Source organism: Strigops habroptila, chromosome W, assembly GCF_004027225.2.
Source record: "Strigops habroptila isolate Jane chromosome W, bStrHab1.2.pri, whole genome shotgun sequence".
Lineage (NCBI taxonomy): Eukaryota > Metazoa > Chordata > Aves > Psittaciformes > Psittacidae > Strigops > Strigops habroptila.
In genome coordinates this window covers 339,320-483,498 of record NC_044301.2, presented here as the reverse complement: position 1 = coordinate 483,498, position 144,179 = coordinate 339,320, and the positions used below count along the sequence as shown (strand labels likewise).

Genomic DNA, 144,179 nt, shown 5'->3' with positions numbered 1-144,179 from the left:
CTCTGTCCAACCTGGCCTTGAACACTGCCACGGATGGAGCATTTACTTCTTCTTTGGGCAACCTGTTCCAGTGCCTCACCACCCTCACAGTAAAGAACTTCTTCCTTATATCTAACCTGAACTTCCCCTGTATAAGTTTAAACCCATTACTCCTTGTCCTATCGCTACAGTCCCTGATGAAGAGTCCCTCTCCGGCATCCTTGTAGACCCCCTTCAGATACTGGAAGGCTGCTATGAGGTCTCCACACAGCCTTCTCTTCTCCAGGCTGAACAGCCCCAACTCTCTCAGCCTGTCTTCATACAGGATGTGCTCCAGCACCCTTATCCTCGTGGCCCTCCTCTGGACTTGCTCCAACAGCTCCATGTCCTTCTTATTGTCCTGGGTTCAGCTATAGCAGTCATTTTTCTCCTTCTTAGTAGCTGGTGCAGTGCTGTGGTTTTTAACTTTCAGCCTGGGAACAACGCTGATAACACCGATGTTTTTAGTTGTTGCTAAGTAATGTTTATTCCGACCAAGGACTTTCTCAGTCTCATGCTCTGCCAGGGAGGAGGGGAAGCTGGGAGGAAGCAGAGACAGGACACCTGACCCAAACTAGCCAAAGGGGTATTCCATACCATAGCATGTCATGCCCAGTATATAAACTGGAGGGAGTTACCCGGAAGGCCGAGATCACTGCTCGGGTCGGGCTGGGTATCAGTCGGCGGGTGGTGAGCAATTGTATCCTCTCCCCTTGTTATTTTCCTTATCATTATTATCATTGGTGGTAGCAGTAGTGGTTTTGTATTATACCTTAATTACTGGACTGTTCTTATCTCAACCCGTGGAAGTTACATTCTTCCGACTCCCCTCCCCATCCCTCCGGGAGTGGGGGGAGGAAGAAGGGGGGGAGTGAGCGAGCGGCTGCGTGGTTCTGAGTTACTGGCTGGGCTCAAACCAGGACACCAGAACTGCACACAGTACTCCAAGTGAGGTCTCATGAGAGCAGAGTAAAGGGGCAGGATCATCTCCTTCAACCTGCTGGTCACACTACTTCTGATGCAGCCCAGGATACAGGATACAGTTGGCTTTCTGGGCTGCGAGTGCACACTGCCGGCTCATGTTAAGTTTCTCATTGAACACCACCCCCAAGTCCTACTCCTCAGGGCTGCTCTCAATCCATTCTTCGTCCAGCCTGTAGTTGTGCTTGGGATTGCCCTGGCCCAGGTGCAGGACCTTGCACTTGGCCTTGTTGAACTTCATGAGGTTCACATTGGCCCACCTCTCAAGCGTGTCAAGGTCCCTCTAGATGGCATCCCTTCCCTTGGGCATGTCAATCGCACTACACAGCTTGGTGTCATCAGCAAACTTGCTGAGGGCGCACTCAATCCCACTGTCCATGTCTCCAACAAAGATGTTAAACAGCGCCGGTCCCAATTCCAACCCCTGAGGAACGCCACTTGTCACTGGTCTCCAATTGGACATTAAGTTCTTGACCACAACTCTCTGCATGCGGCCATCCAGCCAATTCTTTATCCACCAGGTGGTCCATCCATCAAGTTGATGTCTCTCCAGTTTAGACACAAGGATGTTGTGCGGGACAGTGTCAAATGCTTTGCACAAGTCCAGGTAGATGACGTCAACTGCTCTGCCCCTGTCCATCAGTTCCGTGGCTCCATCATAGAAGGCCACCAAATTGGTCAGGCAGGATTTCCCCTTAATGAAGCCATGTTGGCTGTCACCAATCATCTCATTGTTTTTCATGTGCCTTACCATACTTTCCAGGAGAATCTGCTCCAAGATTTTGCCAGGCACAGAGGTGAGACTGACTGGTCTGTAGCTTCCCAGGTCTTCCATTTTCCCCTTCTTGAAAATGGGGGTTATATTTCCCTTCTTCCAGTCATCAGGAACTTCACCTATCTGCCATGATTTTTCAAATATGATGGACAGTGGCTTAGCAACTTCATTCGCCAGCTCATTCAGGATCCGTGGATGGATTTCATCAGGTCTCATGGACTTGTGCACGTTCAGGTTCTTAAGATGGTATTGAACCTGATCCTCTCCTACAGTGGGCCTAAGGTTTTCATTCTCACAGTCCCTGCATCTGCCTTCCAAGACTTGGGAGGTGTGGTCACAGCACTCACTGGTGAAGACTGAGGCAAAGAAGTCATTGAGAACCTCAGCCTTCTCCAAATCCAGGGTAGTCAGTTCTCCTGTTTCCTTCTGGAGAGAGCCCACATTATCCCTAGTGTGGCGAGCATGAGTTCAAGCATGGCACCTCTCCTTGTCATCTCCTCTATTACTTTTAAGAGGACATTGTCTTCCACACAATTGAGGAACCTCCTGGATTGCTTGTGCCAGGCTGTACCGTCCCTCCAGCAGATATTGGAGTGGTTGAAGTCCCCCATGAAGACAAGGGCCTGCTAGTGTGAGGCTGCTGCTATCTGTCTATAAAGAGCTTCATCCACAGAGTCCTCCTGATCAGGCGGCCTTTAACAGATCCCCACAGTAATGTCCCCCATTTTAGTTCTTGTCCACCATTGCAGTTCTATTACCCACCTTCAGCCTTTCCAATGCACAGATGCCCTGTTTTCCTACACAGCATGTTCTCTCTAGCTGTCCAAAAACTGATTTCAGGTGACAATAATTCTACACCTGCTGGAAAAAGCAAACACCTTCATTCAATGACTCATGTCCTTTCTGCATCTCATCATCAGCTCCGCATTTGCTGTAGAGGAGGTTCACTCCCTTGTTGATTTTCAGTTCAGCAGAGGAAATGTGGAAGCTTTAATCAGACAAGCAGGGTTGCTGCAGGGGAAGGAGCCATCAGTTTGAGTGAGGCAATGTACAGAGCTGCAGTTTATGTGGAGCAGCTATTGAGAAAAGCCCAGAACCTTAGAAACCTGGGATGGAAAAGGTCTATTAACTTTCCCAATGGACTAACATGAAATTGTTCCCCCATTTCCTAATGCCTCTCTGTCATGGTTTAAACCCAGCCAGTAACTAAGTACCACGTAGCTGCTCACTCACTCCCCTGCCTTCCTCCCTCCCCAGGTGGGATGGGGAAGAGAATTGAAAGAACGTAAACCCACAGGTTAAGAACAGTTTAATAACTAAAGTACAATATACTATTACTACCAATAATAGTAATAATGATAAGGGAAATAACAAGGGGAGAGAATATAAAACTAAAAGGGGATAGGGAGAAAAAAAACAACACAACAATAGACAGCAGTGATGCACAACACAGTTGCTCACCACTGGCTGACCAATACCCGGCCTGTCCCCAAGCAGTGATAGGTCCCTTCCAGGTAACTCCCCCTAGTTTATATACTGGGCATGACATGCCGTGGAATGGAATACCCCTTTGGCTAGTTTGGGCCAGGTCTCTGCTTCCTCCCGGCTTCTTGTGCCCCTCCTCACTGGCAGAGCATGGGAGACTGAAAAGTCCTTGAACAGAGCAAGCATTACTTAGCAACAACTAAAAACAGTGGTGTGTTATCAGCATTGTTCTCAGACTAAAGTCGAAAACACAGCGCTGCACCAGCTACTAGGAAGGAGAAAAATAACTGTTACAGCTGAACCCAGGACAGAGTGTCATTACCCCATGGAGCAGCCCTGAAACAGACAGCCTGTTTTGGAGATTGAAGGTTGTGCAGTGCTGATGCTGTTTGGATGGGTAACACAGAGGGCCCCAGTGCTCCTGGACCCAACAATTGTTATTCTGCTTGCTGAAGCCCACACACATCCTAAGCTAGGTTTTGAGGGCCTGATGTCCTAATTTCTGGAAGCAATAGATATCATGCCCTCCCCACAGCCAAGCCCACTTGACTGTGGTGTTGTTCCATTATATACCCCTTCCTCACACATCTGCATGTCCCATGCATGTTCCTTTGAGCATTGTGGTGTCTTATCTGCTGATTATAAAGCCTTTTCCTCACCTAAAGGGGAGAAAAATAGTGAAGGATAGCATTTGCTTCACATCCAGAGAACTTCTCCTTGTGGGTTTGTAGTACAGCATGATGCCGTGCTCCTGTGAGGGAGTGTTTGAGGTGGGTGATACCTTGTTGAGTAGCACTTGTATCCCAGAAAGCAGTTGTTAGCAGTTTTGTGTCGAATTTCTTGCCCCCCAAAGCCCTTCTTTTCAACACAAGCTCATAGCAATTTGCTGATGCGCACATTGTGCCCTAGCTCATGTACCAGAAGAGTTGTCTTGGGGTTTTTGCAGGGCAGAAGGAAGAAACCATCAAAAATTTTGCCCTTGGATGAAACAAGAAAATCGGTCCATGAAGCCCAACATTTTATTCCACATGCATCAATTCCTTAAAAAAAAAAAACAAAACAGGCCCTTCATATTTTTGCAGACCTCTGGTCCCAGTCAAATATCTGGACTGAGACAATGTCCTGGTTTCAGCTGGGATAATTTTCTTCCTAGTAGCTGGTACAGTGCTGTGTTTTGGCTTTAGTCTGAGAACAATGCTGATAAAACACGGATGTTTTAGTTGTTGCCCAGTAGCACTTTTACCCTGATCAAGGACTTTTCAGTCTCTCATGCTCTGCCAGGGAGGAGGGGCACAAGAAGCTGGGAGGGAGCAGAGACCTGACCCAAAGTAGCCAAAGGGGTATTCCATGCCACAGCATGTCATGCCCAGTATATAAACTGGGGGGAGTTACCTGGAAGGCCCAGATTGCTGCTTGGGTCAGGCTGGGTATCGGTTGGCAGGTGGTGAGCAATTGTACCGTGCATCACTTGTGTTTATTGGTTTCTTTTCCTTTTCCCCTTTTAGTTTTATATTCTCTCCCCTTGTTATTTCCCTTATCATTGTTATTAGTGGTAGTAGTAGTAGTTTTGCATTATACTTTTGTGGCATATGTAAGGCACGGACTCAGAGCATCTTCATGCAGTGAATCACTTTATTGCCTATTGCTCTAGCTTTTATACCATTCTAGCAAAAGATATTTTTAGCCTATTGCTCTAGCTTTTATACCAAGCTAGTTTTAGCACTTCATGTTTAGTTCCTGGTTTACGGTGTTGTTTTTTCCAACATTCTTCATCATTTCACAAACAGTCCCAAAATAACCAGTTCCTTATCTTTCTGTTCTCTTACTCCTGTCCACCTGGGTTGCTCTGCTTAATCACACAGTGTACTTTGCTGCTTCTTTAACTCTTTCTTCTACAGCCAAGCAGTTACTTCTCTTTGGCAATAATCAAATAGTTTCCATCCTCTCCCACATCTCCCCCTTCTTTATTTATCTGCGGAAGGGCAAGGTTCGCATATAACTCTGTGACCGTAACCTGATTCATACTTCGTTTGATTGGTCATTGATCACAAGAAAAAAGACAAGGAAGACATAAGGCAATCATTAATACAGCAATTAGAGCTATTAAAATAAACCCTGCGATATTTTTGACCCATGGTCCAAAATTCCCGAGCCATGAAAACAGACCAAAAGCGTCCCACCCCTGATTTAGCTGCAAGTCTTTGTTTAAATCTTTCAATTTCTGGATACTCTTATGAATCGATTCTGAGTGGTCACTTAGATTCATGTAACACATTCGGTTAAAATCTTCGCACCCATGTTTAAATAACACAGACACAATCACGCTCTTGCTCAGTGTGTGTGCACCTGCTCATTAGTTTTATCTATATAATATATAAAAGTGAATTGATGTATTTTAACACACTTACTTATGTACCAACATTAAAAAAAAGTGGCTATTGAAAAACATTTTAAAATTCTATTTTCATAAACCATATTTAGCAGTATTTATTGTTAAAGGTTAGCTTTATATTTATCAATGCATATAGTAGAGTTTATCAATATAAATGCCGGCTTTAGTGAGACAAAAAGTGTATTTGCTCTAACAGACACACACAGACACACAGATGGACATAGAGCTCTCTACATAGCTGTAGATCCATATTGGTTTAAATTGGGTAATTACACTGTCATAGCATGCATTTAGCAGCATTTACTATGACTATATTTTTTATACACACACACTATATTTGCTATAATACACACCACACCCCATATCATTAGAATTAACTAATTGAATATGGCTTTAAAATATATTTTTTTAAAGCTTTTATTGTTTTAAAGGAGGTTTTTATGATGAATGCTGTGTATTATGCACACAATTTGTCATAATACATCCATATGCCTGCACACTCTGTGTATCTAGATGTCTATATACTGTTGCATATACAGCTATAAATAATATAAATATATATTCATACAGTGTACTTAACAGGCTTTAATAATCTAGGTTTATATTCATGTGTCTATAATTACATATTTTACTGTTATAAAGGTCTGTGTTTAATATCCATTATGCATTATGCACAATGTATGTTTGTTACACCACACAGAGGCATGTGCAAGTGCTCACACACAAGCGCACGTGTGCACAGCCCTTACCCTCACTGTGTCTATTCATATAGCAATTTAATAATTGTATTTCCATATAGCATATGGAACAATTAATTTTAATAAGTTTTTAATTATTTTAACACAAAGTTGCATATAAAGATGTGGCGTAACTTCCACGCTGTTATGGCAGAGTTGTTGGGGTGAAAGAAAGAGAGCCTACCAAATGTGCAAGGCCCCCCAACTGCTCTACCGACTGAGCTAGCCATTACGATTTAAAAAGTTCAAGATGAATGTGGCTTTCCATAGTCTATCTTGTGGGGAGTCTTGATCCCAGTTCCCCCTTTTTCTTTAGTTAACATGTCTTTGAGGGAGCCTGGTGTGGCCAATAGACAACTGGGCATGCCACCGCTACCCCCATGTCCCCTCGCTTAAGAGCTTCCTGCCTGCAGTCCTGCCATCGGTCCTCCGGACCCCACCCCTGCTTCCCTGTAAATGTCTGCAACTCAGCAGGAGGAGGAAACAAGTCCGTCTCCTTCTTCAGATCAACAAAACCAGGATCAAAGGGGTCCGTAGGGTCGTTAGGATCATCAAGGTTATCAGGGTCATCACCCAACTCAGCCACTCCTGACAGAGGTGCTTGCACTGCGAGGATTGTCGTGGTCAGCGGTGAGGACTGCGACTACAAAGGAGGCGCAGATGGGGAGACAGAAGGGGGTGCGGGGGAGGCAGCTGGTGATGAGGCTTCAGGAGATTTTACCCCCTCACAAGCGTTAGTAGCTTCCTTACATGTGACGGCATCAGCGGCAGCGCTGGTCTGTACCTGGCGAAGAGTGGCCAGGATCTGCCACCAGGTTGCCAAATGCTTCCCTGCTGTGGGGTCCCCGTTTGAAGCAGTATCATGCAGCCATTTACCAACAACTTGCCAAGCGGGGATTTGGAAAGTGCCGCCAGCTGGAAAGTCAGGCACTTTATCACAGATCCATTCTAACAAAGTCACAAGTTGCGGACCTGATACTGGCCGATGCTGTTTCAAGCAGACTGTGCATTACTTCCAGACTGCGCTGCTGATCTCAGGATAACTTCCCTCCCTTGGTTCCCGACTGCTCACCTGCTTAACGGTGATGGGTGCACAATATCAAAGTTTCCACGGCTCCTGGTTCAGTCAGGCTACGCCACCGGTTTGGGCTCCGTGAGCCTCCTATTCATGCCCCAGTTCGGGTGGCCATTTGTGGCTTATGTAAGGCACGGACTCAGAGCATCTTCATGCAGCGAATCACTTTATTGCCTATTGCTCTAGCTTTTATACCATTCTAGCAAAAGATATTTTTAGCCTATTGCTCTAACTCTTATGCCAAACTATTTTATCACATCATGTTTAGTTCCTGGTTTATGGTGTTGTTTTTTCCAACATTCTTCATTGTTTCACAAACAGTCCCAAAATAACCAGTTCCTTATCTTTCTGTTCTCCTGCTCCTGTCCACCTGGGTTGCTCTGCTTAATCACACAGTGTACTTTGCTTCTTCTTTAACTCTTTCTTCTCCAGCCAAGCAGTTACTTCTCTCTGGCAATAATGAAACAGTTTCCATCCTCTCCCACATACTTTAGTTATTGGACTGTTCTTATCTCAACCTGTGGGATTTACATTCTTTTGATTCTCCTCCCCATCCCTCCCGGAGCAGGGGGAAGAAGGGGGGATGTGAGCAAGTGGCTGCGTGGTTTTGAGTTACCGGCTGGGCTAGCTGAGCTTAAACCACGACACACTCCAAGGCTGTGCTGCACCACTGCAGCCAGACCCCTTTATAGAGGGCAGGGGTTTGCCCAAAATGCCCATGGGTGCACACACACGCACACTCCCCCAAGAAAATGGTGGCATCACAAGAGCTAGACCACACAGGTCTGCTAGACCCCTGGCAGATGTTTGCCTTAATCAGACACTGTTTTCTTAAATGTCAGATGGCTGCATGACAGTAGAAAGGCAGGCACTTTTCCACTATGCTTGTATGGGCTTGTAAACACAAAGTGGTGGCATGCTCCCTGGAAATGTCAGGCTCCATTTTCCCAAAGACCTGACATCCGTCAGCATGCTGGTTTTACCAGTGGAAAGGAGAGGAGGGCACACTCAGCTGTGCTGAGTGAGGGGGCTGCATGAGCAGGTACAGCTGCAATGATGCAATAAGCCCTCCCTCCTCTTGTACCATGCTGGGTCAGAGAGGTGCATTGTGCCCCCAAAAAACAGCACACAACCTCTTGTGCAGAAAGGGGCAGAGGGGACAGCACCAATGGCTGCAGGAAAGCTCCCTGACACCAACACCAGGTTTTACAAACCATGAGTGCTCAGCCCTGGGATTTCCCTGCTTTTGCACTTGGAGTGCCCTTTGGTGTCACAGCAATACCCTTGCAGGATAAAGTTCAAACAGAGTCTTCAAAAACTTCAGTAAGAGAGATACTGCAATATTAAAAAAACCCAAGTTCAACCCCCCTGATTTTGTTGCAGGGTTTAGCAGCAGGACAAACCTGAGTGGAAGGGAATGACCTGGCAAAAGGCCACATCCTCTCTAAACTGCACCCGCCGCAACTGACACAGCTTCCCAGACAGAGCTCCAATGGAAACATGCTGCCACCCAGGGGTCAGGCTGCAGGGTGTGTCCTGCTCTTATGCCAGTACCAGATGGCTGTAGTGAGTATACCTGTGGGAGGTGTGCCCAGGTAGAGGAACTCCTCAGCTTAGTGACAGAGCTCCAGGAGGAGGTGAATAGGTTGAGGAGTATCAGGAAGTCTGAGAGGGAGATAGATTACTGGAACTGCACCTTGCCATCCCTGGGACAGGCCTGTCAGGTAGACAGGACACATGATACAGAGGATCCCCTATCCTCTCTTCACTCGGCAGAACATGGTAACTTAAGGGACAAGTTATGTTTTTGGGGCCAGTTCTTTTTAATATCTTTATTAATGACCTGAATGAGGGGGTCAAGTGCACCCTCAGTAAATTTGCACACACCACCAAGTTGGGAGGGAGTGTTGATCTGCCTGAGGGTAGGAAGGATCTACAGAGGGATCTGGACAGGCTGGATCACTGAGCCAAGGCCAATTGTATGAGATTCAACAAGGCAAAGTGCTGGTTTCCTGCGCTTGGGTCGCAACAATCCCATGCAATGCTACAGGCTTGGGGAAGAGTGGAGGAAAAGGACCTGGGGGTGTTGGTCGACAACTAGCTGAATATAAGCCAGCAGTGTGCCCAGGTGGCCAAGAAGGCCAATGGCATTCTGGCTTGTATCAGAAATAGTGTGGCCAGCAGGACTATGGAAGCGATTGTCCTCCTGTACTCAGCACTGGTGAGGCTGCACCTCAAATACTGTGTTCAGTTTTGGGCCCCTTACTAGAAGACAGACATTCAGGTGCTGGAGCACATAGAATTATAGAATCATAGAATGGCTTGGGTTAGAAGGGACCATAAAGATCATCTGGTTCCAATCCCCCTGCCATGGGCAGGGACTCCCTCCACTAGACCAGGTTGCTCAAAGCCTTGTCCAACCTGGCCTTGAACACTTACAGGAATGAAGCATCCACAACTCCTCTGGGCAACCTGTTCCAGTGTCTCATCACCCTCATAGTGAAGAATTTTTTTCCTAATGTCTAATCTAAATCTACCCTCTTTCAGTTTAAAACCATTCCCCCTTGTCCAGTCACTAAATACCCTTGTAAAAAGTCCCTCTCCAGATTTCTTCTAGGCCCCTTTCAGGTATTGGAAGACTGTTACAAGGTCTCCCCAGAGCCTTTTCTTCTCCAGGCTGAACCACCCCACCTTTCTCAGCCTGTCTTCATACAGGATGTGCTCCAGCACCCTTATTCTCGTGGCCCTCCTCTGGACTTGCTCCAACAGCTCCATGTCCTTCTTATGGACACCAGAACTGCACACAGTACTCCAAGTGAGGTCTCATGAGAGCAAAGGGGCAGGATCATCTCCTTCAACCTGCTGGTCACACCACTTCTGATGCAGCCCAGGATACAGGATACGGTTGGCTTTCTGGGCAGCTCATGTTCAGTTTCTCACTGAACAACACCCCCAAATCCTTCTCTGCAGGGCTGCTCTGAATTACTTCTCCATCCAACCTGTAGCTGTGCCTGGGATTGCCCCGACCCAGGTGTAGGACCTTGCACTTTGCTTTGTTGAATTTCATGAGGTTTGCACTGGCCTACCTCTCAAGCGTGTCAAGGTCCCTCTGGATGATATCCTTTCCCTCCAGCATGTTTACTGCACCACACAACTTAGTGTAATCGGCAAACTTGCTGAGGGTGCACTCAATCCCACTGTCCATTTTGCCAGCAAAGATGTTGAACAGGATCGGTCCCAACACCAACCCCTGAGGGACACCATTTGTTACTTTTGTCCAATAGGACATTGAGCTGTTGACCTCAACCCTTTGCGTGCGGCCATCCAGCCAATTCTTTATACACCGAATGGTCCTTCCATCAAATTGATGTCTCTCCAGTTTAGAGACAAGGATGTTGTGCAGGACAGTGTCAAATGCTTTGCACAAGTCCAGGTAGATGACGTCAACTGCTCCGCCCCTATCCATCAGTTCTACAGCCTCATCATAGAAGGCCACCAAATTGGTCAGAAAGGATTTCCCCTTAATGAAAACATGTTGGCTGCCACTCACAACCTCGTTGTTTTTCATTTTTCTTAGCATTCTTTCTAGGAGAATCTGTTCCAAGATTTTGCCAGGCACAGAGGTGAGACTGACTGGTCTGTAGTTTCAGGGGTCTTCCATTTTCCCCTTCTTGAAAATGGGGGTTATATTTCATAGAATCGTAGAATCATAGAATAGTAAGGGTTGGAAAGGACCTTTAGATCATCTAGTTCCAACCCCCCTGCCATGGGCAGGGACACCTTGCCATAAACCATGTGGTCCAAGGCTCTGTCCAACCTGGCCTTGAACACCGCCAGGGATGGAGCATCCACAACCTCCCTGGGCAATCCCCTCCAGTGCTTCACCACCCTCACTGTAAAGAACTTCTTCCTTATATCTAATCTAAACTTCCCCTGTTTAAGTTTGAACCCATTACCCCTTGTCCTACCACCACAGTCCCTAAGGAAGAGTCCCTCCCCGGCATCCTTGTAGACCCCCTTCAGATACTGGAAGGCTGCTATGAGGTCTCCATGCAGCCTTCTCTTCTCCAGGCTGAACAGCCCCAACTCTCTCAGCCTGTCTTCATACGGGAGGTGCTCCAGCCCTCTTATAATCCTCGTGGCCCTCCTCTGGACTCGCTCCAACAGCTCCATGTCCTTTTTATGTTGAGGACACCAGAACTGTACACAGTACTCCAAGTGAGGTCTCACAAGAGCAGAGTAGAGGGGCAGGATCACCTCCTTCGACCTGCTGGTCACGCTTCTTTTGATGCAGCCCAGGATACGGTTGGCTTTCTGGGCTGCAAGCGCACACTGAAGCCGGCTCATGTTAAGCTTTTCGTCAACCAACACCCCCAAGTCCTTTTCTGCAGGGCTGCTCTGAATCTCTTCTCTGCCCAGCCTGTAGCAGTGCCTGGGGTTGCCCCGACCCAGGTGTAGGACCTTGCACTTGGCTTGGTTAAACTTCATAAGGTTGGCATCAGCCCACCTCACAAGCGTGTCAAGGTCCCTCTGGATGGCATCCCTTCCCTCCAGCGTATCAACCGAACCACACAGCTTGGTGTCATCGGCAAACTTGCTGAGGGCGCACTCAATCCCACTGTCCATGTCACCGAGAAAGATGTTGAACAGGACCAGTCCCAACACCGATCCCTGAGGGACACCACTCGTTACAGGTTTCCAACTGGACATTGAGCCATTTACCACAACTCTTTGCGTGCGGCCATTGAGCCAGTTTTTTATCCACCGAGTGGTCCATCTATCAAATTGATGTCTCTCCAATTTAGAGACAAGGATGTCATGTGGGACAGTGTCGAATGCTTTGCACAAGTCCAGGTAGATGACATCAACTGCTCTGCCGCTGTCCATCAGTTCCGTGGCTCCATCATAGAAGGCCACCAAATTGGTCAGGCAGGATTTCCCCTTAGTGAAGCCATGTTGGCTGTCACCAACCACCTCATTGTTTTTCATGTGCCTTAGCATGTTTTCCAGGAGAAACTGTTCCAAGATTTTGCCAGGCACAGAGGTGAGACTGACTGGTCTGTAGTTCCCCGGGTCTTCCACCTTCCCCTTCTTGAAAATGGGGGTTACATTACCCTTCTTCCAGTCATCGGGAACTTCACCTGACTGCCAGGATTTTTCAAATATGATGGACAGTGGCTTAGCAACTTCATTCGCCAGCTCCTTCAGGACCCGCGGATGGATTTCATCAGGTCCCATGGACTTGTGCACGTTCAGGTTCTTAAGATGGTCTCGAACCTGATCCTCTCCTACAGTGGGCCTAAGGTCTTCATTCTCACAGTCCCTGCATTTGCTTTCCAAGACTTTCGTGGTGTGGTCAGAGCATTTGCTAGTGAAGATTAGTGAAGAAGTGAATAGTGAAGACTATTTCCCTTCTTCCAGTCATCAGGAACTTCACCTGACTGATGATTTTTCAAATATGATGGGTGGATGATATGTATCACCCCACACAATGATGTAATCAATGTATGGCAGTCCTGGAGCTTCACCCCATTCCAGTGCAGTCTGGATCAGTCCACGGCAAATGGGAGGGCTGTGTTTCCACCCCTGGGGCAGTCAGTTCCAAGTGTACTGGACGCCCCTCCAAGTAAAAGCGAACTGTGGCCTGCAGTCTGCTGCCAAAGGGATTGAGAAAAATGCATTGGCAATATCAATTGTGGCATCCCACTTGGCTGCCTTTGACTCCAGTTCATATTGAAGTTCCAGCATGTCCGGTACGGCAGCACTCAATGGTGGTGTGACTTCATTCAGGCCACGATAGTCTACTGTTAGTCTCCACTCTCTATTATACTTTGGCACTGGCCATATGGGGCTATTACAGGGTGAGCAGGTCCTGCTGATCACTCCTTGGCTCTCCTGTCTAGGCATCAGCTTATGGGTGGAAATCAGGGAGTCTTGGTTGGTGCAATATTGCTGCTGGTGGCCTTTTGGGTCAGGCTGATTTCAGCCTCCAGTACAGTCAGCTCTTGGGATCCTCCTGTCACTCCAGAAATACAAATGGGTTCTACTCCTTGATAGCTTGATGGCATTAGGCTACACTATGCACAGTTCTCTACTAGAGCCTTATACTCCTGTGGGACTGATGTACCAGGCCATCCGATCCACACAGTCCAGTAAACCCAATTGTCCCTCTCCTCCACCTGACTGGAGGCAGGGCCCCTCTAATAGTGATCACAAGATTGTCCACTTACATCTTGTAGAAAGGGATTAGTATTCCTTTTCATAGGAGTCAGAGTAAAATCAGCTCTTCCACTCCATCTGGGAAACTGCTCACCAAAGACTTGAGCAGCAATTTTCCTGGGAGGATCTCCATTCACAGTTGTTTTTCCTTGCAATTCACGCACCTGTTCCTCCAGAACTGAGGTAGGTTTTCCATTCCAATTTCTCATACCTTCTTCATGATCCCACAGGTAAAACCATAGGGTGGCCTGTGGCTTTTACATTCTATATATTCCCTCTTGAGCAACAAGCCACTTACTGTTAAGAGCTGTGATTCAGGTTTGTACAAGTGGGGAGCTGGATATATCATCTCTCAATTGCTTGAACTCCAGGGACAGTTTTTCCATAGCTGTAATGATGCAGGGGTGAGATTGTCTTCAAACTCCCAGTGTTGGTGACTGTCATGGTTTGAGCCCAGCCGGTAACTCAGAACCACACAGCTGCTCGCTCACTCCCCCCCTTCTTCCTCCCCCCACTCCCGGAGGGATGGGGAGGAGAATCGGAAGAATGTAACTCCCACGGGTTGAGATGAGAGCAGTCCCGCAACTAAGGTATAATACAAAACCACTACTGCTACCACCAATGATAATAATGATTAGTGAAATAACAAGGGGAGAGGATAGAATTGCTCACCACCCGCCGACCGATACCCAGCCCGACCCGAGCAGTGATCTCGGCCTTCCGGGTAACTCCCCCCGGTTTATATACTGGGCATGACGTGCTGTGGTATGGAATACCCCTTTGGCCAGTTTGGGTCAGGTGTCCTGTCTCTGCTTCCTCCCAGCTTCCCCTCCTCCCTGGCAGAGCATGAGACTGAGAAAGTCCTTGGTTGGAATAAACATTACTTAGCAACAACTAAAAACATCAGTGTTATCAGCGTTGTTCCCAGGCTGAAAGTTAAAAAACACAGCACTGCACCAGCTACTAAGAAGGAGAAAAATGACTGCTATAGCTGAACCCAGGACAATGACTCACTTCATCCACTGTTGGTGCTGTTACCTCACTCCACGTCATTGATGCCTATATGATGATGGCACACTCCATGTAAATTTCTGCCATGTGTCATGTGCATTCGACTTCATCTGGATTTATGGGAGTATCCCCAGTGTCCGACTTATGATAGATCATCTCTAGAATGGCTAATTCCTTCGGGTACTGGAAGCCTTTCTCCATTGTGATCCACTTGCCTGGACTCTCCATTGTGATCCACTTGCCTCCACTTCCCTAATATTGTCCTTGTAGGGATGCCTTTCTTTCACAGCCGCCAAGAGCCACCTCCAGAGGCTGAGGATTAGTTTCTCTTTTGCAATTGCTTTGTCATTTCCCCCTTCCCTAGCAAGTGATCCCAGATGCTTGGCTTCCCTACCCTCTAATTCAAGACTGTTGGCCCCGTTGGCCCAGCATCGGATCATCCAGGTGATGATGTACTCACCTGGACGATGGCTGTATATTCCACAGCTCAAAGACAGGGATCAAGAAGTTACCTCTTGTTCTGCCTCTTCCTCTGTTTCTTGTAATGGTTCCTCTAGTTCTGGTGTTGTCCCCTCTAGTTCTGGTATTGACCTTTCTTCATCTTTGTTCACAACATGCATTGGTTTTCATTTCCATTTCCTCTTGCGTATAGGGGCAACTGATAATGGCATGTATTGGTCCATTGGTTCAGCTGCAGTGCCTGCTACCGGGGTTGGAGTGGCTGCAGTGTCTGCCACCAGGGTTGGAGTGGTTGCAGTGTCTGTTGTCGAAGTTGGAGTAGCTGCTGTGCTTGTTGCTGGGGTTGGGGTAGCTTCTATGCTCATTGTTAGGGATGGAATAGCTGTGGTGTCTCTTGCTTTGCCATCAGATCCAGAGACATCCTTTTCCCCTTGAGGGTACTGGATAATGTTGAGCAGGGCTCTGTAGGCATAGGCCAAGCCCCAGCACATTGCCATCATTTGCTCCTCTTTGGTATTGCCAGGATGACAACACACCGTGTCTAAGCATTCTGCTATTTTTCTGGATTTCACACTTGTTCAGGGGTGAAGTTTCAAAGCGCTGGAGGGGCCCACTGGCCTAGATACTTGCCCATACCATTCCACATACCCTGCCACTCATAACTGTCCAGCCTCAGGGAAGATCTCTTGGTAGTATTTTTAGTTGTTTAACCTTAAACAAGTCCTGAACCATATCCGACAGCATGCTGGTTCCCAGCAAAAGGAGCAGGCTGATTTCAAGGGTATTCACAGGATATTCACAATCTTTAAAATTCTCAAATGCCATTGTAAATAGCCTGGTGGGGGAGGGGAAGGTGCGGGAAGATGTCTCTCCATAGGTTGGCCCTCCAAGGGTGGGGGGAAGGTGTAATTATTAATAATTCCCATTACATGGCTCCCAAAGCATAGAGGTGATGGCAATGCTGAGAACACATACCAGATCAGTTTCATGATCAGTAATTCTATCGTATCACAAGCCACTATTATAAAGTTCAACAAAATGAGAACCTCAGCCCAGGCCCCAAAGCCAATAAACACTAAAACAGCAAATGCTGGCTGCAAGCAAGATGTGACATAATGAAACTCTGAGACCAAGCACAACAACTCTGAGAGCGAATAAATCAACATTGTGACCAGTGACTATTAATCTAATACAGTGAATACTTATAACTAATTTGTTTTGACACACTCTGGTCAGATCTGTCATTATCTCAACCCTTCGCGCCCCATGTTGGGCACCAAAAAGGACTGTTGTGGTTTAAACCCAGACAGTAACTCAGCACCACACAGCTGGTCACTCACTCCACACCCCTGTCCTGTAATAGGACTCTTTTTCCATATAGGACATAAAGTAAGTAGACCTAAGGTTACTTGTTGGCTTACAGTGTCCCGTCAAAGTCTAATGGTCCAATATCTATCTGATGTTACCCATCCTGTATAGCCAGGTGAGGGTATTTCCTTGTTGCAATCCTTAGTGAAGTTTTTACAATTTCTGGCTATGGTCAGTATTTCATTTAGGAGAGTCACATTACTTCTAATAGAGTCCAAATATCCACTTTTCACTAACATTATACACAGGTTTTATCCCCCAATTTAAACATCATTTTAGTTTTCCAAAATATTCCATCTTCCTTCTAAAGGTCTAGGCCACCCTTTGGGTGGGTTTCTCAGACGCCCACATTCTTGGGTGGTAAGATTTCCAATCTAAGTTTAATTAGTTACACATAGTGACAGTGAGCCTGCAGCTTGGCCTCCTGAAGCCTGAAATGCAAAGGTTAAAAATTCTGCCTTTGTGACCCTTTGGGACACTGTTGATGACCTCCCTTTCCAAAAACTGTACGATCATCTCCTGGTCTCCAATGAGCTGTATCTTGTAGTACGTCACTGCGTCTTTGTCTACAGCCCTGTTCTTTGTCCAAAAAGTAGGATGCATTTGCTGCTTTCAACACTTTAGTCAAATTTTGAAAAAGCTCTATGACTTTAGGATTATAGGGGACCCCTGAGAAGTTAACAACCCCCTTTTCCTTCCATATGGCCCCATGGGCATGAACAATTCCAAAAGCAAATTTTGAGTCCTTACATATGTTAATGGTTTTACCTTCTGACAATTCCAGAGCTCTCAGTAGAGCAATCAGCTCAGCTTTCTGCGCTGATGTGTTGGGGGCCAGGACTTTAGCCTCTATTACCTCATGTCGGTTTACACAGTATATCCTGCTTTCCAGTTTCCATTTTTCACAAAGCTGCTACAATCCACAAACAGTTCCCAATCCACATCCTTCAGAGGTGTATCTTGTAGGTTGGTAAGAGTGGAATACACCTGCTCAGTAGTCTGTAAACAGTTGTGAATCAGCTCTCCTGCTTCTGGATTGGTTGTCAAAAACACTGCTGGGTTCAAAAGGTTAGTTACTTTGAATTCTACATCCTCTTGTTCCAAAAGCATGGCCTGATATTTTAACAGCCTGCTTGGGGAACGACAATGACTGCTTTTCTGTTCCAGGATGGTTGCTACTATGTGAGGTACAAATACAGTCAATTTTTGTCCCAAAGTTAGCTTTCTCGCTTCCTGGATCAGGACTGTTGCTGCAACTGCTCTAAGACAAGAAAGCCACCCCTTGCTAACATTATCAGGTTGTTTCAAAAAATATTTTACTGGTGTCTTCCATAATCCCAATTGCTGAGTTTAGCACTCACAAGGCTAAATGGTGTCTTTCATGCACGAACAGTTAAAAAGGTTTCTCCAAATCTGTGAGTCCTAAAGCAGGGGCAGTCATCAGGGCATTTTTTAATTCCTGGAATGCCTTCTGGCATTCGGCCATCCAGATCAATATTTCCCCCTCTCCGTTTACTGCCTCATACAAAGGTTTGGCAATTAGTCTGTAATTAACAATCCACAAGTGACACAATCTGGCCATACCTAGAAAAGCTCTCAGTTCTCGTTTAGAAACAGGTTCTGGTGTTTGATATAGAGCCTCTTTCCTTTCCATCCCTAGACTTCTTTGCACTTGTGAAATAGTGAATCCCAAGTACAGGACCCCTATTTGAGACTTTTTCTTAGACACTTTGTATCCAGCTTGTCCCAAAAAGTTCAATAGGCTGATTGTCAATTCCATAGACCCGTGTTTAGTCAAGGACGCCACCAAAATGTCATTGACAGATTGCAACAAGGTAGTCTCCTCATGTTTTTTTTGCCAAATTTCCAATTCCTTGGCTAATTGGTTGCCAAGGATAGTTGGGCTATTCTTAGATCCTTGTGGCTACACTGTCCATGTTAACTGGGTTTTTCGCCTTGTCTTTCGGCTTTTCCATTCAAAAGCAAAAAACTTCTGGCTTCTGCTTTCTAACAGAATGAAAAAGAAGGCATCTTTTCAGTCCAATACTATGAACCATTGATCCAAGCTTTTCAAGGTAGTTAATAGGGTGCATAGGTTGGCTACTATTGGATGTACATCTTGTACTATTTGATTGATGGCTCTGAGGTCTTGTACTTGATATTCATCTGAGCGTGGTTTCTTTACCAGCAAGATGGGAGTATTAAAATTAGATTGACATTCCAAAAGTAATTTATATTTAATAAAATTTTCTAGTCCTTTTCTTGCTTCCAATTTTATAGGATATTGTTTCTGTCTTACTGGTTTGGCATTTGGTTTCAGATGAATAGTTGCTGCTTCCGCATTTCGTGATCATCCCAGTATTCTGGTAGCCCACATCAGTGGGGTGACTGTGTTCTCCACTTCCTCCAGTATATCCGGCTCAGCAGCTGGTTTCTTTAACATAAAAACTAGGATCTCCACAGCCTTTTCATCAGGGATATGTATCTGTATTCCTTCTTTAAACATAATTTGTGCATGTAACTTACTCAGTATATGCCTACCCAATAATGGCACGAGGCACTCAGGCATGTAAAGAAATTGATGGGTCAACATCCGTTTGCCAATTTTAAATTTTAAAGGTTGAAAGAAAGGCTGGTTTTCTTTCCACCCTGTGGCACTAATGACTGAAGTTGTTTGTTCACTTAATTGCCCTTTACAAGTATTTATAACAGAATAGGTAGCTCCTGGATCTACAAGGAATTTTACCTTATTATTCCCCAACCTAACTGTAACCAGGTGCTCTGTTGGGGAGGGTTCAAGTCTTCCCCTGGTCCTCCTTAGTCTTCATCTAAAGTAATAATTTTCGCTGCCTGTCCTGACATTCCAATAAATCCTCAGTATCTATTTTGACTCTGAGGGTATTCTCTCTTCCAGTGATCCCTCTGTTTACAAATTGCACACTGATCATTCTCTAAGCAAACCCGTAGAGTCTGTTCACAAACATTTCTGTGTCATCCTTCTTTCCGACCCTTCCCTCCCGGGCTGTTCCCCCCCTTGCCTGGTTTCTTGTGGGATGGCTACAGCCAACAATTTTCTTTCCCTATTCTTTTCCTTCTTTTCCCTCTCCCTTTTGACTTCTCTGTTATTGTACACTCTCCAGGCTCTTTCCAGCAGTTTATTGAGAGACCGAGAACTGGCCACTTCCAGCTTCTGCAGTTCGCTTTTAATGTCTGGATTTGACTGTCCAATAAAAATATAAGATAACTGTGCTGCATCATCTTCACTTTCAGGGTCCAAATCAGCATACTTCCTAGCTGTCGCCATAAGTCTTTCAAAAAAGGCAGATGGAGATTCCCCTTTCCCCTGTACTACTTGATAAAATTTTGACCAATTCTTTGCTTTAGGAATTGCATGTTTCATTCCAAACAAAATTAACCATTGGTACCTGGTTAATAAATCCCTCTGAGCCTGAACATTTGGATCCCACTTAGGGTCTGTGGAAGGAAAGTGGTCGTTCACTGACACCTGCTGGGCCCCCTGTGCATGGATCCTTTCTGCCTCCTCTTTTGCTTTTGCCAGCACTATATTTCTCTCATCATATGCTACCACAGTATCCAGTATTACCTGTAAATAATTCCAATCTGGATCTTGTGTTCTCCATTACCTTAGATACTTTCTCAGGCTCTTCCCTATAGGTCCCGGCTAATTCTTTCCAGGCTCATAAATCTGACACAGAAGATGGCACCTTGACAATCACCATTCCCTCCGCCCCTACTCCCTGGCAGAAGGGTGTTCTGAATGCTTAGGGGAGCACCTCTCCTTGTTCGCCTCGCGATGGAGCTAAAGCTCTCACTTTCAGCATAGCTGCTTTTCTTCCCCTCTGAATCCGAATCTGCCCCCCCTCGCCCCATTCCCTTGTTTTACTTTTTGGCCCAACCAATAATTCCACATCCACTTCTTCCTGCCTATATTTAATACACCGCTTACCAATACTACATGCAGAACAACATCTCTTGAGCGGTTTCTTATTATACTTTTCCAATGCTAATACCATAGGATCCTTAGGTGTATGCATATACCCCTTTCGCAAATCCAAATTATTCTGCAAATCAAAGAATAAATAGGCATACAGTAATTCATCCCACTTTGCCTCCCTGTGGCAAAACAGCATCAATTGCAAAATCATATTATCGACAGTTCCATTAACAGGCCATTTCTCCCAATCTTCTAACTTATACATTGGCCACCAATGATTACAATATTCAATGAGCGCTTCATGATCCCTTCCCCTCAGGATTGTGAAGATTGCCCTGCACCACCCATTGTGGTGCCCAAAATTCCAAAACCCGAACTGTACTCCACGCATCCCCATAGTAGTGTACAGCTTTATCCAATGACAGCAGCAAACCTGTACCAAACCCTACTATCACCGAGTGCAACTTACATGCAGGCAAATACCTTAAAGTAATGTCTACCTATTTCACAGAGGGAAATGTGCAGAGTACTCATCAGACCAGGGAATCAGAAGATCTGGGAGAAGAGCAGGAACCCTGGTTCCTCCACCTGAAGACAGTCTTGGCTGTGAGGGATGGCTCACAGCCCACTCCCACTCTTTCTGCACTGCTAGGTGACACTGGCAGCTCTTGCAGCCTGCTGACCTGGGAGAAGGTCCCAGGAGCCTTGCCCCCAGCCGTGCAGAGAACAGCCCTTTAGGGGATATAGGTAGCAGAGGGACTAGTACCAGGACAAACCTTGACGTGTCGTGTAGGAGTGAGTGGTTAAGGTCACTTAAAGAATCACTGTCAAAGGTATTAACAAGCTTTAATATAAATTTGCAAAAGCACAACGAAGTTTGTTTGCAAGGTTTACTCTACTACTTACTGCAGGGATAATACATGTCCTTGGCTATCATGTTATCTGTCTCCCCCCAAATCCACTTTGAGTTGGATGCAGCCATCATGACCAGACACATCCATTACCACCACCACTGATGGTCATCATTTGAGCAGATTTACAGGAAATAAAGGTCAGATTGGGGGTAGCGGCACACCACCACATTCCACCTGATGACTATAGCCAATTCATCTTACCTTCACGGAGTGATGGTATCGTCACCTCTTGCCTCTGTGTCATAAATAGTATATTAGTAGTTTGTGTGCTTACAGATCTACAATAAGTAGATAGTGAAGCACTGCTATTTGTTATGCATTAATTTCTCTGTTTTGAGTGGTTGAAGTTGGGTTGTTTGTTTTATCATGAACCAAACCTTTATATACAATGTAAATATGAACAATAGACATATTAGAGTTAATAAAATCACGACTGGTTGAAGCACGAAATTAAAAGCTCCCATTGCTGTCAGTGACCATCCAAGAAGAGTTTCCCACCAATGATGTTCTCCATCCTTCTTCACTCTTTCCAAGACATTGTTTATTTTCTGTGTCATGATGAACAGTGATTAAAGTTTAGTGTCTTTTGTTTTGGATGCGGTCTAGCAGTTGACACAGGTCATCAGGTTGTAGTAGTTTCTTCACCAATGTAATATTCATTCTAATGGGGTTAGGCAATAAATATTGACTCAATGTGTAATTAGATTGTAACAATTGATAAGATGCAACAAGATCCAAATAAAGTTGCACCCCAAAATTTTATTAGTTACAAACACAAATATTTAAGTGATTGCTTGTATTTACAGTAATGTTATCCATGAATATAAAATCACAAAGAGTCCTCATAAAAACACATCCTTTTCCAGTATATAAAAGTATAGTTTCAGGGGTTTCATCAGGATGTATTTCAAAATGACAGACATTTTGTTCAGTGTCAAGAAATGTCTTGGGCTTCGATGGTATTACTCTCACAAAGAAATCCTTGTTGTTCCTGTACAACTCATGCGTTAACATCAACAGTTTGCTATTTGTTTCCTTTTCATTGGACCTGTACTCTATGTTCTAATGGATAGAGTATAGCTTCATTGTGATTTAATTCTAAAGCATTGATTGGGTATATGGTATATATGAAAGCTTTGTGTATGGTTAAAACAAAAGCTGTGGCCTTATTGTTGATGGGGTCATAAAGTAAAATTGACTAAATACCACCAGGATTTGAATTATTTTTCAAATTTAGTTTCATTATCCCAAAATATCTTTCGAATTTCTGTGGGTAAGGTTCCATCTTCACTTTCTCTTATAATTGCTTCTACCATAGATTGCATCCACGATTGAGCTTGGATACAACTAAGAGCTAGAGAAACATTATTTTGTGCATCCACAATCAATTGGTGGTCCCTTTCATTAGTTCTTTGCCATTGAGGCAGTATACCAGATAAGAGCCATTGGTTAGTTCCCAGTGCTAACAGAGAAGACCCCAATGGGTGTTCTGATTTGTTTAAATCACTTGTTGTTGTGCTCAGTTAAAAGTAACGTGAACATAGCATTTCTCTTTGCCATCCTGTGAGGTGCTGTAAGAGAAAAATAGAGACTTGTTTCAGTGGGGAGAGTCCAAACAGGTCACCCCATTAAAAAGAAGGCAATATCCATCATGCACTATGAGACTTCCACTGAGAACCCTGTGCAAAATAAACAATGCCTCCTTTCTAAACTAGACTCTGTGTGTTTGTTTAGAAAGCCCCAAAATAGCGACACAGATGGGACACTGAATTTGGACTGGACCTTACTTGGGAAATCATCACAGCTGGAAGGATTCGCTAGATGGACTCCAGTGCGCACCGGTGTGATTATCCGGGGACCCCTCTGGCAAACCCTCAGTTGTGGTAAGTTCTTGAGCAACGTCCTATACAGAGGCATTGTTACTATTATTCTGGATGTGATTTCCCCCCCCAAGCAACTTGTATCAGAAAATATATGTATTGGAGGGGTAAAAGGTACCTTAAGGTATTCCTGTGCATGATTAAGGTGATGACGAGAGCACATGGAATTGGGGTTATTGTTATATTCCTAGGAATTGTTTTGATTTTTTCAGATTGTCTTAAGTTATTTGAAATTGGCTTGGTTATTTTGGAATTAAGTTATTTTAGTAAAAGGAATTGTTTTGGCTATTTCGGTAAAGGATATTTTGCTGCTGTGTTATTTAGTGAATTATATAAAATGGGTAGTTCTCTCTCCACTAGAAACAGAATTTGAAAGTTTCACCTTTGAGATGCATATTGGCCCATTGGGGCAAATATGGGGGAGATCCTTTTGATACCAAATTAAACAAGTATTTCATTGTAGATATAGAGACTTAGACATGGACAAGGCTACAAGGGTTCTCAGGATAAGGCAGGTATGCAACAAGAGGACCAGATGTCTTCTCTCAAACCAATGTAGGCCTTCCTCCTGTTGATAAGGCCTGAGAAATAGGTAAACAGCTGCAAAAGAAAACAACTTGAGAAGCCTCTCAGGGTCATAAATTAGCCCAAACAAGAACATGTACTTAATTGGCAAGACTAAACATGCATTCCAATGTCCTTAACTAATGTATTTCCATAAAAGGGTAAAATAAGTGGGGGTATTTATCCCCAAACAACAACCATGACCCCCAGAGACCACTCCTCAAATTCACTGCAGCCTTATCTACCCAAATTACCACATGCAATAAGTAACGAGAATTGGGTGGGCATTTTGCAGAATTATGATGAATATGTATATAATAAAGGTATATAAGCTGTAAACTGTCTCTTCTTGGTGTGCATGATAGGTGGAGTGATCCCCCATGCACCCAGTACTGTAATAAAGTAACGTTGGTTTCTAACCTGTCATTCTGGTTGGAGAGTTTATTTTCCTGGCTTTCGGTGACACTTTAACATGGAAAAAGTTAATAAAAGATGGTGTCCCCTGGATATTTTAGAAGATGGGAAAAAATTGCCCAAGAATTTTGGGATATAATACAATCTTACAGTTGCTGTTATTTTGTCAGTGGGAAGGAAAGTAGTATGAGCTTCTGTATATTGAAATGTACTTTGAACTAAGGGATGATTATAAAAGCAGATGGGATTGCAGGTTGATTACTAAGAATAAGAATGGCATTTTTGTATTAGATGAAGGAAATTGGTAAAAATTTGAAGTCTTGATGTTGTTCTGTATGCAGCATAGGAAAGCGATGCAAAAAGCATCCTTCAAATACCCCTGTCCCATGATATCCGCAGAAGCTGGTTCATTTTCATCGCCTGGTAAGGTCACCCATATAAAATCTAAAATGCACTTATTATGTTTCTATTGTTGGGGTTTATTCTTATTAATGGGGCCAGAGGCAATATGTCTGGCCATTTTAATTTGGTTTCCTGACACATTTTACTTATATGTCTGTTCATTGACTGATTCATTCTTTCTACCTTTCCACTGGACCGGGGTCTCCAGGGGGTGTGGAGATCCCATTTTATGTGTAGCATTTGAGCTAGCTTTTGGATTATTTTAGCTACAAAATGAGTTCCTCTATCTGATGACATTCCTATTGGTATTCCATATCTTGGAATAATCTCTTTTAATAATACCTTACTTCTTTAGCCTGATTGATTGATTTGACAAGGAAAAGCTTCCATCCATTCTGAAAGTGTCTACCAATAAATACTGATACCCATTTTAACAGGGTAATTCTGAGAAGTCCATTTGCCAATAGCCTCCTGGCGTATTTCCTTTCTTCACCTGTCCGGGAGGAGGTCCTGGTCGGATTTGGGGATTATTCCTCTGGCATATTTCACACTTCTTCCCAATACTCTTAGCAATTCTTCCCATTCCTATTCCTAACACTCGCAATTTTACATTGTCCACTAATGTTTCTGCACCCCAATGGGTACTTTTGTGTTCCCGATCAATCATTTCCTTTAGGAGAGAGGTTGTTATGATTACTCTGTTGTCTTCAGTGAACCACCATCCTTTCTCATTTTTCTAGTAACTCAGTGTAAGAGGCTGTGTCAGTGAAAACACCACTGCCACAGCAGGATGTCTGACTCAACATTGCTATGGCAGGAAGACCAACATTGCCGATACCACCCTCACAGCAGATGTTTGTGAAGGATATCTGTCTCCATGTCACTCACCAATTGACACCTTGGTGCAGGATGTTTGCCTTACAGAACCACGGGGGGGAGAAGACCCCCTAGTGACAGTACTGGGCATGTGCACGACCACCAGGTGGAGGATGTGGTTGCAACTCTATAAAAGCACAGCACCAACCAGCATAAAAAAAGAAGAACATCTCCCCCACCGGACTTGGAACTAATTGGACTGTCAGGATGCCACAGCTCCAGGGTGGTAGCTATCACTATGAACTCTTTTATTCTTTCCTCTTACTTTCCTTCTTTTCTCTCTCTCTCTCTGGAATTTGTTGGTGGGCATTTGTTGGTGGGCAAATAAAGTTCCTTGGCACTTGACTCCGTTTTGAGTCTTAATTCTGTTCCCAAGAATACGAGCAAAACTGTGCTCCAGCCTTTGACCGGCATGCGACACTGAGCTAATCAATCATCTTCTTTTCAATATTTTAGACTATTTTCCAGTACCGGGTATTTTCCTGTCAGTATTAGTAATAGTAGTCTTTCTGCCACTTGTTCAGCGGCCTGATCTGCTAGTCGATTTGCAATTATCTCTGGGGTGTTTCCAAATTGATATGCCTTACAATGCATTACTGTGATTTGCTTTGGCAACTGTACTGCCTATAACAGTTTCAAAAGAAGTTCCCCATTGGGTTCCATTCCTCATGAAAATACTTCCATCTACAAAACTGTCCATATTTGCTTCCAGAAGTGGTTTCATAATTTAAGTCTGCTCGGCTTAAAAGTACTTGCTCAATTGTCTGTAGACCATCATGTTCCAACTCTGATTCTCCTGGAACAGACAACATGGTTGCTGGATTCACAGTTGTAGTTACCTGTACTAATCAGTACCTATCTGAATGGGGCTTCTTCACCTGTGATATGGGAGTGTTAAACTCCAACTGACATTCTCTCAAGAGTCTGTAATTTACAAAGTATTCTATCAGTGGTTCCAAGGCCCATCTTGCTTCTAATTTAACGGCGTATTGTTTCCGTCTCACAGGTTTTGTTCCTTGTTTCATATATATTAACACAGGTTCCACCACCCATGATGTGCCAGTTGCATCAGCGGCCCAGACCAAACAATTTATTGCATAAACCACTTCCTCAGAAATAGCCTCTGTTTCTCATTCTCGCTCTTGGTACACTTGGAATCAACTGCCCCAGGGGTGGAAATACAGCCCTACCATCTGCCATGGATTGATCCAGACTGCACTGGAACAGGGGCAAGCTCCAGAACACCTGCAATACATTGATGACATTATCGCGTGGGGCTATAAAGCAGAAGTTTTTGAGAAAGGAAGGAAAATAATTCAAATCCTGCTGAAGGCTGGTTTGGCCATAAAACAGAGAAAGGTCAAGGGACCTGCACAGGAGATTCAATTTTTGGGAATAAAATGGCAAGATGGATGTCGCCAGATCCCCACAAACGTGATCAACAGGATAACAGCAATGTCTCCACCAACTAACAAGAAAGAAACACAAGCTTTCTTAGGTGTTGTGGGGTTCTGGAGAATGCACATCCCAAATTACAGTCTGATTGTAAGCCCTCTCTATCGCATGACCCGGAAGAAGAATGATTTCAAATGGGGCCCTGAGCAATAACAAGCCTTGAACAAATTAAGAGAGAGAGAGTTCATGCAGTAGCCCTTGGATCAGTCCGGGCTGGTCCAGATGTGAAAAATGTGCTCTATACAGCAGCCGGGGAGAATGGTCCTACCTGGAGCCTCTGGCAGAAGGCTCCAGGGGAGACTCGAGGTGGACCCCTCGGCTTTAGGAGTCAGGGATAGAGAGGATCCGAGGCCAGCTATACTCCCACTGAAAAAGAGATACTGGCAGCCTATGAAAGGGTTCGAGCTGCTTCAGAAGTGATTGGCACTGAAGCACAGCTCCTCCTGGCACCCCGGTTGCCTGTGCTGGGCTGGATGTTCAAAGGCAGGGTCTCCTCTACACATCATGCAACCAGTGCTACATGGAGTAAGTGGGCCGCACTAATTACACAATGAGCTCAAATAGGAAATCCCAGTCGTCCAGGAATTCTAGAAGTCATCATGGACTGGCCAGAGGGGATAGATTTTGGGATGTCACCAGAGGAGGAGGTGATGCGTGCTGAAGAGGCCCCACCATATAATAAACTGTCAGAAAGTGAAAAGAAATATGCCTTGTTTACTGATGGGTCCTGCCATATTGTGGGAAAGCATCAGAGATGGAAGGCAGCTGTGTGGAGTTCCCCTGTGACAAGTTGCAGAAACTGCTGAAGGAGAGGGTGAATCAAGTCACTGGGAAAGTTTCGCCTTTGGGCTGAATATTGGCCCATTAGGGCAAATATGGGGGAGATCCTTTAACTCAGAAAAAGTTAATAATGTATTGTAATCGATGGTGTCCCCTGTATGTTTTAGAGGATGGGAAAAATGGGCTGGAAAGGGAACTTTGGGATATAATACAATCTTATCAGTTGCTGTTGTTTCGTCAGCGGGAAGCAAAGTAGGATAAGTGTCTGCATGTTGAAATGTGCTTTGAACTATGGGATGCTTATAAAAGCAGTTGGGATTGCAGGGTGATTACTAAGAATCTCTGACCCTCCTCACTGGCAGAGCCTGAGACTAAAAGTCCTTGAGTGGAGTAAACATTACTTAGCAAAAACTAAAAATATTGGTGTGTTATCAGCGTTGTTCCCAGGCTGAAAGTCAGAAACACAGCACTGCACCAGATACTAAGAAGGAGAAAAATGACTGCTACTGCTGAACCCAGGACATTATCCACCCCTTATTCCGTACCATTCACGTCATGATCAGATCCCACATTTTTCAATATACCATCACCTTTTGCCTCATATATACATATACACAAAAATGCACACACACACACACACAAAAAGAGAGATATCATACCTTAGTCCATGGAACAATCCATACAAAGCTGCTGAATTCATCCAGTCCATAATGTCAGGCTCCATCTCTTGTAACAGTCTTTCAGGGCAGGAGAGACGGTGTGTAGCACTGGATGGTTGCCTGCTGATGATACCGCCAAACTTGTCTGGTCACTGCTGAGCTCGTCTGGTTCATTCTTTGTTGGCGTGATGACTGGAGGGAAGTCAGGGTCATTCGATGGTGACCTGAGGACAGCTTTGCTGCTGCTGCTGACTTTTCCCATGACTTTATTCTCTGTTGACGATCATGACAGCACATATCTTGTTTTCAAAGCCCAGAGTGGTGGAGATGGGCATCTAGATGATGGGCTATAGTAGTGCTAAATAGCAGGCAACAGCATACAGTTGAGTTCATTGGCTGTTTTCCCCTTGAGGCACACATCGGAATTCCCCATCTTCCCGCATTACCCACCAAGTATACCCGGGTCCCTGAGCAAAAGCAATCCCATGAGTGGATTTGCCTTTACCTGAAGCAGGAATAACCCAGACTGTCTTCCCCAACAAATTCTTGATGTGCACCACAGGAACTTTATCCCCCTCTACAGTACGTAAAAGTTCTGATTGGGCTGGGCCAGCCCTGTTGGCAGATCCCCTGGTGTTGACCAACCAGGTGGCTTTTGGTAAATGTGTATCCCAGTGTTTGAAAGTCCCACCACCCATTGCACTCAGCGTAGTTTTTAACAGCCCATTGTACCATTTGATTTTCCCAGAGGCTGGTGCATGGTAGGGGATGTGGTATACCCACTCAATGCCATGCTCTTTGGCCCAAGTGTCTATAAGGTTGTTCCGGAAATGAGTCCCATTGTCTGACTCAATTCTCTCTGGGGTGCCATGTCGCCACAAGACTTGTTTCTCAAGGCCCAGGATAGTGTTCCGGGCAGTGGCGTGGGGCACAGCGTATGTTTCCAGCCATCTGGTGGTTACTTCCGCCATGGTAAGCACATGGCACTTGCCTTGGTGGGTCAGTGGGAGTGTGATATAGTCAATCTGCCAGGCCTCCTCATATTTGTACTTCAGCCATCATCCTCCATACCAGAGAGGCTTTAACCACTTGGCTTGCTGTCCTGGGTTCAGCTGTAGCAGTCATTTTTCTCCTTCTTAGTAGCTGGTGCAGTGCTGTGTTTTTGACTTTCAGCCTGGGAACAACGTTGATAACACCGATGCTTTCAGTTGTTGCTAAGTAATGTTGACTCCGACCAAGGACTGTCTCAGTCTCATGCTCTGCCAGGGAAGATGGGAAGCCGGGAGGAAGCAGAGACAGGACACCTGACCCAAACTGCCCAAAGGGGTATTCCATACCACAGCATGTCATGCCCAGGGTATAAACTGGGGGGAGTTACCTGGAAAGCCCAGATTGCTGCTCGAGTCGGGCTGGGTATCAGTCGGCAGGTGGTGAGCAAATGTATTCTTTCCCCTTGTTATTTCCCTTATCATTATTATTATTGGTGGTAGCAGTAGTGGTTTTGTATTATACCTTAGTTGCGGGACTGCTCTTAACTCAACCCGTGGGAGTTACATTCTTACAGTTCTCCTCCCCGTCCCTCTAGGAGCAGGGGGGAGGAAGAAGGGGAGGAGTGAGTGATTGGCTGTGTGGTTCTAAGTTACTGGCTGGGCTTAAACCATGACACTTGCTTAACTGTAGCACGTTTCACAGTTGTGAATGAACTGGGCAATAGTGTCCATTGTTAAGTCCACCCCTCGATCACGAGCCCATCTATATGTTGCATCTCTGCCTTGATGGCCTGAGGTGTCATGGGCCCACCAGGCCAAAAATAATTCACCCTTATGTTGCAAATCTAAGTCCATCTGAGCCACTTCTGTCTTAGCAGCTTTATCCACCTGTTGGTCGTTCTGGTGTTCCTCAGTGGCCTGACTATTGGGTACATGAGCATCTACGTGGCATACCTTCACTACCACGTTCTGCACCTGGGACACAATATCTTGCCACAATGCAGCAGCCCAGATGGGTTTACCTCTGCGTCGCCAGTTGCTCTGCTTCCATTGCTGCAACCACCCCCACAGGGCATTTGCCACCATCCGTGAGTGAGTATACAGACAAAGTACTGGCCATTTTTCTCATTCGGAAATGTCCAAGGCCAGCTGGATGGCTTTCGCCTCTGCAAACTGACTCGATTCACCCTCTCCTTCAGCAGTTTCTGCAGCTTGTCCTAGACGACTTCATACAGCTGCCTTCCATCTCCGACGCTTTCTCACAATAAGGCAGGACCCATCTGTGAGGATCTGGCAATGTCCGGAATGGCAGCACTCGATGGTGGTGTGACTTCATTCAGGACACCATAGTCTACTGTTAGTCTCCACTCTCCATTAGACTTTCACACTGGCCATATGGGGCTATTAAAGGGTGAGCGGGTCCTGCTGATCACTCCTTGGCTCTCCAGTCTAGGCATCAGCTTATCGATGGGAATCAGGGAGCCTTGGTTGGTGCGATATTGCCGCCGGTGCACTGTTGTGGTCGCAATTGGCACTTGTAGTTCTTCGACCTTCAGCAACCCCACAACAGAAGGATCCTCCGAGAGACCGGGTAAGGTGGACAGCTGCTTAATTTCCTCTGTCTCCAAGGCAGCGATACCAAAAGCCCATCTATACCCTTTTGGGTCTTTGAAGTACCCTCTCCTGAGATAGTCTATGCCAAGGATGCATGGAGCCCCTGGACCAGTCACAATGGGGTGCTTTTGCCACTTCCTCCCAGTCAGGCTGATTTCAGCCTCCAGTACAGTCAACTCTTGGGATCCTCCTGTCACTCCAGAAATACAAATGGGTTCCACCCCTTGATAGCTTGATGGCATCAGAGTACACTGTGCACTGGTATCTACTAGAGCCTTATACTCCTGTGGGACTGATGTGCCAGGCCATCTGATCCACACAGTCCAGTAAACCTGATTGTCCCCCTCCTCCACGTGGCTGGAGGCAGGGCCCCTCTAATAGTGATCATAAGATTGTCCACTTATGTCTTGTGGAAAGGGATTAGTATTCCTTATCACAGGAGCTGGAGTAAAATCAGCTTTTTCCACTCCATCTGGGAAACTGCTCACCAGAGACTGGAGCAGCAACTTTCTTGGGAGGATCATCCCTGAATGTTGTTCTCCTCTTCAATTCGCGCACCCATTCCTCCAGAACTGAGGTAGGTTTTTCGTCCCACTTTCTCATGTCTTCTCCGTGATCCCACAGGTAAAACCATAGGGTGGCCCATGGTGTGTACCTCCTATATCTTCTCTCTTGAGCAGTAGGGCGCCTTCTGTTAATAGTTGAGACATGGGTTGGTACACGTGAGGAGCTGGATAGATCGGATAGATCTTCTCTCAGTTGTTTGAACTCCTGGGACAGGAGTTTTTCCACAGCTGAAATGATGCAAGATGTGAGATTGTCTTCATACTCTCGGAGTTGATGACTCAATTAATTGACTGTTGGTGGTGCTACCTCACTCCAGGTCATTGATGCCAGTGAGGGGGCATATGATGATGGTGCACTCCGCATAAGTTTCTGCCACATGGGTCATGTACATTCGACTTCATCTGGATCTATGGATGCATTCCTGGCATCCGGCCTATGATAGATCATCTCTAGAAAGGCTGATTCCCTCAGGGACTGGATGCCTGTCTCTATTGTGGTCCTCTTGCCTGAGCGACATATAACATCGTCCTTGTAGGGAAACCTTTCCTTCACAGCTGCCAAGAGCCACCTCCAAAGGCTGAGGCCTCGCTTCTCTTTTGCAATTGCTTTGTCAATTCCTCCTTCCCTAGCAAGTGATCCCAGCTGCTTGGCTTCCCTACCTTCTAGTTCGTGACCGTCGGCCCCATTGTCCCAGCATTGGAGCAACCAGGTGACTATGTGCTCCCCTGGAAGATGGGTGAAATCTTTTTGAATATTCTGCAGCTCAGTCGAGGTCCGGGATCAAGAAGTTGCCTCTTCCTCTTCTTCTTCCTCTGATTCCTATAGTAATCACTGTCATTCAGGTGGCGTCTCCTCTAGTGCGTGCATTGTGTCTTCATCTTTCTTCACTGCATGGGTTGTTCTTTGTGGCTGTTGTTTGCTTTTCCCCTGCTTATAGGGGCAACTGATATTGGCTTAGATTAATCCTTTGGTTTTTCTGCACTGTCTCTCACTGTGGTTGGAGTGGCTGCAGTCTCTGTTGTCAGGGTTGGTGTAGCTGTTGTGCTTGGGGGTTGAGTAGCTGTGTTGTCTGTTGCTTTCGGCGTTTGAGTAGCTGCTGTGCTTGTTCCTGGAGTTGGTGTAGCTGCTGTGCTTGGGGGTTGAGTAGCTGCATTGTCTGTTGCTGTCAGCATTTGAGTAGCTGCTGTGCTTATCAATGGAGTTGGTATAGCTGCTGTGCTTGGGGTTTGAGTAGATACCTTGTCTATTGCTTTGCTACCAGATCCAGGGGCATCTTTTTCCAGAGACGCCCTGTAGGCGTAGGCCAAGCCTCAGCAAGTTGCCATGATTTGTCCCTCTCTGGTATTGCCTGAACGACAGCAAACCTTGATTAAGTATTTTACTAGTTTTTCCGGATTTTGCGCTTTTTCAGGGGTGAAGTTCCAAAGCACTGGAGGGGCCCACTGGCTTAAGTGCTGGCCCATACCATCCCACACACCCTGCCACTCATGAATGTTCAGCCTCGGGGAGGATCTCTTGGTAGTATACTTTAGTCGTTTAACCTTAGACAAGACCCGAGCCAGACTCTGCTTAGCTTTCTAGATCAAAGAAGATTGGGCATTCTCGGGGTGGTCACACCGTAGGCAAAACATAGAAAGCATATGCAGCAACAAGCTGGTTCCCAGCAAAAGGAGCAGGGTGCTTTCAAGGGCATTGAAAGGATATTCAGGATCTTTAACTTTTCCAGAATCTACTCCTACTGTAAATGGCCTGGTGGGGGAGCGGAGGGTGTGAGGGAATATCTCCTCCATAGGTTGACCCCCTGAGGGAAGGAAGAAAAAGATGTGTAATTGTTAAAAAATCACATTACATGCCTCCCATAGTATAGGGGTGATGAATGCTCTGAGGATGCATACCAGCCCAGTTTCATGATCAATGAGTCTACTGTATTACAAGTCATTACCATGAAGTACAGCGAAACAAGAACCTTGGCCCAGGCCCCAAAGCTGATAAATGTTAAAACAGCAAAGACTGGCTGCAAGTAAGGTATGACATGCTGATACTCTGAGATCAAGCGCAACAACTCTGAGAGCAAATAAATCAACATTGTAATGAGTGACTTTTAATCCAAAACAATGAATGCTTATCACAAATATGATTAGACATACTCTGGTCAGATCTGTCATTATCTCAACCCTTCGAGCCCCACTTTGGGCACCAAATCAGAACACCGATTGCAGCTATCCTGACTGATCCTGGAAGGACTGTTTTGTGGACATCATGTAATTGGGGAACCGGAGGGCACCATCAGGGGCTTTTTAGGCTGCTCCCTGCCTTGCAGAAGAAGCAGCTCTAGTGAAACCAAGCACCTGGTTCTCATACCACCCTTACAGGCCTCAAGCAACAGAGCCTTAACTCCCCCCAGCACAAAGCTTTTTTCTTTATGCCTCACCAATATCTCCCTTGCTGGCAGAGGTAAGAATTAGAGAGAAATTTAAAAGGAAGCTATAAAGTTAAATTTATCCAAGAACTGTCTTTTTAGTTGTCTGCCTTGAGCTCCTGTTTGCTGTAGCACCTCCTCTGTGCTAAACATATATCTCAACTCACTGGCAAAAAAACACCCACCTGGACTAGTGTCGTGGTTTAAGCCCAGCCAGTAACTCAGAACCACGCAGCCGCTCGCTCACTCCCCCCCTTCTTCCTCCCCCCGCTCCTAGAGGAATGGGGAGGAGAATCGAAAGAATGTAAATCCCACAGGTTGAGATAAGAACAATCCAGTAACTAAGGTATAATACAAAACTACTACTGCTACCACCAATAAAAATAATGATAAGGGGAATAACAAATAAATGAGTCTCCACCTGTGGGAGTGTTCCAAGAGAGCCTGATCCTATAAAAAGGCAGCCATCTTTCATCCATGTGGTGTGCACCCCTCCACCCTGCACCCCAGTGGACTCACTGACTACAAGGACCACAAGGACTCCAAGGACTACAGCTGAAAGAATTTCCACTTGCTGACCGAGAAGACATTGATGGATCCACGGAGTGGTGATCCTATTTCTCGGTTTTCTTTCCTTCCTTTTTTTCTTTCTCCTTTTCTCCTACTTCATATCTTTTATAAGAATAAGAACCTGCCAAGACTTTTGTTCCTCCTGTCAAAGTTTTAGGGAAGTTTACAATAAAATTAATTGTTGTTTCATTTTTCAACCTCTGGAGAGCCTGTGGTTTCTCCTGTGAAGCACGGAGTATTGTAAAAGATCACCTCCTGCATCTGGGCAGTACTGCCTGCTCTGTCTGCCCTTTTTAATTTAAAAGCTGGTGACCCTGTGTGGCTCATTTGCTCTCCTTCCCTGAGTGCTGCAATGGGCTCTGCAGTTGGAGTGAGTGATCCTCATCTATCTCAGTGTAGACGGGGAGCTGAGCAGAAACCCTGCTCTGGCTTGGCTTGTCACACAACTCTGCTCCTGGCTCCAGCCCTGTGAGGGCTCTCGGAGGCCCAACCCCCTCTGCTGCCATGTTTTTGGGGATGACCAGTTAAGACTTGTCTATCTTGGGGGTTGGAACTAGATGATCTTAAGGTCCTTTCCAATCCTAACCATTCTATGATTCTATCTTGGCGGGGTGGATGCCAACACATCCCCCTGAAGGGCTGCCAAGTCCCGTTCTTTTTGTTGCGGGGGACAGCGGGGCTGGGCAGCCTGGGGCACCCAAATGCATCCAGGCAAATGTGATTAATGTGCTGTTGAAATGAAGAAAACAAGTTGCTGTTGATTTTCACACTCCGCTGGTCTCCGTTGAGCTAGGTTCAGGCTCTCCATCAGCCCTATCCCCTCCTGAGAGCCAGTGGGAGGCTGGGAGGGAAGGATGGACAGGGGGATGTCAGCCATGCCTCCCCACTTCTGTGGCCTCAAAGCACCCTGGGGCATAGATCTGGGGAGCACTATTCTGCAGAGAAGTGGAGTCCAAACCTCTTGGTTGGGGGGGATGACTCACCCTGCACTGGGTCAGCTGCCAGCGTGAGCCAGTCACCCCCTGTGGCTGTCCCCTGTACCCAGCAGTCCCTGGGGTTTCCGGCTGCTGATGCTGGACTCTAAAATCAGTGCTTGGCTCTTGCACCAACAGCTTTAAGGGGCAGAAATGGCTGCGAGGATGGAGAAAAGGTTATTTCACCCATTGATGTTGTATAGATGCAGCACTTCTGCTTTTGTTGCTGTCAGGAGGAGAGGCACAGCCCAGATTCAGGGGCTGGATCCTGCCCAATGCAACTTCCTGCTGCCTTGAGGAGAAGCCTTCCCAAATGCTGGCTGGGGGCTGGCTGGCCCCGGCAAGTTTAACTGTGCTATATGGCACAGAGCCACACCAGCTGCTTCTGCTGGGCCCAGGCAGCTGGCATTGGCCATGGTGTGAAGGCTGGCACCCCCTGATTTCAGTATCTGCAAATGCTGAGGGCTCAGAGGCGATGGTGTGTTTCATACCTTCTCATCACAGTTCACTCCAATGACAGTCTGGCAGGCTGGTTTTCATATGTATGCTTTTTAATATTAATTCTGTTACACTACACACAACCAGTAACAATGATAAATACTGCAATGGAAATATAAAAAAAAAAATTATACATATTTCATGTTTTTCAAAAAACCCCACATTTTAAAATAAATTAATGTATAAAACTGATGGTAGAAAACAAGACAACCCAAATCATGCCAAAACACAACTGATCTGTTTAAGGCAATACTCTATGGATGGGAATAGAAGTACAACAGTATGCTACATGTTCTGAACAGGAAAAAAGAAAGACGCCACCCCCCCACCCCCACCCCCAAGATGCAGGTTGATGCTTCAGGAGTGAAAAATCTCCCAAACCCAGATAATAAAACCAATGGCCAACTTAAGTGCAGCATTAATACACTCTGTATGTCAAATGATTAGCAGGTTCCTAACATGGACTAAGGTCAAGCTACAACAAATTTATCTTTCTAATTAAAATGTTATTCAGGTCAAACCCTACATTTAACTTTGCATTTGGCTTTTTCAACTATGTTTCACTATATGGAAAGACAGATGGAAATTCATCTCCTGCTCTGAGATTAACACAAAGGTCAGGAGGTGTCTCCTGAAAGATATTTCCATTAAATACATCCAAAAAGGATCTCACTTTTGGTGACCTCCAAATGCCTCTTGCCATCCCCTCCCCTGGGGCACCAGGCACCACACGGGGAAAGGAGATCTGAGAAGCATTTTCTTGGGTTGAGTTTTTTCCAAGTTGAGGACACAAAATGGAAGTGCAGATCTAATCTGGACTCTCAGGAGTGCTATTTCTCTGTCTGCCAGAAATGGCTATCTGGAGCCTGCTAAAAGCACTTTGCCAGCATGAGAGAAACCCAGCTTGTATCCAGGCTCTGGGTACAGCCAAGGTGTTTGCTATTAAGTTTGGTGTGAAGCTCCATACCTGCCTGGACAGCCAATTAACCCCATTTATTAATGCAGCCCAGAAGTTGGCCACTGGAAGGTGGACAATATCATAATGCAAAAAAAAAAACCCCTCTCCCTCAAAAAAGAAAAGGGACAGCAGCCACTTCCTGCCAGCTTCTCCCAGCGGATCCCCATCAGCTGCCACCTATGCAAGATTGGCAGTGCCAGATCTCACCAACGTTGACCCAGTACATTCCCAGTAGGGTGCATGTCTGCAAGGTGCTGCCAGGGGACAAAGAAGTTTCTCAGGAGATGGTTGGAGCCTTCTGTACTGCTCTGCTAGAGTGCATGAGGAGGAAGCTATGGTACACAAGAAAACCAAACTAAAAATTAAAAGACTTGTGATGGCAAACAACTGCCCAGACTGCCTTGGGTGGGAGAGTGGGATGTAGAATTGGGCTGAGAGTCACTTTGGTGCAACTGCCTCTGATGCTCATCACTAGTGCATGGGGGGGGGAAAGAGATGATAGATGCTTTGAGAAAAGAGGAGTGAAAGGAGGACGTGTGCAATATAACAAGGCTTGTGATTCTAGAACTAGCCACTGGACATGGATACCAAAGTTTACCCATGACAACTAGCTATCCTTCTACTGTTACTGCTGCTTTCTTCCCTTCCTGGTCTGATTCTTCTTCAGTTTGGGAAGCTGTGGCTGTTTGACATGACTGTCAGCGCTGACTCTCCCATCCCAGTCCCTACAGCACACATGGTGACTCACCTAAAGGATGTACAATGAGGTCTGGAAGTTGCATGTTAGGCACAGACTAGCTCTGCATGCAAATGATGCCTGCTTTCAGAACCCTTCAGAAAGCTATTTAATGGTGACTCATTTCCTCCTTTATTAAACAGAAGGTTCAATAACCATCATGGAAAGAGTAAAAGTGATTAAAAATGTGCAAAAAGGGGGAGAAAAAAAAGCTTTCTGAATTTTTTCCCCTGAAGACTTCATCTTCTGCAACAGTCTTTCTCCTGCACAACTATAGCCCTACCAGTGCATCTCTCAGAGCCCCGCCCCAGCACAGCAAGGGCACAGCCAACAGGCTGAAGCCTGTGCCTCTGTGCCACCTGTGCCTCTGCTGCTGGTCTCCAGTCTATTTGCACATGGGCTGGCAGGCCTGGGACCTGGTGCTTGGGTCCCAGACCCCCCACAGAGCTGAGCCTGGGAGGGTGAAGGTGGCTGGCTTGGCTTGCTGGTTCACACCAAGGTTTTACACTAGCCTGGCTAACCCTCAGCCCCACTGCCTTCAGGCAGGTGAAGAGAAATCCCAGCCTGCTCTCTGTCTCACCCACCATCACAGTTGTTGGATCTCCCACTAGTCTGATTTTTGCCTTAGGTTTGTCTCAGGACAGAGGCAGCTACAAGCTGAACACAGCTGCTATCCCAGCTTTTCCATGCAAAAAACTGAGCAGAGAAATCAGTGAGCTGGGGATGGAGATGAAGGTGATAAAAACCAGGACTGTTGCGAAGAGAGCTTGTCCAAGTTTTCCATCTCTCTCTGTGGGTCTGTATTTACATCTCCCAGCAAACTTCTCATATCCTAAATCATGCAGGCTTGGGGAAGGTGGGTCGCAACTCTTTTGGGACCAGTGCAGAAGGGAGAAGGCAGTCCAGGTGGAAAGCGGTTCTTCCATGTGAGCTCATCTGGGGCAGCTGGATGGGCAACTACGGGAGAAATGCTGCTCCAGGAGGGCAAACATCTCAGCAGATAATGGGACTTATCTCAGCATGGCCTTTTGGTAGCCTTTTCTTTTCCTGGTGCCTACTGTGCTGGTTTCCAGTAACACGTCTGAGACAGTCACATTTTAATGAGGCTTCTTTTGTACCTTCCACTCCCTGATGCAATCCTACCACCTGTATCACCAATTGTTACCATGGGATGGCTCCACAGACTAGGCACAACCAGCAAGATGGGCTCCTTCCTGGAGCAAATTCATCTTTTGCTGGAGCAGCTTTTTACAGAAAGAGAAAGGCTTGGAGCCACCACCAGTTTCTGGGTCTGGGAAACAACAGGAAGAGCTACTCTCTGCAGGCACCAGGGAAAGCTGCAACCTGTCATGCTGCTGTCCATGCCACTCTGCAATCTGGCTTGCTGCACGGTTGTGTGGGCCATGGTGCTCTGCTCCATGTAATCTCAACTAGTCCTCGGCCTTTGCCTTCTCAGCAAGCTGTCAGAGGAGTGCTCAGCCAGGCAGCATTTAACTGCTGTGATCCTAGGATTGCCACCAGTGGTAAGGGGGTCAAAGGAGGCATGTAGCTGTAATTTTTTGGAAGCAGTGCAGCAGCTCGGCTGCAAAATACAGGGACTTAAAATACAGATGCCAACCCCTGTGAGAAACCTGCACCTGGTTAGTCTGGCATTAATCTTCTGTAGGTAATCCCAGGTCACAAAACCTATTCCTCTATACTAAGTTGCTGGCCCTTCTGCTTCAGGGTTTGTGTGGCTCTGTAATAGAGGTGGGTTTTTCTGATGAGATGTGGTTTGGAGTAATCCCTCACACAGGAAAGCCTTGAAAGAAAGTGACAAGGATGCCATGTTCTCCTACAAGGTGAAAAGCACCTTAAAATGAACATTTTTCCATGCCTTCCCCTTAGGCTCAACCTAGCCTAGCTTGTCCTGTGGCACTGCACATCTATGCAGATGTTTCTTTTGAGACATGAGAAGTAGAAATAGGAGGGTGATGTGAAGAGTCAGTTCTGAAGGGTGATAGAGGTCAAAGCCAGGGTATATTTACAGTGGCATATGCAGCCTGTGCTTGCTGAGCCAAGCAGAAGCCAGGTGACAAAGCCTGATTCATTCTAGGTAAGAGTGGCCATACTTTGTGTGAGCTTTAAGGGAGAATGTTAAAGGAAGAGCCTAGGCAAAAGTGCCAGTTTATACCCTCAGATCATTACATGGATGCTAAAAGTAAGAGCATGAAACTGCCATGGGAATATCCCAAAGGAGCCTTTCAATGCCCTCTTCCCTCCCATTAGCACTCACTATCCCAGTTGCACTCTTAGGCTCCTTAACTCCACTAGCAGGGGATGGTGCTGTTGGGCCACCAAACCTTCTTACACATTCTCTGTGGCAGCATGCAGATTGAGAAGCTAGTTGTGCAAGAGCCAGCTGCCAAATAACTGGGAAACACAACCTCGCCAAACATCTGCCCCCAAAGCTGTTTAATCTCTCTACTAACCTCCACCCTGCAGCCTTCTGGCACATGCAAACAACATCAGATGGTAAACAGAGGGAAAGAAGAATTGTGATGCTGTTCTTTGTAGTACTTTGAAAATACACATAAAACTTCTATAGCATGCTTCTTGCATCTTGCTTGCAGAGCTATCCTATCAATGGTGTCCACCACACACTTGGCAACATCCATGCAGGGTGGTGGTAGCATCTTGGGAAGGCAGCTTTCTCCCCTGTGCTGCAGAAGGGAATGGACATCAAGAGGGGATGTGACTTGCTTGAGGTTAGAGCAAACATGTAGTATGTGCCAACGGCAGCAAGGGACTCCAGATCTCATTTCTGTGCTCTAACAGTCCAGCAGACTCTCTGCAGTAGTATTTGGCTGCAGTGCCAGCTCAGGGACACAGTGTTTCTGGTGTGTGCATCTGAAAGTGAGCTTTGCTCCTTGCTGGTATCAGCACTGTACTGAGATAGATTAACTTGGACAACTGGGATCTGCCCTAGGCTAAGACAGCACTTGGTAACCATTCTAGTTACTGCTTGTTTTCCTTTTTCTGTCATTCCATGTGGTGCCCAGCTGGGTGCTTCCTTTTTCTTCAAAAGCATCTTTATGTTTCTGTTGAGTCACATACAGGGTGCTGTACTTTTCAAGCCTCCTGCATGCCATTGTGCAGCTTGCAGGCCAGCCAGAGGACAGACTCTGGATGGAGAGGAAAGGATTCTGCTCAGGATTGCAGACCAATGTGGCAGCCAGCACACAGCTGAGCAGAGCAGGTTCCTCCTTTTGAGAAAGGAGCCAGAGAGCGAAACCAGAAGTTGCTGAGTCCATCCTGTCCATTGGGGAACACAGTGTCCTTGAAGTCCTTTTCAAAGTCTGTGCAGCAGGCTTGGCCGCCTGCTTTTGCAGTTGCAAGGTATCTGCAGGCAAGACAGCCAGAACAGGATAGCAGACACAATGGCCAAGTGTACATGTTGGGGATAAACATGCAGCAATGTCAGATATGATCCAGTGGCTCTTCCAAGGGTTGGTTTCAAGATATGTCTGATAAGACATCAAATGAGCCTCTGGGATGGTTGCCTTCATCAGCCTTCTTTCAGCCAAACATTATTATACAACCACCAGAAAAGCAGACTAGATCATCCTATCTAGAGACCTTTCTCAACAATAGGAGGATATTCCCCCTCACACAGACATGTGGAAATAGTGAGTTTGCAGACTGACTGCAGAGATAGTTGAGTGCTGAGACCCTGGAGTCCAAAGTCAGCTCACATTAAAGGGCAAAATTAACAACTGATAAAAAGAAACGATTTGCTTAAACTCAGGTAATTTAGTGGTGAAAATTACATAAAATCCTAACAAAAAGCCAGTCTGGCTTTAGGAGGCATCAAATGCAAATTCCTTTGTGGAGGCATCAATATGAGGAAACTATACTATTTGCATGGTGATTTAGATGGACAGCAGTGCAGCCTTTCATACTCTGTGGCACTCCTCCCCCTGTATGACTTTGGACTGAAAACAGGGCTTGAGAAGATCATCTGTTTGGTGCAAAGACTGTAACAAGGAACAATTTGCTTTATTGCAATCGATCTGCAGTTAGGAGAGTGCTCAGAAGCTCTGCAGATTTCAGGGCTTTATAATGCTGTGACAGAGAGTCAGGGTCTGTGCTCTTTGCTTTTGCCTTCTCTGGGCCATGGCAGCAGAGACTGGTTTAAGGAGAGCAGTGCCAGAACAGCCACGTATTTATACACCTTCCTGGGAAGTCACCACAGCATAATCTCCAACATGAGGAAAACCTTCTGGCTGAAGCAAAGGTCTGAACACAAGACCAGATAGGGAGACCCAGCCCAATCTGCAGTTGATACATACTGCCAGGCCATCCATCATATTCCATAACGAGCCAACAAACATGCCCCATGGTTATAACCTGCTTAAGGGACTATAGTTCAGAAGGGTTAGTGTTCAATTTTCTGATAGCCACATGTGCATTGTCTTAATCCATTCAGACTTCCTGATAATGACCCTACACAGGTAACTACTTTTCTCCACCATTTCCACTTTATTCCCCGAATAAAATATATGAACACAAAGCATAGAGAGGAGAAGCCAAAAAATTGCCATTTTATGGTCCTGTACTGTTATGCCAAACCAGCTACTTGTGCAACCAGCTCCTTCTGTGTGCAGTGAAAAAACATTTGTCTTGTGCTTGTTTGTATTTGGAGGAAGCACTGGGTGTAGTTAACATTTAAATTAATCTCCCTCCCAGGGACCCTAAAGGATTGTGCTGGAAGCAGGTACACATCACAAAATGCAAGAGGCTGAGTGTGGTTGCAGGGTTGCAGGGATGGAGAATGCCTCAGGGCACGTGGCAGGCAAAAACCAACAATAGGGGCAATAAAAGGACTTGGTCATGGCGCCATGGGGCAGTGGTTATCAGGGAAGGTCTGTCCTTCAGAAGGGAGGTGTTAGCCCTGGGAGATACAGTCTCAGCAATCTTCATTCTGTCTTTGAACATGATAGCAGCATGATGGAGACCTGTGGGACCTGCAGTCTCCCAAGGCTGACCCATGTAAACAGATGCCTCATTGCTCTAGCAGGCACAGTGAAATGCTCTGAGCTCCTGAGCAAGGGCTGTGGGAAAGGCTGAGTGTATGCAGCCCAGCTGGAAGGCACAGAGACTGACCCAAAAGGATAAATGCAATGAAGATGTTGCATGGTACCAGTGATGAACTGCAAAGTCCTGCTTTAGAAGAGTAAACATTTAAAGAGACTCAGCCATGTCCTCTAGGATTTGGTTCGACCGTGGGGTTTCTGTTAGGTTTTGGCTACATCCTCCATTTTTAAAAAAAGACTCCTTAAGGAATGCTTTTTCCCTTTTAGCATTTCTCCCTACACAGCATTGTTAGAGCTCTTCACCCCCCTCCAGACAAGTTGCTAACCTCACACCTGAGCTAGCACTGGAGAGGAAAGAAGGTACACGAAGGAAGAAGTGAAGACTTGGTGTCCTAATGCTTTGTGCTTCTTTAGAAACATTTTGGAAATATTCCCTCTCAGCATTACCAGGAATGAGAAGGAGAGAATTCAATTGAAAAACACTCTTCCTAAAGGAGTTGGCAAGTTAACCAAGGTGGCAGTGCCCTGTTTTAGGGAGGGGGGCCAAACACAGCTTTAACAGTTGCCCACAGCCAGCTAGTGAATACTAAAGCCCAGGAGTCCTGTGTGCCTGTTCATTTTCACATGCCGTGGATGACACCATGCCTTGCATTGCACAGTGAAAACCCATTTTAAATAAGTGTCCTCCTAATCACGAAGAGGACTTCTTAAAGACTCAGTTCACTACATGAAGATTTCAGACAGGTGATCTGTCCTTCAGAGTGGAGCTCAGGCTCTATCTTGTGACTCAGTGCAATTCTGATGGGAATCTCAGAATTGCCCCCTCTTTCTCCTTTCCCCAGGCTCTAAAGCAAGCGCTGATGCAAGGCAGGTGGTCCTTCCTCCTGGCAGAGCAGGAAAACAGTCATGACTGTGGCAAAAGTTTTAATCTCCGAGAAAAATGCTAGCCCATCTATCACCCAAGTCCTGCATATACTGAAGCCAGCAGTGTAAGAACGACCAAGGAGAGGACATGTTTCCTAATTCCAGAAATAATTTTGCATTCTAAACAATCTGCTGGTGAACTGGCAATTCAGTTCAAGCACCTAATGTAATTCCAAGTTTCCCAGCTATTCCAGCACCAAATAAACACAATTGCTCCTCACATGGGACATCTCTAACACAGATCAAGCCTGGTTCACAAGTGGGCAGAGATGGGATAGACAGTAGTTTCCTCTCATGTTTTTTTCAGCTGAAGTTGTTCATAATCCTGCTGCAGCTGAGTCGTGTGTGTGTCCCCCCCTTAAGTCTGAAGTCTGACACCACCACAGAAATACCTTCAGTGTTAACAAATCTCTCCCACAGGCACCAAGAGACACAGTGTCAAGAGAATATCAACAGCCAAGCTCTGTAAAAATGTGCTTTCTTCAACTAGCTTTTCTGGCATTGACCTTCAGACTGCACAGCTCTAGTCCTGTCTTGTGCAGGACTCATTTTTTCTTAGCTGAACAAACTTTAAGATTTTTGGAAGCAGACGATTCTCACAGGAATGAAGTATAGGCTGAAGTCAATATATGTGACTGTACAGAACTCAGAAGTATGGTATTCACATGCAAGGACTGAATCCCTGAAGAGCATGGATGGATTGCAGATCGAATCTGATGTGTTTGGTGATAATTTATTGTGGAACTAAGGATAGATTGCATTGGATATGTGACACAACAGCTCTAACTAGTACTAACAGTGAAATGCCACCTATTTGTCCTCTTTGCAAGTGAATGAATTGTGTCATGCTAGTCCTGGCTAGCCTTGCCATAAGAAAAAATGCCCTGCTCCTTTCCCATTCCTGTGCCCCAGTTATGATATGATTTCGTTACACAAATTAATCAGGTTTAGTGAATGAATTAAGAACTGACCCCCTCCCACAGGTAAAACCCCCTGACACCTCAGACTTACCCCTGAACTTGTAGATGGATTGGTTTTGGTGGGCATGAATAATTGCAGCCCCATCTGACCCTTTCCATTCTGGAACAGAAACCTAACAAAACTTCTCCAGTGCCTACACAAACCAAGGAGGTATCTCTGGACCCTCCTGTATTTGCTCTCCAGACCAGTAAGTTCTGCCAGGCACTGCCTGACACTGAACAATTTCTCTTTTGTTTAACCATAGTTTAAAATAACTTATTAACCAGTCATAAAATGAATTTTTTGGTTTCTCCTGGCTCCATGAACACAAAGAGGTGCACGTCCTACCATAGGAGGAAGCAATTGCTGTTAAGTTTTACAGTTATAGTGGAAAACACTGATCACAGCCTGCTGACCTCACTACTGGATGTGACAAGTGGTGGAGGGAGTGGTTTTGCAACACATGCAGGTAGGGTTGACTGATTTAGGGGGGATTAAGTCGAGGTCCTCGTCATCTGGGATCTCATCTAACCGGTACCCATCCTTTAGCAGCTGGATGTTCAAGTCTTGGTTGATCTGCTACAGACAAAGAGACAAACAAACACTTGAGACTTCTTCCTTCTGATGGTCAGAAGAGGAAGGAGGTCCCTTATTCTGGAATGTATTTCCCTATCATTAGCAGCTGTCCTATTAATGAAAGAGCCCCAGTTTTTGACCACAGGTGAGGGCTGCCTTCTGTTGTTCCAACTTCTTCCAGAATAGGAATATCTAGAGTGAGATATTCCAGAGTAGCAAGTCGATACACTATTTTATTATGGAATAATCTTTCCATGAAGATGAATCTTCATTTAAAGCAATGTAATAATGATAACTAAATGGCAGCTGGGCAGTGCCTCCTCTCAGTCTGGGGCACTATAGCAGTTGAAAGGTGGTAAAGCCTCTTGGCTCTTTGCAATTTCAGATTCAAGTGCTGTCAAGCCAGATCTGGGTGAACAACACTTCATCAGGGCCCAGAGATGGCCCAGATAATTTTATCTGGTCCCTGCTCTTGGCCATTTCTCTGTGTTTCAGAGATATTTTGCCCAAGGAAGGGATACAAGTGGGAAGAGTTCTCAGTGGCTTGTGTGCAGAATATCTGTTCAGCACCCTGGATGTAAAATCAGATCCCGCAGAAGCAGTAGCCAGAGTCTGAACAACTAATTCCCAAGAGATCTTGGGAATATATTCAGAAACAATGCAGAGGGATTAACAAGACTGAGCTTCCCTGCCTTTTCTTTTTGAAATCCCCCCAAGAACTGGAAATCACAGCACATCCTTTATTTGTGTCCTTGGCAAGTAGACATTTGCTGGGCTGCTGTGACAGACAAGTTGATGCTTTTGCACCACATGGGCCAACACCGTAGGACTGAGCAGAACTGGAAAAAGCTTGAGTAAAGCCAAAGGTATCTGTGAAAACAGCTGACGGGCATATCTGTGTCTGTGCCATGGAAGTGTGGGAATGGAGCCAACTGGATGACTGGGGAAGAAAGAAACATGACACAGTTTCTGCCATGGCCCCTTCCAGGTTCACAGAGTCTACACCACTGGTAAATTCCTTGTGGAGCTGTTTCTGGCAGCACAAAGCTACTCTAAGTCATTTCTGGCTGCTCTACTATTAGCATTCATGGCAAGGATGGCAGGAAAGAGTATAACTCACCTCAGCTGATGAGTATCCTGAGGAAGAATATCTGGACATGTCAAAGTCATCATCACTGCAAAATATACAGCAAAGAAGGAAACAACAGATAAAGAGACCTGTATTCCCTGGTTAGCCCTATCTTTCTCGTGCCATGAAGCTGTACTTTAGGTACAGAGAAGTTACATCAAGGGAGTCTGGAAAACAACTTTCATCTGTGACACTCAGACCTTTCCATCAAAGTGCTCTTTAATCACATCTCTTCCTATGTGTTTGCACACACAGACTGGTTACAGCATATGCCAAAGGGCACAGCAAGGAAGACTGCAAGTGGCCTGCAAGAGCAGTTTCAGCAGGAATTAGCTTCAGTGCTGCTCTCTGGCTTGAAAACTTTCTTGCACCATAATATATATAATTTTATTAACACTTCACATACCTGTCTGTATCCAAGGCTACCAGTGGCTTTTCATCTGGACTCTGATCTAATGACGAATAGCCCTTATTGGGAACGATGAGCCTGAAATAATTAAATGCTGTCTGTTAACCACACAGTAAAGCTCAGTACCACATATAGTCTAGAGCAAAGCCATATGATAGTTAGGCTTTCCCTGTTTCACTTCCTTGCAAGTCCTCCCTTATTGGTGAAGACATTTAAATGGGTGCAATTCAGAGGAAGCGGGCTGTGTCTCTGGGTAGTTCAGAGCAGATTCACAGGGATGAACACTGGACATGCCTTGAGAACACACTCCTCCCTGGAAGAAAAAACAGTTGGGACACTCCACACTTCATTCTGGTGAACCTGTTCACCTAGCACTGCTTGTTGTATCAGATTGCTCATTTTTGTGTTGCCTTCTTTTCCTTAGCAGAGTACATGACACACTAGCAATAAGCAGATGGGAGAAGGAGGCTAGAGGAGGACAGAGGCTTGGTGCTTCTACTATTCTGCTATTGGAAATCAGGGATTTGGTCTCTCTGCATGAGTCCCTACCCAGCCCCCACAACACAGCACTTTTGAGGTCTCACTCCTAAATATGGTAATATGAGAAACATGAGCTGGTAGGTGCAGCTAAGAGGCCAGTCAGACTAGCACCTTTTAAATACCATTATTTTATAATGACTTTCACTTCATCAGAAGTATTACAAAGGCTGACAATGATTTTGTACCTTTAATTGCCGGAGAGAGTTTGTGTAATGGAATACAGGCTTCAGAGCTTCTAGGATAAGGAAAATACATTAATTCAATGTTATCTAGTTCACAAAAGAGTTCTTTCATCCACAAAACTGCATGAAGAAAGACTTTGTTTCATATTTAAAATAGGATCAACCAAACCAAGCAAATGGAAGATTATATATTCAGCAGGTGGGAACAGTAAGAGGGACATTACGGTGGGGATCTGTTACAGGCCGCCTGATCAAGAGGACTCTGTGGATGAAGCGCTCTACAGACTGATAGGAGCAGCCTCACGCTCGCAGGCCCTGGTCCTCATGGGGGACTTCAACCATCCTGACATCTGTTGGAGGGACGGTACGGCCCGGCACAAGCAATCCAGGAGGTTCCTTAATTGTGTGGAAGACAACTTCCTCTTTCAAGCAGTAGAGGAGCCGACGAGGAGAGGTGCCATGCTGGACCTTGTGCTCACCAACAGGGAGGGACTGGTTGGAAATGTAACGCTCCAGGGCAGCCTTGGCTCTAGTGATCACGAGATGGTTGAGTTTGAGATCCTCAGGACGGTGAGAAGAGCATGCAGCAAGCTCACTGCCCTGGACTTCAAGAAAGCAGACTTTGACCTCTTCAGGAACCTCCTTAGTAAGGTTTCATGGGATACAGTCCTAGAGGGCAGGGGGGCCCAAGACTGCTGGCTGATATTCAAGGATCACCTGCTACGTGCTCAAGAGTGTTGCATCCCGACTAGAAGAAAGTGCAGCAGGAGGGCCAGGAGACCTCCATGGATGGACAAGGAGCTGCTGAGGAAACTTAGAGGGAAAAAAGAAGCTTATAGAAGGTGGAAGCAAGGACAGGCGGCCTGGGAAGAATACAGGAGCATTGCCCGAGAAGCTAGGGACCAGGTTAGGAAAGCTAAGGCCCAGCTAGAATTAAGTTTGGCAAGGGATGTAAAAGATAACAGGAAAGGATTCTATAGATACGTAGCAAATAAAAGACAGGCTAGGGACAATGTAGGCCCTCTCCAGAAGCTATCAGGAGAACTGGCTACCATGGATTTGGAGAAGGCTGAGGTTCTTAATGACTTCTTTGCCTCAGTCTTCACCAGCAAATGCTCTGACCACACAACCCAAGTCTTGGAAAGCAAACGCAGGGACTGTGAGAACGAAGACCTTAGGCCCACTGTAGGAGAGGATCAGGTTCGAGACCATCTTAAGAACCTGAACGTGCACAAGTCCATGGGACCTGATGAAATCCATCCACGGGTCCTGAAGGAGCTGGCGAATGAAGTTGCTAAGCCACTGTCCATCATATTCGAAAAATCCTGGCAGTCAGGTGAAGTTCCCAATGACTGGAAGAAGGGTAATGTAACCCCCATTTTCAAGAAGGGGAAGGTGGAAGACCCGGGGAACTACAGACCAGTCAGTCTCACCTCTGTGCCTGGCAAAATCTTGGAACAGTTTCTCCTGGAAAACATGCTAAGGCACATGAAAAACAATGAGGTGGTTGGTGACAGCCAACATGGCTTCACTAAGGGGAAATCCTGCCTGACCAATTTGGTGGCCTTCTATGATGGAGCCACGGAACTGATGGACAGCGGCAGAGCAGTTGATGTCATCTACCTGGACTTGTGCAAAGCATTCGACACTGTCCCACATGACATCCTTGTCTCTAAATTGGAGAGACATCAATTTGATAGATGGACCACTCGGTGGATAAAAAACTGGCTCAATGGCCGCACGCAAAGAGTTGTGGTAAATGGCTCAATGTCCAGTTGGAAACCTGTAACGAGTGGTGTCCCTCAGGGATCGGTGTTGGGACCGGTCCTGTTCAACATCTTTCTCGGTGACATGGACAGTGGGATTGAGTGCGCCCTCAGCAAGTTTGCCGATGACACCAAGCTGTGTGGTTCGGTTGATACGCTGGAGGGAAGGGATGCCATCCAGAGGGACCTTGACACGCTTGTGAGGTGGGCTGATGCCAACCTTATGAAGTTTAACCAAGCCAAGTGCAAGGTCCTACACCTGGGTCGGGGCAACCCCAGGCACTGCTACAGGCTGGGCAGAGAAGAGATTCAGAGCAGCCCTGCAGAAAAGGACTTAGGGGTGTTGGTTGACGAAAAGCTTAACATGAGCCGGCAGTGTGCACTTGCAGCCCAGAAAGCCAACCGTATCCTGGGCTGCATCAAAAGAAGCGTGACCAGCAGGTCGAAGGAGGTGATCCTGCCCCTCTACTCTGCTCTTGGGAGACCCCACTTGGAGTACTGCGTACAGTTCTGGTGTCCTCAACATAAAAAGGACATGGAGCTGTTGGAGCGAGTCCAGAGGAGGGCCACGAGGATGATAAGAGGGCTGGAGCACCTCCCATATGAAGACAGGCTGAGAAAGTTGGGGCTGTTCAGCCTGGAGAAGAGAAGGCTGCGTGGTGACCTCATAGCAGCCTTCCAGTATCTGAAGGGGGTCTACAAGGATGCTGGGGAGGGACTCTTCCTTAGGGACTGTAGTGGTAGGACAAGGGGTAATGGGTTCAAACTTAAACAGAGGAAGTTTAGATTAGATATAAGGAAGAAGTTCTTTACCGTGAGGGTGGTGAAGCACTGGAATGGGTTGCCCAGGGAGGTTGTGGATGCTCCATCCCTGGTGGTGTTCAAGGCCAGGTTGGACAGAGCCTTGAGCCACATGGTTTAGGGCAAGGTGTCCCTGCCCATGGCAGGGGGGTTGGAACTAGATGATCTTAAGGTCCTTTCCAACCCTTACGATTCTATGATTCTATGATTCTATATGATGATGGCACACTCCGTGTATGTTTCCGCCACATGGGTCGTGTACATTCGACTTCATCTGGATCTACAGATGTGTTCCTGGCATCCGGCCTACGATAGATCATCTCTATAATGGCTGATTCCCTCAGGGACTGGATGCCTTTCTCTATCGTGGTCCAGTTGGCTGAGCGATTCGTAATATCGTCTTTGTAGGGAAACCTTTCCTTCACAGCTGCCAGGAGCCGCCTCCAAAGACTGAGGGCTCGCTTCTCTCTTGCAATCGCTTTGTCAATTCCTCCTTCCTTAGCAAGTGATCCCAGCTGCTTGGCTTCCCTACCTTCTTGTTCGTGACCGTCGGCCCCATTGTCCCAGCATCGGAGCAACCAGGTGACAATGTGCTCCCTTGGAAGACGGGTGAAATCTTTTCGCATATTCCGCAGTTCGGTTGAGGTCCGGGGTCGAGAAGTGACCTCTTCTTCTTCTTCCTCTTCCTCTGATCCACGTAGTAGTAACTCTTGTTCAGGTGCTGTTGCATATAGTAATGGCATTGGGTCTTCATCTTTCTTCACTTCGCGGGTTGCTCTTTGTCGGCTTTTGCTTACAGGGGCAACAGACATTGTCACAAACTGGCCATTTGGTTTAGCTGCAGTGTTTGTCACTGTGGTTGGAGTGGCTGCAGTGTCTGCCACTAGGATTGGAGTGGTTGCAATGTCTATTGCTGGGGTTGGTGCAGCTGTTGTGCTTGGGAGTTGAGTAACACCAACAGCTGCATTGTCTGTTGCTGTCAGGATTTGAGTAGCTACTGTGCTTGTCACTGGGGTTGGTGTAGCTGCTGTATTTGAAGTTGGAGTAGTTGCGTTGTCTGTTGTGGTCAGGGTTTGAGTAGCTGTTGTGCTTGTCACTGGGGTTGATGTAGCTGCTGTACTTGGAGTAGCTGTGTTGACTGTTGTGGTCAGGGTCTGAGTAGCTGCTGTGCTTGTAGTTGGCATAGCTGCATTGTCTGTTGCTTTGCCATCAGATCCAGAGACTTTTTTTTTTTCCCTTTGAAGGTGCTGGATAGTGTTGAGCAGGGCTCTGTAGGCGTAGGCCAAGCCCCAGCACGTTGCCATGATTTGTCCCTCTCTGGTATAAACAGAACAACAGCACGCCTCGTTTAATTGTTTTACTAGTTTTTCCGGATGTTGCACTTGTTCAGGGGTGAAGTTCCAAAGCACTGGAGGGGCCCACTGGCCTAGATACTTGCCCATACTATCCCACACACCCTGCCACTCATGACTGTCCAGCCTCAGGGAAAATCTCTTGGTGGTCCTCCTATACCGTCGTCTAACCCTAGACCAGATTTGAACCCGATACTGCTTAACTTTCGAGATTAAACGAAATAGGATGTTCCTAGGACGGGATGGCCATGGGTAAAACACACTCCGTATGTTTGCCAACATGCTGATCCCCAGCACAATCAGCAGGCAGGTCTCAAGGGTATTCAAAGGCCATCCAAAACCTTCAGAACTCTCAAATGCTATTGCAAAAAGGCTGGTGGGGGAACAAGGGGTGTAAGGGAATGCCTCCTTTGTAATTTGACCCCCCGAGGAGAAAAAAAAAGATATGCAATTGCTAAAATATTTCATTATATACCTCCCAATGTATAGAGGTGATGGCCACGCTGGAAGCACAAACCAGACCAGTTTCATGATCAATGAGTCTATTGTATTACAAGTCATTACCATGAAGTACAGTGAAACAAGAACCTTAGCCCAGGCCCCCCAGCCGAGAAACACTAAAACAGCAAATAGTGGCTGTAAGGAAGGTACAACATGCTGAAACTCTGAGATCAAGCGCAACAAGTCTGAGAGCCAAATAATCACCATTGTGACGAGTAGTAACAATGAATGCCTATCACAAATATGATTAGACACACTCTGGTCAGATCAGTCGTTATCTCAACCCTTCGAGCCCCACGTTGGGCGCCACAAAGAACTGTCGTGGTTTGAGCCCAGCCGGTAACTCAGAACCACGCAGCCGCTCGCTCACTGCCCCCCTTCTTCCTCCCCCCACTCCCGGAGGGATGGGGAGGAGAATTGGAAGAATGTAACTCCCATGGGTTTAGATAAGAGCAGTCCCGCAACTAAGGTATAATACAAAACCACTACTGCTACCACCAGTGATAATAATGATTAGTGAAATAACAAGGGGAGAGGATACAATTGTTCACCACCCGCCGACCGATACCCAGCCCGACCCGAGCAGTGATCTGGGCCTTCCGGGTAACTCCCCCCAGTTTATATACTGGGCATGACATGCTATGGTATGGAATACCCCTTTGGCTAGTTTGGGTCAGGTGTCCTGTCTCTGTTTCCTCCCAGCTTCCCCTCCTCCCTGGCAAAGCATGAGCCTGAGAAAGTCCTTGGTCGGAGTAAACATTACTTAGCAACAACTAAAAACATCGGTGTTATCAGCGTTGTTCCCAGGCTGAAAGTTAAGAAACACAGCACTGCACCAGCTACTAAGAAGGAGAAAAATGACTGCTATAGCTGAACACGGGACAAGCATCCACAGCTCCTCTGGGCAACCTGTTCCAGTGTGTCATCATCCTCATAGTGAAGAATTTTTTTCCTAATATCTAATCTAAATCTACCCTCTTTCAGTTTAAAACCATTCCCCCTTGTCCAGTCACTACATGCCCTTGTAAAAAGTCCCTCTCCAGATTTCTTCTAGGCCCCTTTGAGGTACTGGAAGACTGTTGTAAGGTCTCCCTGGAGCTTTTTCTTCTCCAGGCTGAACAACCCCAACTCTCTCAGCCTGTCTCCATAGGAGAGGTGCTCCAGACCTTGGAGCATCTTCATGGCCCTCCTCTGGACTCACTCAGGTCCAAATCCTTCTTGTGTTGGGGGCCACAGAGCTGGACACAGGACTGTGGGGGGGTGTCACCAGAGCAGAGTAGAGGGGAATTCCCTCCCTTGACCTGCTGGCCATGCTCGTTTTGATGCAACCCAAGACACGTTTGGCTTTCTGGGCTGCAAGTGCACACTGCCGGCTCATGTTAAGCTTTTCGTCAACTAACACCCCAAATTCCTTCTCCTCAGTGCTGCTCTCAATCCATTCTCAGCCCAGCCTGTATTTGTGTTTGGGATTGCCATGACCCAGGTGCAGGACCTTGCACTTGGCTTTGTTGAACTTCATGAGGTTGGCATTGGCCTGCCTCTCAAGCCTGTTAAGGTCCCTCTGGATGGCATCCCTTCCATGTCGCCAACAAAGATGTTGAACAAGACAGGTCCCAACACCAACCCCTGAGGGACACCACTCGTTACTCTTTTCCAACTGGACATCATTGAGCCATTGACCACAACTCTTTGCGTGCAGCCATCAAGCCAGTTCTTTATCCACTGAGTGGTCCATCTATCAAATTGATGTCTCTCCAATTTAGAGACAAGGATGTCATGCTGGACAGTGTCGAACGCTTTGCACAAGTCCAGGTAGATGACGTCAACTGCTCTGCCCCTGTCCATCAGTTCCATGGCCCCATCATAGAAGGCCACCAAATTGGTCAGGCAGGATTTCCCCTTAGTGAAGCCATGTTGGCTGTCACCAACCACCTCGTTGTCTTTCATGTGCCTTAGCATGCTTTCCAGGAGAATCTGCTCCAAGATTTTGCCAGGCACAGAGGTGAGACTGACTGGTCTGTAGCTTCCATGGGTCTTCCACCTTCCCCTTCTTGAAAATGGGGGTTATATTACCCTTCTTCCAGTCATCGGGAACTTCACCTGACTGCCAGGATTTTTCAAATATGATGGACAGTGGCTTAGCAACTTCATTCGCCATCTCCTTCAGGACCCGTGGATGGATTTCATCAGGTCCCATGGACTTGTGCACGTTCAGGTTCTTAAGATGGTCTCGAACCTGATCCTCTCCTACAGTGGGCCTAAGGTTTGCATTCTCACAGTCCCTGCATCTGCCTTCCAAGACTTGGGTTGTGTGGTCAGAGCATTTGCCAGCGAAGTCTGAGGCAAAGAAGTCATTGAGAACCTCAGCCTTCTCCAAATCCAGGGTAGCCAGTTCTCCCGTTTCCTTCTGGAGAGAGCCCACATAAACCCTAGTCTGTCTTTTGTTTCCTACATACCTATAGAAGCTCTTCCTGTTATCTTTCACATCCCTTGCCAGACTCAATTCTAACTGAGCCTTAGCTTTCCTGACCTGGTCCCTACCTTCCCGAACACTGTCCCTGTATTCTTTCCAGGCTGCCTGTCCTCATTTCCACCTTGTATAAGCTTCTTTTTTCCCTCTAATTTTTCTCAGCAGCTCCTTATCCATCCACGGAGGCCTCCTGGCCCTCCTGCTGCACTTCCTTCTAGCCGGGATGCAACAATCCTGAGCTTGGAGCAGGTGATCCTTGAATATCAACCAGCAGTCTTGGGCCCCCCTGCCCTCTAGGGCTTTATCCCATGGGACCTTACTGAGCAGGATCCTGAAGAGGCCAATGTCTGCTCTCTTGATGTCCAGGCCAGTGAGCTTGCTGCGTGCCCTTCTCTCGAACTTGACCATCTCATGATCACTACAGTCAAGGCTGCCTTGGAGCAACACATTTCCAACCAGTCCCTCCCTGTTGGTGAGCACGAGGTCAAGCATGGCACCTCTCCTTGTTGTCTCCTCTATTACTTACAAGAGGAAGTTGTCTTCCACACAATTGAGGAACCTCGTTCGATTGCTTGTGCTGGGCTGTGCCCTTCCCTGGGTCTTCTTTTTATAAAACTGTGGGTTATATTTCCCCTTTTCCAGTCAGCAAGAACCTCACCAGACTGCCATGACTTCTTAAATATGATGGATAATGGCTTGGCACAGAACTTCAGTTTTTCTGCAACAGACAAAAACTGTGACAGTGTCTTTGACCCTGATCTAAAACTTTCCCTTGCATCCTGATTGTCCTTATTTTTGCTTCCCACTTGTCCTGGTTTTGGTCGGGATAGAGGTAATTTTCTTCCTAGTAGCTGGTACAGTGCTGTATTTTGGCTTTAGTCTGAGAACAATTCTGATAACACACTGATGTTTTAGTTGTTGCTCAGTAGTGCTTACCCTGATCAAGGACTTTTCAGTCTCTCATACTCTGCCGGTGAGGAGGGGCACAAGAAGCCGGGAGGGAGCAGAGACAGGACATGTGACCCAAAGTAGCCAAAGGGGTATTCCATGCCACAGCATGTCATGCCCAGTATATAAACTGGGGGGAGTTACTTGGTAGGGCAGATCGCTGCTTGGGTCGGGCTGGGTATCTGTCAATGGTGGTGAGCAATTGGACTGTGCATCACTTGTGTTTTCCGAATTTTCATTTCTCCCTTTTTTGCTGTTCCCTATTATTATTATCAGTATTGTTATTGTTGGTATTCGTTCTATTATCACTTTATTGTACTTTATTTTAGTTATTAAACTGTTCTTATCTCAACCCATGGGATTTACATTCTTTTGATTCTCCTCCCCATCCCGCCGGGAGCAGGGGGGAAGAAGGGGAGGAGTGAGCGAGTGGCTGCATGGTGCTGAGTTTAAACCACGACAGTCCTTTTTGGCACTCAATGTGGGGCACAAAGGGTTGAGATAAGGACAAATTTGACCAGAATGTGTCAAAACATTCATTGTTTTGGTCTAATAGTCACAGTTCACAATGTTGATTCATTTTCTCTCGGAGTTGTTGCAGTTGGTTTCAGTGTGGCATTATGTAATATCTTGCTTGCAGCCAGCATTCCCTGTTTTGGTGTTTATTGCCTTTGGGGCCTGGGTTGGTGTTCTTGTTTTGTTGTACTTTATATTAGTGGCTTGTGATACAAAAGAATCACTGGTCGTGAAACTGATCTGGTATGTGTTCTCAGCATTGCCATTACCCCTATACTTTGGGAGCCATCTAATGGGAACTATTAATAATCAATCATACCTTTTGCCTTTACTCCTCGGAGAGCCAACCAATGGAGAGCCATTCCCTGTCATGGTTTAAGCCCAGACGGCAACTTAGAACCATGCAGCCGCTCGCTCACTCCCCCTCTTGTTCCCTCCCCCCCGCTCCTGGAGGGATGGGAAGGAGAATAGAAAGAATGTAAATCCCATGGGTTGAGATAAGAACAGTACAATAACTAAGGTACCATACAAAACTACTACTGCTACCACTAATAATAAAAATAATAAGGGAAATAACAAGGGGAGAGAATATGAAACTAAAAGGGGAAAAGGAAAAGAAAAAAATAAACACAAGTGATGCACAATACAATTGCTCATCACCCACTGACAGATACCCAGCCCTACCCAAGCATTGATCTGGGCCTTCCAGGTAACTCCCCCCAGTTTATATACTGGGCATGACCTGCTGTGGTATGGAATACCCCTTTGGCTAGTTTGGGTCAGGTGTCCTGTCTCTGCTTCCTCCTGGCTTCCCCTCCTCCCTGGCAGAGCATGAGACTGAGAAAGTCCTTGGTTGGAGTAAACATTACTTAGCAACAACTAAAAACATTGGTGTTATCAGCGTTGTTCCCAGGATGAAAGTTAAAAAACCCAGCACTGCACCAGCTACTAAGAAGGAGAAAAATGACTGCTATAGCTGAACCCAGGACAGGAAGATAAAGAAAGGCCATCAGCAGAACCAGAGGAATCATCACAAGAAATAGAGGAAGAGGCAGAACAAGAGGTAATTCTCAATCCCTGTCCTTGACTGAACTGCAGAATATATGAAAAGATTTCAGCAGTCGTCCAAATAAAGACATCATCACCTGGGTGCTCTGATGCTGTGACAATGGGACAGGCAGTCACGAACTAGAAGGTAGGGAAGCCAAGCAGCTGGGATCACTTGCTAGGGAAGGGAGAATTGACAAAGCAATTGCAAAAGAGAAACAAATCCTCAGCCTCTGGAGGCGGCTCTTGGCAGCTGTGAAGGAAAGGTATCCCTACAAGAAAGATGTTATATGTCACCCAGGAAAGTGGACCATGATAGAGAAAGGCCCCCAATACCTGAGGGAATTAGCTGCTCTAGAGATGATCTACAGTAAGTTGGATGCTGGGAATACACCCATACATCCACATGAAGTTGAATACCATGACCCATATGGCAGAAATTTCTACACAGTGCACCATCATCATAAGCCAACTCATTGGCAGCAATGAGCTGGACAGATGCAGTGGCACCAACAGTGGATTGAGCCATCAACTCCGGGAGTTTGAACACAATCTCTCCCCTCCATCATTTCAGCTGTGGAAAAACTGTCCCAGGACTTCAAACAATTGAGAGATAATAAATCCTGCTCCCCATTCGTACAGACCCACATGTCAGCTATGAACAGGAAGCGCCCTGCTGCTCAAGAGGGAAGATATAGGAGGTACACATCATGAGGTACCCTATGGTTTTACCTGTGGGATCACGGAGAAGACATGAGAAAGTGGGATGGAAAACCTACCTCAGTTCTGGAGGAATGGGTGCGCGAATTGAAGAGGAGAACAAGTCAGGGATGATCCTCCCAAGAAAGTTGCTGCTCCAGTCTCTGGTGAGCAGTTTCCCAGATGGAGTGGAAGAGCTGATTTTACTCCAGCTCCTGTGATAAGGAATACTAATCCCTTTCCACAAGACATAAGTGGACAATCTTATGATCGCTATTAGAGGGGCCCTACCTCCAGCCAGGTGGAGGAGAGGGACAATCGGGTTTACTGGACTGTGTGGATCAGATGGCCTGGCACATCAGTCCCACAGGAGTATAAGGCTCTAGTAGACACTGGTGCACAGTGTACCCTGATGCCATCAAACCATGAAGGGGCGTGTCGTGGTTTGAGCCCAGCCGTTAACTTGGAACAATGCAGCCGCTCGCTCACTCCTCCCCTTCTTCCTCCCCCTGCTCCGGGAGGGATGGGGAGGAGATTCAGAAGAATGTAACTCCCACGGGTTGAGATAAGAACAGTCCCGCAATTAAGGTATAATACAAAAAAACTACTACTATGACCAATGATAATAACGATAAGGGAAATAACAAGGGGAGAGGACACAATTGCTCACCACCCGCCGACCGATACCCAGCCTGACCCGAGCAGTGATCTGGGCCTTCCGGATAACTCCCCCCGGTTTATATACTGGGTATGACGTGCTGTGGTATGGAATACCCCTTTGGCTAGTTTGAGTCACGTGTCCTGTCTCTGTTTCCTCCCGGCTTCCCCTCCTCTCTGGCAAAGCATGAGACTGAGAAAGTCCTTGGTCGGAGTAAACATTACTTAGCAACAACTAAAAACATCAGTGTTATCAGCGTTGTTCCCAGGCTGAAAGTTAAGAAAGACAGCACTGCACCAGCTATAGCAGTCATTTTTCTCCTTCTTAGTAGCTGGTGCAGTGCTGTGGAGAATTTTGTGATCACTATTAGAGGGGCCCTGCCTCCAGCCAGGTGGAGGAGAGGGATAATCGGGTTTACTGGACTGTGTGGATCAGATGGCCTGGCACATCAGTCCCACAGAAGTATAAGGCTCTAGTAGATACCAGTGCACAGTGTACTCTGATGCCATCAAGGTATCAAGGGGTGAAACCCATTTATATTTCTGGAGTGACAGGAGGATCCCAAGCGTTAACTATGCTGGAAGCTGAAATCAGCCTGACTGGGAGGAAGTGGCAAAAGCACCCTATTGTAACTGGTCCAGGGGCTCCATGCATCCTTGGCATAGACTATCTCAGGAGAGGGTACTTCAAAGACCCAAAAGGGTATAGATGGGCTTTTGGTATAGCTGCCTTGGAGACAGAGGAAATTAAGCAGCTGTCCACCTTACCCGGTCTCTCGGAGGATCCTTCTGTTGTGGGGTTGCTGAAGGTCGAAGAACAACAAGTGCCAATTGTGACCGCAACAGTGCACCGGCGGCAATATCGCACCAACCGAGACTCCTTGATTCCCATCCATAAGCTGATGCCTAGACTGGAGAGCCAAGGAGAGATCAGCAGGACCCGCTCACCCTTTAATAGCCCCATATGGCCAGTGCAAAAGTCTAGTGGAGAGTGGAGATTAACAGTAGACTATCACGGCCTGAACTAAGTCACAACACCATTGAGTGCTGCCGTACCAGACATGCTAGAACTTCAATATGAACTGGAGTCAAAGGCAGCCAAGTGGGATGCCACAATTGATACTGCCAATGCATTTTTCTCACTTCCTTTGGCAGCAGGGTGCAGGCCACAGTTTGCTTTCACTTGGAGGGGCGTCCAGTACACTTGGAACCGACTGCCCCAGGGGTGGAAACACAGCCCTACCATCTGCCATGGATTGATCCAGACTGCACTGGAACAGGGGCAAGCTCCAGAACACCTGCAATACATTGATGACATTGTGCTGTGGGGCGATACAGAGGAAGAAGTTTTTGAGAAAGGGAGGAAGATAATCCAAGTCCTTCTGAAGGATGGTTTTGCCATAAAATGGAGTAAGGTCAAGGGACCTGCACAGGAGATTCAATTTTTGGGAATAAAATGGCAAGATGGACGTCGCCAGATCCCCACAGACGCGATCAACAAGATAACAGCAATGTCTCCACCAACTAACAAGAAAGAAACACAAGCTTTCTTAGGTGTTGTGGGGTTCTGGAGAATGCACATCCCAAATTACATTCTGATTGTAAGCCCTCTCTACCACGTGACCCGGAAGAAGAATGATTTCAAATGGGGTCCTGAGCAACAACAAGCCTTTGAACAAATTAAAGGAGAAATAGTTCATGCAGTAGCCCTTGGACCAGTCCGGGCCGGGCCAGATGTGAAAAATGTGCCCTATACCGCAGCTGGGGAGAATGGCCCTACCTGGAGCCTCTGGCAGAAAGCTCCAGGGGAGACTCGAGGTCGACCCCTTGGCTTTTGGAGTCGGGGATATAAAGGACCCGAGGCCAGCTATACTCCCACTGAAAAAGAGATACTGGCAGCCTATGAAGGGGTTCGAGCTGCCTCAGAAGTGATTGGAACTGAAGCGCAGCTCCTCCTGGCACCCCGGTTGCCTGTGCTGGGCTGGATGTTCAAAGGCAGGGTCTCCTCTACACATCATGCAACTGATGCTACATGGAGTAAGTGGGCCGCACTAATTACACAACGAGCTCGAATAGGAAATCCCAGTCGTCCAGGAATTCTAGAAGTCATCATGGACTGGCCAGAGGGGAAAGATTTTGGGATGTCACCAGAAGAGGAGGTGACGCGTGCTGAAGAGGCCCCACCATATAATGAACTGTCAGAGAGTGAAAAGCAATATGCCTTGTTTACTGATGGGTCCTGACATACTGTGGGAAAGCATCAGAGATGGAAGGCAGCTGTGTGGAGTCCCCTGGGACAAGTTGCAGAAACTGCTGAGGGAGAGGGTGAATGGAGTCAGTTTGCAGAGGTGAAAGCCATCCAGCTGGCCTTGGACATTGCTGAACGAGAAAAATGGCCAGTACTTTCTCTCTCTACTGACTCATGGATGGTGGCAAATGCCCTGTGGGGGTGGTTGCTGCAATGGAAGCAGAGCAACTGGCAACGCAGAAGTAAACCCATCTGGGCTGCTGCATTGTGGCAAGATATCGCTGCCCGGGTGCAGAACCTGGTGGTGAAGGTACGCCACGTAGATGCTCATGTACTCAAGAGTCGGGCCACTGAGGAACACCAGAATAACCAGCAAGTGGATAAAGCTGCTAAGATTAAAGTGGCTCAGATGGACTTGGATTGGCAACATAAGGGTGAATTATTTTTAGCCCGGTGGGCCCATGACACCTCAGGCCATCAAGGCAGAGATGCAACATATAGATGGGCTCGTGATCGAGGGGTGGACTTAACGATGGACACTATTGTCCAGGTTATTCACGAATGTGAAACATGTGCTGCAATTAAGCAAGCCAAGCGGTTAAAGCCTCTCTGGTATGGAGGACGATGGCTGAAGTACAAGTATGGGGAGGCCTGGCAGATTGACTATATCACACTCCCACCAACCCGCCAAGGCAAGCGCTATGTGCTTACCATGGTGGAAGCAACCACCGGCTGGCTGGAAACATACGCTGTGTCCCATGCCACTGCCCGGAACACTATCCTGGGCCTTGAGAAGCAAGTCTTGTGGCGACACGGCACCCCAGAGAGAATTGAGTCAGACAATGGGACTCATTTCCGGAACAACCTCATAGACACTTGGGCCAAAGAGCATGGCATTGAGTGGGTATATCACATCCCCTACCATGCACCAGCCTCTGGGAAAATCGAACGGTACAATGGGCTGTTAAAAACTACCCTGAGAGCAATGGGTGGTGGGACTTTCAAACACTGGGATACACATTTACCAAAAGCCACCTGGTTGGTCAACACCAGGGGATCTGCCAACAGGGCTGGCCCAGCCCAGTCAGAACTTTTACGTACTGTAGAGGGGGATAAAGTTCCTGTGGTGCACATAAAGAATTTGTTGGGGAAGACAGTCTGGGTTATTCCTGCTTCAGGTAAAGGCAAACCCACTCGTGGGGTTGCTTTTGCTCAGGGACCTGGATATACTTGGTGGGTAATGCGGGAAGATGGGGAAGTCCGATGTGTACCTCAAGGGGATTTGATTTTGGAGGAAAACAGCCATTGAACTCAATTGTATGCTGTTGCCTGCTCTATAACACTTTTATAGCCCACCAGCTAGATATCTTCAGGTCACCAGCAATTGACCCTGACTTCCCTCCGATCATCACCTCAACAAAGAATGAATTTTGAGAAAACCAGACAAGCTCAGTAGTGACCAGACGAGTTTGGCGGTATCATCAGCAGGCAGCAACCCAACACTACGTACCGTCCCTCCTGCCCTGAAAGACTATTACAAGAGATGGAGCCTGACATCATGGACTGGATGAGTTCAGCAATTTTACAGGGATTGGTCCATGGACTAGGGAATGATATCTTTCTCTGTGTGTGGGTGTGGGTGTGTATATATGTGTATATATGGGACATGGGTGATGGTGTGCTGAGAGATGTGGGATCTGAGCATGACATGAATGGTATGGAATAAGGGGTGGATACTGTCCTGGGTTCAGCTATAGCAGTCATTTTTCTCCTTCTTAGTAGCTGGTGCAGTGCTGTGTTTTTTAACTTTCAGCCTGGGAAAAACGCTGATAACACTGATGTTTTTAGTTGTTGCTAAGTAATGTTTATTCCAACCAAGGACTTTCTCAGTCTCATGCTTTGCCAGGGAGGAGGGGAAGCCGGGAGGAAGCAGAGACAGGACACCTGACCCAAACTAGCCAAAGGGGTATTACATACCACAGCACGTCATGCCCAGTATATAAACCGGGGGGAGTTATCCGGAAGGTCCAGATCACTGCTCGGGTGGGGCTGGGTATCGGTCGGCGGGTGGTGAGCAATTGTATCCTCTCCCCTTGTTATTTCACTAATCATTATTATCATTGGTGGTAGCAGTAGTGGTTTGTATTATACCTTAGTTGCGGGACTGCCCTTATCTCAACCCGTGGGAGTTACATTCTTCCGATTCTCCTCCCCATCCCTCCGGGAGCGGGGGGAGGAAGGTGGGGAGTGAGCGAGTGGTTGTGTGTTTCTGAGTTACCGGCTGGGCTCAAACCACGACAACCAGCTACTAAGAAGGAGAAAAATGACTGCTATAGCTGAACCCAGGACAGGGTGGAACCCATTTGTATTTCTGGAGTGACAGGAGGATCCCAAGAGTTGACTGTACTGGAGGCTGAAATCAGCCTAACTGGGAAGGAGTGGCAAAAGCACCCCACTGTGACTGGTCCAGGGGCTCCACGAATACTTGGCATAGACTATCTCAGGAGAGGGTACTTCAAAGACCCGAAACGGTACAGATGGGCCTTTAGTATAGCCGCCTTGAAGACAGAGGACATGAAGCAGCTGTCCACCTTGCCCAGTCTCCCAGAGGATCCTTCTGTTGTGGGGTTGCTGAAGGTCGAAGAACAACAAGTGCCAATCGCAACCACAACAGTGCACTGGTTCCAATATCACACCAACCAAGACTCCTTGATTCCCATCCATAAGCTGATCCGTAGGCTGGAGAGCCAAGGAGTGATCAGCAGGACCCGCTCACCCTTTAATAGCCACATATGGCCAGGGCAAAAGTCTAATGGAGAGTGGAGACTAACAGTAGACTATCACGGCCTGAACGAAGTCACACCACCATTGAGTGATGCCGTACCGGACATGCTAGAAATTCAATATGAACTGGAGTCAAAGGCAGCCAAGTGGGATGCCACGAGTGATATTGCCAATGCATTTTTCTCAATCCCTTTGGCAGCAGGGTGCAGGCCACAGTTTGCTTTCACTTGGAGGGGCGTCCAGTACACTTGGAACCGACTGCCCCAGGGGTGGAAACACAGCCCTACCATCTGCCATGGATTGATCCAGACTGCACTGGAACAGGGGCAAGCTCCAGAACACCTGCAATACATTGATGACATTGTGCTGTGGGGCGATACAGAGGAAGAAGTTTTTGAGAAAGGGAGGAAGATAATCCAAGTCCTTCTGAAGGATGGTTTTGCCATAAAATGGAGTAAGGTCAAGGGACCTGCACAGGAGATTCAATTTTTGGGAATGAAATGGCAAGATGGACATTGCCAGATCCCCACAGATGTGATCAACAAGATAACAGCAATGTCTCCACCAACTAACAAGAAAGAAACACAAGCTTTCTTAGGTGTTGTGGGGTTCTAGAGAATGCACATCCCAAATTACATTCTGATTGTAAGCCCTCTCTATCACGTGACCCAGAAGAAGAATGATTTCAAATGGGGCCCTGAGCAACAACAAGCCTTCAAACAAATTAAATGAGAAATAGTTCATGCAGTAGCCCTTGGATCAGTCCGGGCTGGGCCAGATGTGAAAAATGTGCTCTATACCACAGCTGGGGAGAATGGTCCTACCTGGAGCCTCTGGCAGAAAGCTCCAGGGGAGACTCGAGGTCGACCCCTTGGCTTATGGAGTTGGGGATAGAGTGGATCGGAGGCCAGCTATACTCCCACTGAAAAAGAGATACTGGCAGCCTATGAAGGGGTTCGAGCTGCCTCAGAAGTGATCGGAACTGAAGCACAGCTCCTCCTGGCACCCCGGTTGCCTGTGCTGGGCTGGATGTTCAAAGGCAGGGTCTCCTCTACACATCATGCAACTGATGCTACATGGAGTAAGTGGGCCGCACCAATTATACAACGAGCTCAAATAGGAAATTCCAGTTGTTCAGGAATTCTAGAAGTCATCATGGACTGGCCAGAGGGCAAAGATTTTGGAATGTCACCAGAAGAGGAGGTGATGCGTGCTGAAGAGGCCCCACCATATAATGAACTGTCAGAGAGTGAAAAGAAATATGCCTTGTTTACTGATGGGTCCTGCCATATTGTGGGAAAGCATCAGAGATGGAAGGCAGCTGTGTGGAGTTCCCCTAAGACAAGTTGCAGAAACTGCTGAGGGAGAGGCTGAATCGAGTCAGTTTGCAGAGGTGGAAGCCATCCAGCTGGCCTTGGACATTGCTGAATGAGAAAAATGGACAGTACTTTTATGCTGACTCATGGATGGTGGCAAATGCCCTGTGGGGGTGGTTGCAGCAATGGAAGCAGAGCATCTGGCAACGCAGAAGTAAACCCATCTGGGCTGCTGCACTATGGCAAGATATCGCTGCCTGGGTGCAGATCCTGGTGGTGAAGGTACGCCACGTAGATGCTCATGCACCCAAGAGTCAGGCCACTGAGGAACACCAGAAAAACCAACAGGTGGATTAAGCTGCTAAGACTGAAGTGGCTCAGATGGATTTAAACAGGCAACACAAGGGTGAATTATTTTTAGCCTGGTGGGCCCATGATACCTCAGGCCATCAAGGCAGAGATGCAACATATAGATGGGCTCGTGATCAAGGGGCGGTCTTAACAATGGACGCTATTGTCCAGGTTATTCACGAGTCTGAAACATGTGCTGCAGTTAAGGAAGCCAAGTGGTTAAAGCTTCTCTGGTATGGAGGACGATGGCTGAAGTACAAGCATGGGGAGGCCTGGCAGATTGACTATATCACACTCCCACCGACCCACCAAGGCAAGCGCTATGTGCTTACCATGGTGGAAGCAACCACGGGATGGCTGGAAACATACGCTGTGCCCCATGCCACTGCCCGGAACACTCTCCTGGGCCTTGAGAAACAAGTCTTGTGGTGACACGGCACCCCAGAGAGAAGTGAGTCAGACAATGGGACTCATTTCCGGGACAACCTTAAAGACACTTGGGCCAAAGAACATGGCATTGAGTGGGTATATCACATCCCCTACCATGCACCAGCCTCTGGGAAAATCAAACAGTACAATGGGCTGGTAAAAACTACACGGAGAGCAATGGGTGGTGGGACTTTCATACACTGGGATACACATTTACCAAAAGCCACCTGGTTGGTCAACACCAGGGGATCTGCCAACAGGGCTGGCCCAGCCCAATCAGAACTTTTACGTACTGTAGAGGGGGATAAAGTTCCTGTGGTGCACATAACGAACTGGCTGGGGAAGACAGTCTGGGTTATTCCTGCTTTAGGTAAAGGCAAACCCACTCGTGGGGTTGCTTTTGCTCAGGGACCTGGATATACTTGGTGGGTAATGCGGGAAGATGGGGAAGTCCAATGTGTACCTCAAGGGGATTTAATTTTGGGGGAAAACAGCCAATGAACTCAATTGTATGCTGTTGCCTGTTATAGAACACTTCCATAGCTCCGCATCTAGATGCCCATCTCCACCACTCTCGGCTTTGAAATGAAGATATGTGCTGTCATGATCATCAGTGGAGAATAAAGTCATGAGAAAAGCCAGAAGCAGCAGAACTGTCCTCAGGTCACCATCGAATGACCCTGACTTCCCTCTGATCATCACTCCAAGAAAGAATGAACTTTGATGAAACCAGACAAGCTCAGCAGTGACCAGACAAGTTCGGCAGTGTCATCAGCAGGCAACAATCGAACACTACACACCGTCTCTCCTGCCCTGAAAGACTCTTACAAGAGATGGAGCCTGACATCATGGACTGGATGAATTCAGCAAACTTTATAGGGATTGGTCCATGGACTGAGGAATTATGTCTCTCTCTCTTTGTGTGTGTGTGTGAATATATATATATGAGACAAAAAGCAGTGGTATATTGAAAACTGTGGGATCTGATCATGACGTGAATGATATTAAGAAAGGGGTGGATACTGTCCTGGGTTCAGCTGTGGCAGTCATTTTTCTCCTTCTTAGTAGCTGGTGCAGTGTTGTGTTTTCGACTTTAGTCTGAGAACAGTGCTGATAACACACTGATGTTTTGAGTTCTTGCTAATCACTGTAAATTCTTTTCCTATTCCCCTTTTAGTTTTATATTCTCTCAGCTTGTTATTTCCTTTATCATTACTATTATTGGTGTTAGTAGTAGGAGTTTTGTGTTATACCTTAGTTACTGGACTGTTCTTATCTCAACCTGTGGGATTTACATTCTTTCAATTCTCCTCCCCATCCCTCCAGGAGTGGGATGGGAGGGGGGAAGGGGAGGAGTGAGCGAGCGGCTGCATGGTTCTGAGTTACTGGCTGGGCTTAAACCATGACAAGGGACAAGCTCCAGAACACCTGCAATACAGTGATGACATTATCGTGTGGGGCGATACAGGGGAAGAAGTTTTTGAGAAAGGGAAGAATATAGTCAAAATCTATTTAAAAGCCAGTTTTGCCATAAAACAAAGTAATGTCAAGGCACCTGCACAAGAGATCCAGGTTTTGGGAATGAAATGGTGTCCTGGGTTCAGGTGTAACAGTTATTTTTCTCCTTCTTAGTAGCTAGTGCAGTGCTGTGTTTTCGACTTTCAGCCCGGGAACAACGCTGATAACACCGATGTTTTCAGTTGTTTCTAAGTAATGTTTACTCCGATCAAGGACTTTGTCAGTCTCATGCTCTGCCAGGGAGGAGGGGAAGCCGGGAGGAAGCAGAGACAGGACACCTGACCCAAACTAGCCAAAGGGGTATTCCATACCACAGCACATCATGCCCAGTATATAAACTGAGGGCACTTACCCAGAAGGCCCAGATTGCTGCTCGTATTGGGCTGGGTATCCTTCGGTGGGTGGTGAGCAATTGCATTGTGCACCACTTATGTTTATTTTATATTTTTCCCTTCCCTTTTTAGTTTTATATTCTTTCCCCTTGTTATTTCCCATATCATTATTATTATTAGTGGTAGTAGTAGTGGTTTTGTATGGTACCTTAGTACCATACAAACAGTACAATGGACTGCTAAAAACTACACTAAGAGCAATGGGTCGTGGGACTTTCAAACATTGGGATAGACATTTAGTAAAAGCCACCTGGTTTGTCAACACTAGGGGATCTGACAACAGGGCTGGCCCAGCCCAATCAGAACTTTTATGTACTGTAGAGGGGGATAAAGTTCCTGCGGTGCACATAAAATTCTGCTGGGGAAAACAGTCTGGGTTATTCCTGCTTTAGGTAAAGGCAAACCCACTTGTGGGATTGCTTTCGCTCAAGGACCTAGGTGGACTTGGTGGGTAATGTTGTGTGGTACTTAGTTACTGGCTGGGTTTAAACCACAATGCCGCTCTCCTTGTAACAAAGCCGGATTGCAGTCATAGCCGCTTTCATCAGCATGTGTCCCAGTATAAGCTTCTTGACTTGGTGTTTTTGCTCACTTAACATGAAATATGTTATGACAAAATTTGAGTTTAGATTATCCTCAGAGTGGGCTATGATATCTGGCTGTGTGAGTATTGTGGATAGTGGTGTAGTCTCTGCCTGTTCTCATAGTGACTATTCCAGCATCACCCCACCCCTGTTCACAATTTATTTGCTCTTAGGGAGACTGAATGTTTTATGGATTCAGATCCTTTTGCCTCTAAGACTGGCTGTGCCTCTGCCTCAGGAGAAGACCAAATAGTGAAGGCAACTTCGTACTAGAGACTGGATGTCAGAAATTCATACAGGTAATACAGAACAGAAGCCTCAGCGAAGGAGTAGGTGGTGGAGTAGAGACTAGGAGAGGCAGTGTGATTTGCCTGAACAAAGGAAAACATATTTGATGAGGAGAAGAGCAGAACTGTCAAAAAAGTGGAACTGGCTTTAGCTCATTCTCCTCCTGCAGAGACGAGAGGAAGACAACAGTTCAGACTTAAAGAACTAGCATAACCTGGATGTTTTGCAGTCTGTCCCACTGGAGTATCTCCCAATGTACTGCAGCTATTATCTTGTGAAAAGAAGCTGCTTGAACAAACCTGTGGCATTTCTGCCTTCCTGGAGTTACCCTGTCTGTTGCAAGACAGACCAAACCGTTCTGAGGTATTACTAGTGCTGTGCTTGTGGTGCTGCTTGGTTCCCAGAAAGCCAAGGGAGCTGGGAGATGAAGATACATGAACCAGCAAGACCCTATGCCAAACACCTCCCAGCCATATGGGAACAATAGTGCTTGGCCACATCTGCTAATAAAGCAATGGTTGCAAACTGTTTCTCAGATCCCAAGGGATGCTTCTAAAAGCTGTGTGAAAAGTAACTAAGAAAAGCAAGTCTACTGCCAGTAGGCTTCACTTGGCTGTGGAGGTGTCCACATGTCCTCTGAACGGTGCTCACGTGTCCACAAATGGAATAAAACTGAACTAGTTGTTCGAAAGCTTTTGTCAATGGGTGTCACTGCTCTGCCCTTTCCCACCCAAATCACTCTTTTTCCATCAGCAGCTTGGAAACAGCAACCTCTCCAAGGATGAGTCACTAATTTTACAGGTAGGCACCTGTACTTATCCCATTTTCTCTCCCTTACCATGTTCCTCCACTAATTTCAGTGTTTCTAAATTTCTCAAGCAGCAAATCTGTTACCATTCCTTTTGGGAAGTTAGTGTGCAGCCTATTGCCAAAAGAAACCAAGTTTTTCCAGCTTGTATTTGGAAGAGAAGAAACATGGAAAAGCCATCTGAGAGCATCTTGTTGAACTTCTTGCTGCCACTAAGGGCCTGTCTCCTTTGTATGGTCTCAACAACCAAACACAGAGCAGCGAGCAATTCAGTATATTCCAACAACATTGCAGGGGCTTGCAAACAAAACTTGACAAAATCCTGGCATGATTTACGACTACTGTTGTGGGCTTTGGGAATTAATGTAAACAAGGAACCTCATCTGTTGGATGTGTTGCATACAAAGAAGCTCTGACTTGCAGCTCCTGTTCTACTTAGAGTAATCCATGCAACTTTCTCATTCATCAATAAACACCCAGCATTCATGCAGATTCTGCTTTCATTCTAAGCGAGGTCCTCTACTAAAAACTGCCACCTTTCTAGTAGCATGCAAAGCGTGCAATCCCGTGGACTCAGGGGGGTTCCTTCCTCTTGAATGCAGGTAAGTGATACATTGGTATACTGAAGCTTGCATGTAAAAAATAGAAATAATCTAAAAAGAAAGTATTCAGCCAAGAACTTTTTTTTTTTTTTTTTTAACAGCAGTTTGTAGTACTGTCTGATACTATCATACAAAGATGTGCTAAAGCAGCTCTGGCAAAGTATGACCATGCTGTTCAAAGTGCAGAGGAGGTGTATAGCAAAGCACAGAGAGACGGATTATTCACAAGCGTTTGTTAAGTCAATCAGTATGGGGAAGGGGTCATCATATATGAGGCCCTGGTACTTGAGGAACAAGAAAATGAGGAAGATGATGAAGTAGATAAGGGATCATCCAGGTCAGAAGAGTTGCCACGGGTGAGTCAGACAACGCCTTGTATCATGACCAACTCTACTAGGAAAAAAAGGAGTGGTTGTGATTGGTGACTCCACCCTGAGAGGAACAGAGGGCCCAATATGTTGACTGGACCCAACTCAGAGGGAAGTCTGCTGCGTTCCTGGGGCCAGGGTAGGGACATCACCATAAAACTCTCTAGTCTGGTACAGCCTAATGATCACTATTCTTTACTAGTCTTTCAGGTGGGCAATGAAGAAGTCTCATCAACAAGAAGCCTCAGGGGACTCAAGAAGGACTTCAGGGCCTTGGAGCGACTGGTTCAGGGTGTGGGAGCCCAAGTAGATTTCTCATCTCTCCTGCCAGTCACAAGCAATGACAATGGAAGCATCAGGAAAATCATGCAAATTAATTCCTGGTTCCAGGAGTGGTGTCAACATCAGAATTTTGGGGTTTTTTTACCATGGGTCAGTTTACACAGCACCAGGCCTGCTGGCAGCATATGGGGTATGCCTGTATCAAAGGGGGAAAAGGATCCTAGCCCAGGAGCTAACAGGGCTCATAGAGAGGGCTTCAAACTAGGTTTGAAGGGGGAAGGGGATAAAACTAGACTCACTAAAAATGAGCCATGGGGTGGCATGCCACTGTTGGAGGTCAGATCCACAAGGCAAATACATCTATGCCAATGCCCACAGCATGGGCAACAAACAGAAGCTGGAAGCCATTGTGCAGCAGGGAAATCATGACATAGTCACCATCACAGAAATGTAGTTGGATGATTTGCATGAATGGAGTGCTGCAATGGATGGCTACAGGCTCTTTAGAAGGGATAGGCAAGGAAAGAGAGGCGGTGGGGTTGCACTGTATGTCAGGGAGTGCATTGACTGCCTGGAACTCAAAATGTTGTGAGTGAGAAAGCTGAATGTTTGTGGGTGAAGATCAGGGGGAAGACCAACCAAGCAGATATCCTAGTAGGAGTCTGTTATAGACCACCCAGCCAAGATGAAGCTACAGATGAAGCGTTCTTCAAACAACTGGGAGAAGTTTTGTGATTGCTAGCCCTTGTTCTTGTGGGGGACTTCAACCTACCAGATGGCTGCTAGAAGTACAATACAGCAGAGAGGTGCTTAGTGGGTGTGGAAGATAACTTCCTGACCCAGCTGGTGAGTGAGCCAACTAGGAGAGATGCCTGGCTAGATTTGTGTTCACAGAGAAGTACCGGTGGGTGATGAGATGGTTGGAGGTCGTCTTGGACAAAGCAATCATGAAATGATAGAATTTTCAATCCTTGGAGGAGTCAGGAAGAAGGTCAGCAAAACCTCCACCTTAGACTTCTGGAGGGCTGACTTTGGCCTGTTTAGGATGCCGGTTGGGAGAACCCCTTGGGATAGATTACTGAAGGACAAAGGGGTCCAGGAAGGCTAGATGCTCTTCAAGAATGAAATCTTTAAGGCGTAGGAGCAGGAAGTCCCTATGTGCCGAAAATCAAACTGGCGGGGAAGAGACCAGCCTGGCTGAACAGGGAGATATTGCTGGAACTCAGGGAAAAAAAAGAGAATCTGTCACCTGTGGAAGAAGGGACTGTCAGCCCATGAGGAGTACAAGGATGTTGTTAGGTTATGCAGGGAGAAAATTAGAAAGGCAAAGGCACAGCTAGAACTTCATCTGGCCACTGCTATAAAAGATAATAAAAAAATATTTTTACAAATATATCAGCAATAAAAGTAGAGGCAAGGAGAACCTCCATCCTTTACTGGATACTGGGGGAAACCTGGTGACGGAGGATGAGGAACAGGCTGAGGTACTTAATGCTGCCTTTGCCTCAGTCTTTAATAGTCACACCAGATATCCTCAGGGTACCCAGTCAGTCCCCTGAGTTGGATGGCAGAGATGGGGAGCTGATTGAAGTCCCCATAATCCAGGAAGAAATGGTTAGTGACCTCCTGCTCCACTTAGATGTATACAAGTCTATGGGGCCAGATGGGTTCCACCCAAGAGTGCTGAAGGAGCTGGCAGAGGATCTTGCCAAGCCACCCTCCATCATCTATCAGCAGTCCTGGTGTAGTGGGCAGGTCCCAAAGGATTGGAGGTTGGCCAACATGATGCCTCTCTACAAAAAGGGCAGAAAGGAGGACCCCAGAAACTACAGGCCTGTCAGCCTGACCTCAGTGTCAGGGAAGGTCATGGAGCAGATGATACTGAGATCATAAAGCATGTGCCGGAAAACTAGGTGATCAGGCCCAGTCAGCATGGGTTCATGAAGGGCAGGTCCTGCTTGACCAATCTCATGTCCTTCTATGACAAGGCGACCTGCCTGGTTGATGAGAGAAAGGCTGTGGACATTGTTTATTTGGACAATCCATCTGTCTTGAACTGCTGGAGGATAGGAAGGCTCTGCAGAGGGATCTGGAAAGGCTGGATCAATGGGCTGTGACCAATGGTATGAGGTTCAACAAGGCTAAGTGCTGGGTCCTGCACTTGGGCCACAACAACCCCATGCAACGCTCCAGGCTTGGGGAAGAGTGGCTGGAAAGCTGCACAGCCGAAAAGGACCTGGGGTTGTTGAGTGATGGCTGGTGAACATGAGCCACCTTGTACCCAGGCAGCCAAAAAAGCCAATGGCATCCTGGCCTGTATCAGCACTAGTGTGGCCAGCAGGGCCAGGGAAGTGATTGTCCCCCTGTACTCAGCACTGGTGAGGCTGCAGCTCAAATCGTGTGTACAGTTCTGGGCCCCTTACTACAAGAGAGATACTGAGTTGCTGGTGCGGATCCAGAAAAGGGCAACAAAGCTGGTGAAGGGCCTTGCGCACAAGTCTTATGAGGAATGGCTGAGGGAACTGGGGTTGTTTAGTCTGGAGAAGGCTCAGGGGTACCTTATCGCTCTCTACAATTACCTGAATGGAGGTTGTGGTGAGGTGGGGGTCGGTCTCTTCTCCCAAGTAACAAGAGATAGGATAAGAGAAGACAGCCTTGAGCTGCACCAGGGGAGGTTTACACTGGATATTAGGAAACATTTCTTCACCAAAAGGGTGATCAGGTATTGGAACAGGCTTCCCAGGGAAGTGTTGGAACACTGTGCCTGGAAGTGTTCAAAAACCGTGTAGGTGAGGCCCTTAATGACATGGTTTAGTGGTGGACTTGGCAGTCCTGGGGTAAAGGTTGGACTTGATCTTAAAGGTCTTTTCCAACCTAGTTGATTCTATGATTCTGTGATCAAAAAGGAACAGGGGAACTACTGGGATAAAAGCAGCCAAGGCAGAACTAAGCTCTAAACCATTTGCATTACATGAAGCAGCATTTTACACTCTCCTGCTGGCAGGATTATGTGTTACATGAGACTACCCAGAACATGCAAGACAGCCATATCAAACCTCTAATTTTGACCAAGCTGGGCTGCCTCTGTCTCCTTCATGCTGCACTGTCACCAGTCCTGAGCCCAGCTGTTCCTGCATCTCCCCAGAGGATGGGATGCAACACAGCACAGAACGTCCGGGACTGCCAGCTCCAGGAAGAACCATCACTGCTCTTGCAGCATGTTTGGCAGTAGGCAAATAGCCATGAACATCATCCTTGTCCATCCTAAGGTCATTAGGGATTGAAGCTTAAAGCACAGCTTAGTGCTTTTCCAGTCCTTTACCTTGTTCGTGCCATCACGTTATTCTTCTTGGGCTGCTGATTAACTGGGCTTCCCATGTTGCCATTCTTCAGGGACCCCTTCAGAGCCAGCTCCCTCTGCTTCTCTATATATGGGATACAAAGGCAAAAAGCAAAATTAGGGCAACAGCCTGGCTGGCCGCCATACAGCTGCAGAAACCCAGATTTGATAGCAGCAAAAGGCATAGCAGAATTAATAGCAAAGGACATGAGTTCTCCATCTCCCAAGCAGGGATACTGCAAAGGCCAGATGAGCTGTGTCCCATTGCCTCCAAGGTCACCAGGGGCTAAAGCTAACATACCCTGACTCACAGCAGCTTGTTGACAACACCACACTAAGATGGTCATGGAGCTTCTGGATGAAAACTAGCTGGGGCAGAGAAAGGGCAGAGACCTTGCCTCTATCTGCACCTGGTTGCTGCATGGACTCGATAAGACTGTGCTTTGTGCCAGGCAAGGGAATTTATCCTTTTACTTTTTCTCCTCCTACTGGGGCTGTCACTGAGGGGCTCAGTGGGGATAGAAAAGTGTCTCCAACAAAGCAGCACCACCATTTAATGTTAGTCCAGCCTAGCTTGACATCAGGCCTGAGTTATTACGATTTTCCTGGATGGCATCTCAACAGACTAACACACCCCACAGCAGAAAATGTTGCTGCCTCCATGCTTCTCTTCCTGTGATGTTCCCCGTGTGTCTTTCTCTTTTATCTCAAACTGATTCTTGGGAGCTTGCTTGCTTTACTTTAATAAAAAAAAAAAAAAAAAGTGAAACATTTTGCAGCTGCATTTTTAAATAGTATATTGTTTGCTTAAATTTTCAGAGCTCGTTCTACTCACTGCTGAAACGTGCCTTAAAACTTGGACAGTACATCAAACTATCTTTGTGTATTCAGTGCAAGAGGGAATTTAAATTAGCCTCTCATTTAGGAGAATAACTTCTTACCACAGGATCACAAATAGAATTCAGGACCAAAACCTAAGCCGTCTGCAGGTATTCAGTGTTTGCACTGTATTAATACTTCACTGCCTCCAGTAGGAATAGGAGCCCATGTATGATGGGTGTCCTGGTTTCAGCTGTAACACTTATTTTTTCTCCTTCCTAGCAGCTGGTGCACTGCTGTGTTTTGGCTTTAGTCTGAGAACAATGCTGATAACACACTAATGTTTTAGTCATTGCTAAGTAGCACTTACCCTGATCAAGGACTTTTCAGTCTCTCATGCTCTGCCAGTGAGGAGGGGCATGGGAAGCCAGTAGAAAGCAGAGACAAGGACACCTGACCCAAACTAGCCAAAGGGATATTCCATACCACAGCATGTCATGACCAGTATAGAAACTGGGGTGAGTTACCCGGAAGGGCAGATCTCTGCTTGGGTCAGGCTGGGTATCGGTCAGCAGGTGGTGAGCAATTGTATTGTGTATGACTTGTGTTTTCATAGGATCACAGAATCATAGAATAGTTAGGGTTGGAAAGGACCTTAAGAACATCCAGTTCCAACCCCCCTGCCATGGGCAAGGACACCTCGCACTAAACCATGTCGCCCAAGGCTCTGTCCAACCTGGCCTTGAACACCGCCGGGGATGGAGCATTCACAACCTCCCTGGGCAGCCCATTCCAGTGCCTCACCACCCTCACTGTAAAGAACTTCTTCCTTATATCTAACCTAAACTTCCCCTGTTTAAGTTTGAACCCTTGTCCTATCACTACAGTCCCTAATGAAGAGTCCCTCCCCAGCATCCTTATAGGCCCCCTTCAGATACTGGAAGGCTGCTATGAGGTCTCCACGCAGCCTTCTCTTCTCCAGGCTGAACAGCCCCAACTTTCTCAGCCTGTCTTCATACGGGAGGTGCTCCAGCCCCCTTACCATCCTCGTGGCCCTCCTCTGGACTCGCTCCAACAGCTCCATGTCCTTTTTATGTTGAGGACACCAGAAATGTACACACTACTCCAAGCGAAGTCTCACGAGAGCAGCTTTCTGGGCTGCAAGTGCACACTGCTGGCTCGTGTTAAGCTTCTCGTCAACCAACACCCCCAAGTCCTTTTCTGCAGGGCTGCTCTGAATCTCTTCTCTGCCCAACCTGTAGCTGTGCCTGGGATTGCCCCGACCCAGGTGTAGGACCTTGCACTTGGCTTGGTTAAACTTCATAATGTTGGCATCGGCCCACCTCACAAGCGTGTCAAGGTCCCTCTGGATGGCATCCCTTCCCTCCAGCGCATCAACCGAACCACACAGCTTGGTGTCGTCGGCAAACTTGCTGAGCGCGCACTCAATCCCACTGTCCATGTTGCCGACAAAGGTGTTGAACAGGACCGGTCCCAACACCAATCCCTGAGGGACACCACTTGTTACTGTTTCCCAACTGGACATTGAGCCATTGACCACAACTCTTTGCGTGCAGCCATCCAGCCAGTTCTTTATCCACTGAGTGGCCCATCTATCAAATTGATGTCTCTCCAATTTAGAGACAAGGATGTCATGTGGGACAGTGTCGAACGCTTTGCACAAGTCCAGGTAGATGACGTCAACTGCTCTGCCCCTGTCCATCAGTTCTGTAGCTCCATCATAGAAGGCCACCAAATTGGTCAGGCAGGATTTCCCCTTAGTGAAGCCATGTTGGCTGTCACCAACCACCTCGTTGTCTTTCATGTGCCTTAGCATGCTTTCCAGGAGAATCTGCTCCAAGATTTTGCCAGGCACAGAGGTGAGACTGACTGGTCTGTAGCTTCCATGGGTCTTCCACCTTCCCCTTCTTGAAAATGGGGGTTATATTACCCTTCTTCCAGTCATCGGGAACTTCACCTGACTGCCACGATTTTTCAAATATGATGAACAGTGGCTTAGCAACTTCATTCGCCATCTCCTTCAGGACCCGTGGATGGATTTCATCAGGTCCCATGGACTTGTGCACATTCAGGTTCTTAAGATGGTCTCGAACCTGATCCTCTCCTACAGTGGGCCTAAGGTCTTCATTCTCATAGTCCCTGCATCTGCCTTCCAAGACTTGGGTGGTGTGGTCAGAGCATTTGCCAGCGAAGTCTGAGGCAAAGAAGTCATTAAGAACCTCAGCCTTCTCCAAATCCATGGTAGCCAGTTCTCTCGATAGCTTCCAGAGAGGGCCCACATTGTCCCTAGGCTGTCCTTTGTTTGCTACATATCTATAGAATCCTTTCCTGTTATCTTCCACATCCTTGCCAAACTTAATTCTAACTGGGCCTTAGCTTTCCTAACCTGGTCCCTAGCTTCTCGGGCAATGCTCCTGTATTCTTTCCAGGCTGCCTGTCCTCACTTCCACCTTCTATAAGCTTCTTTTTTCCCTCTAAGTTTCCTCAGCAGCTCCTTGTCCATCCACAGAGGCCTCCTGGCCCTCCTGCCGCACTTTCTTCTAGTCGGGATGCAACACTCCTGAGCATGTAGCAAGAGATCCTTAAATATCAACCAGCAGTCTTGGGCCCCCCTGCCCTCTAGGACTGTATCCCATGGAACCTTACTAAGCAGGTTCCTGAAGAGGCCAAAGTCTGCTCTCTTGAAGTCCAGGGCAGTGAGCTTGCTGCATGCTCTTCTCACTATCCTGAGGATCTCAAACTTAACCATCTCATGATCACTAGAGCCAAGGCTGCCCTGGAGCGTCACATTTCCAACCAGTCCCTCCCTGTTGGTGAGCACGAGGTCAAGCATGGCACCTCTCCTTGTCGGCTCCTCTATTGCTTGAAAGAGGAAGTTGTCTTCAACACAATCGAGGAACCTCCTGTATCACTTCTGCCGGGCCATACCGTCCCTCCAAGACATATCAGGATGGTTGAAGTCCCCCATGAGGACAAGGGCCTGCGAGCGTGAGGCTGCTCCTATCTGTCTGTAGAGCGCTTCATCCACAGAGTCCTCTTGATCAGGCGGCCTGTAACAGGTCCCCACAGTAATGTCCCCCATTGCTGTTCTCCCTTTGATCCTGACCCACAAACACTCTCTTAACTCATCACCCATCCCCAGACAGAGTTCCATACTCTCCAGCCTATCACTGACATAAACAGCAATGCCACCTCCCCGTCTGCCTGGCCTGTCTTTTCTAAACAGCCTGTAACCTTCCATTCCGACATTCCAGTCATAGGAGCCATCCCACCATGTTTCTGTGATACCAATGACGTCATATCCCCGTAGCCTTGCACACATCTCTAATTCCTCTTGCTTGTTCCCCATACTACGGGCGTTTGTATAGAGGCACCTTATCCAAGCTCCAAATGCAGCCGACTCAATGGCTGGGGCAGCTGGAACATCTCTACATCGCTCTGAGCACTTATTACAGCTGCTGGCAACTGACCAGGAGTGTTGGGATGGATCAGTGCCCCCCTCCCCCAACACATCTAGTTTAAAGCTTTCTTGACCAGCTTGGCAAGCCTCCTACCAAAACAGCTCTTCCCCTTCTTTGTCAGACCAGCTCCACCATCCTCCAGTAGACCTGGCCTCCCAAATTGAGCCTCATGTTCTAAATAGCCAAACCCCTGACTATGGCACCAGCATTCTAACCATTTATTAACCTGCCAAATGCGCCTAGCTTTTTTAAGGTCCTCCCCTTTGTCCTGGAGAATTGATGAAAAAACTATCTATCTATCTGAGCTCCAGAGCCCCTAACCACCTTCCACTTCTCAAGGGAACTGGTGGTAAAACACAGCCATGCCTTGAATGGCAGAGGGAAACAGGACTGGACAGAGAAAGTTTATGTCCCTGCTGACACCCCTGAGAATGGGGCTGGAAAGACAAGATGAGAGGGGCTTTCTGGACCCCAGGTTGCTGGCTGCAGCTGCTTTGAGTGCTGCAGGAGGAGAAGCAGGGCTGGGGGATGAGAGATGTCATCCCAAACCACAAAGCCCTGCAGCTCAAAATCAGATGTGTACACTACTGAGCTGAAGCCTATATCAAAGGAGTGGCAGTTCCAGTTGCAGGAAGCATTCAAAGGGACTCATGGAAGAGCCTGACTTATGCTGAAGATAACAGTAACGTATAGGTAAAGACGATGACAGTTCTTAATATACAACTCTGATGTAAATGAAACATGATTTAGTATTTTAATGCTGATGTATTTTACATCTTTCCTACCCTTTCTCAAGACAGTGTGCGGGGCCGTGATGCTCAGAAGCAGTTTGCGAATAAAAGGTGTCATGTGCTTGTGTGCCCATTCAGGGCTGCGGTTATGGCAGTGCCATCCCAGTGCCTCTCACTGGCAGAACATGGGCAGTCTCGACGGAGAGAGGATCATAGAATCAAAGAATGGTTAGGGTTGGAAAGGACCTTAAGATCATCTAGTTCCAACCCCCCTGCCATGGCCAGGGACACCACACACTAGATCAGGTTGCTCAAGGCCCTGTCCAACCTGGCCTTAAACACTGACAGGGATGGAGCATTCACAACTTCCTTGGGCAGCCTGTTCCAGTGCCTCACCACCCTCACTGTAAAGAACTTCTTCCTTGTATCTAACCTGAACTTCCCCTGTTTAAGCTTGAACCCATTACCTACAGTCCCTGATGAAGAGTCCCTCTCTGGCACCCTTGTAGGTCCCCTTCAGATATTGGAAAGCTATGAGGTCTCCATGCAGCCTTCTCTTCTCTAGGTTGAACAGCCCCAACTTTCTCAGCCTGTCTTCATACGGGAGGTGCTCCAGCCCCCTTATCATCCTTGTGGCCCTCCTCTGGACTTGCTCCAACAGCTCCATGTCCTTCTTATGTTGGGGACACCAGAACTGTACACAGTACTCCAAGTGGGGGTCTCACAAGAGCAGAGTAGAGGGGCAGAATCACTTCCTTCGATGGATGGGTGCTTAGGCACTGCTGGCCCGAGCAAGGTTTAACACTGCCTTTTAGGGGGACTGCAAAAGGGAGTCTGGGTGAAGGGGAGGCAGGTATAACCTAGACTCTGAATGTCAGACCCCATGTCTCACTCCACACGTTACTAATCTTTTTGCAAAGACTCTGGCTTTTCTGTCTTGCTGCAGCTAAAGGCCTGATGAGATCCCATTGATTGGCAAATGAGCCCACTTCCCCCAAACAGTAGGCAGGGGAGGTTTCTGGCTCTGCCTCCCATCTGTCTGCTCTCACCATCTCACCACTGTAGCATTAAATGAAATTGCCACAGAGTCTCTGCTAACTGACCCACTCTCCTAAATGACTCAGTGAGGCAGAAATTCTGTCAGACCAACATTTTTACCTCCCTCCCCGATGGCCAGCTGTATGCACGGAAGGGAGGAAAAATCCTAGCTTGGATTTGCTTATTAAAAGATCATTAGCTAAGGATTTTCTACAGCATTTCTAAGACAAAAGGGAGGAGACAAGCAAAAACAATAAAAGAATTATTGTAATTTCTGTGCCCCATGCATGCCTGGGTCAGGTTTGTGTTGGGCCACAGTGCACACATATTCATCTTCACTCGGCACATACATTTTCGTGAGCTAAAATCACCAACTGCATACAAACATAAGGTTTATTGTGGTATAGTTACCTGTTTGACTGCCTGGCTGGAGCTGGAGGTGAGATGAGAGGAACAGAAGAGTTGCGAAATGAGAGGAACAGAAGAATTGTAAGAGTAGAAGAGAAGAGAAACAGCCTGATGGTCTCAGGAAGCAAGGCTTTATTGCAGTAGCACTGAGGGACTAGTGTGTATAGAAGACATGTAGCTCCTTGCTGAAGAAATTAAGACAGAAAACAGACTGCATAAGGAGTACAGGCAGATAAAATGGTAGGTGTTTCAGTGATGTACAGTTCCTTGTGGTTCCAACTTCAGTTTCAATTATCTTTCAATAATTAAGATTTACAAAAGGCTTTAACTTGTACACACAGATGCTTAAGCACAGCAAAAGTGGGTTGAATTTAACGATGAAAAAGTGGAGTGAGGAGGGTCATCTTTTTTTCCCTGATTAAAAATTTGCCGAAGTCTGTGCTAATTCTAATCCCTTTTAAAGGACTTTATAAGAAATGATCTGTCTGCCCTTCAGTCAAATGAGATGATGCTGCTGGGCACATAGGCAGAGGTGAAGAGGAGGGAAGAGGAGGTGGCAGCGAGGAGGTGCTGGCTGGGTACCACACAACTGCCACTGGAGTGGGCAGCAGGACATGTGAGGAACAAAACCCTACAGATTGCAATTTAGAGCAAGAGACATGAGGAGCCAGGGGTTGTTATCTTAAGGCATGGTGAGATTTCAGAGTGCCTTTGCAGAGATACAAACCTACTTTGTTTCTCTTCTTCCCATGCATTTTTGTAAAGAAACTAATTTCCCTGTTTATAATGTTTTGAATTAAGAACACAGATTACCATTGCCAACAAACTGCATGCAGGGCTAGTAGTATCAACTGTTGTCTTTTTTATCTCATTGTTTCTCTTCATACAAGCATCAGCACCTTTAAATCATACTGAATGAGGCCTCACCTGCAGTACTGTGCGCAGTTCTGAGCTCCTGTCCTGGTTTCGGCTGTGATAGAGTTAATTTTCTTCCTAGTAGCTGGTGCAGTGCTGTGTTTTGGCTTTAGTCTGAGAATAATGCTGATAACACACCAATGTTTTAGTTGTTGCTCAGTAGCGCTTACCCTGATCAAGGACTTTTCAGTCTCTCATGCTCCGCCAGTGAGGAGGGGCATGGGAAGCCACGAGGAAGCAGAGACAGGACACTTGACCCAAACTAGCCAAAGGGGTATTCCATACCACAGCACGTTATGCCCAGTATATGAACTGGGGGGAGTTACCTGGAAGGCTCAGATCGCTGCTTGGGTCAGGCTGGGTATTGGTCAGTGGGTGATGAGCAATTGTATTGTGCATCACGTGTGTTTATTGCTTTTTTCCTTTCCCCTTTTAGTTTTATATTCTCTCCCCTTGTTATTTCCCTTAGTAGTAGTATCATATTAGACCTTAGTTATTGGACTGTTCTTATCTCAACCCGTGGGGTTTACATTCTTTCGATTCTCCTCCCCATCCCGCCCAGGGAGGGGGAAAGGGGGGGGTGAGTGAGAGGCTGCATGGTGCTGAGTTACCAGCTGGGGTTAAACCACAACAGCTCCCCAGTGCAAGAGAGACGTGGAGCTCCTGGAGCAAGTCCAGCAAAGGGCTACTAGAATGATTAAGGGACTGGAGCATCTTTCATTTGAGGAAAGGCTGAGGGAGCTGGACCTGTTCAGCCTAGAGAAGAGAAGGGTCGGGGGGGATCTGATCAATGTATATAAGTATCTGATGGGAGGTGGTCAAGACAGTGGGGCCAGACTCTTCTTGGTGCTGTCAAGCGATAGGACAAGAGGCAACAGGTATAAATTAAACCACAGGAAGTTCCACTTGAACATGGACCGGTGCTGTTCAACATCTTTGTCGGCGACATGGACAGTGGGATTGAGTGTGCCCTCAGCAAGCTTGTCAATGACACCAAACTGTGCGGTACAGTTGACACACTGGAGGGAAGGGATGGGATCCAGAGGGACCTTAACAGGCTTGAGAGGTGGGCCAGTGCAAACCTCATGAAGTTCAATAAGGCCAAGTGCAAGGTCCTACACCTGGGTCGGGGCAATCTCAAGCACAAATATAGGCCAGGCAGATACTGGACTGAGAGCAGCCCTGAGGAGGACTTGGGGACAATGGTTGATGAAAAGCTCAACATGAGCCAGCAGCGTGTGCTCGCAGCCCAGAAAGCCAACCATGTCCTGGGCTGCATCCCCAGCAGCGTGACCAGCAGGTCAAGGGAGGGGATTCTCCCCCTCTATTCCACTCTCATGAGACCCCATCTGGAGTACTGCGTTCACCTCTGGGGCCCCCAACACAAGAAGGATGCGGACCTGTTAGAGTGAGTCCAGAGGAGGGCCACGAAGATGCTCCAAGGTCTGGAGCACCCCTCCTATGGAGACAGGCTGAGAGAGTTGGGGTTGTTCAGCCTGGAGAAGAAAAGGCTCAGGGGTGACCTTATAAGAGTCTTCCAATACCTAAAGGGGGCCTACAAGAAATCTGGAGAGGTACTTTTTACAAAGGAAGGTATTGACAGGACAAGGGGAAACAGCTTTAAACTGACAGAGGGGGGATTTAGATTAGATATTAGGAAAAAATTCTTCCCTGTGAGGGTGGTGAGGCACTGGCACAGCTTGCCCAGAGATGTGGATGCCTCATCCCTGTAAGTGTTTAAGGCCAGGTTGGACGGGGCTTTGAGCAACCTAGTCTAGTGGAGGGGGTTGGAATCAGATGATCTTTAAGGTCCCTTCCAACCCAAACTATTCTGTGATTCTATGACGATTCTATGAGGAACAGTGATTGAGCATTGGAATAGGTTGCCCAGAGATGTTTTGAAGTCTCCTTCCCTGGAGATATTTCAAGAGCCATCTGGACACAATCCTGAGCAATGAGCTGTAGGTGACCCTTCTTGAGCAGGGACGTTGGACTAGATGACCTCTGGTGGTCCCTCCCAACCTCAGCTGTTCTGTTTTTCTGTGAATCTCAAATTACCCCAGGGGACAGGAAGTAAGCGTAACAGGATTATTTGTCCTGGAGACAACTTCAGTGTGAAGCAACATCAGAAACTCTCTCTGAATGCATGGGCTGGGGTGTCTGCAGGAGACGGGGAGCAGGAATGAGGTACCAGTTCCCCCAAGGCAAGAAGTTTAAGCAAGTGCAGGGAGGATGAAGGAACCACACAGTATGTACACACACACAGTCAGTAACACTCTCAAACCTGGAACCTCTTTCTCACGGACAATATACTGGAAAGAGCCTGGCTTTTGCAAAGACCAAAACAGAAACAGATTTAACACTCAGATTTCCTGACAGTGTCTCCACCTCAGTGATGCTGGCACACACAGTGCTCAAAGAGGACCAGTAAAAGCTATGAGCAGAGCAATAGGGTGTTAGAAAATACTCTCTGCTTTCAACAAGCCTTTGTGGCTGCTAACAGCTGCACTTGTGAGGTCAACAGGAGGGCAAGACCAAACTTTGGGGAATAAAAAAACTACAGGTCAGCACTAGTAGAGATATGGAAGAAGCCCAGGCACTGACGGCCTTGTCCTTTCCAGGGATGGCAGTTAAGCCAAAATTTGGGGGCACTGGGATCTGATGAGCTGTCTTCAAGAGTCTCCTCTCAGGCAGCGTATGCATTGGGGAATGACAGGAAGAATCATCATTTTCTGATCACCCAATACACAACCCAGCAAAGCCAGCTGAGCGAGGAGACATGCCCTGACTTGAAGCCCACAAGGATATAAAATGAGGCAAGGCAAGCCAGAAACACAACTCAAGCTGGCATTTTTCTATCCCCTGCATCTGTTACCTGGGTGCCTTAAGTCACATTGTTTCATCTCAATTACAGGAACAAGGTTTCCTCCTACCAGCTCTTCAGGGGCCAGTAACATGACGTAGAGCAAGCTGCATCTCCTCTCCCGATCATGCTGTAACAAAGCTATCAGAACAGCTCTGACAGCATCACCTCTGCAGCAATGTCTGGTGGGAAAGGCACATCGCTCTTCCACGCCCCTCTGGAGAGGATGGTATCAGAAACCGGGGACAGCAAGTAATTTCCTTTGTAAATTGCATCGATTTGATGCTTAAAGGCAGCAAAATGGAATAAACAGGAACCCCTACAAGGTGCCTCTGCTCTTTCTGTGCTGGTGAGGGTGCTTTGCAACAGCAAATTCCATTAACAGAGAGAGGTAAATTTGGGGGTTAAACCTACTACACTTTGCTCACTGGAAAGGCCTCGGTGCCTGGGACAGTGACCATATATGGTTTTCTTACTTTATTTGCAGTGTTAAATGCACTCTGCTTATTTTGGTTGACCTAGTGAAAAAACGTACTTAGGATTCACTGCTAGCTCCATAATCTGGTTATCTGCAAAGACCTCAGGAAGGTCAACAGACATCTGCCAATGGCAGTGCAAGGCATCACCGTGAGAGTTTGTGTTCACTGGGTATATCTGACGTTCTCCAGGTTAAGCTACCATTTACAACTAGGATCAGCCAGCTAAAATGATCTCTCTAACTTGCTGTCTCAGAGAGAGTTTTGTTACCTAAATTGTCTCAAAACATTGTTGGGCCAAAGGAACAAAGCGAAAGTCAGCGCTTGGGCAGATGGCGCCCATGGGGCACTCTCCCTCTGGAAATCTCTGAGGACCAAGGCCACCAGACTTGGGTGATTTCAACACTGCTAGACAGGCAGAGGGTTCCATATGTAGCAAACCCTAGATGCTTTAAAGGACTGCCCCAAAGAACAGATTATACAGTAGTGGCCATTTAAAAATTATGACGTATCATTACTTACCCTTTTCTTCAACCTAAAATACCACATTTCCTCCACAGAGCACAGCTCAGAGTACTCAGCCTTTCAACAACCTTGTTTGTTAACCACTGCTAAAGGCCTTCGTGAGTGCTAACTACATGATGATTAATCAGGAAGCAAAGGTAAATAATTTGTTGAGGTGAAGGACCACAAGAAAAGTACTCACAAATCCTCATTTTTAGATTCCCAAATATTCTCTGCTTCATTTTTCATAATTCTGTGATTCTGCCTCTGGATTATAGAACTGGTCTGTGAGGTCTGACAAGTTGCTTTGTTGTTGCATCCCGCATTTGAAGTTTTAGTATTGTTCTGTAACATTGTTAGATGTAACAATCAGCTTTTCATAATGTCGTGGTTTGAGCCCAGCCGGTAACTCAGAACCACACAGCCGCTCGCTCACTCCCCCCCTTCTTCCTCCCCCCACTCCCAGAGGGATGGGGAGGGGAATCAGAAGAATGTAACTCCCATGGGTTGAGATAAGAGCAGTCCCGCAACTAAGGTATAATACAAAACCACTACTGCTACCACCAGTGATAATAATGATTAGTGAAATAACAAGGGGAGAGGATACGATTGCTCACCACCCGCCGACCGATACCCAGCCTCACCCGAGCAGCGATCTGGGCCTTCCGGGTAACTCCCCCCGGTTTATATCGTGGGCATGACGTGCTGTGGTATGGAATACCCCTTTGGCTAGTTTGGGTCAGGTGTCCTGTCTCTGCTTCCTCCCGGCTTCCCCTCCTCCCTGGCAAAGCATGAGACTGAGAAAGTCCTTGGTTGGAATAAACATTACTTAGCAACAACTAAAAACATCAGTGTTCTCAGCATTGTTCCCAGGCTGAAAGTTAAGAAACACAGCACTGCACCAGCTACTAAGAAGGAGAAAAATGACTGCTATAGCTGAACCCAGGACACATAAGCATCTCTTTGTTCAAAACTCCAAGGCCATTAAAGAGAATTTCTTTCTTTTGGGCTACAGGCAACACATCGGTTTGCTCCAGACCAGCATTCATATTTTCCCAAGGCAACGTCCACACTTTTAATAGTCTTGAACATTTGCCTATTGCCTCCAGTCCTTTCTTAAATTCCTTATAAGAAGATCAAAACAGTGTTTTTCAAGTTATTAAAATATTAGACCTCATTCTTCAGGATGGATTTTAACTTTCTCTGCTTAAAAACCATTCCCCTGTCCTACAGAAAAAAATGCATGGGATGCAAAAAGGAAAAAAAACCCACATGGGATGGGAGGATTCACCCACTTTTTATTTTCTTCTGTCCTTTCTCTTAATTATTTATGGCAAGCAGAAAGTAGGGATCTGTGTGTGTGTCATGGTTTAACCCCAGCCAGTAATTCAACACCATGCAGCTGCTTGCTCACCACCCCACCCCACCCCACCCTGGGTGGGATGGGGAGGAGAATCGAAAGAATGTAAATCCCATGGGTCGAGATAAGAAGAGTTTAATAACTAAAATAATGTACAATATAGTGATAATAGAAAGAATATCAACAATAATAATAGGAAACAACAAGAGAAGAAATGAAAGCTCAGAAAACACAAGTGATGCACAATCCAATTGCTTACCACCCACTGACCGATACCCAGCCTGTCCCTGAGCAGTGATCGGTCCCTTCTGGGTAACTCCCCCCAGCTTATATACTGGGTATGACATGCTGTGGTATGGAATACCCCTTTGGCTAGTTTGGGTCAGGTGTCCTGTCTCTGCTCCCTCCCGGCTTCTTGTGCCCCTCCTCACTGGCGGAGCATGAGAGACTGAAAAGTCCTTGATCAGGGTAAGCGCTACTTAGCAATGACTAAAACATCGGTGTCTTATCAGCATTATTCTCAGACTGAAGCCAAAACACAGCACTGCACCAGCTGCTAGGAAGAAAAATAACTGTTACAGCTGAAACCAGGACAATATGACAGCCAGCCTCTGGGTTATGATCTTTTCGTGCAAAGTCCCCTTGAAAATCCAAGTTACAGCAGAAAAAAAATACCTCTGTTAACTGAGACTTACCTGCCTTTTCCAATGGCTGCCTGAGACATCACCAATGTCAAGAAAAGCTCAAATTGGTCTACAAAATGGAGCTGTTATACAGCTGCCTTAGTGGCTGCTTGTTTGTCACCTGCACTGCATGTCACATGAAGACTTGCACAACCATTTTGAATTCGGTTCTGCTTTGTAATATTCCATTGCTACACTTCATGAATGCCCTTGTTTTTCTAGGACATTGTGGGTACAAGAAATCAGCTGCTTGCCGGTATTAAAAGAACATTCAGCAGGGAGAATCATGGATAAAATGCAAGTCAGGAAGCACATCTGTAAAAGAACAAATTTCCCTGTCTGCGCTGGAGTCAGTAAGATGTACAAGCAAAGGAGAAAAGTGGGTTTAATATGTTCTTAACTTCAATCACTGTACAATCAAGGAGGTTTGGTGAATTAAAGAGAAAGAACAGAGAGCAATAATTAAAATTTAAAAAGAAAAACATTTGTAACAGAGTGAAAATCAAGTAGCAATTAGGTTTCTCTTGTTTACCAATAGATATACCTCTTATGGAAGAGGACTGCTCTGTGCCAGTGCACACAAATTACCTACGTCTACCTCTGCAAATCCTACCGTGTTTGCATTGGGATCCCAAGAGAATAACAAGATAGGACTTAGATAGGCTTTTTCAGTAGTAAGTAGAAAGCATATGACATCTAAAAAAATAACTGGTGTCTTAACTAGGAGTAGGATCATAGCGTATTTCAAGTTGGAAGGGACCTGAGGAGCTTTCTAGCCCAAGGTCCTGCTCAAAGCAGAATCAGCTTTGAGACCAGACTGTGCTGCTTAGAGCTTTCTTCAGTCAGGTTTTGAAAACCTCCAAGGATGGAGATGACACAAACTCCCTGGGAAAAGGTTTCCAGTGCTTGACTGTCCTCATGGTGAGAAATGTTTTCATTAAGGTGATTAAGCTAAGAAAAGAAGCAGGTTGGGAATTAAGTATCCACTAGATGCTACAGGCAAATTACTGCCAAATCAGCCATAGAATCATAGAACAGTTTAGGTTGGAAGGGACCTTAGAGATGTCCTGGGTTCAGCAGTAACAGTCATTTTTCTCCTTAGTAGCTGGTGCAGTGCTGGGTTTTTGACTTTAGTCTGAGAACAGTGCTGATGATAACACCGATGTTTTTAGTTCTTGCTAAGTAATGTTTACTCCAACCAAGGACTTTGTCAGTCTCATGCTCTGCCAGGGAGGAGGGGAAGCCGGGAGGAAGCAGAGACAGGACACCTGACCCAAACTAGCCAAAGGGGTATTCCATACCACAGCAAGTCATGCCCAGTATATAAACCAGGGGGAGTTACCCGGAAGGCCCAGATCGCTGCTCGGGTTGGGCTGGGTATCAGTCAGCAAGTGGTGAGCAATTGTACTGTGCATCACTTGTGTTTATTGTTTTTTTCCTTTTCCCCTTTTAGTTTATATTCTCTCCCCTTGTTATTCCCCTTATCATTATTATTATTGGTGGTAGCAGTAGTAGTTTTGCATTATACCTTAGCTACTGGACTGTTCTTATCACAACCCATGGAAGTTACATTCTTTCGATTCTCCTCCCCATCCCTCTGGGAGCAGGGGGAGAAAAAAGGGGGGGAGTGAGTGAGTGGCTGTGTGGTTCTGAGTTGCTGGCTGGGCTTAAACCATGACAGTTCTTTTTGGCGCACAACGTGGGGCTCGAAGGGCTGAGATAATGACAGATCTGACCAGTGTGTCTAATCGTATTTGTGATAAGAATTCATTGTTTCGAATAATAGTCACTTGTCACAATGTTGATTTATTGCTCTGGGAGTTGTTGCGCTTGGTCTCAGAGTATCGGCATGTCATACCTTACTTGCAGCCAGTCTTTGCTGTTTTAACATTTATCAGCTTTGGGGCCTGGGCCAAGGTTCTTGTTTCGTTGTACTTCATGGTAATGACTTGTAATACAATAGACTCATTGATCATGAAACTGGGCTGGTATGCGTCCTCAGCGTGGTCATCACCCCTATAATATGGGAAGCATGTAATGGGAATTTTTAACAATTACACATCTTTTTCTTCCTTCCCTCAGGGGGTCAACCTATGGAGGAGATATTCCCTCACACCCTCCGTTCCCCCACCAGGCCATTTACAGTAGGAGTAGATTCTGGAAAAGTTAAAGATCCTGAATATCCTTTCAATGCCCTTGAAAGCACCCTGCTCCTTTTGCTGGGAACCAGCTTGTTGCTGCATATGCTCTCTACGTTTTGCCTACGGTGTGACCACTCTGAGAATGCCCGATCTTGTCTGATCTTGAAAGCTAAGCAGGTTCCGGCTCGGGACCTGTCTAAGGTTAAATGACTATTTAAAAATACTACCAAGAGATCTTCCCCGAAGACAGACAGTCGTGAGTGGCAGGGTATGTGGGATCGTATGGGCAAGTACTTAAGCCAGTTGGCCCCTCCAGTGCTTTGGAATTTCACTCCTGAACAAATGCAGAATCTGGAAAAATTAGCAGAACACTTTTAGACAAACTGTGCTGTTCTCCTGGCAATACCAGAAAGGGACAACTCACTGCAACATGCTGGGGCTTGGCCTATGCCTATAGGGCCCTGTTCTGTAAGGAGGAGGAAAAAGATGTCCCTGGATCTGATGGCAAAGCAAAAGACAAGGCAGCTACTCAGACTCCAAGCAGAGCAGCTACCCCAACTCCAGTGAAAAGCACAGCAGCTACTCAAACCCCAACTATAAAAGACAACGCAGCTACTCCAACTCAAAGCACAGCAGCTACCCCAACCCCAGTGACAAGTACAGCAGCTACTTAAACCATGACAGCAACAGACAACGCAGCTGCTGGTGCTACTCAACCCCCAAGCACAGCAGATGCACAAACCCCGACAAGAGATACTGCAGCCACCCCAACCACAGTGAAAGACACTGTAGCCACTCTAATCCTGGTGACAGACACTGCAGATAAACCAAAGGACCAATCTGTGCCAATATCAGTTGCCCCTGTAAGCAGGGGGAAAAGCAAACAACATCCACAAAGAGCAACCTATGCAGTGAAGAAAGATGAAGACACAATGCACATACGATAGGGGACAGCATCTGAGCAAGAGTTATTAATACACAGATCAGAGGAAGAGGAAGAGGTAACTTCTCGATCCCAGACCTTGAACGAGTTGTGGAATACGCAAAAAGATTTCAGCCATCTTCCAGGGGACCACGTCGTCACCTGGTTGTTCCAATGCTGGGACAATGGGGCCAACGGTCACGAACTAGAAGGTAGGGAAGCCAAGCAGCTGGGATCACTTGCTAGGGAAGGAGGAATTCACAAAGCAAAAGAGAAATGAGCCCTCAGCCTTTGGAGGCGGCTCTTGGCAGCTGTGAAGGAAAGGTTTCCCTATAAGGACGATGGTATGAGTTGCACAGGCAAGTGGACCACGACAGAGAGATGCATCCAGACCCTGAGAGAATCAGCCATTCTAGAGGTGATCTATCGTAGGCCGGATGCTGGGAATGCATGCGTAGACACAGATGAAGTCGAATGTGCCAATCGCGACCACAACAGTGCACTGGTTGCAATATCGCACCAACCGAGACTCCCTGATTCCCATCCATAAGCTGATCCGTAGGCTGGAGAGCCAAGGAGTGATCAGCAGGACCCGCTCACCCTTTAATAGCCCCATATGGCCAGGGCAAAATTCTAATGGAGAGTGGAGACTAACAGTAGACTATCGTGGCCTGAACTAAGTCACAACACCATTGAGTGCTGCCGTACCGGACATGCTAGAACTTTAATATGAACTGGAGTCAAAGGCAGCCAAGTGGGATGCCACAATTGATACTGCCAATGCATTTTTCTTACTTCCTTTGGCAGCAGAGCGCAGGCCACAGTTTGCTTTTACTTGGAGGGGCTTCCAGTACACTTGGAACCGACTGCCCCAGGGGTGGAAACACAGCCCTACCATCTGCCATGGATTGATCCAGACTGCACTGGAACAGGGGCAAGCTCCAGAACACCTGCAATACATTGATGACATTATCATGTGGGGTGATACAGTGGAAGAAGTTTTTGAGAAAGGGAGGAAAATAATCCAAATCCTGCTGAAGGCCGGTTTGGCCATAAAGCAGAGTAAGGTCAAGGGACCTGCACAGGAGATTCAATTTTTGGGAATGAAATGGCAAGATGGATGTCACCAGATCCCCACAGACGCGATCAACAAGATAACAGCAATGTCTCCACCAACTAACAAGAAAGAAACACAAGCTTTCTTAGGTGTTGTGGGGTTCTGGAGAACGCACATCCCAAATTACAGTCTGATTGTAAGCCCTCTCTATCACGTGACACAGAAGAAGAATGATATCAAATGGGGCCCTGAGCAACAACAAGCCTTTGAACAAATTAAACGAGAAATAGTCCATGCAGTAGCCCTTGGACCAGTCTGGACTGGGACAGATGTGAAAAATATGGTCTATATTGCAGCCGGGGAGAATGGTCCTACCTGGAGCCTCTGGCAGAAAGCTCCAGGGGAAACTTGAGGTTGCCCCCTCGGCTTTTGCAGTTGGGGATAGAGTGGATCGGAGGCCAGCTACACTCCCACTGAAAAAGAGATACTGGCAGCCTATGAAGGGGTTCGAGCTGCCTCAGAAGTGATCGGAACTGAAGCACAGCTCCTCCTGGCACCCCGGTTGCCTGTGCTGGGCTGGATGTTCAAAGGCAGGGTCTCCTCTACACATCATGCAACTGATGCTACATGGAGTAAGTGGGCCGCACTAATTACACAACGAGCTTGAATAGGAAATCCCAGTTGTCCAGGAATTCCAGAAGTCATCATGGACTGGCCAGAGGGGAAAGATTTTGGGATGTCACCAGAAGAGGAGGTGACGCGTGCTGAAGAGGCCCCACCATATAATGAACTGTCAGAGAGTGAAAAGCAATATGCCTTGTTTACTGATGGGTCTTGCCGTATTGTGGGAAAGTGCCGGAGGTGGAAGGCAGCTGTGTGGAGTCCCCTGTGACAAGCTGCAGAAACTGCTGAAGGAGAGGGTGAATCGAGGCAGTTTGCAGAGGCGAAAGCCATCCAGCTGGCCTTGGACATTGCTGAACGAGAAAAATGGACAGTACTTTTATGCTGACTCATGGATGGTGGCAAATGCCCTGTGGGGGTGGTTGCAGCAATGGAGGCAGAGAAACTGGCAATGCAGAGGTAAACCCATCTGGGCTGCTGCACTGTGGCAAGATATCGCTGCCCGGGTGCAGAACCTGGTGGTGAAGGTACGCCACGTAGATGCTCATGTACCCAAGAGTCGGGCCACTGAGGAACACCAGAATAACCAGCAAGTGGATAAAGCTGCTAAGATTGAAGTGGCTCAGATGGACTTAGATTGGCAACATAAGGGTGAATTATTTTTAGCCCGGTGGGCCCATGACACCTCAGGCCATCAAGGCAGAGATGCAACATATAGATGGGCTCGTGATCGAGGGGTGGACTTAACAATGGACACTATTGCCCAGGTTATTCACCAATGTGAAACGTGCTGCAATTGAGTAAGCCAAGTGGTTAAAGCCTCTCTGTATGGAGGACGATGGCTGAAGTACAAGTATTCGGAGGCCTGGCAGATTGACTATATCACACTCCCACTGACCCACCAAGGCAAGCGCCATGTGCTTACCATGGTGGAAGCAACCACCGGATGGCTGGAAACATATGCTGTGCCCCACGCCACTGCCCGGAACGCTATCCTGGGCCTTGAGAAACAAGTCTTGTGGCGACACAGCACCCCAGAGAGAATTGAGTCAGACAATGGGACTCATTTCCGGAACAACCTCATAGACACTTGGGCCAAAAAGCATGGCATTGAGTGGGTATATCACATCCCCTGCCATGCACCAGCCTCTGGGAAAATCAAACAGTACAATGGGCTGTTAAAAACTACCCTGAGAGCAATGGGTGGTGGGACTTTCAAACACTGGGATACACATTTACCAACAGCCGCCTGGTTGGTCAACACTAGGGGATCTGCCAACAGGGCTGGCCCAGCCCAATCAGAACTTTTACGTACTGTAGAGGGGGATAAAGTTCCTGTGGTGCACATAAAGAATTGGCTGAGGAAGACAGTCTGGGTTATTCCTGCTTCAGGTAAAGGCAAACCCACTCGCGGGGTTGCTTTTGCTCAGGGACCCGGATATACTTGGTGGGTAATGTGGGAAGATGGGGAAGGTGGATGTGTACCTCAAGGGGATTTAATTTTGGGGGAAAACAGCCAATGAACTCAATTATATGCTATTGCCTGCTATAGAACAATTTTATAGCCCATCAGCTAGATGCCCATCTCTGCCATTCTGGGCTTTGAAAAGAAGATATGTCTTGTCATGATCCTCAGTGGAAAATAAATTCATGGGAAAAGCCAGAAGCAGCAGAACTGTCCTCACGTCACCATCGAATGACCCTGACTTCCCTCTGATCATCACCCCAACGAAGAATAAACTTTGATGAAACCAGACGAGTTCAGCAGTGACCAGACGAGTTCGGTGGTGTCATCAGCACGCAACAACCCAACACTACGCACGGTCCCTCCTGCCCTGAATGATTGTTACAAGAGATGAATCCTGACATCATGGACTGGATGAATTCAGCAACTTTATAGGGATTGGTCCATGGACTAAGGAATGATATCTCTCTCTTTGTTTGTGTGGGGGTATATATATATGTGTGTGTGCGTGTGTGTATATGAGACAAAAGCGATGGTATATCGAAAAATGTGTGTCCTGGGTTCAATTGTAGCAGTCATTTTTCTCCTTCTTAGTAGCTGGTGCAGTTCTGTGTTTTCGGCTTTAGTCTGGGAACAGTGCTGATAACACACCGATGTTTTAATTCTTGCTAAGTAATGCTTACTCTGATCAAGGACTTTTCAGTCTCTCATGCTCTGCCAGTGAGGAGGGGCACAAGAAGCCACGAGGAAGCAGAGACAGGACAACTGACCCAAACTAGCCAAAGGGCTATTCCATACCACAGCACGTCATGCCCAGTATATAAACTGGGGGTAGTTACCTGGAAGGCTCAGATCGCTACTCGGGTCAGGCTGGGTATCGGTTGGCAGGTGGCGAGCAATTGCACTATGCATCACGTGTGTTTATTGGTTTTTTCCTTTTCCCTTTTTAGTTTTATATTCTCTCCCCTTGTTATTCCCCTTATTATTATTATTGGTGGTAGCAGTAGTAGTTTTGTATTATACTTTAGTTATTGGACTGTTCTTATCTCAACCTGTGGTAGTTACATTCTTTCGATTCTCCTCCCCATCCCTCCGGGAGAAGGGGGAGAAAAAACAGGGGGAGTGTGCGAGCGGCTGCGTGGTTCTGAGTTGCAGGCTGGACTTAAACCATGACAAAGATCATCTAGTTCCAACCCCCCTGCCACGGACAGGTTTCTCCAAGCCCCATCCAATCTGGCCTTGAATACTGCCATGGGCTTCTCTGGGCAACCTGTGCCAGTGCCTTACCACCCTCATAGTGAAGAAATTTTTCCTAATGTCTAACCTAAATCTCCCCTCTGTCAGTTTAAAGCCATTTCCCCTTGTCCTGTCAATACCTTCCTTTGGAAAAAGTACCTCTCCAGATTTCTTGTAGGCTCCCTTTAGGTATTGTAGGCCCCCTTTTTTAGATATCAATAGCCGTATTGATATCATTCCTCACTAGCCCATAGCGATATGGTATGTTGCTTGGTATAATGTGCAGCTGCAATTGGTAGCCATAGTTACATAGTTACTGCATCTACTTATCAGGATTGGTAGTACTAAAGGATGAGTTATTTGGTTGTGTTTGAAGGAGAACATCCAGGACTGGTGGCACTAAAAGCATGAGCATTTGACAGCTTGGCGAAGTGACTATTCGGTTACCTAACAACTTGGCAAAAGAACATTTAAGATGTCCTGAAGCAAACTGCCTTCATTATAATACTAAAAATCATGCCCACAGGTCCAAAAGACCCCAGACCAGGTGAAGACCCCTCCTCTCAGCATGCATAGTTATTAGAAGGAATGTCACAGCAACTATTTCCATTATATGTAGATTGCAACCAATCATTGTAACTGGCAGTGTACTACCTTGTCACTTTTGTGTATAAATGTAAAGAAGAAAGCCGGCATTGGTGTGCTTGATTTGTGGAACAGTCCACCGAGCACCCAGGCCTGAATAAACACAACATCTCCCCTGAGCATGTGGAACTGGGTTACTGCATGCCGGGCATGAATCCACTATTCGGACAACAGTTTTTGGCACCCCAGATGGGACAGCTGTAATGCCTTGCCTGGATCAACTTGCCAGCTCTTGGCAGGGAGACACTGCTCTCTGGACTCCAGTGTGCACTGACCTTTTGATCGGGGACTCCATGAGTACTCTCCCCAGCCAGAATGGGTAAGTGACACAATGGTGCAATGCTTAAGAGATATTGTTTGGTATAAGGCTGTGCATGCACTAAGGGGTGATTGTTGATAAGGAGGTAAAAGAGGTAAAATAGGTAAAATTTATATATGTTTGACAGCGATGACTGGAGTATATGAAATTGAGGAGAAAATAGGTAAAAAAGGTAAATTTCATATATACCTGATGACTGGAGTAAATGAAATCGTGGATCAGAACATTCTTTTGGGTAAAAAATATGGGAACGGTTAATTGAATACTGTAGTAAATGGTGGCCACTATATAAACTGGAAGATGGGGAAAAATGGTTTGAAAAAGGGTCATTAAGTTATAATACTATTTTGCAATTAATGTTTTTTCAACAGCAAGACCTTATGTTGATTTGTTCTTTGCTTTAAGAAACTAACATGAAACTTGGAAAAAAATGTAAACTCTTAGATTTTGATTCAAATGTGGTGATGGTATTGATGATGGAAGATAGGGGCATAGATTCTCATTGTTATTTAGCATGTAATATTGGAAAAAGGTGTTTGAAATTAATGGACAATTAAGGTAATATACAAATGTTGATAGCTCCAGATAGTGGGAATAGTCATAGAAATAACTACAGAGGGAGTGATAATTTTAGTCCTATAGCAGGGAGAACCCGAGTGCAACAAAATCCTGTACTAATGGCTCCTCTCCAACAGGCTGTAGGTGTGGGAGGACAGCCTGTATTTGTTAAAGTGCCCTTTACCACTTCTGACTTCATGATTTGGAATGAGTCAGCTGGATCATATAGAGAAAACCAGGTGAAAATGGACAGCTCTCTTAAAATGATCACTGAAAATCATAATCCAGATTGGCAGGATATACAAGTTTTCATAGAATCATAGAATAGTTAGGGTTGGAAAGGACCTTAAGATCATCTAGTTGCAACCCCCCTGCCATGGGCAGGGACAGCACACACTAGACCATGTCACCCAAGACTCCGTCCAACCTGGCCTTGAACACCGCCAGGGATGGAGCATTCACAACTTCCTTGGGCAACCTGTTCCAGTGCCTCACCACCCTCACTGTAAAGAGCTTCTTCCTTATATCTAACCTAAACTTCCCCTGTTTAAGTTTGAACCCATTATCCCTTGTCCTACCACTACAGTCCCTAATGAAGAGTCCCTCCCCAGCATCCTTATAGGCCCCCTTCAGATACTGGAAGGCTGCTATGAGGTCTCCATGCAGCCTTCTCTTCTCCAGGCTGAACAGCTCCAACTTTCTCAGCCTGTCTTTATATGGGAGGTGCTCCAGCCCTCTTATCATCCTCGTGGCCCTCCTCTAGACTTGCTCCAACAGCTCCATGTCCTTCTTATGTTGAGGACACCAGAAATGTACACAATATTCCAAGTTTTATTAAATAATTTGTTTACACCAGAAGAAAAAGAATGGTAATTGAAATATGATAAGACCCTTTAAGAATCAATCAATGGGCCTTTTGCAAAGAGCAAGGACACTGGAAAAAATGAGTGCCCAGAAGGTAAAAGGATCAGCCAGCCTCAAGAAATACCTCCTGAAGCTGATTTACTTATGATGGGAACTGAATCTGAATGAAAGCTGGGGAATGAAACTCTTTTAAGTTTTTAGGAGATACAGGAGCAAAATATTCTGTTATAAATACTTGTAAAGGACCCTTGAGTAAATTTTCTGTCTGTTGTTGGAGTCACAGGAAAGCAAGAGGTTAAATCTTTCTTAAAACCATTGAAATGTAAAATTGAAGGAATTTTTATACTTATCAGAGTGCCCAATGTCTCTTCTAGGACAGGATTTATTAAATAAACTAGGAGCACAAATTAACTTTGAAAATGGAAAGGTCCAAGTTCATTTATCTAAAGCTAATGCTTGGCAAGCTCAAATACATTTATTACAGATGGAGACAAAAAAAAAAAAAGGAAGAAAGATTTGAAAATATGCCAGAGGAAATCAAGAATGCAGTTAACTCCTTCATATAGGAGACCTAAAAACTTGGAAAAGCAAGAAATATTGAACCGGTAAAAAAAATTAAACTAAAATCAGGAGTTTGGCTGGTAAGGAAAAACAATACCTTATCAGTAGGGAAGCCAGAAAACATTTGGAGCCAATAGTGAATAATTTCCTTAAATATGGACTATCGAGAGAATGTCAATCTGAATATAATACTCCCATTCTTCCAGTAAAAAAGCATATACATTGTTAATAACTATTCTTTTGCATACCTTTGGAAGAAAACAGCCAAAAGATTTTTGCCTTTGAATGGAAGGACCCATTGACTGGAAAAAGGATTCAGCTCTGCTGGACTGTGTTATCACAAGGATTCAAAAATAGCCCAACCATCTTTGGAACAATTCTGGCCAAGGAACTGGAGCAGTGGCCAGGTAAGGAAAGCCAAATAACCCTTCTTCAGTATGTGGATGATATTCTATCGGGGGCAGATACTACTGAGATCTGTGAAGAAAAGACTGTAATCTATCTCAGATTTGAGGTTTCTCAGGGACAATGACAATTGGGAAATGACAGAAAATAAGCCACCATGCTTAGAACCACCATGCCACCACCACAACCTAAAAGAGAAAATGACTCTAACCATGACTGTTTGAAAGTTATTGAACAGGTATATGGCAGCAGACCAGATTTGAAAGACATTCCCCTCAAAGCTCCAGATGAAGAATTATACACTGATGGAAGCAGCTTTGTTGTGAGAGGAGAAAGGAAGGCTGGCTATGCTGTGGTAACTCTGACTGAAGCAGAAATAATTACCTTAATCAGAGCTCTAGAACTGGGCAAAGGAAAAAGAGTTAATATATATACAGACTCTAAATATGCCTTTGGAGTTGTTCATGCCCATGGAACTATTTGAAAAGAACGATGACTTCTATCTGCCAGTGGTACACCTATAAACTATGGAACAGAGATCTTAAAATTATTTGAAGTATACAGAAACAAAACAAAGTTGCTATAATGCAAGGCCCACCAGAATGGAAAATCAGATGTAATTCAAGGAAACTGGAGAGCTGATGAAACCGCAAAACGTGTGGCACTGAATACCACAATTTATGTTTTCTTCGTGACTGGTATCGATGTCAGAATTTTGGGGGTTTTGACCATGGGTCAGTTTACATGGCACCAGGCCTGCTGGCGGCAGACGGGGTACACCTGTGCCAAAGGGGGAAAAGGATCTTAGCCCAGGAGCTAGCAGGGCTCATAGAGAGGGCTTTAAACTAGGTTTGAAGGGTATAAAACCAGGCTCACTAGAAATGAGCCAGGGGGTAGTGTGCCACTGTTGGAGTCCAGATCCACAAGGCAACTTAAATGCATCTATGCCAATGCCTGCATCATGGGCAACAAACAGGAGGAACTGAAAGCCATTGTGGAGCAGGGAAATCATGACATAATTGCCATCACAAAAATGTGGTGGGACGATTTCATGATTGGAGTGCTGCAATGGATGGCTACAGGCACTTCAGAAGGGAAAGGCAAGGAAAGAGAGGTGGTGGGGTTGCATGTTTGTGGGTGAAGATCGGGGGAAGGACAACCAAGCAGATGTCCTGATAGGAGTCTGTTATAGACCAACTAGCCAGGATGAAGATATGGATGAAGCGTTCTTCAACGACCCAAGACTGTCCAAAGGTTCAGAGGAAAAGGATTCCTTGGATGGACTCCTTGGACTCAATGGCTGCTCCAGCCATTGAATCGGCTTCATTTGGAGCTTGGCTCAGATGCCTCTATACAAACGCCCGTAGTATGGGGAACAAACAAGAGGAATTAGAGATGTGTGCAAGGCTACAGGGATATGATGCCATTGGTATCACAGAAACATGGTGGGATGGCTCCTATGACTGGAGTGTTGGAATAGAACGTTACAGGCTCTTTAAAAAAGACAGGCGTGGCAGACAGGGAGGGGGAGTTGCTATTTATGTCAGTGATAGGCTGGAGAGTATGGAACTCTGCCTGGGGACAGGTGATGAGACAACAGAGAGTTTCTGGGTCAGGATCAAAGGGAGAACAGTGATGGGGGACATTACTGTGGGGATCTGTTACAGACTGCCTGATCAAGAGGACTCTGTGGATGAAGCGCTCTACAGACAGACAGGAGCAGCCTCACGCTCGCAGGCCCTTGTCCTCATGGGGGACTTCAACCATCCTGACATCTCTTGGAGGGATGGTACAGCCCGGCACAAGCAATCCAGGAGGTTCCTCGATTGTGTGGAAGACAACTTCCTCTTGCAAGTAATAGAGGAGCCAACAAGGAGAGGTGCCATGCTTGACCTCGTGCTCACCAACAGGGAGGGACTGGTTGGAAATGTGATGCTCCAGGGCAGCCTTGGCTGAAGCGATCATGAGATGGTTGAGTTTGAGATCCTCAGGACAGTGAGAAAAGCATGCAGCAAGCTCACTGCCCTGGACTTCAAGAGAGCAGACTTTGGCCTCTTCAGGAACCTGCTTAGTGAGGTTCCATGGGATACAGTCCTAGAGGGCAGGGGGGCCCAAGACTGCTGGTTGATATTCAAGGATCACGTCCTACGTGCTCAGGAGTGTTGCGTCCCAACTAGAAGAAAGTGCGGCAGGAGGGCCAGGAGACCTCCATGGATGGACAAGGAGCTGCTGAGAAAACTTAGAGGGAAAAAAAAGCTTATAGAAGGTGGAAGCGAGGATAGGAGTCCTGGGAAGAATAAGGGAACATTGTCCGGGAAGCTAGGGACCAGGTTAGGAAAGCTAAGGCCCAGTTACAATTAAATCCGGCAAGGGATGTCAAAGATAACAGGAAAGGATTCTATAGGTACGTAGCAAATAAAAGACAGACCAGGGACAACGTGGGCACTCTCCGGAAGCTATCGGGAGAACTGGCTACCATGGATTTGGAGAAGGCTGAGGTTCTCAATGACTTCTTTGCCTCAGTCTTCACCAGCGAGTGCTCTGACCACACCACCCATGTCTTGGAAGGCAGATGCAGGGACTGTGAGAATGAAGACCTTAGGCCCACTGTAGGAGAGGATCAGGTTCGAGACCATCTTAAGAACCTGAACGTGCACAAGTCCATGGGACCTGATGAAATCCATCCACGGGTCCTGAAGGAGCTGGCGAATGAAGTTGCTAAGCCACTGTCCGTCATATTTGAAAAATCATGGCAGACAGGTGAAGTTCCCGATGACTGGAAGAAGGGTAATATAACCCCCATTTTCAAGAAGGGGAAGGTGGAAGGCCAAGGAACTACAGACCAGTCAGTCTCATCTCTGTGCCTGGCAAAATCTTGGAGCAGATTCTCCTGGAAAACATGCTAAGGCACATGAAAAACAATGAGGTGGTTGGTGACAGCCAACATGGCTTCACTAAGGGGAAATCCTGCCTAATCAATTTGGTGGCCTTCTATGATGGGGCTACAGAACTGATGGACAGGGGCAGAGCAGTTGACGTCATCTACCTGGACTTGTGCAAAGCATTCGACACTGTCCCGCACGACATCCTTGTCTCTAAATTGGAGAGACATCAATTTGATAGATGGACCACTCAGTGGATAAAGAATTGGCTGGATGGCTGCACGCAAAGAGTTGTGGTCAATGGCTCAATGTCCAGTTGGAAAACAGTAACGAGTGGTGTCCCTCAGGGACTGGTGTTGGGACCTGTCTTGTTCAACATCTTTGTCAGTGACATGGACAGTGGGATTGAGTGCGCGCTCAGCAAGTTTGCCAATGACACCAAGCTGTGTGGTTCGGTTGATACGCTGGAGGGAAGGGATGCCATCCAGAGGGACCTGGACACACTTGAGAGGTGGGCCTATGCCAACATTATGAAGTTAAATCAAGCCAAGTGCAAGGTCCTACACCTGGGTCAGGGCAATCCCAGGCACTGCTACAGGTTGGGCAGAGAAGAGATTCAGAGCAGCCCTGCAGAGAAGGACTTGGGGGTGTTGGTTGATGAGAAGCTTAACATGAGCCAGCAGTGTGCGCTTGCAGCCCAGAAAGCCAACCGTATCCTGGGCTGCATCAAAAGAAGCGTGACCAGCAGGTCAAAGGAGGTGATCCTGCCCCTCTACTCTGCTCTCGTGAGACCTCACTTGGAGTACTGCGTACAGTTCTGGTGTCCTCAACATAAAAAGGACATGGAGCTGTTGGAGCAAGTCCAGAGGAGGGCCACGAGGATGATAAGAGGGCTGGAGCACCTCCCATATGAAGACAGGCTGAGAGAGTTGGGGCTGTTCAGCCTGGAGAAGAGAAGGCTGCATGGAGACCTCATAGCAGCCTTCCAGTATCTGAAGGGGGCCTATAAGGATGCTGGGGAGGGACTCTTCATTAGGGACTGTAGTGGTAGGACAAGGGGTAATGGGTTCAAACTTAAACAGGGGAAGTTTAGGTTAGATATAAGGAAGAAGCTCTTTACAGTGAGGGTGGTGAGGCACTGGAATGGGTTGCCCAGGGAGGTTGTGGATGCTCCATCCCTGGCGGTATTCAAGGCCAGGTTGGACGGAGTCTTGGGTGACATGGTTTAGTGTATGCTGTCCCTGCCCATGGCAGGGGGGTTGCAACTAGATGATCTTAAGGTCCTTTCCAACCCTAACTATTCTATGATACTATGATTCTATGATTCTATGTTCCTCTGTTCATACTTGGCTGAGGTCTGCATGCAAGACTACCAGGGTATCCTCACCCTGCTATTGCCAGGACACACAATATTGATGACATCTTCATCTATTCTTCTCTCGTGCTGTGGCACACCAAAGTTTGTGTGTTTTTCAGAGCTCTAGTTTCCTTTAAGATCTCCCTTAAGATCTCAAAGAAGCAACAAGAAGTTTTCAGGGTGCTGTGAGCATCCTTTTTGCAGCACAAATTCCTTTCTTTTAAGAAGCATGTGTTATTTCTACACATTATTTCTTTAATAGAGCTCTGATCTGCTGACAGAATATTTTAGCCCCAACACTCAATAAGCAGAGAGTAACCTTTTCTGTTTAAGAGCTGAGTGTGCTGCACAGAGAAGACCAAGAGGGAAGCCCACATCACTGAATAGTCAGAACAAATTCAATTAACTGTCAGGTAAAGTTTAAGGTTCATCATTAATGAATCAAACAGAAAAAAAAAATTATCATCCAGTGTTGTCTGCAGATGCTGTGGTCTGTTCTGGAGCCAGTTTACATTAATTACACTGGGCTCTACTTGCTTCCTGTCGCGGTTTGAGCCCAGCCCGTAACTCGGAACCACGCAGCCGCTCGCTCACTCCCCCCCCTTCTTCCTCCCCCCGCTCCTGGAGGGATGGGGAGGGGAGTCGGAAGAATGTAACTTCCACGGGTTGAGATAAGAACAGTCCAGTAACTAAGGTATAATACAAAACCACTACTGCTACCACCAATGATAATAATGATTAGGAAAATAACAAGGGGAGAGGATACAATTGCTCACCACCCGCCGACCGATACCCAGCCCCACCCAAGCAGTGATCTGGGCCTTCCGGGTAACTCCCCCCGGTTTATATACTGGGCATGACGTGCTGTGGTATGGAATACCCCTTTGGCTAGTTTGGGTCAGGTGTCCTGTCTCTGCTTCCGCCCGGCTTCCCCTCCTCCCTGGCAGAGCATGAGACTGAGAAAGTCCTTGGTTGGAGTAAACATTACTTAGCAACAACTAAAAACATCAGTGTTATCAGAGTTGTTCCCAGGCTGAAAGTTAAAAAACACAGCACTGCACCAGCTACTAAGAAGGAGAAAAATGACTGCTATAGCTGAACCCAGGACACTTCCCTTGCATGATACACAGAAATTCATCTACCTATGGAGACATTAGAAGGAATTACAGAAATAGCAACACCCGGGTAATTCATAACTGGGGAATCATAGAATCATTTAGGTTGGAAAAGACCTTTAAGATCATAAAGTCCAACTGTTCCCCTGCGGTGGGCCAGAGGAACAGGTGGAACCTACATTTAAGTACCCAGGGCTCTGAGAAGCCAGAATACTTAGTACTATTGCCTTTCTCTGTGGTGATTTTGTCAATGATATCAACACCTGAGCAGGCAGCCTTGTCAATTCAGCTTACAACCGCCTCCATGCCTTTTTATCTGAAGGCATATTAGCCAAGAGTGGTGAGTGGTGTGTGCAACACAAGATGTGAGTGGGTGTGTGTCTATCAGCTTGCAAGGTGCATGGGTACCCAGTAACTTGTCACAAGAGAGGTGCACGTATGACAGTGGAGGGCTGGGAAGGCCGGTAAAGCCCTGGTGGGGTAGCATAACAAATCAAGCAAATTGCAGTGACAGAAAGACTAGGCACATCTGGCGAACATCATGCCACGTCATGCTAATATTCATGTGCCCATGTGTGGAAAATTGGGGGAAATTAGAGACCACCCTCACCCCCCACCCCCGCTCAGATCCTCAAAGTTATATTATAACACTAAGGAAACCTTAGGGTAAAATGCAGCTGCTACCCCCAGGATGGGATGCAGTTGGCATACACGGAATCTACGCAGTGATAGTTCCCCAGGCAACCCTGCAACCTTGGCACATGCTAAGAGAAACTGAATGGAGGGTGGAGCGGAATGAAGGCACCACAGCCAGGCTCTGTTATACTCCCTGCAGGAGTGGGAACTTGAAGGCACCGTGTACTGATAACCTGCACAGCAGCTGCCAAACAAGGAAACTAGATTTGTACTGCAAAGTGGGAGAATTTTACACCAATCAGTAACAAAGTGTGTATGACTAGAGTCACTCAAGCTCCATAGGCATAGAGTTAAAAAATTGAAACTTATGTCACTATGAAAGAGCATGAACAGATATAAGGGCCTCTTAAAGGGTCAGGAGACCTGAGAAACAACACTGGAGAACTGATAACCAGAGAGGCTTTGGCCTTATGTAGGTGGACTAAGGAAAACAGGACTGAGGAAAGCAGGACCAAGAAAAACAAGACTAATGAACCTCTAATCAGGAACAACTACCCTTGAAGTCTGGTACATCCTAACACCACCTGGACATTCATCAAAATATGGCTTCACATGTCAGCAAAACATGATTAGGATGTCCTTTCAATGAACTATTCTCATTATAACTTCATTTTAGTCAAAAAATCACACCCACAGGTCAGAAAACCCTTCTCTGAGTATGTATAGCAAGGCAATCAATTATGTAACCTTATGTAAATTAGCTGACCAATCAGTAAAAGGTGGGAGGGTTACGGGGAGTTACTAATTTGAATTAAATCATATAAATACATTAAATTAAGAGGGGAAAAAAATTAGGAAAGACTCCATTCTAATTGCTGGGATTGGTCAACAGACTGAACCCGTCTTCTGAGAATCTTGTTTGTTAGCAAGCAGGAATTAATCCAATAGCACAAGTAATCTGGTGCTTGGACGCAGACATACCTAATTGGTGTCTCCAGGCAGAATCCCCATCCCTAGCTAGAGACTTTGGAAGTCAGAGAGAGATGAATTCCTCTGCTGTCACCATGTAAAATCTTAGGATGTTTGTACATGGAGGAGAACAGCGATGGAGTGATGAGCAACAGGTAGGGATTGGGCCATTCCCTCAGGGCATGGCTTTACACTGCCACTGTTCATGTCTCCATATGCTACACTCCAGCTCTGGGTACCAAAGGGTTCCCTTCTACTGACCAACAGCAAGCCTCTTAGCTTACACAGAACCAGCAACAGCGTTTTGCAAAATTCAAGGACAATCCCTGTCAACATCTCACATGGAGAGGTGGGACTGATACAGGAAGAAGCAGAAGCAGACAAGAAGCCTTGGTGGTCTCATCTGAGATCTCTCCTTGAAGGGTGAGCACTATGGTTATTTGTCAGAGAATAGCTTTTTCTACCAAGACTTCCTTCACCTCTCCCTGAGCCATCTGCTTGGCTCAGGCCCTACTATGGCCATTCAGTTGTTCTCATCTCCTTCTTGTCATACAGAAAGCCAAAAGGCCACGCTGGGGTGACTCAAGAGGCTTTTATGCCTATCCTAGCAATAGGTCCAGGCTCCCAGCAAGCAGAATTTCCTTCTCAGCAGTAGCTGGGCTGTGGCTGACCTGCTCTAAGAGTGATCTGTGCTGTGTCTCCTAGAGAGAAAAAAGCAACACCCTACAATGCAGCTGGCAGGAGGAAAGTGTTAGTACCCTATTAATTAATGAAATAGCACTGCTCTGTTAGTATTATAACAGCTTCCTGCCTCTTGAAGCAAGGAAATGTAGGAGAGGATGGAAACTATTTGATTATTGCCAAAGAGAAGTAACTGCTCGGCTGGAGAAGAAAGAGTTAAAGAAGAAGCAAAGTACATTGTATGATCAAGCAGAGCAACCCAGCTGGACAGAAGCAGGAGAACAGAAAGATAAGGAACTGATTATTTTGGGACTGTTTGTGAAACGACGAAGAATGTTGAAAAAACAAAACTGTAAACCAGGAACTAAACATGATGTGCAAAAAATAGTTTGGTATAAGAGTTAGAGCAATAGGCTAAAAATATCTTTTCCTAGAATGGTATAAAAGCTAGAGCAATAGGCAATAAAGTGATTCGCTGCATGAAGATGCTTTGAGTCCGTGCCGTTCGTACACCACAAGGAAAGTTTCTGATTAGGCTGGTAGAACATATAATTGAGCTACAGCAGCTTACACCAAACGCAACTCTGTGACACTTCTCCTTACGGGGCCAACTAGTGTCAACCACTATGTTATTTGGTATTAAGATAAATACCAGCATGAGATCTAAGCTGGGAGGGGAAAAAACCAGTAGCTAGGAAAGCAAGAAAATTATTTGCTGCATTTGCAATTCAGTACTGTTGTTTTTCATTTTTTTGTTTAAACAAGAAGCTTTGCAAAGAAAATCTAAACCAAAAACCATAAACACTTTCATAGAATCATAGAATAGTTAGGGTTGGAAAGGACCTTAAGATCATCTAGTTCCAACCCCCCTGCCATGGGCAGGGACACCTTGCCCTAAACCACGTGGTCCAAGGCTCTGTCCAACCTGGCCTTGAACACCGCCAGGGATGGAGCATTCACAACCTCCCTGGGCAACCCATTCCAGTGCCTCGCCACACATCCCTTGCCAGATTTAATTCTAACCGGGCCTTAGCTTTCCTAACCTGGTCTCTAGCTTCCCGGACAACGTTCCTGTATTCTTCCCAGGCCGCCTGTCCTCACTTCCACCTTCTATAAGCTTCTTTCAAGCCCATATTCATATGAACTAGGCTTCCTTTTGGTCATATGGCAGGAGTAGTTCACTCAGTCTTAAGGTGGGATCCAGTTTGTCTAGCTTAAACACTCTTTTCACATATATTTAGGCACCACACTGAACAATCTTCCAAAGCCAGTGCTTTATTCTCTATCTAGTCCAAGGAGAGGAGGTGCTTATGTCTAAGACAACAGGTATCTCAGAAGGATGAAGGCTGCGATGCGTCTGTCTGCCTCTCTCCCATATATTCATCTGCAGATGGGGATGCAGGAGATTTAGTGCCAAGCTCCCAGTGTGGTAGATATGCTGATGAAGATGCTACTGCCACAGCCCCTCATTGCCACAGTAGCCCATCCTGCAACAGTCCAACCAATTGCCATGTTGCCCATTCTGTTTTAATACTGTCATATCATTGACTGCTAGGTAATATAGACAGTCTGGATGGGGATTTCAGCACAGAGAAAGGAAATTAAAAATGCAAAATAGAAAAACAGATGCCATAAGCTTCATCAAAATAATATCTCATCTCCTGGGGATCCCATGGATATATGTTGCCTTCCAGTGGATACTGAGCCCTTGAGATTTATACTTGGAGATTATTCTGTTCCTCCCTCTGTCCTTATCACAACTCTTCTGTTTTCAAAAGGCTTGCTCCATCTGGATATGCTTCCTATTAAGGATGTGCTGGAGAAATCTCCTAAGAACTAATCAGCCCCCCCCCAGTGCTGTCAGGAGCCTCCTTATCAAGTGATTTGCAAGAAAGAAGCCCTGCAGTTCCTGACAGAAAGACAAAGCAGGAGTGTTAGAAAAGAAATACATAATTAATACAGATATAATATCATAAGAGTTTAAGATTCTGAACTACACAGACCGGGAGATGTGAGGTTCTCCACTTTGCTGATGTGGCCCCAGCAGCAAGCTATATGTTTTACTATTCCACTTATAAACCAGGTGTAACCTTTAGGAAGTCACTAGAAACATAAGCCACCTAGTTAGTTTTTCTTGTATCTAACTGACCCCCAAGCAAACATGTGGCCATGAAATGTATTTATTCAGAGGGGGAGAAACAACCAAGGAAAAGACCATTCAAGCAGCGGGATAAATCTGTGTTTAGTGCATGTAGCACAGCACATTCTTTCTGCCACAATTCAACCACTGCAGACTCTGGAAGGAAAAGCTGTATTCATGCAGGGTTGGTATTTAACTGAGCTCATTTGAACCAAGCTTACAGCAGGCACACATGACAGATTTATATAAGAGTAAAACATGATATTTATCAACCTTCCAGCAGAGCATTTGACATTTGAACAATTGATTCTGATTTAACAGTGAAAAATGTCACTCTCCATATGTAAAACCTGCAATAGGATTAAACCCCATTTGTTACCATCCCCAACAATGGTTTTGCCAGTTAAGCTATTAAACATTTATGTATTACCTTAACTTTGCCTAGGCTTAAAGAGATTAAAAAAAAAAAAAACAAAACAATCCAAATCCTGATGAGTTTAATGCAGAAGAGACAAAAGATCAAGTCGGAGGAATGGTGGCCAGAGCTGGGAGATGCGAGCCATTAAAGTGCTTGAAAATTGTAAAGGCTGGGCAGATTTTAAGAATAACAGCAGTAGGAGCTGATGTGGATTAAAGGCATGTTACACTGGCTACAGACAATACTGTTAGTCTTGTTTTGTTGCAGGTAACCTAGAGCTCATGGGTATGGCTCTTCATTATGGACTGTAGTGATAGGACAAGGGGTAATGGGTTCAAACTTAAACAGGGGAAGTTTAGATTAGATATAAGGAAGAAGTTCTTTACTGTGAGGGTGGTGAGGCACTGGAACAGGTTGCCCAAGGAAGTTGTGAATGCTCCATCCCTGGCAGTGTTCAAGGCCAGGTTGGATGGAGTCTTGGGTGATATGGGTTAGTGTGTGGTGTCCCTGCCCATGGTAGGGGGGTTGGAACTAGATGATATTAAGGTTCTTTCTAACCCTACTGACTAGAAATGCAAGAATATCTCAGACTTACCAATAATAATATTAATTTCTCTCCAACCTGATTCCTGATGTAAATTATCCAAAAGACCTATTGCAGTAGTAATTATCTCTTTAATAACATTACAGAACTCTCTTGGCAGTGAAAAAGGATCCTGGTGGCATATGGCATGCTGGCAGTGATAATCATTTACTAAACTGTGAGTTGTGCTGTCATTAACACATACTGCTTCTCCCTGCCTTTTCCTGAAAAGCAGCCACTGGTTTTAGAGTGCTCATGACTGCAATTGCAGGAAAGATCTACTGTCCCAATGCACTTGCTCATATCCTGTACCAGTAGCTCAAGGTCCTACACTTTGCTGCATAATCTTGCTACATTTGCATATCCAACTTTCTGTCTTCTCCTCCCTAGTCGCTCTTTCTGTGAGATCTTGCCTATTCAACCACTTTCTTTTCCTTTGCTGTCCATTGGTCTACTCTATGACATTCCTTTCTGCACGGCCATGACCAGATTTGTCTGATTATTCAATTTACCACTTACTCAGGCAGAGCCTTGAGACTGCACAAACGCTTCCCAGTCTTTTCCTGGTGTTTCTTTAAGGATCCTCTTTAAATGAGGCCAACACCAGTGTTTGCAGTAGTACTGCAGGCCCTTGGGTAAAACCTATCTATCATAGAATATCTCTTCATAATCATACACCAATGCCCAAACTTCCCCAAATCTTCTTCAAACTTTAGCTGTTTGCTAACCTTCCCTGTCACTCATTTGGTAGGGGCCAGAGCTATTCCATGGAACATCTGGGCACCCATTTCTTTCAGAGCCTTCCCCAGCATGGCATAGAATCATAGAAGGGTTTGTGTTGGAAGTGACCTCTAAAGATCATCTAGTCCAACCCCCCTGCCATGAGCAGGAACATCTTCAACTAAATCAGGTTGCTCAGAGCCCTGTCCAACCTAACCTTGAATGTTTCCAGGGATGGGGCATCTACAGCCTCTTTGGGCAACCTGTGGTTCACCACCCTCATCATAAAAAAAAAAAGATATCAAGTCTAAATCTACCCTCTTTTAGTTTAAAATCATTACCCCTTGTCCTGTCGCTACAGGCCCTATTAAAAAGTCTGTCCCCATCTTTCTTATAAACCCCCTTTAAGTATTGAAAGGCCACAATAAGGTCTCCCTGGAGCTTTCTCTTCTCCAGGCTAAACAAGCCCAATTCTTTCAGCCTTTCCTCATGGGAGAGGTATTCCATCCCGCTGATCATTTTTGTGGCCCTCCTCTGGACTTGCTCCAACAGGTCAACCTCAACCAGCTCCAGCAGTATCCTGTCAATGCCACTTGTTCTGATGTGAAGGACAACCAGGGGACTGATTCTTGCTCCTATGGGAAATTTTCCAGACTTAGGTTCCCATATTTTATCCATGCTCTGAAGAAAACACACACTATTCCTTTGACCTGTCCCTTTAAGGTTCTTGAGTCCGTGTGGCACAATAGTGGCTCAGGTTTTGGAGGCAGGAGACCCACATGTGGCTTGCTGTCTTCTTGTAAGCATTAGCCTTTTGAGGAAGCAGAGTATTGTGCTAATATGATGATTCTGCTTCCGGAACTTAAAAATGTTGCTCAGAAATAGCACGAGTATTTCTCTGTGAACTTTTACAAACCTACAAACACTCCACCTCACAATAACACAGCTCTATCTTTTTCTGGTAGTCCAAGTCTCTGATCCTTTCCCTTTTGTTTGCAGTTATCCTGTCTTCTCTTCTTTTTATGGTCCCTCTATAATATCTTAATTCTTTTGCTGGCCAATCCTTGATCTTAGCTTGATAGAAATCTGTAGGTTTAAAAAGCTATGCCTTCCTTTCAAGGCATAGCTTCCTTCCTCTACTGCAGCTCCAGCACTGATGAAAATATTTAAAGTCCTTTAATGGCAAACTTGTTGGAACTGTTTCTACTTAACACCATAGTGAAAATTGAAAATTAAAATTGGTTTTCAAACATGTCACTTCTTCCCACCTAGAAGCTAGAAACTAAATTGAACATGCATATATATATGGTCCTTGCATGGTTTTAGGTCAGTTCCCTGAGCAGCAAGATCACACTGATAAACTGCTCTGTGAATTGCCTGAGCTGAGCTGGCCTGCTCAGCCACATGCATAGAGATCTGCATATGATCCCATGAGCACCTCACCATATTTCAGACCTTGGATTCAGCCTTTTCACTCTCCATCATCAAAGACTCACCTAATTTCACTTGAAGTGGGGACGGCTTATAGTTCATGGCTACAGTCTCTCCCTCTCTTGTATCACAATCTCTGTCTGAAATAGATGCAGCTGTTGGATCCTGTTAAGAAAGAAAATGAAACAAAACAGAATGGTTTAGCTAAACGTTATTGTCCTGGGTTCAGTTGTAACAGTTATTTTTCTCCTTCTTAGTAGCTGGTGCAGTGCTGTGTTTTCGACTTTAGTCTGAGAACAATGCTGATAACACACCAATGTTTTTAGTTGTTGCTAAGTAATGCTTACCCTGATCAAGGACTTTTCAGTCTCTCATGATCTGCCAGTGAGGAGGGGCACAAGAAGCTGGGAGGAAGCAGAGACAGGACAACTGACCCAAACTAGCCAAAGGGCTATTCCATACCACAGCACATCATACCCAGTATATAAACTGGGGGGAGTTACCCGGAAGGCCCAGATCACTGCTCAGGTCAGGCTGGGTATCGGTTGGCAGGTGGTGAGCAATTGTATTGTGCATCACATGGGTTTATTGGGGGGTTTTCCCTTCCCTGTTTAGTTTTATATTCTCTCCCCTTGTTATTTCCCTTATCATTATTATTATTAGTGGTAGTAGTAGTAGTTTTGTATTGTACCTTAGTTATTAGATTGTTCTTATCTCAACCCATGGGATTTACATTCTTTTGATTCTCCTCCCCATCCCTCCGGGAGCAGGGGGGGAGGGAAGAAGGGGGATAGTGAGCGAGCAGCTGTGTGGTTCTGAGTTACCCGCTGGGCTTAAACCACAACAGTTATGCAGTCTCTTCTCTAACTGGCTGTTAGGTAAATCCATTCCCATCTGCATTCAGAGGGAACAGAGAACATGCTGGTGGTTTGAATGGCTGAAACATAGGGGCAAAACACAGAACATGGGAGCATGTTTAGTATGCTAAAAGTACCTCTGGAAATGCATCTGACATATGATGGATGATACTGGGAATATAATATGGAGGGTGGGTCACCAGTTCAAATTCAGCCTGGGCTGGCAGTAGTCTGAAACCATTTTCATGTGATTACTCTTTGGGGTGTTTTATGAAATGCATTTACAATTTCAGCTGAGTTCCAGGTGGACCAGTCAACCTCATGATTAAAACTAAAAAGCTTTTGTGACCAGCTGTGTGAAAGTCCAGCTCAGAAGAAATGGGGACTGAATGAGTAAGAGAATTCAATCTCTGGACCCTTTTGGAGAGGAATGAAGAAGTCTGTACTTCCCAATCTGGATCTATTTTGTGGCTAACTGGAAAGATTTAATTTCAATATCTGTCAGCACAGCACATTTCACTGTCACTGAAATCCCCCCAAAAACCAAAGCTTCCCAAATATGGGGTCCGCCCCATTACGCCTACTTGCAGACAAGCTAATCCAGGTAGTGTTGTACTCTGTGGTACAGCACATCAGAGGATTCAGATAGACAAACTACCAATTAAGGCAGCTCCAGCACTGATGAAAATATTTAAAGTCCTTTAATGGCAAACTTGTTGGAACTGTTTCTACTTAACACCATAGTGAAAATTGAAAATTAAAATTGGTTTTCAAACATGTCACTTCTTCCCACCTAGAAGCTAGAAACTAAATTGAACATGCATATATATATATATATAATGTGTAAGGTGGTAAGTGACAGGCCACCACCTGGTTCCAGGCTTCCCAGATGAGAACCTTTTCTCTGACAGTCTGGGAAAAGGCAGGATACAGTCATTTTTCAAGAGCATGACTCCAAGACTCCAAGAGCTGGATGCTTCCTAGTGCTACTGAACACAACCAAGTCCTTGGAGCCCCAATCTGCTGGCTGCAGGAAGGCACAGGAGTAGACATGTTATATATAGTAAAGGACATGGTGCGATGGCCAGATACTGCCTCCTGTGCTGGTGCAGTCCAGCACTTGAACACATGAGCTCCCACATGGAAGGAACCCAGAGCTGGCAGTTCACATGGCAGGGAAAGGCTACCTGGACTAACTCAGGTTCAAACTGTTAAAATTATACTTAAACTCTTTAAATCAAAACCAGCTACTTGGAAGCTGATGCGCTGACAGTAGCTTCTCCTTGTGGGTAACCTGCCAGTGACATTAGACATCTATTTGCATGAACAGTGGGAGGGAAGAAATATTCTGAGCTGCCTTTGAGGATCTGGACTCTGGTCTGGATAGAGCAATCTCAAAGCTGGGCTCTAGGTCAAACAAATAGAAAAGGCTTCCTAGATCACCAGAGAAGACAAAGATGATTTTCAAAGAGCAATTCGTTCCCTCCTTAGACACTCATCTTAAAAGGAGATGAGTCCATCCCTGAAGATGTGTCTTCCTTTCCCCCTACTGACTACAGAGGAGGCCTGGCAACTGGTGGAGACTGCACCCCTGCCCCTGACACTGGAGGTGGGGATGATGAAGGACACACCAGCAGAGTCCATAACAACACCAGTCCACACCAGCAATTCATCTCCAAGGTTTGGAATGATGCTTTTATGCCTCAGCAGCACTGCACCTCTACAGCAGACCCACAGGGGAACACATTATCACTACGCAACAGACTCATGACTGGTGCAGAGGGATCACAAAGCACCAGCAGAGTCTGGGCAACCACCACTGCATGCATGAGCCAGGACCACTCCCCTCCAAAGAGTAAAATGGAACCAAAAGGAAACAGAGCTGGTCCAGAGACAGCATGCCCGGTGCCAGCATGTATCAATCCATGGCCCAGGAGCATCAAGGCACTGTCATATTTCCCATCCATCACTTCATATATGTTCTGCAGAAATGCACAGGACTCCATAGTAACAAACCCCAGCTGTGAGAAGACATCATTCCCACAGCAGCTTGGCTGGAGCTGCCTTTTTGCATGAACACACTTTGCTTCTGTGCATACTAAATGGATGCATTTCTCTCTATAGCTCATCCACCCAGAAAAAACATTTATTTGACTAATTAGCCTTTTCCTTGTGAATGCCTAGGAGCACACTGAGATTCACCATGGGCTTTCGCTACTGGAATTCACTTGGCAATTTTATCCTTTTTTACAAGCTTCCCTAGACCTATGCATTCAGCTTTGACCCCGACATCAAAATCTCAGCTATGCGGTGTAACCAGTCTCAAGCCAGATGATGTGAACAGAACAGAATAGTTCAGTTGGAAGGGACCTACAATGATCATCTAGTCCAACTGCCTGACCAAAAGTTAAAGTATGTTATTAAGGCCATTGCCCAAATGCCTCTTAAACACTAACAGGCTTGGGGCATCTACCACCTCTCTAGGAAGCCTGTTCCAGGGTTTGACCACCCTCTCAGCAAAGAAATGTTTCCTAATGTCAAGTCTGAACCTCCCCTGGCACAGCTTTGAACCATTCCCATGCATCCTGTCACTGGATACCAGGGAGAAGAGCTCAGCACCTCCCTCTCCACTTCCCCTACTCATGAAGCTGTAGAGAACAATGAGGTTGCCCCTCAGCCTCCTTCTAGACAAGCCCTAAGTCCTCAGTCATTCCTCATAGGACATGCTTTCCAGCCCCTTCACCAGCTTTGTTGCCTTCCTCTGGATGGCTTCTAGTCCCTTAACATCCTTCTTAAACCATGGGGGCCAGAACTGCACAGAGTGCTCAAGGTGAGGCCGCACTAATGCTGAATACAGCAGGATAATCACCTCTTTTGACCGGCTGGTTGTACTGTGATGCACCCCAGGATGCAGTTTGCCCTCTTGGCTGCCAGGGCACACTGCTGATTCTTATTGAGCTTATTGAGGCTGCTGTTGACCAGTACCCCCAGACCCCTTTCTGCAGGGCTGCTCTCCAGCCATTCCTCTGCCAATTTATACTTGTGCCCAGCATTATTCCATCCCAGGAATGGAACCTGCAAACCTCACAGAAGACTCTCATGTTCTCCTCCACATCCCTCAGGCTCCAACTTAAACATTCAGTTTTGGAGCCCATTATTTCAAGGAAGATGTAATCCCCACAGCAGTCCTATAAATAAAAGGTAGAAGCTTCAATCATCCAGGAACACTGGAAGAATAGGGCTGTTCAGTAAAGAAAGGGGAAGACTAAGGGATATAATACATGTCTTCAGATACAAAGAGGTCTGCCAGAGAGAAAAAGGGAGTAATTTTTTTTCCATGTTTCTGATCACCAGAACAAGAAACAATTACTTTAAATTGCAGCAGGATTGCAAGGAAAACTGTAGAGGTAAGGCTAAACAGCTGTGCATTTGCCTGATGAAGTTATGGAATTGCTGTTACTGGAGGATTTTAAGCCTGGTTTAGAAACTGATTTGCCATGCAGAAAGTCAACAGAGATGATCTGGATTTGGTGCAAGCTGATAAGATCCCTGATCTTTTTAGGTGCCTCTCTCCATCCATCTTAATAAGAAAGAAGCCTGCTTTTAAGCCAGACTCATTTAGGCAGAACACCAGTTTATCCCAGGAACAAGAGGTTCTCCAAACTCCCCTACCCACTTCTAAGGACCATGGCCAGCCTTCACCTTCCCTCTGTGTGAGCTGAAGGAAACCATCTTTTTTTCTAAGTCTCACATGTTGAATGAACTCCAGAATCATATGGTGACCAGAGCAGAAGGCTCCCCAGGAAGATGTGGTTGGCACTTTTCATCAACACATGCAAGCTGCTGGATCCAAAGCACTAACCACTCATCTCAGCATCTCCACCCCATCCATACCAAAGTGAAAATAAATGGCATTTTGGTGACACAGCAACTAATGCACTGAAATACACTCAGATAGCTACTGACTTAGTTTCAAAAAAGCAATAAACAACAACTGTTTATTGACTTTCTACTAACTCTGCCAATGCACCACTTAGAACATTGCTGTTTTTCTTTTCTGAGCAAATGCTGAACAGATCTTATTTAACAGTAACAAATTAGGCCTGCAATATCCACTACAGGTTCCAGATTTTGAACCCGATTCCTTTATAATTGTAAGACAAACCAGTATTCGAAGCCATTTTATTCAGCAATTGAAAAGCCAGCAGTGTTAATATTGCTGCATGATTAAAATCCCAAGTTCTATTAATTAAATTGAACCAGAACTGCATTGAGATGACTTTCTACTGTGTACACCTGCAGTCAGTGTAGCTCAACTCACTGGCAGATAGATAACAAGGAATTTGGATCTTTGCTTTGTTTCAAATGGGGGCAGAAGTGCCAGTCTGCCCTGCATGCCACAGTGCTTGTGTTGAAATGCTCCCTTGGAGCCCCAGATGTGAAGGGTCTGCCCAACTGCCACATTCATGCTGAACAAAATGCAGCAACCAGAAAGGTGTAAGCTGTGGAAAGGGAAAATGACATTTCAGAGGTCTGTTTTCCTAATAAAAAATTATATTTGCAGCACAGGGAAGAAAGTCCCCTTTTTTTAGATGATGATGTATGACTAATCCTGGAAGTAAGAGAGGAAGCACCAACTCAGTAAGTAGACCAAATACTTTGGGAAAGCAACTGAGTAACATGGAAGAAAAATGGGAGTAATTACATGATTTCTGTTAAGATTTCCCTCTGAGAAACCAGCAGCACAAGCAGCCCCTGGTTCTTTCCTTTCAATCATGATAGAGTATATTTAACATCTTATTTCCCTTCAGGCTCTTCTCACACATAAGCACCAGCGATAATCACATGCATTTATAGGTTTGGTATCTTGTGCTAACTTTACATGACTTAAACTGGATCATTAACATTACAAATTAGAGAAATGCCATACTGCACTCCCCACTGCTTGCAGCACTCGCCAAATGGCTGGCATGCAATAACTATTTAAAACCAGCTATTAACTGAGGTATGCTTTCAGGATGCTCCAATACCAAAACATTTCCTTCCTTGTAAAGGATATATACATGAAGGCATTACACCTTTCCTTTTGTACATACAGCTCTGAGGTGCAATATGACACATATGAGTATTTAAAGCAATAAAGCATCATTAAGTCCTTGGAAGCTGTTGTAAGTCAGTTTAGGAACTGGCATCTGGCCAAACCAGGATCTCAACACACACACCCCCACACCCCACCCCCCCCCAAACAACTTTACAACTACTCTTTAAACCTCAATTCGTGAGGGAGGATATCCTCAAAACGATTAAAAAATGGAAGGATGAAGGCAGGAACAGGAACCTGGGCTCTTTGTTACATGCTGTAGCTGCATTGAGACAAGGAAGTACAAAATGAAATATAATCCTTTGTAAATAAAAGCTTGGTGGCTTTGTAACAATAGCAATGGAAAGTACCTTAGGTGAATATTTCATAATAATCAGCCAAAACTGGACTAATGGTTGCTGACATAACAACAAAACTTTCCAAACCTAAAAAGCCCAACCAAAAGAACATAATAAGGATCTTTGTATAAGATAAATCGTTCTTGTATATCCTTATATATCTGTATATATATATCTATATATCTGTATATCTTATACAATCGATCCTTGTATAAGATAAAATGTGGGGCGCCATTTGTGGCATATCAAAAGGCACGGACTCAGGTCGGTGAGGATTCTGAGACAAACTTTATTACAATCAAACCCCTTTTATACCCTCATTCGGTACTTTCCTAACATGCCTGGGCATGCCACGCTTAATCTCATTGGATTCTGTGAAAATCCCATAGGTTAAACATGCGTACAATAGTCCAATCACAATGCTGATCACACGCTGTTCACGCGGTGACAGTTCAGCCTCCTTGCTTCACATCTGGCCTTCAATTAAAATTCTTTGTTACACTCCCTGTTTTTCAACATCCTGGCTTATCTGTTTCCCAAGGCTTATTTGGTATCAGGGCCTCATAGCTTGTATTCAGTGTTGCTCAAGTTCATCATGCAGATCCCGTCGCCTTCACCTCCCACAGTAGCTGACATAGTTTTAGAACCTTATGACCTTTGTACAATATTTATTGTAAGCAAAACAGGACTGTAGATAAAGAGTATCTGAAACTAGCAGATGTTCAGGATGTGCTGTAGCTAAGTTAACTGATAAGTAGAAGGACGAGGAGAAATCACTCACTTATGTCAGCAGTGTTACTGAACCAATTAAGCTGGTGCAAGCATTTATCTACTGCGCATGCTTCAAAGACTACCAGAACAAGAGTTCAAGGAACAGCCAAGCGATGAAGATTGTTGGAAGAAGTAAAACGACCACCAAAGACCACTACCACGTTGTTACACGCATGCAAAAATGGGCGTGGAATTATGCAAAACGATTCTCGGAAAACTAATGAATATGTATGATGTTTGTTTATCGGAAATGTAATGAATATGTATGTTAAGTAACAATATAATCACAGTCTGTTTGATGCTTAAATGGGACACATTAGGAGACGATATCCCCTGTGTCTCCCAGCACTGCAATAAAGAATACCTGCTTGTCAACTTAAACTTCATTGGTGAGTTCTTAACGAGTTCTATGAATCAATTTGGCACCCCAGGTGGGACCCTCTCTGCTCAGCTGCAGGATGCGCTGAGAACAGGGCTCCCTAGGGCCCCCGGGGAATTTTCCCGGAGGGATCCCTCGACTCACTCGGGGAGAAGACAAGGACCATCTTTAAGAAGGTATTCTTTTGTAAATATTGTTTTGTTTCGGTTAACATTCTACAAGTTGTAGGAGATGTGCTGTGTGGGATTCTGTCTGAAGTTTGGATTTTGATAGGTTAACCTTTTGTTTGGAGCCTTCCATAAATCGAGATATATAAATCTTGTAGGCAAGGCATATACCCAGTTGCTAGTGCCCGATTGGTTTACATTTGGATTTGTTTGGAACTCTGTGACTTGCCGGTATTTGACCTAGTTTTGCGGATTATCACAGTAATGATTTTGGTATTGACGATATGATATGGTTAAGGCTGTACTGTATGTTGTGATTGTGTCATTAATAGTTGTTTGTCTAATTGAATTTTGTTTGTGTTTTAGGTATTGTAGTTGTGTGGAATGTGTTTGTGGGATCCCTTGTGTGTGTGTGTAAAATTAATAATGGGAAATCAACAGAGCAATGAAATATTGAAAAAGAGTCCTTTAGGGCGTATTTTAGCTCATTGGAAAGAATTGGGAGGAGCCCCAGGAGGTTCGGTCAATAAGAAAATGTTGGTAAAGTATTGCAATCAGTGGTGGCTATTGTATACTTTGGAGGATCAGGAAAAATGGCCTAAAAATGGAACTTTGAACTATAATATGTTACTGCAGTTGATGTTATTTTTAAGACGACAAGGAAAATGGGATGAAGTAATGTATGCAGATATGTTTTTCATGTTAAGAAACCACCAGGAGTGGCAGAAGGAATGCAGAATTAATATAGCTCCGCCAGATCCCTTAATTTTATCTTTGGAAAGGGACAGGGAAAAACAGAAACCTAAGTTGGAGAGGTGTTGTTTGGGTTGTGATATTGGAGAAATGTGTTTAAAATTAAGGAAAAAGGAGGAAGATAGGGTAGAAGATTATGTATCACCGAGACCTCCAAGAGGAGCGTCCCCTGCCCCGAATCCTTTTGATACTGACAAGGAGGAGGGGGTTGCTGTTGCTGACAACCAAGCAGGAGGATCTGAAAATGTTACCCCAATTGCTGCACGCATTCATAGTAAAACAGGACCGGTAACTCAGGCACCTTTAAGACAGTCAATGGGACCGGAGGGTCGGACGAGAATAAAAGTGAATTTTTCAATGGGAGATTTGGATGCTTGGAAGTTAGCTGTGAAAGACTATCGAGATGATCCAATAGGAGTGGCAAAAAGGTTTGAGTTGATTGTTAAAAGCCAAGATCCTGACTGGGGAGATATAGATGTAATGCTGGATGCATTAACTGAAATGGAAAAACAGCTGGTGTTAAAAACTGCCTGCACTCATGTGAGTGCTCAGATTACTGCAGGAGCATTAGCAGGCAGAGTGGAAGACCATATTCCCACCGCAACACCAGACTGGAATTATGATGAGCCTGCGGATTATGCCACTCTGAAGAGATATCAACATTGGATAAAATTTGGATTGGAAAATGCAATTCCAAAAACAGTAAATTGGTCAGCCCTATTTGTTATAAAACAAGGGCAAGCCAAAACACCGACTGAGTTTTTGGATAGGTTGAGAGAAGCAATGCAAGAGTTCACTACATTAGATCCCTCCTCAGAGGAAGGGAAGCACCAGATAGCCAATCTATTTTTAGGGCAATCATCAGAAGATATTAGAAAGAAGCTTCAGAAGTTTAAAGAACCAGATAATTGTGATATAGAAAAGTTGATAGAAGAAGCATGGAGAGTGTATAGAAATCGGGAACAGGTAGAAAAAAAAAAACAGGGTCATGCCAGAGCCATGGCTACAGTGGCAGCTTTGGGACAAGTAGAAACCGGTAGAGGGACTAATATGAGAGGATGAGGCAGAGGCAGAAGAGGAATGTCAGGCAGGGGTAGAGGAGTAAATTCTTCTCCTTTGGGACAGGATCAGTGTGCATACTGTAGGGAAATTGGACATTGGAAGCGAGATTGCTCTAAGCTAAAGAATCTCCAGGTGGCTCCAGTGACTGAATTGGAACTAGACTGACAGGGACCTGGGGAATCTACCCTAGCGGATCCACTGGTTAAATTAAAGCTAGGGACTAGAGAAAAGGAGGTAGAATTTTTAGTGGATACAGGAGTAACCTATTCAGTGTTCAATCAGAGTTTGATCCCATGAGGAAAAGAATTTGTTACAGTTGTGGGAGCTAGTGGCCGCCAAGAAAAAGCATTCTTTCTGAAACCTTTAGAATACAAATTGGGAAAACAAATAGGAATGCATAAGTATTTGTATACACCAAATTCTCCAAAATCTTTGTTGGGGCGAGATTTACTAGAGCATTTGGAAGCAACTATAACGTTTAAGGAAGGAGAAATGGAATTAAGAGTTAAGGATGAACAATTAATTGAAATCCTGAGTTTATCTTTCATTTAACAGAAAAGCGAAAAAGAGGACCTCCCTGAAATAGAAGTCTTTAATCAGGTATATCTGGGGGTATGGGCATCTGAAGTTCCAGGTAAGGTGAAAAATGCTTTGCCTGTTAAAGTGGAAATAAAAAGGGGGGCCCGCCCAGTTCAGATAAAACAATATCCCTTAAAATTAGAGGATCGGGAGGGAATCAAAGAAATCATTGATAAATTTTTAGAATATGGATCGTTAATTGAGTGTGAATCAGAATATAACACCCCTATCTTACCAGTAAAGAAATCCGATGGAAAAAGTTATAGGTTAGTTCAAGATTTAAGGGCAGTCAACAAAATTGTGGAGGATATTCATCCAGTAGTGGCTAATCCATATACCTTGTTAACCTAAGTAAACAATAACCAAAAATGGTTTACTGTCCCGGACTTAAAGGATGCATTCTTCTTCCTGTCCTTAGCCAAAGAAAGCCAAAATTTGTTTGCTTTTGAATGGGAAAACCCCAAGACAGGAAGAAAAACTCAGTTAACTCGAACAGTGTTACCTCAAGGATTTAAAAACAGTCCAATGATTTTTGGAAACCAATTAACATGAGAACTAGAATCGTGGAATGCACCCACTCAGGAACTTCGCTACAATATGTTGATGATTTGTTAATTGCTACTGAAACTAAGGAAGAATGTGTACAGTGGACTGTTGAATTGTTGAATTTTCTGAGACTAAGCGGATACCGAGTGTCCAAACAGAAAGCACAATTAATTCAAATTCGAGTCTCTTATCTAGGATATGAAATAACAGGAGGACTTCGAGAACTGGGAACAGCCCAAAAAGAAGCCATTTCCCAAACGCCAAGGCCGTCCACAACCAAGGACCTTCAAACATTCTTGGGTATGACTGGATGGTGCCGACTCTGGATCCATGATTATGGTACACTGGTAAGACCGTTATATGAACTGCTAAAAGAAAACCCCTCCGTTTTGGAATGGGAGATATCCCCTGTGTCTCCCAGTGCTGCAATAAAGAATACCTGCTTGTCAACTTAAACTTCGTTGGCGAGTTCTTAACAAGTTCTACAAATCAGCATCCTATAGAAAATTACAGTGCATCCTATAGAAAATTGCAGTGCTCTGCTCAGCCCTAGTGCTGCTCATAAGGGACCAGTGTTGCTGTTTTGGGGCTTCCTAAACAAAGATGCAGTGTCTAGTTTAGCAAGGAGACATTGTCTATTCCGCACTGGGTACTGTTCTGCTGACAGGCAGGGTACACCACAAAGTGACCACACACTAGCTGTATAATATGCAGAGTTTATTAAACAAGCACACTAAAGCCAATAAGCACACTAAAGCAAGCACACTAATGTGAATTAGGTAAATATCTCCCTATATATATAGTGAATAAGTACAATAAAGCAAATCAGAGATATAGGTATATAAGTACTGAAGAAAGTTAGCAATGCATTAAATCATTACTACATAGAAAGAACAGAGATTAAGAAGAAATACATCACCAATTACCACTGAATCATCATCCAGGCCCACACTTCAGGCTGGGAAGCCCCATTGCAGCTGATGCCAGGAGTCTCGGGTAATTGGGAAAATTCCTACGCGGTGCGTCCACCCATAGGTGAGGCTTCTCCCATGGCCACAAGAGGGTCCCGCTTTTATACCCTTAGAAAAACAGCTGGCTTTATGCCAGATCTCTAATTGTTTACTCATGGGCCCGTGCAGTTTCTCATGATCTCACCGTTGTCCGCTCTGAGAGCGTTGGCCAGGCGCCTCGGTGCAGCCAAGTATGAAGGTCATAGAACAGCTGCACACCTGTGTTTTCCTGCGGCAAACAACATACTTTGTTATGTCTCTCAGTCATCAGAGAGAATCAACTCTCAGCTAGGTTCCCATGCATTACAGGTACTCAGTGGAAGCCTCCACAAATCAAGCACCCCAATGATTGTAACTTTAAGCTATTTATACATTTTGACAAAGGAATCAGTGTCCATTGGTTGAGAGTTACACAATTTATTCATTAATTAATATTCCACCCCTTATTGGTTAAAAGTCCCTCTCGCCTCTCATGCTAATCAGGCACCATGCTCAGTCTTTCTCTTCTTTTGAGTCAGTGAGTTTCTCAAGTCAGTGACTGCACTGCCCTCTGTAAAAGTTACCTTTTACCCATCTACTGCCCATTTTCTTCTGGGTAGTCATCCAAGGGTTGGGGCCTGCTGTTCCTCATTATCCATACCTTTCAACAGACCAAGGGCTCCAATCAGTGATTCAATGTCACAGCTATTACTAGTATACCTCTGGGGCCACTCATTCTTTTTCAGTTAGCAGTTAGGACTCTTATTTTAAGAAAGGCCACTGATTTTTACATATTCAATTCCTATACATGGGAGATGAATGAGGTCTTGCTTTTTGCTCCCAGAATACCCCTGGCACCTTTAATCCAATCCCTCAGATCCTTTTCTGAGCTGATTGTTCTTCCTGTTCACTCCTCCATCGATCATTCTTCATCCTGCTTTTCTCCTGTACCTAGTAAATCCCCCCTCTCTCTGAGGGCAGGGGTGTCCAAGCCTGAAGGCTCTCTGACTGAGCTCTCAAGTCAACGGCAAAACCCACACAACCGACAGTGCTGCCTGCTGAGTGTCAGCTTGATGTCGGACATTTCTGGAATGAAAATGAGATGTGTGAAGACTGCAGAACTTTGTTCAGCCTCTGGATTCATGTCTAAACCACAGGCTGCCCTCTCCATCACATACCTACTTTGCATTTGCCAGACCTATTACCCTTCAACCCAAGGCACCCTGGGCAGGCTGTTTGCCATCTAGACAAGCTGAGTTTGTACGCCTCCAAGTTTACTCAGCCTGCACTCACAAGCAAGGGCTCAGAGGGATCTTGTGAGGGCTTTCGGCAGGGAATCGCCACATCTCCCTCCAGCTACTCAGCCAAAACTCCCTCAGGAGAGTTAAAGTCAACAGCATGGAAATCTCAAGTACTCAGAACCCTGGTTTCTAGGGAAGTTGAAGATCTGGGAATGCTGCAAATGCAGTCAGGATGTTAAGGAAAGAGGAAATACCTGTGCAGGGATTAAGCAGAAAATTACATTAACAAATCACAAGTCTCACAGGCCAGACTGTTCCCCAAACATTTTAAAGGTTGAGCTCAGTATACAGGTTCCTATCATCTTCCTTTTTCAGCAAAATGTTTTTCCAGAATTGCCTGGCAAATGGCTTCATGCTCTTTGCTCAGTTAATTTCAGGAACTTACTCCTTTCTCATTATCATCCAAACTACTGTAATTCAGACAGAGCTCCCCAAAGTTTTAATTACGTTACACATCCCTGATCAATGTAGAGTCACCTCTCTCCCAGTCTGTCACATCTGACAATTTCTTCTCCCTATAAGTCTCATTCATATAAGAAGCTCACTGTCCTGGGTTCAGCTATAGCAGTCATTTTTCTCCTTCTTAGTAGCTGGTGCAGTGCTGTGTTTTTTAACTTTCAGCCTGGGAACAATGCTGATAACACTGATATTTTTAGTTGTTGCTCAGTAATGTTTACTCTGACCAAGGACTTTCTCAGTCTCATGCTCTGCCAGGGAGGAGGGGAAGCCGGGAGGAAGCAGAGACAGGACACCTGACCCAAACTAGCCAAAGGGGTATTCCATACCACAGCACGTCATGCCCAGTATATAAACCGGGGGGAGTTACCCGGAAGGCCAGATCACTGCTCGGGTCGGGCTGGGTATCGGTCGGCGGGTGGTGAGCAATTGTATCCTCTCCCCTTGTTATTTTCCTTATCATTATTATCACTGGTGGTAGCAGTAGTGGTTTTGTATTATACCTTAGTTACTGGACTGCTCTTATCTCAACCCCTGGGAGTTACATTCTTTCGATTCTCCTCCCCATCCCTCCGGGAGTGGGGGAGGAAGAAGGGGGGGAGTGAGCGAGTGGCTGTGTGGTTCCGAGTTACGGGCTGGGCTCAAACCATGACACTCACAATTAAAAGAAGAGCAACACATAGCAAGCAAATAAAAAATGAACAACTTTCCTACTAAGGTACCTTCTCAGTTGTAAATTTGGAGGCTAGGTCCACATTTGTGTCTGTTTCTTCTGCTGTGCGCACTGTATATGGCAAAGCGGAGACTAGAAAAGAGTCAACAAAAGGTAGGAACAGGGTCTTCTGCAAGGGTTTCAATTTGGTTTCTAAGTTGCTTATAGAATTAATACAAGGGGAAGCATTAAGAAAACCTCATTACCATTGAAGCCTTTCAGCTTAGTGAGGATGGCTTAGACAATACATTCAGATACAGGAAAAGATGGTTCATATAAAGTTTCTGTAAGAAAGGTCCCTCGAGCCTGGTTCTACCTCTTTGTCTTCACCACTTTCAATTAACACTGCAGGTGGGCACAGAAACACTTTCAGCTCATTATTCTCTTTTCAAATACCAGTGAACATGAGATATTTAGCTGAAACAGACCTTTGTACTTATTTTAAATTCCATTATCATTAAGAAAACAGGTATGGGAAGGAGATACTGTTTTCCTTACCTATTAGTTCCATCTTTATCAGGGCAGAAGCAGCTTTGTGAATTTATAATTTAAGGTTTGCAACACCTGCACTGCTGGAAAAAAGGCTATCTAAAATGTAAATCTTAAGAACAATTATAGCTTGAAGTTGAACTCAAGCACTTGACTTATGAAGGCACAAATCAGGAACATTACTAGCTCCAACATCCAGAAGCCTCCTAATGAAATAAAAAACAGTAAATAAATTTGAGTCTCTCCAGGTGATAATTCTCATTATCTGACTATACAAAATAATGAGAGAAGCACTGTCCTGGGTTCAGCTGTAACAGTCATTTTTCTCCTTCTTAGTAGCTGGTGCAGTGCTGTGTTTTTGACATTAGTCCAAGAACAATGCTGATAACACACCAATGTTTTTAGTTATTGCTAAGTAATGTTTACCCTGATCAAGGACTTTTCAGTCTCTCATGCTCTGCCAGTGAGGAGGGGCACAAGAAGATGGGAGGAAGCAGAGACAGGACACCTGACCCAAACTAGCCAAAGGGCTATTCAGTCCCACAGCACATCATACCCAGTATATAAACTGGGGGGAGTCACCCGGAAGGCCCAGATTGCTGCTCAGGTTGGGCTGGGTATCGGTCAGCGGGTGGTGAGCAAGTGTATTGTGCATCACGTGTGTTTACTGGATTACTTTTTTTCTTTTTCTCTTTCCCTTTTTAGTTTTATATTCTCTCCCCTTGTTATTTCCCTTATCGTTATTATTATTAGTGGTAGTAGTTTTGTATTGCACTTTAGTTATTGGACTGTCCTTATCTCAACCCGTGGGATTTTTGAGTGTGTCAAAATGTATTTGTGATAAGCATTTATTGTTTCAGATTAATAGTCACTCGTCACAATGTTAATTTATTTGCTTGGTCTCAGAGTTTCATTACATCACACCTTACTTGCAGCGAGCATTTGCTGGTTTAGTGTTTATTGGCTTTGGGGCCTGGGCTAACGTTCTCATTTCACTGTACTTCATGATAATGGCTTGTAATAAAATAGAATCATTGATCATGAAACTGAGCTGGTATGCATTCTCAGTGTGGCCATCACCTCTATACTTTCGGAGGCATGTAATGGGAATTATTAACAATTACACATCTTCTTCCCCCCCCCCCCCCCCCGAGGGTCAACCAATGAAGGAGACATCCTCTCACACCCTCCACTCTCCCACCAGGCTATTTACAGCAGCATTTGAGAATTTTAGAGGTTTTGAATATCCTTTTAGTGCCCTTGCAACCAGCCTGCTCCTTTTGCTGGGAATCTGCGTGTTGCTGAATATGCTGCATGTGTTTTACCTACAGCCATATCACCCTGAGAATGCCCAATCTCATTTGATCTCAGAAGCTAAGCAGGGTCAGGCTTGGGTCTTGTCCAAGGTTAAATGACTATCTAAGAATACCACCAAGAGATCTTCCCTGAGGCAGGAGAGTCACAAGTGGCAAGGTGTGTGGGATAGTATAGGCAAGCACCTAGGCCAGAGGACCCCTCCAGTGCTTTGGAACTTCACCCCTGAACAAGTGCAAATCCGGAAAAATTAGCAGAACACTTTGACAAAGGGTGCTGTCATCCTGGCAAAACCAGAGAAGGACAAATCACTGCAACATGCTGGAGCTTGGCCCTGCTACATAAGGAGCAGGAAAAAAGATATCTCTGGATCTGATGGCAAAGCAACAGACAACACGGCTGCTCCATCCAAAGCAACAAGCACAGCAGCTATTCCAGCTCCAACAATAGACATTGCCACCACTCCAACCCCAGTAGCAGGCACTGCAGCTGAACCAAAGGACCAATCCATTCCAATATCAGTTGCCCCTATAAGCAAAAGGAAAAGCAAACGAGAAGCACAAAAAGCAACTCGCATAGTGAAGGAAGATGAAGACCCAATGGACAAACTAGAGGGGGGGACATCTGAATGAGAGGAATTAGTACAAGTATCAGAGGAAGAGGTAACTTCTCGATCCCTGTCCTTGATTGAGCTACAGAATATGTGAAAAGATTTCAGCTGTCTTCCAAATGAGCACATAATCACCTGGATGCTCCAATGCTGGGACAATGGGGCCGACAGGCATGAACTAGAAGGTAGGGAAGCCAAGCAGCTGGGATCACTTGCTAGGGAAGGGAGAATTGACAAAGCGATTGCAAAAGAGAAGTGAGCCCTCAGCCTTTGGAGGCAGCTCTTGGCAGCTGTGAAGGAAAGGTATCCCTACAAGGAAGATGTTCTATGTCGCCCAAGCAAGTGGACTACAACGGAGAAAGGCCTCCAGTACCTGAGGGAATTAGCTGCTCTAGAGATGATCTATTGTAAATTGGACACTGGGAATACACCCATAGATGCAGATGAAGTTGAATGTACATGACCCATGTGGCAGAAATTTACACACAGTACACCATCATCACATGCCAACTCATTGGCAGCAATGAGCTGGAGGGATGCAGCGGCCCCAACAGTGGATGAAGTGAGTTGTCAACTCTGGGAGTTTGAACACAATCTCTCCCCTTCCATCATTTCAGCTGTGGAAAAACTGCTGTCCCAGGAGTTCAAGAAAGACAATCTATCCAGCTCCCCACGTGTACAAACCCACATCTCAGCTATTAACAGAAGGCACCCTATTGCTCAAGAGGGAAGATATAGGAGGTACACACCATGGGCCACCCTATGGTTTTACCTGCGGGATCATGGAGAGGACATGAGAAAGTGGGATGGAAAACCTACCTCAGTTCTGGAGCAACGGGTGCGTGAACTGAAAAGGAATACAATGGTCAATGATGATCCTCACAAGAAAGTTGCTGCACCAGTCTTTGGTGACCAGTTTCCCACATGGAGTGGAAGAGCTGATTTTACTCTGACTCCTATTAAAAGGAATTCTAATCCCTTAGTACAAGAAGTAAGTGAAGAATCTTATGACTGCTATTAGAGGGGGCCTGCCTCCAGCCAGGTGGAGGAGAGGCACAATCGGGTTTACTGGACTGTGTGGATCAGATGGCCTGGCACATCAGTCCCACAGAAATATAAGGCTCTAGTAGATACCAGCGCACAGTGTACTCTGATGCCATCAAGCTATCAAGGGGTAGAACCCATTTATATTTCCTGGAGTGACAGGAGGATCCCAAGAGGTGACTGTACTGGAGGCTAAAATCAGCCTGACTGGGAAGGAGTGGCAAAAGCACCCCACTGTGACTGGTCCAGGGGCTCCATGCATCCTTGGCATAGACTATCTCAGGAGAGGGTACTTCAAAGACCCAAAAGGGTATCGATGGGCTTCTGGTATCCCTGCCTTGGAGAAAGAGGAAATTAAGCAGCTGTCTACCTTGCCTGGTCTCTCAGAGGATCCTTCTGTTGTGGGGTTGCTGAAGGTCGAAGAACAACAAGTGCCAGTCATGGCCACAACAGTGCACCAGTTGCAATATCACACCAACCAAGACTCCCTGATTCCTATCCATAAGCTGATCCGTAGACTGGAGAGCCAAGGAGTGATCAGCAGGACCCGCTCACCCTTTAATAGCCCCATATGGCCAGTGCCAAAGTCTAATGGAGAGTGGAGACTAACAGTAGACTATCATGGCCTGAACGAAGTCACACCACCATTGAGTGCTGCCGTATTGGACATGCTAGAACTTCAGTATGAACTGGAGTCAAAGGCAGCCAAGTGGGATGCCACAACTAATATTGCCAATGCATTTTTCTCAATCCCTTTGGCAGCAGAATGCAGGCCACAATTTGCTTTCACTTGGAGGGGCGTCCGGTACACTTGGAATCGACTGGGTATTGCTGGTGTTCCAGAGCTTCTCCCTGTTCCAGTGCAGTCTGGATCAGTCCATGGCAGATGGTAGGGCTGTGTTTCCACCCGTGATCACTGCTCGGGTCGGGCTGGGTATCAGTTGGCAAGCAATTGTATCATGCATCACTTGTGTTGTTTGTTGGGGTTTTTTTCCCCCCTTTTTAGTTTCATATTCTCTCCCCTTGTTATTTCCCTTATCATTATTATTAGTGGTAGTAGTAGTAGTTTTGTATTGTACTTTAGTTATTGGACTGTTCTTATCTCAACCCATGGTGTTTACATTTTTTTTTATTCTCCTCCCCACCCCTCCAGGAGCAGGGGGCGAAGAGCGAGCAATCAGCTGCATGGTTCTGCGTTACTGGCTGGGCTTAAACCACGACAAGCACCAAAGCAAGCTTGTCATTAGCTGTTAATTGAAGGCACTTTCATCAAGTGCTGCTTAAACCAACCACTACCTTATGTGTATGTTAGAGCCGTACTAAAGCCATCTCATTAGGTAGGTCCCTGCCCCCAGCACCACAGCTCTGAGAGAGCTTCTGATGCTTTAGATGAAATCTCTGTTTTAAAAAGTTCGTGTACGTATAGCCTAACCTCTGGGCATATCTTCAGCATATTTTACTACATACAGATCTATCTAAACTGGTGCTGTCATGATGTACAAACACAAGATATCCAAGTGTGTTATGACCTTCAAAAGAGACAGCAGATTCCTGGCTCATTATGATGTATATGATGATATAATGTACCAACTACACAAATCCTAACATCTTAGTAAGCTAAGTGCAGCTATCTCAGGACATGATTTTAGGTTCCTTTGCTCTTTACTACTCTCTCACATACCTTCTTTTCCTCTTACCATCTCCCTCTCCTTATTCCCAAACCTTTTATTTTCACCCATAAGTAGCTCATCGCCCATGGATGGGAGCCCATTAGTCTTGAAGAGACTCTTGTTGAGATAATTCCTGGGTGAGACATTTCACTTCTTATGAAGCAGCCAGCCTCTACCCTACCTGTAACCTGTGCTCTAACCTGACAAAACATATAGGTTTTCAGTTTACTTTAAACTGGTTACATTTCCATTTAATCTCTTCTCTGTCTCTACAACTGTTGAAGTAAAAATACATATTTTAACTACTTTACCTCCAAAGCAACATTTCCAATCTAAGTTACGGGACCACGTGATCAGTATCCACGTCTGGAAATTAAGCATCATCACAAAAGCTTCTGTAAAGTGCCTGCAGAACCATAGTATTTAGTTGAGGGGTGTGATGTGGGGTGATCCCAAGACAGCACACGGAGGTGGCCCGAGCTGAACAGAACAGGGTCACAGAAACAGGGTCACAGCCAGAAAACACCCAAAACAACTCATGGTTCATCTATGCCACCGAGAGTGCAACAATTTAATTATAATCTGCATTCCACCCAGTTTGCACAGCCACTGTGATAAATATCATATACAAAGAATGACATTAAGATTACGTTATGTTTAATCACAGGATAGCTCATGTACACCTACCCTGTTTCTGGTTTGGTTTGGTTTGTTTTTTTGTTTGTTGGGGTGTTTTTTTTTTGCTTCTACTTCTGCAGTATTTGCAAACATTAGAAGCAGAGCAATGCAGTCAACACTGAGTATACAACTGTGCTTATACAAGGAAATGTAATTCAGTCAAATTTCCCACCTCAGTCACTTCAGTTATCAAGCAACTGTGAACTATTTCCTGTTTGTAGGAGAGCCAATAGACTTTAACATAGCAAAATTATATTCTGCTCTTACACTATATGTAAAATCTTTTCAGAATTGCTTTGTGCAGAAATGGATATTAAATTGCACAAGCAGTACAGTTTAGGGCCATTTACTCCAACTGCTCCAAGAGCTTTTCAGATATAACTACTCCCCCAGCTATAATGGGGCAGGGTTCAGGGAATTTGTAAATGCTTTTGAAATTTCCAAAAACATCTGCATAGCCAAACTCCAGTTTGAACTGCTAGTTCTCAGGTCTAGCTTTTACATCAAGCAAATTACAGTGGTAGCTGCCTGCTGCTATCATGCCCACAATAATTCTGAGGTGTTGACAGTGACCCATACACAAAGAGACAATGCGTGGCATCTTAATTATACAGGAGCTATGCCAAACATTTTCATTACAAACATGCCCAGAACCTTGAACTCAGACATTTCTGCTTATGCTGCATAAATATTTCAGTAATTCTTCTATATTTCCATCACACCAGTGGGTATCCAACTGCATTAACATGCCATGTTTTAAATCCAGAAATAAAAAGTACACCAAGTAGAACAGGAGCTACTATTGTGGTTCATACAGAGTCAAGACATATCTCACAAAAGCATGGCAGTAGGAGAACACTGATGCTGAAGTTGCATTCTCCCCCCACTTCAGTTTAACTCCTCACTGTCTCCATTTCCTGCCACATCCAGCAACAGCTGTACTGTATGGCTTCTCCTGAAGACCATAACTTCACAAAGGCCTGCAGAAGTAGCCTAGGTCTTGTACCATCAATACAGTTTACAGGCAGTAATTATCACAGTGAAGGTGTTTTCTAATGGGAAAAGAATTCAGCTCACTAACAATCAGCTATTAGGGTTTCTTACTGAGCCACTGGAAAGAGGACCTCCTGCTCCTTCCATCAGTGTGACTCCTTGAGACTTTTATCTGCAGATGATTAGTAAAAAGAGTTTGGAAAATCACTTTCCAGTCACATCCCCACAGAGAGCACGAACTAATAGAGGCAGGCGAAAACAAAATGGTCTATGATAATGACTTGAATTGAGACCTCAGCTATTCAGATGAGTCTCTTATTACAACTGTAATACGTTCCTCCTTCAACTGCAACCAACTGCCAGGCTGACAAGTCATTCACCCACAAATTGTGATATTTGCTCGCAGTATGTTTTGTATTTCTTCCACCACCTACAATGGCACAGCTCAGCTGGCAGCCCAGGCTGGCATGCTGCTTTTTCCTTGAAAGAGGAAGGGAATGGCTCTTCCAGCAGCATAAGCTGCCTTAACATCTGATTGTCTCCTCAGAGCTGTGATACTCACCAGTCCAGAGCCTGAGCAGCTGCTGCACTCCCCAGAGGGAAGGAGTGAGGCTGAGATCACACTCCACCTTGAACACACATTGACCAGCATGTACTGCTGGAGCCACATACAACTTATCAACTGGCCCTCAAAAGCAGGATCCAGCTCCATGAAGCCACTGCAGCCGGGCTACACTGATTCACAGATTCCATTAGCACAGCAAATCATAGAATCGAATCATAGAATTAATGAGGTTAGAAAAGACCTTTAAGATCATCAAGTCCAACCTTTACCACAGGACTACCAAGTCCACCACTAAACCATATCACTGAGGGCCTCATCTACATGGTTTTTGAACGCTTCCAGGGACAGCGATTCCACCACTTCCCTGGGCAGCCTGTTCCAATACCTGATCACCCTCTCAGTGAATTAAGTTTTCCTAACATCCAATCTAAACCTCCCTTGGCACAGCTTAATGCCATTACTTCTTGTCCTATAACTTGTTACTTGAGAGAAGAGACCGACCCCCACCTTACTACAACCTCATTTCAGGTTGTAGCAGTTTTGCACTAAGAACAGCTATAAAATCGGCCACAGAGAGCAGCATCCTGCAGCTTTATACCACAACTTACGCTAGACATACATATTTAACAGCTATCCCGTGCAGGTGTCTCGTCCCTGAGGAGCACCTCTCAGACCGGACTGCGCACAAACACTGCCTAATTCTTCCCCCAGATCTCAGGTATCTTGTAAGAATCAACTAAAATCCCACCACTCCTCTGCGCCTCCAGCTGTTCAACTGCTCTGACTGTCCGTCCTTCCCCAGACTGGCTCCTCAGTCTTACCGCCGCTCACCACTTTCCCGGAGCACTGCCCGCCCCGGCGCTAGAGCCCACCTGCCGAGGCAGCGGGAAACGCCCGTCCCATGCACCAGCCAGGCCGGGGCGCTCCAGGGTGCCGCTGCATTTGGAGAAGTCACATTTCAACCGAAGCAGAAACAGAGCCACTGCCGCCCCCCTACCCCCGCCCTCACTGCGGGCAGCTTCTGCTGTTACTACCGACAGCACCCATAGAGATACCGGGGGAAGGAGAAAAACAAGACAGAAAAGCCAGGCAGACAGCCGTGACCACCAGGCAATCAGAAATGACATAGCAGCCACCGCTGGGCACAACCCCGAAACTCGGCGGGGGCGCTGAGGGGACGACTGTTACATAAGGACCGCGGTGCGCACGGGCCTGACCTCAGCGGCGCCACCATCACCCCCCCCAGCCCCATGACGAGGCGGCGGCTCTCAGGGACAGTGCGGCTCTACCCGCCCCTCACCAGCGGCTGCATCTCGGCGCGAACAGCAGGCACCTGGAACCGGTCTATCTCCTCCATCATAATGGTGAAAGCAAAGCAGGAAGACAAGAAAGCAAACACATGGAAACTGCTCAAACGCCGAAAAACAACACAACGAGCACCATAAACTCTATCTCATCGTCACTACTAAAATGACTCAGCTTCTAAGTCTCACCGCCCCACCCAATATTTGCATATTCATGAAGAGGGCGTGGCTGTACTCCTCGAGGCTCTTGCCCAACTGCCGCTGGGACGTACCATTCCCTCCCTTAGGGGGAGAAAAGAAAGAAAAAGAAAAAAAGAAAAAGAAAGAAAAGAAAGAAAGAGAAAGGAAGAGAGAAAGGAAGAAAGGAAGAAAGGAAGAAAGGAAGAAAGGAAGGAAAGAAGGAAAGAAGGAAAGAAAGAAGGAAAGAAGGAAAGAAAGAAATAGACAAACGGCGTTTTTCGACCGGTTTGGCTGCATGCCACTTCCGGCGGGTTGCCGTGGTTGCAGCTATTAACTTCCGGCCGGTGGTTGGCCGCGAGATTGTGGGGTTGTGAGGAGTGAGCGGCAGGGGGGAGTTGCTGCGTCAGCCGCCATGTCAGCCAAGGTCGGCGTCTCAAGCGGGCATCGTAGACGGGCGGCGCCATGCTCCCATGTGACAGCGCCATGGAGACGTCACCACCGGCGCCGTGACGTCGCCCTTCAAATGGCGTCACTGCAGTGCCTTGTGCTGCGGGGCGATAGCAATTCCCATTAGGGAGTGTCGTTCTGCGGCCCTGCTCTGGCTCTACCGCCCTCAGCTCCTGCTCTGAGTGGGTGCCACAGCGTCACTTGTGTGACACCAGGTCCACACTGACGTCACCATTCCCAGCCACACATTACATGACCATGCATAGCCTACCTCATTTCCCTCCAGGGTGCCCTGCAGAAGTGTAGCACTGCAGGGCTGGGTGGGACATGGGAGCTCAGCACAGCCCCTCCTTGGCACTGCTTCCTGTGTAGTTATGTCATGTTGTATCACTCTGCACTGAGGTATGTCATGACCTTGCCAGTGACACACTGTATGTTCTGTGGCACTTCTATACATTGCTGCCCTGTTCGGGCAAACCAGTGTGTCCCAAAGCTGCAGCACCACGCACTGTATCACTGTACTGTTGCATCCCTGTGAGACTACAAAGGTCTTTGAACATCATTATGTTGCGCCATTTCGTCACGGTTATGGCATGTGGCACTTCCCTTCTAGGGCAGGTTTTAATGCACTTGAGATGTCCCCAGGCTCTCAGAAAATCTTTAAGCTGTTAGCCGAGAGAAGAACACATAACCACTCTAAGGAGGTTATATGTGGTGCTTTATTCCGAGGCCCCGGGAACCAGGGGTACCCACCCAAATCTGGTTCCGAAGACCGTTACAACGTGCTCACAATTTATCCTGTAAAGTATTACATATGCATCACCTTTCCCACTATGCTGATACATATTCATGACCTATCCCTGCTTCGTATTATAATGAGTACAAAAGTCATTTCCATATGTTCTGCGCTTGCGCAGTGCCTCCTGGTGGTCGTGGGCAGGGGTCTCAAGATGAAGTAAGTAGTCTTCCTCAGATGAAGTAAGACGTCTTCCTCGCTGTGTACTTTTCACCTTTCGAATCCTGGATAGGTTCCAACGATGGTGCTTGCACCAGCATTCTTCTTATCTCTTTCTGACTGGTACTGGTATGCATCTTCGTTTCTTATCTTAAAGGTTCTGCTTTGAAGTAACCTGGGGAGTACTGCTTCGCTTGGATAGTCTCATATATTTATCTCCACATCCTAGTTACCAAACTTCTCTGGACTGTTAGCAACAGGCTTAACGGAACATAAATCAAGCAACTCACAAGTCTAATTACTCTAAAGCAACTCACAAGTCTAATTACTCTATATATATATCTAACATTTCCCCCCTTTGAAAATACTTCATCTTTTGCAAGTATTTTCACTCATGTAGTAGTTTCCTGATAGGTAGGAGGAGGAGTTATTGGGTGTCGTGGATATTCTCGAGTCACTGCTCCAATGATTTTATGTGTCCAACTGGTATTCTGGGTTATTTCTTTTCGAATACAAAAATATACCAAATAGATTGCGAGGAACACAAGCAATAGGGTAAACACTGTCTCTATGAGGGAATGAATCCACCCAGTAAGGTGGATTCCCAATCCATCAAATAATGCTCCTACCCAATTTTGACTTATTTCTTCCTTTTCCTTTTCAGCTTCCTTTTCAATTTTCCCTAATTGAGCAATGTCATATTCTATATCTGCAGTTACGTTTGGTATATGTACACAGCAGTGATCGATTCTATCTTTGAGATATCCACAAACACCATGTTCCTTTAACAGCAATGTGTCTAATGCCATTCTGTTTTGCAGAGTCATTTTGGTTGTTGCCTGTAATTGCAAATTTAGATCCCTAAAGCCTTTTTTAGTCACCTTGGCCAATCTCTCAGTTTGTCCAATTAAATTATAAATCGCTTCCCTATTGCGATATGCAGCTATTTGAGCAAAAAGGGATTCAAGTGCCCATCCTACTTTCACTCCTGTCTCAGGCTCTTGCCAAGTGTCATCTATATTGTCTATATCATCGTCAATACTTCTTTTGGTTCGAATCTGCAAAGTTTCTAGTTTGCCCCTGAATGGGGAACGTTTCCAGATTGGACATAAAGTGGGGAGTCCTAAGGTAATTTCCCGCACTGGCCCTGTTATTGGAAGGTGAGTGGTCCAGGTACCATCACTGAGTGCCCAAACAAGATGTCCCATGCTATGTATCATCAAATATCTGCAGTTTATTCCATCAGCCAGGGCTTGTATCGTTTTTCCTCCAACTTTAAATCCTTGGCATGCACATCCTGCTTTTAAAGCAATTCTAATTGGGGCATTGCAATCTTTTCTGGATCAGTATCACAATCCATTATCCTGGTGCAATTCCACCAAGGAACATTTTTAACAGTATCTAGACTGACTCTGTTTAATGACAACAGGTTCATATTTCCTGCTATATTATATTTCCCTGACCATCTGAGACACCAAGATGTGTTTCCACCATACCGAAATTTTTGTACAATACTCAGTGACCAAATTGTATCCCAATTTTGTTCCAAATTGTCCTTTGTTTGACAGTTCCAGGTTATTTCTTTTGTCTGTGTTTTTACTTCAATTTCTTCATCATATATACACTCACCTACTCCTGGTCCTTTCTGTGTGAATTGAAAGTTTAATTGCTGTTCACACCATGATTTTAATATAGGGCCCATGAGTCCCTTTCTGTCATATTCTGTTTTTGTTACGTTTTTTATCACCTCTATCTCCTGACACTTAACTGTCTTGTTTTCTTCTGGGAGTGGTATTGTTATTATTCCCCACTCAATTGGTTCTCCAGCTGCTTTTGGTATTGGGAGGCATGCCGTTATTCTGCTTGTATTTTGCATTTTTGCAAAATCTTTGATTAATCCTATCATTAGATTTTCTTCCGGATCACGCTGGGGTACCTGAATTATCTGGGGTGATTCGGTCGGTTTTATGGTTCGCCTGACTCTGGTCTTAGTGATATACACTATTCTTTCACCGTAGTCTGCACTATTGTTTGTCTTAATCAGACAACGATATCTTCCCTGCATTTGTTCGGTCAAATTAGCTATCTTTAATTTAGTCTCTCCTTCAGTAAGATTTCGTGAACGGAATCTGTTCATTATTTTACTCCTAGATTGCCAATTTTCCTGCAACTCCTGCTCATGTCCTACCAATCCTTTATCCTTGCTGTCAAAAATTACCTCAGGTGCTTCAAAATTTTCCGATTCCTTTTCCCAGATAACCCTTATTAGTTCTCTTCCCATTGGCATAGTAAACCTGCAAGACAGAGTGGCATTTTGTCCAACAATATACGTCACCACCTCCCTTTTCAATGAAACTTCTAAGGAACCAACAATTATTATAGGTAAGACTGACCAAATCACAATTACAGTGCTATACATATAACACGACATCTTATCTGCATTTCAGTCTCAGCTTCGTAGGTCCTAAGGCTTCTGATTCCCAATGTTTCGGGACTTTCTTCACTCTAGTGTAGTGAATCCAGGAGTTAATTCCTTCCACTTTTACAGCGGTGAAGGTAGTTAACAGCACCAGGTACGGTCCATTCCACCGTTCCTTAAGTGGTTCCTCGCTCCAATCACGAACGTAGACTTGGTCTCCTGGCTCGATCTCGTGTACTGGAGTCTCCAACGAGAGCGGTCGGTTCCAGATCAGGGCACTACGCAACCGGATCAAAGTTCTACTGAGAGATAACACGTAATTATGTACATCCTGAGTTCCTTTGATATGTACATGTGGGTTTGGCTGGGGAGCCTCATATGGCTTTCCAAACAGGATCTCATATGGGCTTACCATCATCCCACTTCTAGGCTTAATTCTGATCCTTAAAAGGGCTATTGGTAATGCCTGTGGCCATTTTATTTTAGCCTCCTGGCATATTTTGCTTATCTGTCTTTTAATTGTTTGATTCATCTTTTCTACCTGTCCACTGGACTGTGGCCTCCATGGGGTATGAAGATTCCAGGATATTCCTAACAGTTTACTGACTTCCTGAACTATAGTTGCTGTAAAATGCGGTCCTCTATCTGATGATATACCCAACGGGACTCCGAATCTAGGGATGATCTCTTTCAACAACCATTTCACTGTTTCCTTAGCCTGATTGGTGCGACAGGGAGAGGCTTCTGGCCATCCAGAAAAAGTGTCAACCCCTACTAACAAGTATCGGTATCCCTGTGTCTTGGGTAATTCCACAAAATCAATTTGCCAATAGTCACCCGGCTCCATACCTACCCTGATATGTCCCATTTCTACTTTCCTCTTGACTACTGGGTTATTTTTCAAACAAATTTCACATTTAGATCCTATGGATTTTGCCATTGTTAACATCTGTGTAGAGATCATTCCTCGTTTTAAATATGTTACCAATGCCTCTGCCCCCCAATGACATTTTTGATGTTCGGTTTGTAAAATTGTACGCATGATGGCAGGTGGTACCACCACTTGTCCAGTAGCGGTTACGTACCATCCTTCCGGATTCAGTCGAGCCTTTACTAACTCAGCCAATTTAACATCTTCTTCTGAATATCTTGGTTTTTGGTTCATATAATTCTGTAATGGGCTTACCTTCGTTGGTATCAGAGCCATAACTGTCTGTACCTGTCGTGCAATTCGTCTAGCCATCCGATCCGCAAATGTATTTCCTTCGGCTATCTTAGAATTTCCTCCTTGATGCGCTTTACAGTGCATGATAGCCACCTGTTCTGGTAATTGCACAGCAGTTATTAAATTCAGAACTTCCCTTTGGTATTTTATATTTGTCCCTTGTGAGGACAGGAGCCCTCGTTCCTTCCATAGAGCTCCATGTATATGGACCACACCGAATGCATATTTCGAATCGGTCCATATATTTACCCGCTTCCCTTTGCTCAGTTCTAAAGCTCTGGTGAGAGCTATTATCTCTGCCCGTTGTGCTGAAGTCCCTGGGGGCAAAGCTTTTGCTTCTATTAGGGCGTTTTGTGTGGTTACTGCATACCCAGCATAACGGACCCCACCTTCCACAAAACTGCTTCCATCAGTAAAAAGTTCCTGGTCAGGTTGCTCAAGTGGGGCATCCTTCAAATCGGCCCTCGTCGCATATGTATATTCAATCGTCTCCACACAATCGTGTTCTAATATGCCGTCCTCTGTAGTTGTACCTAGAAAAGCTGCTGGGTTCAACAAGTTAGTTGTCTTTAGAGTCACATCATCTTGTTCAGTTAATACCGCCTGGTATTTCATCATCCGACTTGGGGATAGCCAGTACCCCCCTTTTTGTTCTAAAACAGTCATTAAGGTCAATTTTCTTGCTTCTTGTATTAATGTCACTGTTGCTGCTACTGCTCGTAGGCACGATGGCCATCCAGCACTTACCAGATCCAGCTGTTTGGAGAAGTATCCCACTGGTCGCTTCCAGCTTCCCAGTCTCTGCGTCAGGACTCCCAATGCCAATCTTTGTCTCTCATGCACAAACAGCTGGAAGTCCTTGGTTAAATCCGGTAATCCCAGGGCGGGTGCTTTTATTAACGCTTCTTTTAGCTTTTTAAAAGCTTCCTTTTGGGACCCTCCCCAAACGAAGGTCTGAGATTTCTGTGCCTCGTATAAAGGTTTAGCTATCAGTCCATAGTCCGATATCCATAACCTGCACCAACCCGCCATTCCAGGGAATGTTCTCAGTTCATGTAAATTCCGAGGCTCTGGAATAGCACAAATCGCCTTTATACGATCAATTCCCAACCTCCGTTGTCCCTGGGAGATTTCACAGCCCAAATACATTACAGTAGTGCAGGCAATCTGGGCTTTCTCCCTCGAAACCTTATACCCATTTAGTCCCAATTGATTCAGGATCTCTATTGTTACTCGTATGCACAGTGATTTTTGTTCAGTTGCAATGAATATATCATCTACATATTGCAATAAGAGATATTGTGTTCTTGGTACCTGAATTTTCCCTTGAGTTACCCAGAGTTCCAATTCTTTCGCCAGCTGATTTCCAAAAAGCGTTGGGCTATTCTTGAATCCTTGTGGAAGTCTCATCCAGGTTAACTGAGTCTTACGTCCATTGTGTGGGTTTTCCCATTCAAAGGCAAAGAGTTTCCTACTGCTTTTGTCAAGGGGAATGCAGAAGAAAGCATCTTTCAAATCGATTACTGTAAACCATTTATATTTCTCCTTTACAGATGTCAACAATGTATATGGATTAGCCACTACCGCATAGATATCCTTTGTTATTTCATTTACTGCCCTTAGGTCCTGTACTAACCTGTATTCACCATTCGGTTTCTTTACTGGAAAAATTGGTGTATTATATTCTGATTCACATTCTTTTAAAATTCCAAATTTAAAAAATTTCTCAATCGTTTTCACTATCCCATATCGTGCCTCCAATTTTATGGGATATTGTTTTATCCGTACCTGTCTTGCTCCTTCTTTCAATTCCACTACTACCGGCTGAGCCATCTTTGATTTTCCCGGAATTTCTGTTTCCCAAACTGTGGGAATCACTGCTTCCTCTACTTCTCTAGGTATTCGGGCCTTTGGACTGTCCTTTAACACTAGTATCTGTCCGGATTGTGATTCCGGTACCTGCATAATCAATTCCCCATTTTCAAAAATAATTTTAGTGTTTAATTTTGATAATAAATCTCATCCCAACAGGGAAACAGGACAGTCCGGCATGTATAGAAACTCATGTATCAATTCCTTTCCCCCAAACCGTAATTCCAGGGGTCGCATGAATGGCCGCACCTCCTCTCTCCCTGTGGCCCCTATTACGGTGGTAGTCTTATCCCCTATTTTCCCATACAGGTCATTTAACACAGAATAAGTTGCACCAGTATCGACTAAAATTGTACCTCCTCTTCCCCCAGCCTTATTTTCACTAATGGTTCACCCTTTTCCGATTCTAGTCAGCTCTGACTCCCATATTCTCCCAGAACCATGGCTTTTGCCACCTCGGATTCCCCGAAGGAGTATCCAGATTGCGGATTCTGTCTCAGTCTCTGAGGCCATTCATTTTTCCAATGCCCCTCCTGTTTACAATAGGCACATTGATTAATGCCTAATCTGCCTGATCCTGACCCTGGATTATTAAGTGTTCCAAATCCTCTTCCTCGCCCACGCATTATTCCTCTACCTCTACGCCTATTACCAGGGGTACCTTGTCCTTTGCCTTGTATATCTCGCTGTCGGGTCCGATGTGAAACTGCGGTGACGGGACATTCCCGTTCTTTTCTACATTCACATCCTTTATCTACTTCTAGATTCTCATCATCACTGTCATCCCTTACTTTCCTGCTTCTTAAAGCAGGTGGGGTTGATGGGGCTGGTGGGGCTATCAACAAATCAGAATCATCATCATCTTTCTGAAATGTTGAACTTGCCCACGTCGGCGCTGCTCATCCTGCCGCTGCCGCTCTTTTGTCCTTGGCGGCGGGGCTCGCCGCGCCTGCGGAGGTGGGAGGCGACATCAGTTGCCGCAGTGGGCGCCGCGCCGCGGACACGTCACATGGCCCAGGCGCGCAGGGCGGGGGGTGCGCACGGACAAAGGTGGGACCCGCGGCGGGGGGGGGGGGGGGGGGCGTGTGTGTGGGACGGGGCACGGGACGTGAGCGCTGCCGCTGCCACGGCCCGCTCCGAACGCCGCGGACACGGCGGAGCTACCGGCACCGCCGCGCCCTCCCGACACACCCCCCCCCCCACGCCCCGATAGCGGGGCGCAGACTGATGCAACACCGGCGGGCGAGTGTCACACCGCCGGACGGCGCCTCCCGCGCCGCGGCCGCCTCTGTGTTTACCTCCCCTCTTCCCCACCGGCGACACCGGGCATCCCCGGCGCTTTCAATGGGAAAATGCAAACCGGTCGCGGGACTTCACCGCGCCGCAGCCGCTCGGGGTTTTTCCATTCCGGCGGCGTGTCCCTGGGCGCACCCGCCACCGCATGTCCCGGCGGAGCACGGCGGGACTGGGCGGCAAGGTGGGGGGCTGCTGCCGGTAAAGGCTGCGCCCTGAAAGTCGCCCCGTTCCTCCTGCCGCGCCGTACCTTCTCCACAAGGTCCGGAAAGCAAAACATTATTCACAGCCATGCATCCCATACATTTCTTCTCACCCACACAACCTTTACATTGTTCACTTGATTTTGCACTAACAACCATTATTCCACACGCCTTTCTCCATTCATCATTGTCTCTTAACATAAAGAACAGTTCCACATATGGGACCTCGTCCCATTTTCCTTCCCGTTTGCAAAATAACATTAATTGCATAATTGTATCATAATCTAAAGTTCCATTCTCCGGCCAGCGGACTTGATCCTCTAATGCATATTGCGTCCACCACACATTACAGTAGTCAATTAATTTCCCTTTTTGCATCTCTTGTCCAAACCGTCCCTCCTTCCAATGACTCAAAATACACCCTAACGGCGACGACTTTGGTATCGGTGGCATTCTGAATTTATTTAAATACAGACAAATACAGACAAACTAAATTACAAAATATAAAAATATACTGAATAATTTACCAGACCAGACCACTGTTGCCGAACCTGCAGGGCTTTCGCCACTGTCTGACGGACGGCGCCTAGGCTTCCCTTGGAGCTCCGTAGCCCAACCACGCACAGCTTTCGCCGTGTCTAACAGGCAGGCTTTTACCAGACCAGGAAATGGTACCAATACCAGATAATAAAGCACCGTCTCTTACCAACGCCGTTGGTCCGTCGAGAGCACCGGAGGTCGGTCGCGGTCGATGGCTCCCCGAGAATCACTCGGTGCCGGCTGGAGCTGGATCGATGCGCGAGCCGCCTCAGCAATGCCCGCGAGGTCCCATCTGGGTCGCCAAAACTGTTAGCCGAGAGAAGAACACATAACCACTCTAAGGAGGTTATATGTGGTGCTTTATTTCGAGGCCCCGGGAACCAGGGGTACGCACCCAAATCTGGTTCCAAAGACCGTCACAACGTGCTTACAATTTATCCTGTAAAGTATTACATATGCATCACCTTTCCCACTATGCTGATACATATTCATGACCTATCCCCGCTTCGTATTATAATGAGTACAAAAGTCATTTCCATATGTTCTGCGCTTGCGCAGTGCCTCCTGATGGTCGTGGGCAGGGGTCTCAAGATGAAGTAAGTAGTCTTCCTCAGATGAAGTAAGACGTCTTCCTCGCTGTGTACTTTTCACCTTTCGAATCCTGGATAGGTTCCAACGATGGTGCTTGCACCAGCATTCTTCTTATCTCTTTCTGACTGGTACTGGTATGCATCTTCGTTTCTTATCTTAAAGGTTCTGCTTTGAAGTAACCTGGGGAGTACTGCTTCGCTTGGATAGTCTCATATATTTATCTCCACATCCTAGTTACCAAACTTCTCTGGACTGTTAGCAACAGGCTTAACGGAACATAAATCAAGCAACTCACAAGTCTAATTACTCTAAAGCAACTCACAAGTCTAATTACTCTATATATATATCTAACAAAGGGATGCTGAATTGACAGATTGAAATCCCTGTTTTTAAAAAGTAAAAAAAAAAAACAACAAACAAAACAAAAAAAAAAAAACCAAAAAAACCACCAGCCTTTCAATTATACTTACCTGTAAGTTTTATCACTTTGCTTTTGTTTTACTATTTGGTCTTCTTTCAGTTCAGACAATGAAGTGATCCCTGGCTGCTCTGTTTCTCTATATTCTTCCCAGGCTACCTGTCCTTGTTTCCAGCCTCTGTAGGCCTCCTTTTTATGCTGGAGTATGTCCAGCAGCTCCTTGTTCATCCACAGAGGTGTCGCAAAACTGAGTGTTAAGGGTCACTAAGACAATCAGTCTGAGATATTAGCAAAAGTAATTTTAATAGAAATTTATAAAAGTGTGAATCAACAGAATTCAATTGCAAAGGTGGAAGCCATCCAGCTGGCCTTGGACATTGCTGAATGAGAAAAATGGCCAGTACTTTATCTCTATACTGACTCATGGATGGTGGCAAATGCGCTGTGGGGGTGGTTGCAGCAATGGAAGCAGAGCAAGTGGCAATGCAGAGGTAAACCCATCTGGGCTGCTGCACTGTGGCAAGATATCGCTGCCCAGCGTGGGGTGGTGATCGAAGGGAAGTCAGGGTCGGTCGATGGTGACCTGAGGACAGTTCTGCTGCTGCTGCTGCTGGCTTTTCCCATGACTTTATTCTCTGCTGAGGATCATGACAACACATATCTTCTTTTCAAAGCCCAGAATGGCAGAGATGGGCATCTAGCTGATGGGCTATGAAAGTGTTATATAGCAGGCAACAGCAAACAATT

At 45.9% G+C, this 144,179-nt stretch overlaps 1 protein-coding gene and 1 long non-coding RNA gene across 11 annotated transcripts; one reads left to right on the top strand and one right to left on the bottom strand.

The window, feature by feature from the left end:
* Positions 1 to 40,340: 40,340 nt before the first annotated feature.
* On the bottom strand, positions 40,341 to 133,413 carry LOC115601769 (protein FAM219A-like). Of its 10 annotated transcripts, none has more exons than XM_030472159.1 (6): positions 133,286 to 133,413; positions 110,677 to 110,776; positions 73,589 to 73,691; positions 46,815 to 46,895; positions 46,400 to 46,454; positions 45,124 to 45,282 (listed from the first exon to the last, which is right to left on the bottom strand). In XM_030472159.1, the coding sequence occupies exons 1-6, from the start codon at positions 133,343 to 133,345 to the stop codon at positions 45,124 to 45,126; spliced, it is 558 nt and encodes a 185-aa protein (XP_030328019.1). In that variant the 5' UTR covers positions 133,346 to 133,413. The 10 variants fall into 10 exon arrangements, 4 of the variants coding, with proteins under 4 accessions (XP_030328019.1, XP_030328020.1, XP_030328021.1 ...); XM_030472160.1 differs by having other exon boundaries at positions 45,124 to 45,279; XM_030472161.1 differs by having other exon boundaries at positions 73,589 to 73,686; positions 110,720 to 110,776.
* LOC115601777 lies at positions 92,033 to 120,251 on the top strand. Its single transcript, XR_003989491.1, has 3 exons — positions 92,033 to 92,047; positions 98,566 to 98,572; positions 120,172 to 120,251. It is a non-coding gene; the product is annotated as an uncharacterized LOC115601777 (long non-coding RNA).
* Positions 133,414 to 144,179: the final 10,766 nt, after the last annotated feature.

What these genes read in the sequence shown, in the direction of transcription:
- LOC115601769 (XM_030472159.1), bottom strand. Translation starts at nt 133,345, where the DNA reads ATGATGGAGGAGATAGACCGGTTCCAGGTGCCTGCTGTTCGCGCCGAG. An exon ending in GCGCCGAGATGCAGCCGCTG is followed by an intron (nt 110,777 to 133,285) that starts GTGAGGGGCGGG and finishes CTTTCTTAACAG; the next exon opens with GATCCAACAGCTGCATCTAT. An exon ending in AACGTGATGGCACGAACAAG is followed by an intron (nt 46,896 to 73,588) that starts GTAAAGGACTGG and finishes TAATTATTTCAG; the next exon opens with GCTCATCGTTCCCAATAAGG.